At 35.9% G+C, this 144,179-nt stretch overlaps 1 protein-coding gene and 1 pseudogene across 1 annotated transcript; one reads left to right on the top strand and one right to left on the bottom strand.

Moving 5' to 3' along the window:
- Nucleotides 1-3,585: 3,585 nt before the first annotated feature.
- TUSC1 (tumor suppressor candidate 1) lies at nucleotides 3,586-10,000 on the top strand. The gene has a single exon (XM_053656498.1). The coding sequence runs from the start codon at nucleotides 3,851-3,853 to the stop codon at nucleotides 4,436-4,438; it is 588 nt and encodes a 195-aa protein (XP_053512473.1). The 5' UTR covers nucleotides 3,586-3,850; the 3' UTR covers nucleotides 4,439-10,000.
- A 29,086-nt stretch (nucleotides 10,001-39,086) lies between these two features.
- Nucleotides 39,087-107,092, bottom strand: LOC119062149 (acyl-protein thioesterase 1-like; annotated as a pseudogene).
- Between the last annotated feature and the right edge of the window lie 37,087 nt (nucleotides 107,093-144,179).

The following is a 144,179-nucleotide window of genomic DNA, read 5'->3' as shown; positions in this document are numbered from 1 at the left end:
CTAACAAAATCAAGCACTCTAAATGACTCTTTCTGCTCTTTAATTCCAAACTTTATAACATTAGTCAAAAAATAATCTTCAGCCTTAGAGTTTCCTAAACGCAAAATGAAAATGGTCCACTGGAGGGTTTTTTTAAACTTTTGTTTATAAAACTGTCAAATTTGTTATTAGACAATTCTTATCTCTTTTTCTTGAGTGAGCATAGCTTAAAGGACAATAAATACTATGTCAGGAAAAAGTAATCTGTGTCCTTTGAGACTTTTTTCTACTTAGCAAGCAATTTTGCTGTTTAGAAACTTCCATCTTTAAAGAAAGGCATGTGTGTTTATCTTTTATATTTTTTAAATCAAGATATATATTTTCCTGTATTCTCTTTTTAAGGGTACCTATAACTGTATATTTCTTATAAATTTAATCAATTTCATAACTTTTTCTCATTTTAAGATTTTTCATTTTACTTACATATATGTTATATTATTTGCAACATAATATTTTCATATGTAGAATACTTACAAACAATGGTGTGTAGAAGTATTTTTCTAAACTTTTGCTATCTTATTTGGAAATGATGTAAGTGTTCATCTTCAGGTATAGATTCTTGGCTTATTATTTAAATTTAAACACAAGTAATAATTTGGGAATCAATCATTTTAGTCGCTCAATTATTCCAAATATACTTTCAACTTAGAAATTGCATCCATTGTCTCTACCTCCTATTTAGGAAGGTTGGTAGAATCTCCATTAACCATGAATGATCATTGCTATGCACAGAAAACCTTCATGACTGTTTTGGATAGGTGATGCGGACACCAGCTCATGGGATCCCTAACATTGTGGATGAGATACAAGAAATTCACATGAACTACCAAGTCCCATGGAGGAAAAGGGATGGCCCAGCCACTATCTCAAGGGGAGAGCACCCTGACCCGTGCCTTGACAAGCTTTTATTGGGTTCAATTTGCAAAGAAATAAAGCTCATCAATCATTGTCAGGCAGAAATGATTAAACAATAGATAACCCAATAGGCCCTCTGAGGGCCTATTTTGAGACAGGTTTATATAGCTAAAGGTCCATAAAATTCAGGGGAAACAGACTCATTTCAGGCTTGGACCCTTATCATTTAAATTGAGGGTATTAGCAAAGTAGGTTTCATAGGATTTTATGCATTCTTTCTTATGCCTGATCGCCCTAGGGAACCGCCCTTTCTAGCACAGGGCTGCGCCCACCACTGGTATTGTTTCAGGCTCAAGGCATTGTTTCAGGCTTAAATCAGGCAGGGGAAGTAAGGCAACCAAGAGATCAGGAGACTTCTTGCAGACAGAATGAGGACTCAGGCTATGTCAAAGCCAAGGGGCAAGGGTTCATCACTCCCTTTTTCAGTAGCCCCCAAGTCCTTCCCCAGGGGCCCCCATGATTATGCCTGTTTTAGGTCATTCCTCCCTTGAGGAATCTCACCCATCATTGGCTAACCAATCAAGCATTGGGGGCCAGGCATAGTGAAGTAAAAGGAGCAGAGGTGGAGCCCCTACTTGGGAGGTAAGCTTTGTCTCCTTAGTGGCTGGTTTATGAGTCCCAAGGTTGCTCACTCAGCCTGAGCCCTGGGCTGGGGGTGGGGGTGGGGGAGGGGGGAGGGTGGTTACAACTCTTGAAACCAGGCAGGGCAGTTCCCAGCAGATAGGCTTTTGCTGAAATTTTTTTTCCTTCTTACCCCCACCCCAGGCTTTTCTTTTCTCACTCCTTGTCCTTCTCTTCCCTCTCTTCTATCCCTTCCTATTAATAAAATAAATACAGTTGTATATGCAATGTGCCCGACTCAGAGTGCTGCATTAATGGAAGGATTCTATTGGAAGGATTCGCGAATAATATTACTGTTAAGATATAACAGATCGTCAATTTTACCGGATTTCCTTTTGCTTAATCAGTTTTACCTGCTTTTCATATTTTACTTTACTTCATTAACTTATCAAGGCAAAAGAGAGTACTTTGGGGTTGGATTGGGTGTGTAGAGCAGGGCATGGAGGCATTCTCATATAAACAGCCTAAATGACCTTTAGGAAATCTAGTGTGGTTCACTACAGAGGTTGGTTACAAAAAGTTAACAGATAGTCTACAAGTGAAACTGAGCTTTAATCTGGGAAGCTGTTAAAGAATACACATGTTGGGGTGTGGAGAATGTAGCTAACAAAAAATAAAACACAGTATTACCCAATTCCTAACACCCACGAGAGGGTGACTAAATCTTTCTCATGCAGTGTTTTTTTTCTAGCTTCCATGGCATGTCTATCATATCTTACAAATCCTTACAAGTCATCATATCTGAAGTTGAGAACTAATCATCTTTGCTTATACACCAGCATTGTCTTGAGCATGCTCTGTACACACAATGGGAAAACCATATATATTTTAAAGATTTTATTTATTCTTAGACAGAGGGGACAGGAGGGAGAAAAAGTGGGAGAGAAACAACAATGTGTGGTTTCCTCTTGCATGCCCCCTACCAGGGACCTGGCTTACAACGCAGGTAAGTGCCCTTGACTCAGCATTGAACTCATGACCCTTTGATTCCCAGGACAGCACTCAACCACTCAGGGTGAGAAAAACATATTTTTGATTCAACAATCCATAGAGTAGTTGGTGCATATCTGCACCCAAGTTTTCAGTGTACTTTTAATGGAAATTAAGAATGATACAGTATGTAATTAAAACTATTGTTTGAAATTCTGAAATTATACTTACTTTTTACTTCATGAAATAATGCCAACTGAGAGATTTCGTTTGTAGTTATGGGTGTTTAGGATGTTACTCGGCAAAATAATGTATAAAAATTAAGAACTTGCATTTTCCCCTAGTTACTTTTTATTTGTACTACTCAATGAAACCGCAGCTCTGTGAACCAGGGTTCTCATATGCTCTTTGTTCCTTTAGTTGTTCCAGTAGTTTGGAGACTTCGGTGAAACTATTACCTGGGACTTTGTTTAAAAATATAGATTCTTGCTACTCCGCTCTCCCCTAAGAGATTCTGCCATCAGTATCTTACCCTTTATTTACTTTACAATAACCAAGTTATGTTGTAGGTTGAGATCCTTAAAAACAAAGGATTCTTTCAATGAGTTGATTCCTCATGTCCTCAGGCATTATGGAACTTACAGAATATTCTAAGTTTCTTGAGCGTATGAATGGCACATTTTGAGTTTCAAAGGTTTTGTGGAGTTGCAATTTACAAGTGAATTCCCAATTGTACACAAAATGGGAATTGCCCATGTTCTTTTGAGAGCTACCTGTTCCCACTTTAGGGTCCCATGGCAGGTGCTCAGCTCCATTCTGTTGAATGTTTTATAAAGCTTCAAGGTGGGTTAAACCGCCACGTTTCTGTACTAAATACAGAACTTTTCAAGTAGCTCCACATCTCTGTCTCAGAAGTTATTACTTGCTTTGAGATTGCCTTGGAAGGAGAAAGGTAAACCACTGGTGGTTGTTCCGGGGAGCAGGGAGAGGCTGGCTGGCTCCTGAGTGCACAGGCCTACACGGAAGTGCCCTGGCAGAACCTAGCTGAGGACACTTGCTTTTCCCGCGCTGCCAGAAGCTGAGCGGCAAAGCGCTCCCCGGGGGTATTGTGTATGGGCTGCGGCCCAGAGATTGCAGGCCCAGGAGGCAGCTCCACCACAGGAGACAAGACACGCCTCAGACCGGGCAAATTCCCGGCCTCCTGTGGCCCCAAGCCAGCAGCCGCCGCCCGCCACCTCGTCGCCTTCTCCGCTGTTGCCCCGGCCACACCGCTGACCCCGAACTAGCTCGCGCCTGAGCGCGTGGTCCCTTGGCGCTGGGACGCTGGCGAGGTGGGACGAGACCGATGTGGCGCATGCGTGGTGGCGCGACCAGGCACGGGAGCTGCGGGGGCAGAGGCAGCGGTGGGGCCAGGAACGGGCATGGCCGACCGTGCCGGGCTCGTGGGGGTGGCAGCTGCGGCGTGGGCTGGCGCGGTCGTGCGGGCGGCGCCCGGCAGCAGCTAGAGGAGCGGTTCGCCGACCTTGCGGCGAGCCATTTGGAGGCCCTTCGCACGCGAGACGAGCGGGACCGGCAGAACGCGCGGCTGCGCGAGGAGAACGCCCGGCTGCGGCTTGAGAACCGGCGGCTGAAGCGCGAAAACCGCAGCCTCTTCCGCCAGGCCTTGCGGTTCCCCGGCGAGGGCGGTGACGGGGCGCCCGCGGAGGCGGCGACAGCGACCCCAGGTTCTGAAGGGGCCGGCACAAACTGGAGGACGAGTGGCGGCGGCCCGGACCGCGAGCCGGGCAGCCCCAGGGCCCTAAGGGCCCGCCTCGAGAAGCTGGAGGCCATGTACCGCCGGGCCCTGCTGCAACTGCACCTGGAACAGCGTGGGCCACGCCCGGGGGGAGACCCGGAGGAGCTGTCTTTGCGTGAACCCGAGCCTGGCGTCTGACCCCTGGACCCAGAGCCCCCAGAGCCCCCAGAGCCGTGGCTGTAGCTGGAGGCCGCAACCTGGGAGGGGCGGGGCCTTGTGCAGCCCCTCCCCCTAGACTTCCGGCTCCCCTACTTAGCGCCCTCCCCAGGCCGCGCTGGGCCCTGGGAACCTGTCTGCTGAGCTGGTGCGGGGGACTCTTGTCGGGAGGCTGAGCAGGTTGCAGGTCTCCGGAGACTAGATGAGTGCAGAACTTCTACGTCTTGCGACTGCTGGTGTCCAGGGAGAGAGGCCTAAGGACGGAAAGGCGTGTTTTAAAACAGCAAGAAGTCTGTGTCAGGCAACAAGTCTTAATGCCTGAACTTTTGTGGGTGTCATAAGGAACTATTATAATTTTTTACTCTATTTTGGTTCTTTGAGGGGCGAAATGCGCGTTTTTAGTTGGTTGTGTATTTTTGTTCCTTCTTCAATCCCCTAAAGCCTCCAGCCATTATATTTTTTGTGGCCAACATTCTAAGTATTGTTTTTATAAATTGATATTACTTGGATTTCTTATAAAGTACCACCCTTTTTTATGCAAAAGGTATTATTTATGACTTAGGAACTCAGTCTGCCTCTGGCTCTAGTCCTTATACATCTAATATATATTGATTTGTTTACCCCCTCCCAAGGAATTTTTTAAATTCTGCATATAAGTGATCATTTAAATTGGTAAATAAATCTGGTGCATTAAAAATGACCTAAAAACACCCCATGACTATTAAGTAAAGTTTGTTAAATGTTTACATTTGTTTCTTTAAGATTTTAAGAACTATTTTACATATTTTAATATCTAACCTGTTACCCTTTGCAAGTTAACTTTTTTTCCCGCCATATGTAATAGCATTTTAAATAATCCGAAGATAGTGTAAACACTTCATTATTTTATTACATTTAGACTTGGTATTAGAGTATCATATCTACTTCTCCTAATTTTGACTGCTTAAGAACTTTAGGAAATTATTAATTGTTTGTATATCAGAAGCCCTAAAACAAGATGATTTAAGTCTCAACTGTGATTTCAGTGGCAGAAAGTCATTAATTCTACACCAAATGTTCTAAAATCACTCCAGTGCAATTTGTTAATGAATAACACTTTTTATTACCAAGTAGTGAAGAGGATACCATTGTACCTGATAAAAATCATGGGTGTAAGAGAGTGTTACAGTGCTGGAACACTTCGGTTCCAAAATCAGAGAAACCGTGAGAAGAGTTTTTATAAATGATAATGAGTTAGAGTTTTTATTTGTAGCATACTCCACAAGTTTTAAATATATAGCATATAATATAAAACAAGTTGCCAAAAAAATAGTTTTGTGAGTTTTATAGTCCTGGGTGTTGAAGACACTATGCATTATATTTACAGGTAGTTGATATTTACTGTATTTTGCTGTGTACACCCATGTTTTTGGCCCAAACTTTCAGGAAAAAAATCTTTTGTTTTAATTTTTTAATTCAGTTTTTATTTATTTATATTTAGATACTTGTTTTTTTTTGTATTATAAAGGAATTTTTAGCATTTACTTTTGAACGTACATGGTACAAGAAATTTTATGTAACTTACAGTTACATAACACGAACAGATACGAGGTACAAGAAATGTTATGTACTGTTACAAATTGATTATTATACCTATGTATAATGGACAGTCATATTTTTCCCTCAAAAATTTGGGCAAAAAAGTGCATTATACATGGCAAAATATGGGTAGTTGTGAATATTAAAATCTTCCCTTATGACAGAAAAATGAGAAGAAACAGTGAGAATAGGTAGGTATATAAAAAGTATTTCTATCTCCTTTAGTTCATTTCCTAATTATCAAAGAAATTAAATATTTTTAGGTGTCAGTAGGAATTGCGGAAAGGGAAAAAGTATATCTGCTCTACTGCTACTTAACTTTGGGTATAAATTAGTTAATCTCTCATCATTAAAATGAGTATAACCTACCTAAAAATGTTACACAAATTTTAGTGAGATTCTGTGTATAATAAATGCCTGCTTCAAAGTAAATGCGCTATCAGTAAGAATTACAGCCCAAAATGTGAAAGTCATAAATTAATATTTTTCTGACACCTTCCCTTGCCTTCTGTATTTTGGTCCTTTATAGAAATGTTGACATTTTCCACTTCTTTATTTGTTAATATAGTAAACACATAAGCTAAAGCTCTATGTAATATGAGAATAATGTTATAAAAGATACAAAATATTGCCAATTATAAAATTGGGAATAGTCAACAAAAATTCAAAATGTTTAATTTATATAGTTTTTAAACACCTTTTGTCTTAAAACCATATGCAATATAAATGTGTAAAGTAATGAGGCATGCACAAAGGACTATATTTTAGCTTAATTCCTGAAAACTTAAAAAATCTTAATCCAAATGCCCCATAAAATGGATTAAGGCTAACTGTATTTCGACTTTGTTGAAGTTACCTATTGATAATTGATGAGATATCATGAAATAACATAAAAATGATATATTAAAGTATAGACCTGTTTAAGAAATGGGTAATAACTGGTTTTAGAAAAGTTATTAAACAAGTTCAATCTGGGACCTTGTTTAAAATAAACAAAACCTGCAGATCATTATACCTGTTAAAATAACATTTGATTTTCAAAATTTCAAATTTGCTCTTATGTAATGAAAAGAGGGCTTATAAGTTGTATAAATGAGCAACAAAAATGTGTCAGTGAGGAGAGTTGACATTTTTTCATCAGCAACTTTTTGCATGGCTACCACTCTCAAAAATATACTTTTTGGGTTTTAATTAAATTAAAATATAAATTAAAGCAATATAAAACGAGTACTTATATAGGTTATAGAATACATTTTCCTTGCTAAATTTGAACACTGTAAATATTAAAGATTTCTTGAAAACAATTTTTTGTTGTTTAAATAGTCTTAGATTTAGGTTTGCCAATTCATGAATAGTGACAGGATGAAACTAATACCAAATTATTTAATGAACTGAATTATCACTATTGGTTAAGTAATTATTAGCAGCATGACTTTGATTCTAGTCCAAAATACCATTTTCTGTTTTATTACAAGGAAAATATTTTTACTTAGAATTTGTCACAAAATCTTCATGAATGACACAATTTAATATTTCTGTTTAGTGATTAATAGAGCAAGTATAAATTCTATTCTATAAACTTTTTTCTGATATATATCTTGTCTATCTGATATAAACAATATTTACACAATGCAAATATAAACAAAAAAACCCAGTAACATTTAGGTAATATCCACCTCTGACTTTATGAGGAAAATTATATTCAAATTTTAAATTATAAAGCATCTCTGAATGGTCAGAATTAAACTACATCGTGTTTTGTCCATAGCAGATTTTGCTTATAAAGTTCATATTCAGAATCTCATCAGAGTCATCTTTGCATATTTCATGATTATTTATTAGTAAGGGAGTTCTTTTTTAAAGCCAAACTGTCAGACATCTCTTGTACTTTGAGGCAACACTAGAGAAATGACAGCAGTGAGTTTGTTAGGTGCTTGATTCTTACTTGAATAATTAACATTCTGTTCTAAAAACTGAGTTATCTAAGGCAGAAACTTGAACAATCTATCTCAGCAATTTTCAACTTGTGAGCGGCAAGAATTTTTAAAATGTGCAATACCTGACTAGTCGGGGGCATTAACCTTTTTTCTCTTAGATTCTCAAATTAAAAAATGATAACAGCCAACACAACACAGTTGTGTGGTGTGAATGAATCAAAATGATACCTATTTAGTCAGATTGGCAAAATACACTTTTTCAAGTGCCATTGATTTTTAATTAGTTTATGTGTGCCATGAGATGAAAAAGGTTGGAAACCACTAATCTATATTATATCCCATACTTAGGACTAATAAATGTGTCCCTTGGCCTTTCATTTTTCCAGATTTCCTCACTTTATCTTTGACTTTATTGTTTTAAATATATAATGTGTTTTGTATTTTACACTTAATGAATCTGCCTTTAGTTTGATGAAGATTTTGTTACTAATAATTAAGAAACCCAAAACTTAAAAACAATGATGACTTTTTTTTTAAGATTTTATTTATTTATCTTTAGAGGGGAAGGGAAGGAGAGAGGGAGAGAAACATCAATGTATGGTTGCCTTTCGTGCGTCCCCTGCTGGGAAGTGGCTGGCAGGGAACCTGCCTGCAACCCAGGCATGTGCCCTGACTGGGAATCGAACCACGATTGTCTGGTGCGCAGGACCGTGCTCAATCCACTGAGCTACACCAGCCAGGGCAAACGATGATTTTTAAAAATCTAGTAAAATTTCTAATTCAGGGGCTTCAAGGTGTCAGGAAGCTCTGTTCTACATGTTCATTCAGGGTCTCAGATTAATTTAATCATGTTCTAAAGCAGCCCCGTGTCATTCATTGTTTTACTGCATGGTAAATGGTTCACTTCCAGAACCAGGTCTCAGCATTCCAGGAAGGTAAAAAAGAGGCCTATCCAGATCTGAAAACGATATACATTTTCCTGGTCACATTATATTGGCAAAACTTCAGCACATGACCCACTTAACTTCAAAGGCGGCTAAGAAATGTAGTCAAGCTGTAGTCTTTTGCTGAGGTAGTATTTTAGTACTTCAAAATAATTGGAGAACTCATTTTGGTGGACTACCATCTTAATGGAGGCAGGCATTTCCTTAAATTTTGTAAAGAATTTATAAGTCTTGGTACAGCATCTTAAAAACTATATAACAAAAACATAATGTGATTTCTTTATAGTTTTTTAAAACTTTGACCTTTTTATTCCCTTTGGTACTATCGAGTGTAAAAGATAAGATTGCTTGAAATAAGCAAGCAAACATAGCTATTACCTTTTATATAGGAAATCTCAATAAAGAATGAACCGTTTTTGAATTCAGCATTTGTCATAAAAGATATGGTTTTAAAAACCTATATTTGGTAAACATTCTATTTCATATGTAAATGTATGTATAACTTGAGAGAGATACATTTTCTCTTCATTCTGTTTCTTATTTACTAGTATGCTACAACTTTTAGAGCTGAAAGAGACTTTAAAGGGTTTTAGCCAGCATCCTTCAGACTTTTTGCCAGCAACCTAACAGCTTTCACAGAGAACCAACCACATCTACATTGCACTTCGTAATTTAGAATATGCTAATCACAATCCTAGGTAGTATTAGTCCTTCCTGTTTATGAATGAGAAAACTGATGAACAAAGAAATTGAATAACTTCCAAGTTCAAAAAATTATTTAAAAACTTTTGAAGTAGCAATATAATTGACATGGTCTATCACTTTTAGGACGAGTAGATGATTTAATGTATGTATATATTGCAAACTGATTACCACAATAAGTTAACATTCATCACCAACAGATACATTTTTTCTTGTCATGAGTTTTAAAATTTATTAGCAACTTTTAAATATACAACACAATATTAACTATAGTCACAATGCTGTACATTTATATTGACAGAACTTATTCAAATAGTTTATTTCTAATTTTAATGTAAATTCTTCTGGCTTTCTATTAAACATGATAGTAGTGGCTCAGTAGATTCCCAATTGTTTTTCATGGCTCTGATTATACTTGTGCCATGAAAAAGATGTTTTTAGCTGTTTGTGTTGTAGAAAAGTTTATATAGCAATTGAGTTATGTGTTCCTTTAAATTTTGGTAAATTTCACTTGGGGGACTTAGGGATATGTGGATAAATTATTTTAGGGAGAAAGAGTAGATATTGGAAGATTTTATCTACTTAGCTGATGTAAGTGCAGTTCTTTACACACTTCACCCAAACTAACTGAAAGAAGGGTTTATATTCCTCGGTCAGGAAGGAGGTTCTCCCTCTATCTTGCTGGACATAGAAAGGAAGCATATAACACCATATCCTGGCAGCTATCCTGTGATTGTAAGAATGGCAGAGAACTGGAAGAATACTTATTTCCTGATGCCATCACTGCAGTCTGTTTCTCATGCCTGGAGTCTGTCTTACCTTTGGACTTCTATTTATGTGAAAAAATACATTTCCTTATTGTTTAAGCCAGTTTGAATTAGGGAATTTTCTTTTTCTAAATTGTTTAATTTTTTATTTATTTTTATTGTTGTTTGAGTACAGTTGTCTCCATTTTCTCCCCACGATGCTTCCTGCCTCACCCATCTCTGCCTCCCACCCTTGAACCTACCCACCTTTGGCTTTGCCCATGTGTCCTTGGTGGCCCTTCCCTCATTTTCTTCCACCATCCCTTTCCCCCTTGCCCTCTGGTTACTGTCAGTTTGTTCTTTATTTTAGTGTCTCTGGCTATATTTTATTTGCTTGTTTGTTTTGTTGGTTAGGTTCCACTTACAGATGAGACCATATGATATTTGTCTTTCACTCCCTGGCTTATTTCACTGAGCATAATGCTCTCCAGTTCCATCCAAGCTGTTGCCAAGTGTAGGAGCTCCTTCTCTCTTTCTGCTGCATAGAATTCCATTGTGTATATGTACCACAGTTTTTTTATCCACTCATTTACTTATGGACACTTAGGCTGTTTCCAGCACTTGACTATTGTAAATTGTGCTGCTATAAACATTAAGGTGCATAATTTCTTTTGAATTGTATTAGGGAATTTTCTTAATGTGAGTCAAAATGGAATAATATGATCACAACAGTTACACATCAAAATAAGTGTCTCATAAAAACAATGTTGAGGTAAAGACAATGGATACAAATAATATAAACAGAAAGTTGATATCTATGTTTATATTGAGAACTATAACTCAAACGAGAAAGAAAATCATCTCAGTTCAGAAAAAGGCTAAAGACCAAAATATAAAATTAAGGTGTTCTTTTATATTTCATAACTTAATCAGCATTTTCCTAATGACTGAAGGGAAAAAATTAGAAATCTGGACGTCTTTTCCAATGGTCCTTATATGTAAACGATTATCATATCCTATAATTTTTTTGCCTTAAAAATGCCTTCATAGTTTTTTTCTTCATAATTTTGGACATAGAGTATCTAAGAACCTTTGGGTTTTATTTTCTATAGGGTGAGCATTAACGACTGCAAATTTATCTTAGTTCAGAGGGTAAATTGGCATATGTAGTACTGACCAATATTTTTTAAAGCAGGACATGCAGGTATGCTGAAGGCAGGTAAAGAAGTCTCAGATCTTCTATTTACATTTATTTTTATCTCATCCTTTTAAAATTTATTCTTTTGATGTATGTTCTAAAATTTTCTTAGTATGGAAAATGATATGCAAATTTTACCTACCCAAAAATGCTTTATAAATTCTGGTAGTGTGTAAAGAATACTACACTAGCAGTCAGGTAGCTCAGTTGAAGCATTTGTCACTTACTAGTTTTGAAACTTAAGAATATTATTTAATTTCTTTAACATGCAATTTATTTATATTAGAAATTAAGTAATTGAATGTATCCAAAAATGTATCACAATGTTTGTTATGTGATTCAAATTAGATGTTGTATCTGAACTAATATAAACCAAAATGAGAAAGTCATTATTTCTGAAGGATAATCTTTTTTTTTTAATGTCTCTTGTTTTTTAGGTCAAAAGAAATTCATCATTAAAATTATTTCAATTTTTAAAAGTTTGTTTTGTCTCCTCTACCACTTCTTGAGGTTGAGGATTAATTTCTTAAAATGTTTTGCTATATATCTCTTTGCTTGCTTGGCCTTTTATGTATTTCAGATGAGAACTCAAGGTAGGTTTTATCCTTCAAGTATCATAAGAAATCTACCAGAGTATCCTGCAAATCCCAAATGTGGTATTACTGAATGTATGTGCTTCACAACATTTTCTGAGAAGAATAAAAACACTTTTGTGCTTTTAATAAAGCACATCAGTACTACTAATAATTTTAAGACATCAAAATATCTGACTGTGAAGTTGATTATGTACTCAAACAGAAAGCTATAATCAAAAGGTTTCTAAATTCACTCTCCTTCCACAGTATTTTTTTCATATTATTGAAGTGGATGCTAAATTTCTTCACAAAGATGCAAAATAATTGGATCCAAAGACTCCTTTTAACTGAAATTTTCACATTTTTTACTAAGCCAACATATTATTAATGAAACTCATTCATATGATTTTTCTGAAACAGAATCAGAAACCTGAAAAGACAGTCAAATAAAAACAAAATGTTGAAACATGACTCCCAGATATCAATCATTGCCAGGTCCACACACTCCATCCTTTTCCACCCTACTTTCTATTTACCACATTACTGACCTCCCCTGGTTTTTTGGTTACAGGGCAAGGTTGGTTTTCTGGTTGAATTTGGTCGCTAGGAAATACTAGGAGAAAGAAGAAAGAGGAAGTAGTGTTAGGTCTGGATTTGTTAACATCTTTCTACCAAAGGTCACAGCTCCTGTGTTTTCTCTGCAGAGTCCTCTATCTCCAAGTCCTGGTAAAGGTTCTAGCCAAGGGATGGGAAGTTTTCCATGGTAGTACTGCTAGCTCAATCTTTCCTAGTTTTGCTAACTGATACTCAACTTTTTGTGAATAGCCCTTAATTAAACTATTTTAAAATTTCCCACCATCAGTGTGCTATTTATTGTGAGGACCCAAATTGATTAAAATGTAAACAGTGACTACTAATACTGATATTGACTGATAAGCTTTAATTTTATTATGTATTTTCAAGATTCCACTGAGCAAAATGATACACTACACATTGAAATTTGATCTTCAATTAATTGAGTTTGATATTTTCTTGATTTAATGAACTAAAAAAATATATATGCAAATTAGGTTTTTGACAAGTAGGAAGACACTGCATATATATTACTTCTTGTAGGTTTTTTCTTGAAAATTATATCTTAAACCATTCAATACCAGCACATATTTATCATTTTAATAACACTTATGTACAAAATCTCTGACCATTGGTAACACAACCTAAGAGATAATTTCTTTCCTTAAAGTGTTTAGCATCCAATGTAGAGATGTAGACATATAATGTAAGATAGGAGAGCAAAAAGAAAATATTGAATCCGCAGTCTAGAAAGGACAGGATTCACATCAAGTACTATTTGAACAAATTCTTAAACAGGTAGAAGACTAAGTAGATGGATCTTGTGGGAAGATTATTCAAGAGTAAGGAAACATAAGCAAAAGGATATGAATAGGGGTGTATAGGAACTGTTTTGGGAATCAAGAGACCAGTATAACTGAAGTAAAAGGCATATAGGATTGCATGTAACACCCATTGACTGGGATCAAACAGTGGAGGGCCTTAAATTCCCAACTGAGAATTTAATATTTTATTAGAGAAAAATTAAAATCCTTTGAGCAGGTGACTGATTTAGAAATGTAGAAAAGCTCATGTCATGATCAGCAGTTGGTCCACTATCCTCAACCAGCCATTTCCCAAACAAGTCACCTGTTCACATAGATTAAGAGCAAGCACTGTACAGGTTAACTCAGCCAGACTCAAATCAGCAGAGCCACTGACACGTAAACTTGTAATCAACAATTAATGGTTATTGCAAGTCATTAGTTTTTTTGGAGCTTATTGTGTATAAATAGATAACTGATAATAGGAAGTAATCTTTGCCAGCAGCAACTTTAGAGAAGTGATGTTGAGAAGTAAACTGGAAGGGCCTAAAGAACAAGTATAAATGACTTATGGACATGAACAACAGGGTGGGGTTGACTATGAGAGCAGGGGGTGGGTGGGTCAGCACAGAACCATAGAGGAAAATTGGGACAATTGTAATAGAACAACAATAAAAAAAGAAAGAAGAAAAAAAGGCAAGCTGTTAGATCATAAGTTGTTGAGGAGTTATCAGGAATTGGGCAAGGAATATTTTACAATAAGTTTCTCCTTGAAGAGAAGAATAGAATCGGAAAAATTGCTACAAGTGTTATGATTTTTATTGTGTGTATGGAATGGATTTAACTCTTTTAGGAAGATGGGGATAATGTAATAAAAAGTAATAGGAACAGGCCAGTGGAAGAATATATAACTGAAATAACACATTATCAGGAATGGGTGAACTCAAATACACAGATGATTTGAATAGTCTGGTAAGGAAATAGGAAAAAATCTTAAAGAAGAGATAACGAGACAGGGCAGTTGATAATAAAGAATGAGGCTGGAGAAAAATAGAGTGAGGTCATGCCTTTTTAGTGAGGCAGTAAAATCATCTGTTGAATTAAGTTAGCTGTTTTTCTCTTCTTAAAGTAGAGCAAATTTTTAAATATTGATGAAAGACATTTTAAAATGTAGCTAATTGGAGAATAAATCCAAGGATGAATGAGTGGTTCTGAAAGTCCAGGTGACTCTCGTTATCAAAAAACAACACTGTAAATGTATAAGTGATATTAGATGAGGAGGAAAAGCATGCAAGAAATGACTCTGAATGACATGTTAATGATGCACAGAGAACTTTTTATTTCTAAAATTTGTTTCACTAAATAGTCTCACTGACAAGTCAGTTCTAATGATTTCTATTTCTTGCATATATATGTATATATTAAAACTGTTAGAATATAGATCTGTTAAAATTAATATAGATTATGCATGTGCAAAGTCTGGAATTTCATAATCTCGGACACTTGGCAGGATGTGTGTAGGGTGGGAGAGTGAGTCAAAGTGGAGATTTGCTATCAGGATTAGTGTTGGGGGAAGAAATACAAATGAATGAGAAATGTATGGAAAACAATGCCCTCTTTTTTGTTTATTGGGTTTATTATCAGAATGTGAAGTCGATGAGGAAGAGTTCTTAGATCATTTAGATGCAGGGATAGCAAACCAAATTTTCAGTTCCAGGATGCTTATCAGAGTGGGATGTTGACAAAGGGAAAGGGTGAAGTAATGTTACATTTATACAAGATGGGAAGTGGAATTTTATATCAGTCTCTTTTTCTTTAACCCGCAGTCAGAAAATCAGTTGGACTAATATCTTTACTTAGAGTACAGTGACATCAACTCATGGAATTATTGAAAAATCAAGTGAGATGAGTGTACATGAAAGTGCATTCAAAATCTAAAACCCCATACAAATGAAAAAGATTTGTTAAAGTTAATGGCAACAATAGTTAAAATAGCTTTTGTTAAAAATTGATTTTAAATGATAAAATAAATAAGCCTTATTATATTGCCTAAAAATAATGGTTCTGTCTCAAAATTATCAAAGCAATTAACCTAAAATATTTTTTCTTAAGAGCTTACAATAATACTCTGAGTGTAACTTATAAAATTTGTCGAAATACTCTTTTATTGGGGTGTTCAACATTCACCAAAGAAAGCTAAATTCAATTACTTCTATCTCCACCAGCCTTGCATATATTACTGCTTCTATCCTGCAATGTTTATGTGAACCATTTTTTCTTATCACTTTATGCCACTTGAAAGTAACAACCTCCATGATGAGGATTATTTGCTCTGTTGGTCTATGTGGGTGTTGATAAAGTATAGAGCCATTTGACACAATATTGTTGAGCATTACTCTCTTTTCCCTGCTGTCTTAAGTAGGGAAAGAAACAGCATAATTCAACCTAATAGTTTGTATTCTGGCATTATGGAGATAAGGTCTCAATGAACATATGTGACAAGAGGTAGGAAATTTAAAAAAAATAATCTATGCTAAGTACAGTAAGAGAAGTAATGAAAGAATAGTATGGGAAGGTGGTTGTGAGTCACTGTCACTGAGCTGATCCAGTTATTGTGCACAGAGTTCTCCTCCCCATTTAATTATCCTGATCTGTGTAACTTCCCACCACATCATTTAGTTTTAGAGAAAATTTAAAAGTGAGTATTCCACACAATGTGTAAAAGGTAGTTTCTTCAAAGGTACTGGAAAAGCTGGCTAGCCACATAGAAAAGAATGAAATTGAACTTTTTATACCATCTATAAAAATTAAACTAAAAATTGTTTAAACACTTAAGTATAAGCTCAGAAACTGTAAATCTCCTAAAAGGAAACATCAGAAAAAGGCTTTTTGACATTGCCTTTGGAAATTTCTTGGATATGACACCAAAACACAAGCAACAAAAGCAAAGATAGACAAGATTACATCAAACTAAAATGATTAGGCAGAGCAAAGGAAACCATCAACACAATGAGAAGGGATTCTACAGAATGGAAAAAAATGTTTGCAAACCATGCATATATTTTATAAAGAGCTACTATCCAAAATATATAAGAAACTCCTGCAACTCAGTAGCAAAAACAAACAAAATGACCTGATTGAGAAATGGATAAAAGACTTGAATGGGCATTTCTCCAAAGAAGAGATACTAATGGCCAACAGGCATATGGAAACGTGTTTAACATCACTAATCACCAGACAAATGGAAATCAAAACCAGAATATCATCTTACACATGCTAGAATGGTTATTATTTTTTTTAAATGTGGGTGAGAATGTGTAAAACAGGAAACACTATACATTAATGGTGGAAATAAATTTGGTGCAGCCACTATGGAAAACAGCATGGAGTTCCCTCAAAAAAAATTAGAAGTAGAACTGCCATACATTTTAGTAATACATACTTTGAATATGTATCCAAAGGTATTGAAATCATGATGTGAAAGAGATATCTGAATTTATCTGTTTATCACAATATAATTCCCAATAGCAAAAATAAGGAAGCAACCTAAATGTTTATTTACAGATGAATAGATAAAGAAGATGTGACTATATAGATACAGATAACAGAATATTATTCAGCCTTTAAAAAGGAAGGAAATCCTGCTATTTGTGAACACAGGGATGAACCTGGAGAATATTATACTAAGTAAATAAGCCAGACACAAAAAGGCAAATACTACATGGTACCATTTACAAGAGGAATCTAAAATAGTCAAACTCACAGCAGCAGAGAGTAGAAAGCTGATTGCCAGGGGCTGTCTCAGAGGAGAATCGTGAGTAGGGAGGCATTAGTCAAAGAAAATAAAGTTTCATTTATACCAGGTGCATAAGTCCTAGAGATCTGTATAACATAGTGTCTACAGTTAACAATAATACTGTACTGCATACATGAAACTTTGCTAAGAGAGTAGATCTTATCTTAAATGTCCTAATCACAGACATACACACACACACAGATAGAGGTCAGCAGGAAAGTTTTGAGGTGAGAAATCCAGTATGGCATAGCTTACGGTGATAGCTTCATAGATATATTCATATCTCCAAACTCATCAAGTTGTTTACATTAAATATGTGTATAGCTTTTTGTATGTCTATTATACCTCATTGAAGTAGTTAGAAGTTTTCACTCATGTAATTGAATATTTATTATTGAATGGTAATGTTAGGTAAAGTTACATCAGGTTTTTCATTTGAATGCAAGTTTCTCCAATGCAAGAATTATCTTATTATTTTTGTATCGCCAATAAATGCCTAGAATGTTACAGGTCATACATATTTTTGACTTCTGAAAAAAAGGGAAGATTCCCAAGTTGAATGGATAAAAATTACTGTGCTTTCTCTTTTTCCAAAAATGTATTTTGAAAGAAAGGAAATGAGTTTTCTTAGAGATGTATCTAATTGTTTGGCAATAATTTGTGGTCCTGCAAAAATAGGACTAATTATCATCATGTAGGCAGGGAAGCTTAGGTGGCAATTTGTAATTTTTAGCAGCTTTTTACCTGCAGCATTTTAAAGTTGCTGCAGCAGGAGGTAAAACACTGTACAAAATCATGTTTATTTGAATAGAAATACTTAAAATGTTATATTATGAAATCACTAAAATTGAGTTCAGAGGAAATAAATGCATTTGTCCTCTGTTTATATTATTTAACCTTTTCATGTGTTCCACATAATGGTGATGTCAATTTTGGTTTCTATAATACCCTCTTAAATATACTTGTGACTTAAATTGGTAGTCATGTGCATACATGTCTAATAGACTGGCCATTGTGACAACCACTAGACAGCTACTACTTGAATATCTGAGCAGTCTGAACTGAGATGTACTGTAAGTGTAAAATACATGCTGGATTTAAAACACTTAGAAAAAATTTAAATTTCACATTAATAATGCTACGTCAATTACATGTTGAAATAACATTTTCATATAATGTAATCTCACCTAAAATAATAACAAAATTAACTTTATCTGTATCTTTTACTTTCTTTCTTTTTTTAAATAATATTTTATTTATTTATCTTTAGAGGCGAAGGGAAGGAGAGAGAGAGAGAGAAACATCAATGTATGGTTGCCTTTCGTGTGTCCCCTGCTGGGAACTGGCCTGCAGGGAACTGGTTTGCAACCCAGGCATGTGCCCTGACTGGGAATCGAACTGCGATTGTTCAGTTCGCAGGCCTGCGCTCAATCCACTGAGCTATACCAGCCAGGGCTTGTATCTTTTACTTTCTTAATGTAGCTAGAGGAAAATTTAAAAGGACACATGTGACTGCCATCTTATTTCTTTGATATTCTTATAATGCTCACTCAAGGATATGTTTATTGATTTTAGAGAGAGAGGATGGGGGAGAGAGAGAGGATGAAAGAGGAACATCTGTTGGTTGTCTCCCATGCATGCCCCAACCAGGGATCAAACACACCACCTAGGTATGTTCTTTGACTGGGAATCAAGCCTGGAACCTTTGGGTGTATGGGACAACACTCCACCCAACTGAGCCACCATGCAAGGACACTTCCGTTACACTTCCATTGAATAATGCTATCTATTAAGTACAGAATACAGTGAAATTATTTTTCTCTCTTTTAGAACACCATTTTCTAATACTGTAGCCTCATATTACAATGATTTTTACAAACTAGATCTCACGGTTTAGGTTTGTATTTAATGTCTTATCTACTAAGGCCTTAAAACCACAAGGTCCATTTTAAGAGAGTTGCTGGTAGGCAGCTCAATACTGTCCTGCAGTTTATTTTATATATCTTAGTTACTTGCAAAGATATTTCGTTAAACTTCCCATAAAATGTATTTAAACAAAGCAGTTGCAAATAAAGTCAAATAGAAACAAAACAAGATAGAAGAATAATAGGTTTTACTCTGAGATAAAAAGTTTATTGTAATTAATTAGTCATTAAACTTTCTTACCTGAGGAAAAGGAAAAGATAACCAGTATCTTCTTGGCCTGATGATAGAGTAAGAAAAAAAATGGCATCATCCATTATTAGAAACTGAACTTTTTTTTTCTAATTTTTATTTGATTGATTATGCCATTACAGTTGTTCTATTTCCCCCCTTCATTCCCCTCCACCCAGCACCCCCACACCCCCACCATTCCCCTCTTTTAGTTTATGACCATGTGTCTCAAGTTCTTTAGATTCTATATTTCCCCTAATATTCTTGCCCTCCCCCTATCTATTTTCTACCTACCATCTCTGCTACTTATTTTCTGTACCTTCTCCTCTTCCCACTCCCTTGTTGCTAACCCTCCATGAGATCTTCATTTCTATGTTTCCATTCTTGATCTAGCTGTCCTTTTAGTTTGCTTTTGTTTTAAATGTGGTTGTTAATGACTGTGAGTTTGCTGTCCTTTCACTGTTCATCTTTTTTATCTTCTTTTTCCTAGATAAGGCCCTTTAACATTTCATGTAATAAGGGCTTGGTGATGATGAACTCCTTGAATTTGATCTTATCTGAGAAGCACTTTATCTGTCCTTCCATTCTAAATGAAAGTTTTGCTGGATAGAGCAATCTTGGTTGTAGGTCTTTGGATTTCATGACTTGGAATACCTCTTTCCAGCCCCTTCTTGCCTGTAAGGTCTCTTTTGAGAAATCAGCTGACAGTCTGATGGGAACTCCTTTGTAGGTGACTGTCCCCTTATCTCTTGCTGCTTGTAGGATTCTCTCCTTCATTTTAATCTTGTCTAATGTAATGATGATGTGCCTTGGTGTGTTCCTTCTTGGGTCCACCTTCTTTGGGACTCTCTGAGCTTCCTGGATTTCCTGGAAGTCTATTTCCTTTGCCAGCTTGGGGAAGTTCCCCTTTATTATTTGTTCAAAGAAGTTTTCCACTCGTGGCTGTTCCTCTTCCCCTTCTGGTACCCCTATAATTCAGATGTTGGAACATTTAAAGATGTCCTGGAGGTTCCTAAGTCTCTCCTCATTTTTTTGAATTCTTGTTTCTTCATATTTTCCTGTTTGGTCATTTGTTCCTTCCTTCTGGTTCACTCCCTTGATTTGAGTCTCAGTTTCCTTTCCATCACTATTGGTTTCCTGTGCAATTCCCTTCATTTCAATTAGTTTAGCCTTCATATGTTCCTCTAATTTTTTATTAAAATCAACCAGTTCTGTGAGCATCCTGATCAGCAGTGTTTTGAACTGTGCATCTGAAAGTTTTGCTATTTCTTCGTTGCTTAGAGTTATGGGCTCTGGGGCTTTGAGATCTTCTTGAGCCATTTTTGGTCTGTTTGCACCCATTAAGTATGAGGAGTGGAGCCTTAGGGGCGGGGTGGGACCACCAGGGTGGGGTTGCTCGGTTGTGACACTGTATGTGGGGGCAGGGTCAGAGAGAGGAAATGGCATTCCTCTCTCTTGCTTCCTGCTGCTGGATGAGGAGCGGAACCTTAGATGTTCACCAGGGTAGGGCAGCTCAAGTCGCTGGGTTGTGATGTTGTGGGGGTGGGGTCAGAGCAGGGAAATGGTGGCCCTTTCTGCTGCCTCCCGCCTCCGGGGCCTGCTCGGTCCCCTCTCACTGCCCACTCCCTCGCAGTTCTATCTGCACAGGAATGTGCCACCACAGTCAACCCACAGCCCTGCACCCTCGCTGGGTCCGCTGGTCGCTCACAGGGTCGCTCACTGGGTTGCTGACTGGGTCACTCACTGGGTTCACCCTTTGCAACCCCATGCCTGGTATTTGCGCGCCTGAGTCAAACTGACCGAATTTTCCTCTGCAACCCCGCTCCACTAGCTGCTGGCTTCACCCCTCTTACTGGTGAGGCTGAAGAATTCGTTGTTATCGGACTTCTGAAAAGTTCAATTTTCTGTGTTCTGACTATGTTTTCTGTTGCTAATATTTTGTTGTCTCTAAACTTGGTCGTGTGAGAAAGCACAGTGTCTCCACCTATCCTCCATCTTGGCGGAAGTCAGGAACTGAACTTCTTATAAGGTGGTCTCTCAATCTTCTGTATGATAAACAAATTTTAAAAATAAATTTAAAATAAATTTAAAAAGCAGAAAAGTCCCTGTAAGGTGAGGAAAATTGGAGCACCTTCAGAGCTACTGCTGCTATAACTAGTTATCCTTGTAATGACCCTCCTACATGGTCTTAGTTGCACATTTGCTTCTTTGTTCTGAAACAATAGTGACCAGAATAGTGGCAGTATGAGCCCTCTTTATGAAATTTCATGGAGTATTTGGAAAATAAGAGGTGAAATTTTTCAACAATACTATGAGCAATCAAAATAAATATGATTGATTTAATCAAAAAATAACTTGAGGTGAATTAAAAAGTTGTGCAGTACAAATAGAGAAAAATATTTTAGCAGTTTTACAGAAAACTAAACCTATGGAAAGGATCATATATGGAGAATTTAAAAATTTGTATATTGGTTTTAGTCAAGTCTGAAAGATACACAATTTAAATGAGCAGAAGGAAGTAAGAAGATCATGGTAGAAATGATGCTGGAGAAGTAGCTGAACTAGAACTTCCTTGTAAACTGTGATAATAAGTTTGAATTTTGCTGTAAATGTTATGCCAAGTCATTGATTTTGACAACTCTAAATAGAGAATATCATTATAATATATATATAGATCAGTCCGACTACTTTGGGGGCCAAGAGAAAAATCAAGGTAATGCCTTTTGCATATAAACATTAAGATGTGTTGTAAATATTCAGATATGGGAGTTTGAAGCTCACGGAATAGATCAGATCTAGATATAGGAATTTGGGCATCAATAAATGGAGAGTAGAAGAAATCTTCTGGAAGTGACTATAGATAGAGTGTAACAAGGGACCCTGCATAAATATTTGTATTTCAACTAGAAATGCTGAGGCCAGAAAAGAAGGCTTAGAAGGAGTAGTTTGTGGAACAAAACAAAAACCAGAAGTTTATGACAGGGATGAGGGGATTAATTCTTAAGTGTGTCAAACACTGTGGGCACAAAAGTGGCCATGAGATGTGTCATTACTGAAGCCATTGTTCACATTGATAAGATTGATTTCAGTAGTGCAGTTCAAAAAATGTTTCTGGAAGGTGACACAGTGAATCATGGATACAAAATTATGAACAACTTCTTCAAGATTTTTCTACTTAAAGGAGCAACAACAAAATGAAATAACTGAGCAGATACAGGATTAAGAGACTTGTTTCATTTGTTTGGTTGTTCAAAATAATAGAAATGATAAAATAAGAGGGAAAAATGATGATACAGGAGGAAGAGCAGTGAATAGAGGACCAAAGTCCTCCAGAATGGACATAGAGGGACAAGTGGATGGAAGCCTAAGCTTATATGACAAGACTGTCCTTTGAAGAGATTAGGGATACTTCATTCTTTGTCATAAAAAGGAAAGCTGATAATACATGACAAGATACAGGTTCAGTGGCAGATCTATTGGAGAGATTCCGAAGCCATTCTTTTCTTCTTTTATTTTGTCAACAAAGTGTGACGCTGGGTCATACGCTGAGATGGAAACAGGTGGTTTGTCTTATTACAAAAGTAATAAAGAAGTTGACTCTAATAAAGCGAAGCTGTCTGAACCTGTTTTCAAGGTTGTGTACTCCATTTTCCTTCCAAGTAAACCCACTGCTGTCTATATACTCTAAATAATTGGAGGATTATCTACAATCCAGGTGTTTGATAATTCTATGTCACTGCTTGTAGCATGTGGTTTATGAGTGGGTTATGAAGGCCAGAATATAATAAATACTAAATGATTACTTCAGTCACATTTTTTGTATTTTTAGAGCAAATCTGGAGAATGACTAAGAGATTATCTATATAAAGGCAGGTTGAGATTTAAAATAAAAGAGGTAGAATTTGTGTTTCCTTGAAACAAGGTTTACATAGAAATTGAACATAGATCCTATTCTTGTTCATAGACATAAAAGATATAATAACATATCACAACTAGAACATGGCAGATAAATGCCTCTATTTTATTTCCTTGGAGCTACAGAAAATCTGATATCAAAGGCAAACATGAAGATTGGTACTTGGATTGTGATTATTATATATTTTTGCACTTTATTGTTAAGGTAGTCCCATTCTGCTGTTAAGTTTCAGGTGAATTATAACCTATGTATGAAATTTGTCATTCTGTATTGGAACTTAAGGAAGTGTGGCAGTTCTTGGGGTCACTGATTAATCTTTAAAGGTTGCTGTATATGAGGAGAACCTACAAATATTATTTTAAAACCACAAAAGCCTTAACTTTATTATCTTTTGGCAAGAGCTCATATTGTTTTATTTGATTAATTGGTGTTATGAATTCATTCTTTATCATTGATTAAACAGATAAATTTTCTAGATGTGCAGTTTCCATCTGTTTGGAAAAAACCCTGTGTCACTTTACTTTTTTATGTTAGGGCTTCCTTAAAACATATTTCTATAATAAATTAATAATATATCCAATTTGGAGATGTAGGAGACAATTAATGTTATAAATCTTGGGCTCTAGACTCAGGCAATCCTGAGTTCCAGTTCTATGGTCTCCACTGAGTTGTCATAAGAACTTGCGTAGGTAACTTAATCTCTGGTAAACTAAATTTTCTCATAGGCCAAACAGAGAAAATAATAGCACCTCCACACTTGTTGTGAGGATACATTGAGAAGGCAGAATTTCACTCTTCTTAAGTGTGTTAAACATGCATGCCAGGGCAAAAATGGCATCACATATGTGGAAGTTTCCTCCCAGGAGGTTGGTTCCCAGATACTGATTTCTTCATCTCTCTCTTTGGATTTTTCATTTTTAATTATTAAAATACAAATTTATTATAGGTAGGTATAATTTATATTTTATTTTCTAATATTTGTTGTATACAAGCATGCATTTAATACATATACATGATATGAACCATAATATTAAAATGAATGCCTTTGCACTCATCACCCAATTTAAGAACTGCAGTATAACTAACTGCTTCATCAACTAGGTGCTTCTGCAGGATCTCATCCTTCTGACTCATAGTCAGGATTGACTGTTATTTTAAAGTTTGAATTTATTATTCTTCCTTTCAAAGATATAGTTTTACTATAGTCAAAAAAGTATCCCTAAAATATATTGCTTATTTTGTATCTTTTACTTATGTAGTTTCTGTTGGCAATATTCTTAATCAATGTATTTCCAATATTTATCCACGTATTTAATCATGCTTTATGTTTTTTTTATGGTAACAAAATATTCCATTATAAATATAATGGCTAAATTATTTTAGTCTTTTTTTGAGATTTGAGTTGTTTCTAATTGTTTTGTTATTACAAACTATACTGAATCTTGTATGTAATTCCTGAGCAATTCATGCCAGTATGCCTCTAGAAAAATAGTTGAATTTCAGAATCTTTGTTTTGATTTTATTTATTTATTTATTTAATCTTTTTTGTATATTTTTTTCATTACCATTTAGTCCCCTTATACCTCCCTCACCTAGAAATCACCACACTGTTGTCCATGTCCCTGAGTCCTTTTCTTTTTTTCATCAATACCTCTGTCCCTTCTCACTTCCCCCACCACTAGCTGTCATCCTGCTCTCCATCTGTGGGTCCGTCACCATCTTCCTTGTTAGTTCTTTGTTCATTAGATTCTACATATGAGTGAAATTGTATGGTGTTTGGTTTTTTCCAGCTGGCTTATTTCACTTAGCATAATGTTCTCCAGGTCCATCCATACTGTTTTAAAGGGTACATTTTCTTCTTTATTTATAGTCAGGTAGTATTCCATTATGTAAATGTCCCATAGTTGTTTTATCCATTCATCTATTGATGGATGCTTGGGCAGCTTCCATATCTTGGTGATTGTAAATAACGCTGCAATGAACGCAAGGGTACTTATGTTCTTTCAAATTAGTGTTTTGGGTTCCTTTGGATATATTCCCAGAAGTGGGATCACTGGGTTGAAAGGCAGATCCATTTTAAATTTTATGAGGCATCTCCATACTGTTTTCCACAGTAGCTTCACCAATCTGCATTCCCACCAACAATACCAAAGGGTTTCCCTCTCTGCATATCCTTGACAGCACTTGTAGTCTGTTGATATATTGATGACAGGTGTGAGAAGATATCTCACTGTGGTTTTAATTTGCATTTCTCTGATGATTATTGTTATTGAGCATCTTTTCATATGTCTATTGGCCATCTGTATGTCCTCTTTGGATAAGTGTCTATTTAGGCCCTTTGTCTGTTTTTTAATTGGTTTGTTTGTTTATTTGTTTTGGTATTGAGTTTTATAAGTTCTTTAATATTTTGGATATTAATCCCTTATCAGATGTATCAGCAAACATATTCTCCCATTCTGTAGGTTGTATTTATAATTTTTAATGATTTCCTTTGCAGTGCAAAAACTTTAAGTTTTATACTACCCAAAGCAATCTATAGATTCAGTGATATTCCTATCAAGATTCCAATGAAATATATCATAGAACTAGAAGAAATATTTCAAAAATTTATATGGAACCACAAAAGGCCCTGCATAGCAACAGTGATCTTGAGAAAAAAGAAGAAAGTTGGAGGAATTACACTACCTAATATCAAACTATACTATAAGTCCATAGTAATCAAAACAGCCTGGTACTTGCATAATAACAGACTCATAGATCAATGGAACAGAACAGAGAGCACAGAAATAAACCTGCATGCTTGTAGTTAATTAATATTTGACAAGGAAGCAAGCACATATGATGGGCTAGAAATAGTTTATTTAATAAATGGTTCTGGGATCATTGGTCAGATACATACAGAAAAAAAAGGAACTAGACCACATTCTTACACCACACACAAGAATAAATTCAAATGGATTAAAGACTTAAATGTTAGACCCAAACCATAAAAATCATGGCAGAAAATATAGGCAGCAAAACCTCAGATATTGCTTGTAGAAATATTTTATTGAGTATCCCCCCCAGGCAAAGGAAATGAAATAAAAAAAAAAACAAATGGGACTGCATCTTTGTTTCAATTTTACATGACTCTACTAGTATATTGCATTTCAAAGTGATCACATCAATTACACTCAAATATGTGTTATATAAGATTACTTGGTGATCATGTACCTAGCCTTATTTTTTAATATTTGCTTTACTGCAAGTGTCTCCATTGTATCTATCTATATCCATTAATCAGTTTGTCTTATTTAATGCCTTCAAAGTGAGTTGAGAATATTAGTACACTTCAACACAAAAACATCAGCATACATGTGACTAACTAAAGCTTAGCATTTTTTTAGGTTAGCTTCTTTAGGTAAAATATGCATATGGCAAAATACACAGATGTCATGTGTACCACTTCATGAATTTTGACATATGTACATATCTGTAGTAATACAAATGGATATTAATTTATAGAAGAACATCACTACCATGACAGGAAGTTCTTTTATGACTCCTCCCAGGCAAGTTCTGCATTTCTCCCATAAGCAGAACCTGTTCTTTTTTTTATATTAAAGATTTTATTTATTTATCTTTAGAGGGGAAGGGAAAGAGAGAGTAAGAGAAATATCGGTGTATGGTTGCCTTTCATGGGTCCCCTGCTGGGAACTGGCCTGCAACCCAGGCATGTGCCCTGACTGGTAATTGAACCATGATCCTTTGGTTCACAGGCCTGCGCTCAATCCACTGAGCTACACGAGCCAGGGCAGCAGTAACTATTCTGATTCCTTTTTTTTCACTACATATTTATTTCTATACAAATGAAATCATTTGCATAAAGGTCTTTTTGGATCCCTTATTTTTTCATGAAATTTCAGATTTAATTTGTCAACTTTCAAAAAATCGTATTAGAATTTTGATTAATATTACATTAAATCTATATGTAAATTTGAAGGTCTTGTTATCCATGAAAATGATGTATTTCTTCAATTATTTGAATCTTCTTTAATACATATCAATAAAATTTTATGTTTTTCTGTAACCTTTTTACATAACTTTTGTTAAAAATTTTCTAAGAACTTTATATTTTATTACATTATAAATGATAATCATTGTGATGAAAATGACACTGATAATGGTGATTATTCTTTAACTGTTCGCTCCTGGCCTACAGCATTTTTTTAAATTAAATTGCTACTTCAGAAGAAATTTTTTAAAATTTAATTGTTGTTCAAGTACAGTTTTCTGTCTTTTAATCCCATCCCAGACCATCCCCCCAGTGCTCCCCACCTCCGCCCATTTCCACTCCCCTTAGATTTTTTCCATGTGTCCTTTATACTTGTTCCTATAAATCCTTTTCCTTTTTTCCTGAAATTTTCTCCCCTCTCTCCTCTGATCCCTGTCAGCCTGTTCTCCATTTCAGTGTCTTTGGTTATATTTTGCTTGCTTGTTTGTTTTGTTGTTTAGCTTCCTGTTAAAGGTGAGATTATATGGTATTTGTCTCTCACCGCCTAGCTTATTTCACTCAGCATAATGCTTTCCAGTTCCATCCATGCTGTTGCAAAGGGTAGGAGCTCCTTCTTTCTGCTGCATAGAATTCCAATGTGTAAATGTACCATAGTTTTTGGATCCATTCATTTACTGATGGGCACCTAGGTTGCTTCCATCTCTTGGCTATTGTAAATTGTGATGCTATGAACATTGAGGTGCATAGTTTCTTTTGTATTGGTGTTTCACGGATCTTAGGGTGTAATCCTAGCAGTGGAATTGCTGGGTCAAAAGGCTGTTCATTTTTGGTTTTCTGAGAAAATTCCATACTGTTTCCCATAATGGTTGTACCAGTCTGCACTCCCAACAACAGTGAACTAAGGTCTCCCTTTCCCCATAACCTCTCCAACATTTTTGTTTGTTGCTTTGTTTATGATGTCCTTTCAGATTGGTGTAAAGTGGTATCTCATTGTGGTTTTAGTTTGTATCTCTCTGATAGCCAGCGATATTGAACATCTTTTCATGTGTCTCGGGATCCTCAGTGTGTCCTCCTTAGAGAAGTGTCTGTTCAAGTCTTTTGCTCACTTTTTAATTGGGTTGCTTGTGTCCTTAGAGTGGAGTTGTGGGGATTAAACCCTTGTCTGAGGTGTCATTGGAAAATATGGTTTCCCATACAGTTGGTTCTCTTTTTATTTTAATACTGTTTTCTTTAGCCATGCAGAAGCTTTTTATTTTGATCAGATTCCATTTGTTCAATTCTTTCCTTTATGTACTTTGCTCTAGGGGACACATTAGTAAAAATGTTGCTGTGTGAAATATCTTAGATTTTCCTGCCTATGTTCTCTTCTAGGACTTTAATGGTGTCACGGCTTATATTTAAGTGTTTTATGCACCTTGAATTTATTTTGGTATATGGTGTAAGTTGGTGCTCTAGTTTCATTTTTTTTTTTTGCATGTAGTTGTCCAATTCTCCCAACACCATTTGTTGTAGAGGATATTTTTACTCCATTTTATATTATCACCAGCTTTGTCAAATATTAATTGCCTGTAGAGACTTGAGTTTATTTCTGTGCTCTCTGTTCTGTTCCATTGGTCTATATTTTTATGCCAGTACCAGGCTGTTTTGATTACAGTGGCCTTGTAATACAGTTTGGTATCAGATATTGTGATCCCTCCTACTTTGCTTTTCTTTCTCAAAATTGCAGCTGTTATTCAGGGTCATTAATGGTTCCATATAAATTTTTGAAGTGTTTGTTCTATGTCTGTGAAATATGTCATTGGTACTGTGGTAGGTACTGCATTGAATCTGTAAATTGCTTTGAGTAGTATGGACATTTTGATGATGTTAATTTTTACAATCCATGAACATGGTATATGTTTTCATTTGTTTGTGTCTTCCTTGATTTTGTTCTTCAGTGTTGCATAGATTTTTGTATACAGGTCTTTTACCTCTTTGGTTAGTTTTATTCCCAGATATTTTATTTTTCTTTTTGCTATATCAAATGGGATTTGTTCTTGATTTCTGCTTCTGCTGTTTCATTGTTAGTATACAAAAATGTCTTTGATTTCTGGATATTGACTTTGTATCCTGCTAGTTTGACAATTTCATTTATTAGGTCGAGCAGTTTTTTGGTAGAATCTATAGAATTTTCCATGTACACTATCATGTCATCTGCAAACTGACAGTTTTGTTTTCTGCTTTTTGATTTAGATGCCTTTTATTTCCTTTTCTTGTCTGATCACTACAGGTAAAAATTCCAATACTATATTAAAAAGAAGTGGGAAAATGGACAACCTTGTCTTGTTCCTGATCTTAGTGGAAATGATTTCAGTTTTTGCCCCTTCAGTATGATGTTGGCTGTAGGTCTCTCAGATATGGCCTTTATTATATTGAGGAATGCTCCCTCTATTCCCACTTTGCTGAGTGTTTTTATCATAAATGGGTGCTGTGCCTTATCAAAAGCTTTTCCCACATTTATTGATATGATCATGTCATTTTTGTCTTTGCTTTTGTTTATGTGATGTATTACATTTACTGATTTGTGAATGTTGAACCATCCTTGTATCCCCAGGATGAATCCCACTTGGTCATGGTGTATTATCTTTTTAATGTATTGCTGGATGCAATTTGCCAATATTTTGTTGAAGATTTTAGTGTCTATGTTCATCAGCAATATTGACCTGAATTTTTCTTTCTTTGTTGTGTCTTTATCTGGTTTTGGAATTAGGATGATGCTGGCTTTATGAAAAGAGTTTTGAAGTCTTCCATTATTTTGATTTTTTTTGGAATAGTCTGTGAAGAACAGGGGTTAGCTCTTCCTTAAATTCTTTGTAGAATTCTCCTGTGAAACCATCTGGTCCAGGGCTTTTGTGTGACAGGAGTTTTTTGATTACTGCTTCAACTTCATCTACTATTACTGGTTTGTCCAGGTTTTCTGCTTCCTCTTCATTGATTTTTGGAAGATTATATTTTTCTAGAAATTTTTCCATTTCCCATAGGTTGCCAAATTTCTTGGCATACAGTTCTTCATAGTAATTTCTTACACTCCCTTCTATTTCTGTGGTGTCAGTTGTAATCTCTCCTCTTTCATTTCTGATTGTGTTTATTTGGGTCTTCTCTCTTCTTTTCTTTATAAGCCTACTTAGAGGCTTGTTGATTTTGTTTATCTTTTCAAAGAACCGGGTCCTGTATTCATTGATCCTTAGAATTGTGGTTTTAGTCTCTATGTCACTTAATTCTGCTCTGATTTTGGTTATTTCCTTCCTTTTACTTGCTCTGGACTGTCTTTGTTGTTGTTCCCCAAGTTCTTGTAGGGTTAGGTTGCTTGTTTGAAATGTTTCTAGAAACACTTGTTTCCAGAAACTTTTTGATTTCTTCCATAATTTCATTTTTGACCCATTCATTGTTTATAGCATGCTATTGAATCTCCATGATTTTGACTGTTTTGGGTTTTTTTCCTTTGGGGTTGGTTTCTAGTTTCAGTCCCTTGTGGATGAAAAAAAAATGCTTGGTATGATTTCAATTTTCTCGAATTTGTTGAGGCTTGTTTTGTGTCCTCTCATACGGTATATCGTTGAAAGTGTTCCATGTGCATTTGAAAAGAATGTGTATTTAGCTTCTTTGAGATGAAGGGATATATATATATATATATATATATATATATATATATATATATATATATATCAGTTAAGTCCATTTCATCTAGGGCATTGTTCAATGTCACAATATCTTTGTTAATATTTTGTTTGAAAGATTTGTCAATTTTTGACAGTGGGGTGTTAAAGTCTCCTATAATAATTGTGTTATTGTCTTTCTTGTAGTCCTCTAAGATTTTCTTTATATATTTGGGTGCTCCTATGTTGGGTGCCTATATATATATTTACGATTTTAATGTCTTCTTGGTGGATTCTTCTCTTGAGTATTATGAAGTGACCTTCTGGGTCTCTCTTTATGGCCCTTTTTTTTTAAATCTATTTTGTCTGACATGAGTATTGCTACCCCAGCTTTTTTTTCCTGTCCATTTGCTTGGAAAATTTGTTTCCAACCCTTCACTTTTAGTCTGTGTAGGTCCTTTGTCCTTAGGTGGGTCTCTTGTTGGCAGCATATGTGTGGGTCATGCTTTCTTATTCATTCAGCTATTCTGTGTCTTTTGATTGGAGCATTTAATCTATTTATGTTTAAGGTTATTATTGATAGGTACTCATTCATTGCCATTTTTGTATCTGTGTTCCTCTCTGTCTCTCTCTTTTTCTTCCTTTCCTTAAAGCACTCCTTTCAGCATCTCTTAAAGAGCTGGTTTGGTGGAGGCATATTCTTTTAGACTTCTTTTGTCTTGGAAGTTCTTTATTTGGCCTTCTATTATGATTGAGAGCCTTGCTGGGTAAAGTAGCCTTTGTTGAAGGCCTCTGGTTCTCATTACTTGGAATATTTCTTGCCATTCTCTTTTTGCTTGGAGTGTTTCCATTGAGAAGTCAGCAGCTAACCTTATTGGGGCTCCCTTGTATGGCACTTCCTTTTCCTCCTTTGCTTCCTTTAAGATTCTCTCTTTATCTTGGAATTTTGCCATTTTAATGATGATGTGTCTTGAAGTGGGCTTCTTTGGGTTCCTCTTGATTGGGACTCCATGTGATTCCTGGATTTGTGTGACTTTCTCTCTTCAAATTAGGGAAGTTTTCACTCATTACTTTTTGAAATATGTTTCTATCCCTTGTTCTTCTTCTTCTTTTTCTGGTATCTCTATTGTTTGAATATTATTACATTTCATATTGTTTTGCATATCTCTTAATCTTTCTTCATTCTTTCTGAACCTCTTTTCCTTTTCTTGCTCTTTCTGTGAGATGCTTTCTACTTTGTTCTCCAACTCACTGATTCAATCTTCTGCTTCATTGATCCTGCTTTTGATTCCTTCTACTGTGTTCTTCAGTTCAGAAATTGTATTCTTCACTTGATAGTTGATAGTTTCTATTGGCCCTAGTTGATTGTTTCTAGTTCCTTTTTCATGTCGATATAGTTTGTAGTCATGGCAGTTTCCCTGTAGTTTCTGGTAGCTCATTGTGAGCTCTTTGAACTTCCTGATAACCAGTGCTTTGAATTCAATATCTGATATTTGACTTGCCTCTATTTCATTTAATATTCTTTCTGAGGCTTCCTCCATTCCTTTCATTTGGGGATCGTTTTTTTGTCTCTCCATTGTGTGTGAGAGTGTTCTTGTTAGCTTCATTTGATTTGTTCTCACTCTCTGAGTTTATTGCGGGAAGTTCTGTGGTATAATACCTTTGAGCTTTGGTGGTGCCTTCTCCTTGTTCTCCTGAGCTCGCTGGTCTTGGCTGTCCTTTAAGTTGGCTCTGTGTTTGTCTTTAGGTTTTGGTTGTTTCGGGGGCTTTCTTTTGTGGGTCCTTCCCACCAGCTGGATAACAGATGGTCCCTCTATCCACCACCTCTTTTAATTTATTGTATTGGTGAGAGAAAGTTGTGTTGAAGCTAGTTCTTCTGTGTGTACAAGATTTTGAGTATTCCCTTTTGCTCTTGTTCACTTGTTTGTAGTGGGTAGGTTTCTCCACTATTTACTTGTATTTCCAGATAGGTCTTGGATTGAGGTTTATGTGGATTCTACTCCCTCCTTCACCTTCTGCTGTTATCTGTTGGTGGTTCCTTTTTTGTTGGGTTTCCTATTCCAGTGGTTATCCTGATGTTCTCCACTTTTACCTACTCTTTTTTTGTGTGTGTGTGATCAGTTGGAGGAGGAGGCAAAATGGTTTATGACAACAGGGGAGTATTATATGATATTTATAGTCACAGCCAGTAGAGAAGAGATAGGAGATCTTTAGGCTATGTATAGTGTTAACTGTCATAATCTTCAACTCAACTAGTCACTTTTAAGAAAGGATGGGCAGATGATAAGACTCTTGTTCGGGAGGGAAGGCTTGTGAGTTGGATCTAGAAAGCCATGAGTTTGTGGAAGGTCAGATTCTGAGGTAAGGTGAGAGTAAAGGATAGTAAATAGGTGTAGTGTGTGAGAGAATAGAGTTAACCACTACAGTTATAGAGTTCAGAAAACTGTGAAGCGGGCTAAGATCCGGTAGGCGTGTTGTGAAGTATTTACAATTGTATAGAGCAGCTATTATTTACAATAATATTAGAGCAACAATCATATGACAGAATCTGTGTGATCTGGATAACATGAATAGGGGGTATAGAACTTTGAGTAGTGTGCTAAAGGAACACAAATGATGTGAAGTATAGAAAATTAGCAATACATTGTGGAGGAGAGAACAGGGGAAACCTATCAAATGATACAATATAACCCGCCAGGGCAAAGAAGCCTATACAGAAAGAGAAGGAATACAAAGATCCTATTAAAATATAAAAGATGTGAGAATAATGAAAAAAATAATAATTGTACAAATGTGCAGCAACTTGTGGCTTCTCTGCTATAGCAAAGTGAAAACTGTCTGTCTCTACTCTTGGGATGCCCCCTCTTTGGGTCCAACTGTGGTCTTTTCACAATTCCAAGTTGATTGTCTCACTTGTGAGTATTAAAAAAAAAGGCAGGAAAAGGGAGGAAGAAGAGATAAGATTGGAAAGAAAGGAAGAAGGAATAAAATAAGGAAGAAGGAAAGAGAAAAAAAGTATTGAAAGATAAAACAATAATAAAATTAAAAAAATAAAAGAGTACTTAAAAAACAGAAAAAAAAAATCTTGTTGGTTTCAAATTGGCCTAACCGGTTTTTCTGGTCTTACTGGCTGCTTCAGGCTGAGGGGCGATTGGTGTAGCACTTGTGAGCGCACTCTCCCAAGAGCTAGCCTGGAAGCTCTCCCCAGTGCCCCATGAATGGGATCTAGGTCCTCCCACACTGTTTCCCCAGGGGTCATTGCTGTGGGCTGGGGTGCGGGTGCACGCCCCCCTGGCCAGGCTCCCTGGGTCCTGCGGGTTTGGTCGCAGACCTTTCCCAATCCTGTGGGGGAACGCAAAGCTTTCTGCCCAATCTCGGATCGCTGCCAGGCTGGGTGGGGACCAGGCCAATCGGCTGTTGGAGGAGAATCCTTCGGTTTACTTTCCAAGAAAGTCCCCCTTACGAAAGCCTGCCGCTTAGCACAGCCCAATCCTCCAGTTAGATCAGTGACCATCAGAGTCGGAGTCTGACACTGCACCTCTCAATTCTCCCAAGCTGGAGACCACAGACTCCATGGTTGGTCACGGTCCTTTGTCTTTAGTACCCTCTCTGCAAACTCAAGCAACCAGGTCTCTCTTGGTGTTGCCCAAACCCTGCTTGGCTGGGGAGGGAGGGAGCTGATGACCCAGGTCTCTCCCAAGGACCCTGCAGCAGGCCTGGGGCTCCCAAAGAGTCCTCGGTAGATCTGTTGGGCTCTGGGGCAGAGGCTGCCGCTGCTCCTGTCTCCTCTCTGGTCCCTGAGACCCGTCTCCTTACAGTCTACTCTTTCAGTGCCCACTACAAATTCTGGTCTCTTATTTTCATATATGCTGGGGAACTATTGGCTGTTTGCTCTGTTCCTCCGTAGATTGGCTAGGTTTTTCTCCCATGTGTCGGGGGAGATGGAATCTGCTCTGTCCTACTCCATTGCCATCTTACACTCCAGTCCTACAGCATTAATTATAGTATATTGACCTTATATTCAGGCACATTAATGAACTTTCTTATTTTCTGTAACATAGATTCTTTTGATTTTTGTACTAATAATAGTGCCTATGAATAATAATGTTTTATTATTAAAATTCTAATAATTTTTCCTTTTCTTCAGTGTGCTACTATGCACCAAATTATATTAAATATGGACAATGATAATGTTCATCTTTACCATTTTTTTACTTTTAAAAGGTCCTCTTTTAGGAAAATATAATTTTTAAAGTTCATTCCCATCTATTTTGTATTTTTGAAAAGTTTTATAATGATGTGGATATTGAATATCACTTTAAAATAAAATCTGAGATGATCATATAGTATTCTTTTAATTTTCTAAATAGCTAAAGTCATACAAATGTTAAAACCTCCTTGTATTACTGGATGAACTTGAGAGTGGTGTACTATCTTTTTTCCTGTAATGCTGAAAGTAGAATTTTTAAAAAGATTTTATTTATTTATTTTTTGAGAGAGGGGAAGGGAGGGAGAAAGAGAGGGAGAGAAACACTGATGTGGATCAGTTGCCTTTCACACACCCCCAAGCTAGGGACCTGGCTCACAGCACAGGTGTGTGCCCTGACTGGGAGTCAAACCTGCGACCTTTCAGTTCACGGGCAGGCCCTCAGTCCACTGAGCTACACCAGCCACCAGCTAGGGTTAAAGGTAGATTTTTAAAATTTTGTTAAAAAATTTTTTTGTTTAAGACTTTTGCATGTATCCTTGTGAGTGAAATTGTATGTAGTCTTCTATTACTTAAATGAAATTTATCATTATACATTAAAACCTGCTATCTCTTCCTCACATTCTCTTCTTACTCAAACTGCTTCCCTAGTTTCAACTAGTTAACATTTATCAGAGCTTCAGAGTATGTTTAATGCTTCCTCAATTTTCAGCAGTTTAACCCATTATGATAGATTTTAATTTTCTCTGGAGATAATGGCATTTTGTTAGTTAGTGATGAAACCTACAATAGCCAAAGGCAAAGTTTTCTTATTTATTTGAAGAATTCTAGCACAAATGATTTATGACCCACATGACATTGAAGGACTCCAGAGAAAAACATAATTTGACTCCTTACACAGTCTCAAATTAGGCATGTTTTGACCCAGATTTGTGTAAATGTAAAAAATGAACAAACATTTTCCATAATGTATGGTAGTATTGCAGGTTTATATGTCTATCTTTTCTGGTGCCTTATTTTTGTTCTGGTGTCCAAGGCACAGAACAGCTATTGTAATATGCATTCTGTTATTTTTCATTATTTTTACCCCCTTACAACTATTATATTTCCCTCTATCCTTTTCTCCACATTTAATATGTTACTTTCAATTGTGCTTTCTTGTAAAAAAAAAAAGGATGACAGAAAATATTCCCTTATATGAACCTTGTTCATTACTAGTAGAGAAGAGCAGCCTATATATACTTAAAACGTTCCTTGTCTGTATTATTTTCTTTTGTTAAGAAGATTTGAGTGATAGCAAGATAGAGATGTTTACATATTTCAAAAACTAATAAATGTAAATGTTATCATTTATAACTCATGTATTTTATTAATAGTATTGATGATAAAATAGGAGGCCATATATCTTTCTTGAGAGGAAGGAAAAATTATTTTACAATTAGTAATCATAAAAATTTATTATATAGATATAACAATATAGATATTGTTACTTTTAGTAGGCATAATTAATTATAATCAATTTAAGTTGACTAAAAATTGACATTCTGAAATCTATTTCTGAGTTTATAATTCTAAGAGAGATTTTCTAAAATAATTTTTTGGTTTACATCCTCATACAATTCCTCTGATCTTCAATCCTTCAGTGGCATTTTAGCAGCATTGCTTCTCTATTACTAGATACATATCTACACCATTGTATTTTTTGTTTTATTTCCACATGAAATTTTGCTATCTCTATCAAAAAACAAATGGTAAATTAAAAATAATGTTTTGTCTTTTTTTATTTTTCCAAAGTTTAAAAAACAACTTATATATGTGCTTTCTCTTGGGGATTACAAAATATGAGCTCAATAAATTATATCTGTCTGATTGATTTCCCTCCAGAAATCAGTCAAATGTAATTACTTCAGCAATGTGCCAGGCACTGTTAGGTTATTAGGAGTGTTGCTATCAGCAAAACATCCAGGAGCTATTAGTAATATATTTTAAAATGTTTTTGTATTAGGTTTTCACTGCTGCTATAACAAGTAACCACAGACTTAGTTACAGTAGTGACACAAATTTATTATCTGAGATTTCTGGATGTTAGATGTATGAAACATTTCAACGGGCTAAAGTCAAGGTAGTGGAAGGGATATGTTTCTTTCTTTGGGAGGCTTTTGGGGAGAATCCATTTCTTTGACTTTTTAAAACTAAAGTTAAAATTAAACTTTATTTCATATTTATAGAAACCATGAAAAAATTACATATTTCCACATTACAAACCATTTCAATGAAATATTTTTGCCATAAATTATCTTGCAGATTTCTATATCTGAAACAGCAGTTTACATTGATCAAGGTAAAGCAAAATGACAATAAATGGTTGTTTAAAAATTTTAAATACATAAATAAACATATGGCTTCATTATCAATATTCTATACAGTCCATTCCTAAGTTATTCCCATTATCAATTAGCACTCATTTTTAAAGACACATTCCTAACAGGAAAAAAAAATAACAAAGGTGCAGAAATATCAAGAACACATTTACACTGAACTGTGGTAACTATATCATATATATTGAGTTCTGACTAAACTTTAAAGCTCATACATTTGTTTTTAAATAGTTTTTTCAACCAATAATCTAAAATTTTGACTATTTAAAATCAAGTAATTGCTACTTTTACTTTGTATAAAAAATAATTTTTAAAAACTCATCTGGCAAACTTGAAAATTCCCAATAAGTACATTGGCAGATAAGGCTAAAGCAAATTTTTCTAATGGATTGTTCATTTCCTAGAGTAGTTAATTTCAAATTTAAGTATGAAAAAGTAAACTAAAACTCTTTGCTGCAAGGAGAATCATTCTAGAGTAAACATCTTAGCAATTAAAATGTTTAAGATGAGTATTTACTATCCTAGAACAGAATAGAATATGATCTAATTTTCTTCCAGTTAATACAGAAAAATATAACTGCAGAATTATTTTTTGACCTGTCCTGACGATTCTTGTACCTATGTAAGTGTAACTCTGGGGTAAGGTATAATTTAGGAAGTAAGTACTGTTGGAAGTTTGAAGTGATCTTTGGTTTCTACATAAGTATAAAAACATTTTAAATGCCATAATATCTGTGACTCCTAATGTCAAATTATAGTATAAATTGATAGCAGATGTCTACGGCAAGAAGAAAATATTTGGTCTAATATGAGGATAAAAAGAAAAAGGAACACATTTCTTTTCTGGAGAGGAAAAAAATATTAAAAAATTATAACAGAAAGAAAATCATGGCCCCCCAAATAAAAAAGCCATTAATTGAAGAGATCAATATTACTTTTTATTGACACTTGAAACAGTATCCCTATTTTTGGAAGACTGTAGTAACACTTTCTTTTTATCATTCTTTTTATGTGTTAAAACCAGTAAGTATATATGAAAATATTTATAAAAATACAAATTCTGTATGGTGATCAAATAGTTTTAGAATAAGTCCACAAAGTGACAACATTCATAAATTATTTATATCTTAGCTACTCATTTATACCTGAACAAGTTTTCATTAAGTATACTAATAATTTTCAAATGATGTAATACAAATTCTGGTTGCAGTATTTTATTATTTTGCTGAAATATATTTGGGAAAAAGAATCTAGCTGCTTCATCTATTTTTAACACTAGTATAGGTGGGTGATATTATATGGACAGCTACATGTATGGAAACTTAACATATAAATTTCCCACAAGGAGGTATTATTTAGTCTGTCACTGGTGTGTATTTGCAAAATATTTTAACACTGCAATTATCACAGATTTCAAGACTGGGCACCGGAAAAGGTTCATACTACACTATAGTAATGCTGGTGTGTACTTCTACACATGGCTGCTCAGTGATGTCAGTCAGCTGAAGGTAGGAGTGTACCATTGAATTGCACGATATCCTTCATTTCCTGTTAACTTGAATTGTGCATCATATTTTCACAGGTTTGAAATGTTGCAATGACCAGATTTACCAATGCTTTACCTTTTTGACAAAAAGAGAACCAAACAGGGAAACTAGAGGGTAGAAATCTTCATGGCACTAAAGAACAGAAATATCTCTATTTAGGCCACTGATAGGACCCTGGGGGAAGCTGCACGGGAAGCCAGCAACTAATTGGAGTGACACCACCCTGTTTTTGCAGTGTTAAGAGTAGTGTGTAAAACATAAAGCTCCTCTCTGAGAAAATCCTCCCCCAAATAATTATGTTTGAAGTAATGTCATTCTTCACCTCTTTATTAAAGCTTTTATATTTCCTGCTGCCTGCTTCATCTTCCTTTGAATCTTGTGGAAGCCCAATAATAGCAAACCAAGAGGACATAGCCATGCTCTATTTATTTCTTTCTGTATTTATTTATTTCATTTATACTGTTGTTCAAGTACAGTTGTTTCCATTTTTACCCCACCATGCCCCACATCCCACCCATCCCCACCTCCCACCCTTGAACTTACCCCCCTTTGGCTTTGTCCATGAGACCTTTTATACATGTTCTTTGATGCCCCCATTATCCCCTATTATCCTTCTCCCCACTCCCTTCTGGTTATTGTCAGTTTGTTCTTTATTTCAGTGTCTCTGGTTACACTTTGCTTCCTTTTTTTTGTTGATTAAATTCCACTTATAGGTAAGACCATATGGTATTTCTCTTTCACCACTTGACTTATTTCACCTAGCATAATGCTTTCCGGTCTTATCCTTTGCAACAGCATGGATGGAACTGGAAGCCATGTTCATTTTTAATGTTACATATATAACTGGTGCATGTGGGGAGATATATTTGATATGTGAACTTCTGATACCTGCAAAGGCTTCTGCATTTTCCAGTCAATGACGAAAGATCTCTGCAGCTGCAGCCTTCCTGGAGACAGCACCATGTTGGGACCAAGAGCACATGTCAGAAGCAGAGAAACTATTTCCTTGCTTTTTCCAGCCTTTACAGACAGCCCAATTCCTTGAGGCAGAGCCCTCTCCCACTTTCAAAGCAAGGGCCCAGCTGCCAGTGGAGTCTTTCTCATGCTTCATTGCTCTGATATTTAGTCTCCTGCTTTCCTCTTTCACCTATCCAGGATTATTTTTGTGTTTTAAGATCATTTTATTAGTAACCTTGATTCCAACTGCAACTATAATTCCCATTTGCCATGTAACATAACATATTCATAGGTTCCAAAGTTCAAATGTACACATCTTTGGAGGGGTCATTATTTTGCCTATCATAATGCAACATTAGCATAGGTACCATTCCTAGTTTTAGTCCTTCAAAACAAAGAACTCAAAGTATCATCTGTAAAATTTAAGCCTAAAATAACTTTTTAAGAATTATTCATTACATACAAGTGCTGCAAAACTTTGTTTTGGGTTGATGTATTTAGATGTTTATTCTTAGTTCTCTAGTCAATTTTGCCTAAATTAAAATAACATAGATTTAAGCTCCCAACCAAACATGAGTTTCACTTTTATACTTGTATTGATTTTAGAAACAATGGACACTGACAGATACTCGTGAATTTTAATTAAGTAGATTCTAAAATAAAGTGAATAAAATTTCAGAATCTCAGCTTCTGTGTAAGACAATAAAAATGACAGCATGGTTGGACACTACTATGTATTCTTTATTTCTTTATGGCTTCATTTATTTAACTTTTCAGGGTTAAAAAAGTAATATTTGATATGAGTGTATGGATTTTTTAAATAGAAAGGTTTTTTTTAAGATTTTTAAAATTTATCTTTAGAGAGAAAAGGAAGGAGAGAAATATCAATGGTTGGTTACCTCTCATGAGTCCTTTGCTGGGAACTGGCTTGCAAACCACACATGTGCCCTAACTGGGAATCGACCCCGGATCGTGTGGTTTGCAGGCCTGCACTCAATCCACTGAGCTACACCAGCCAGGGCTGAATTTTTAACTTAAGTGTTTGTGACTCTAACTCTCTCAGCATCTCCTGACCTTCCTGCTTGAAGTGATCTGATTAGCTCAGCAGACACAATGGCCATTGTTTCGTGTATAAACAAAAGCCTTTTTAAAAAACTAGATTTAAAATTCACTGACGTGGTGGAGATAAAGTTTAGATTGAATATCATGGAATAATTAACACTATATTCACGCTGTGATCATTTTCACCGATACTGAGCTAAGATAGATTGCAGCATGAGTTTCTCAGAGGTTCAGATGACCCATCCTGTGGTTTATCTTCAAAACCTCAGGGTTAATTTTGGCTAACTCATCGGTTGGGAGAATGTTTTTGATGGGGCCTGAATGCTTAAAGGAGTAGGTCCATGAATTTAATTGGTCAATGAGTCTTTATTTTATATGTTGGGTATAAATATACAGCAAGAGTAACTAATAAAAATTTTATTTTAATTGTTAAACACATGAGGAAACTTTGGAGCACCAGGTATTTGCATCCTCCCCAAGGCTGTAATTTGTGCATTTTTTGATATGATACTAAACTGATATTTGCATTTCTCGGTTCATTTATATCATAGCATTTTAGCCACCACCTTTGAAGTCAAACTGCCTGAGTAGCCACTGAATCCCAGTCACCTTTCACTATGTAGGTCTTGTGTACTCAAATATCTTTTTACTGAGAGATAACTTCATATCCCTGTTTGGAAGGAATAGGTTTGTTCATCAGATTAAGCCTTCCATTTTATATTTGAAACCAGCCTAAATTTGCAAAGAGGTAAAAAAAAAATCAGGATCTTTTTATATTGCATAATAATCACATGAATGGGTTTTATATCATTATCTTTCTTTCATTTTGTTTTGCTTAGAATGTGGTTTCTTAGGTCTCCGAGGACTTGGAGAGATGATTAAAAACTAAACTTAGATTTAAATATCTACTCTACTTTTTAAAGATCTTTGTCATGTTCTTGGATATAAATAGAAGATAAAACTTATTTTAAATTATAAGATTAAAAGATAACATGTATAACTAACATGTCTTGTTAATAATAGTTACTCAAGAACCTTTCTACTATTGTTTGTTTTGAATTTTCCTTCTGTCTTCTTTTTAGTTACTAGGGTGGTAAATTCAAGGTACTTTCTCAGGTTTTAGTGTGTTGCTTTTTGCTTAGACCTTATGGTTGCATAGGTTGAAAATGTGGCTGTTGATATTTATGTGGTGAAATAAAGGATAGGAATGATTACAACTTTGAATACGTAGTGTCCCTAAGGAGGAAGGAAAGTTACAGGACCCAAAACTTGAAGGCCAATCAAATGAGTCTTCAGAATGACAACTCTAGGATATGTCCATTAAACCAAGAGAAATAAATAAAATCATTTCTAAGTCATGTCAATGGCTTGTTTAATAGCATTGGTTTCCTTAGTGGTTTATATTTCCATGTAGTCATGGACTTTTATCTGGAGAATTAAAATGTGCTTCTCATTATTTTCTGTGCTTATCAAAAAACACTTGTGTTCCTTAAATATAATACAGTTAGGTGAGAAGTCTTTTACTAACATAGGCTCAGTGGAGATATTTGTGAGTAAGAACAAAAATGTTATAAGAAGTGTATTTCCTTATTTTATTGCACCTTCATTAGCATAACTTCAGTTTCGGTCACTCATTAAGGAATAAAATTTCAGAAGAAATCCTATGCACTAAGGAATATAAATAAAGAATTATTCAAATTTAAGGTAGAGGTCCTCTAACCTTAGTTGAAATCTCACAAGCACACATTATTTATTACTGTTTGTTATGAAGTTTAAACATCTTAAGTTCAGGGAACATTTTTATCATTGTTTATTTCCAAGTGCCTTAAATTATTATTTATACTCTGAAAAATAATAATATAATTTTAAATTGTTATGGTATCCTTCTAGACAAATTAGTACATAAAAATTCTTTGAAAATAAAAGATCTATGAAGAAATACATGTAAAGCCCTACAAGACTGATGAATATGATAGTGATGATGATGGTCGTGATCCTGATTATGATTATGAAGAAGATAATGATAATACAGGTTATAAAATTTGAGGCAAAACAGAATTAAACAGAGTAGTAAAGAGATGTGATACCTCTTGTTAAGAGGTTAGAATACAAGGTAGACTTGTGTAGGTACAGATAATAAAAGCAGATTAATTTATTAATAAACAAAGGAATTTATCTGTAACTAGTGTTTGGTCCTGTGAGAGACCATCAGATGAAGAATTGTCATGGTTATCTTGTGTATATTAGTTAAGGATAAAATATTAAGCAGACATAACAACAAAGCACTTTGCTTGATAAAGTGTAGAGAAAAGAAGAGTTAGCTTCTGCTTGAGAAGAAGAATTTGGAATTCTAAAATAAGGTATTAAACCAGAAGATTTTACAGAAGAATAGGTACAATTTTTAATCACTAACTCAATATAAGGATGAGAAAGAAAAAGAAATCAAGTTGACTAAAAGTTTTTAACCTTGAAAGACTAGGCCATGGGTGCCATAAATAGAAATTAAAAAAATCAAAATCAATTTTAGTAGAAAGCAAATAGCTGTAATGCAGTTTTGATTTGTGGGAATTTGAGGGAGAGAGCGTAGGCTTCTTTGCACTTGGAAGGTAGATGTAGGCATTCAAAAAAAGGCATCAAACCTGAGGCACTAGGGAAGAGGGATGGAATGGAGGAGGGAGATCAAGTAACTTTTAGGCATGAGAAGAGACAGGAGAGTAGAAACTGTGAAGATGGTTTGCCTAAAATATGTTAAGTCAAGGTAGAGCTATCAAGGGGCCAAGGATAAGAAGGAGCTAAAACTTTAGATTTAAAGTTTGGGAGAGGACTCAAAGGTGGAAATACAGAATGTTGAGCCATCTGAAGAGAGGTGACAATTGAAACTATGATAGGACATAATGAATTGTAGAGAGAATAACAACAAATAAAATACAAGGAGTCCAGAAGCTTAGGGATGACCTACATTTAAAAACTGAGAAGACCAAGAAGGCAGGCAAAGAGAAGAAACAGAAAGAAGAATCAGAGCAGTGGCAGACAAACTAGAAGAGAATTCTCAGAAACAAATATTATGAGAGAAGAAAGGATTTAAGGGTGGCAACCTTAACTATGTAATGTTGTACGGGAATCAAAAATGTTTTTTGAATGAATGGATGTGGTTGAACCAAGAGTTAGCTGTGTGCAAATACTGTCTCTCCTACTTTTAGCTTCTATTGCTGGTAAAATTATTGTCCGTAAATATATATCTTTTTATTTATTTGAATACCATGGTCCATGTCATTTGCAGCTATTTCAGAAAGGAGAAATCCAGAGCATATATGTTCCTTTTGTTTTTATATATCTTTGTGTATAGTTTTTCGAGTGCCTTGTGTATGATTTTGTATTCTGTTGCAACCACAGTTTTTCTTTGCACAAAAGATTTGTTAACAAGAACTCTGATTTCTCAAGTGAACTCAAACATTTCTAATTAAATGTGTTTAATATCTTTCAGAGAAAAATTGCTATACTTCCATTAAAATTAGTAAGCCGTACATGTATATAATTATAACAATGGAGTTTGATGACTTTTAATCTTTGGATAGAAAATGCCTTTTGATAAATTAACTAAGAAAGTCTTGTAGAATTATTGTGCTTTAATTTCCATCATACTATTTTTGATGATTTGTTAAAGGGTATGATTAAGACAATATTTTCATAACTATAAAGAAAATGTCAGGAACAAAGATTATCTCTCATTTAAACAACATATTTTTAAAGATATTTTAATAGTTTAGGTGATTTCCTAATTGCTTCTGTGTATATGTCATATTTACTCAATTAACTCTGCGATTATTATGGGCTGAAACTAATGTTATTTCTTTGTCTTTTTTTAGTTAGCCATGTAGCAGCACATGAAACACATAGTAAACTGTGTATATGAAACAAAAGAGTAAATGCAAAGTCTGTGAAATAAATCCAAAAGAATCTTTTACATATATATCCTTGTTTTTCTTAATTCTGTATCATTGAAGCATAATTTAGAATTCATCCCAACTCATTTTTTTTATGACTGTAAGAAACTCTACAGAAATGGCCAAACTATACATATGCCTAAAAAAACCTTTTTACCATATTATCAAAATAAATATTTTGAATTCAAAACTAGAGAAAGTAGATAAAATAACAAAATTTGATAGAAAAGTATATTACACAAAAATGAAGTAAAAGGTTAAGACATTGTAATATAGGAATGGGATATGTGAGAACTCATTTTTTTTATTTTTCATAGCTAACGACGCATTCTTCTGACCTCTAACAGTAACATTTATGCAGAAAAGTCACTTTTATTAAACTTAGATTTGTAATTTTCAGTCTCCTTGCCCAAAGGCATTATGGTTATTTACAATTTTTCTTAGTCCTGTGTAAAACCAAACAACCATCAATGTAAGGCTAATATATGTTAAGTGCCTGAGGCACATTTCAGTTCATTAGTAACATAGTTTGGAAAATTTCCAAAACATTTAGTGAATATCACTTTAATCAGTTTCATTAAAATTAATAACATGTTAAAAATAATATACCAAGCAGTTGGGGGAATTAAATTCTCAGTTTCTAAAGTGCTTCTGGTGCTGATGCAGGCAGAATTTCAGTGCAATTCAGCCACATGTCACCTGGTCCCATTATAGTCAATACTGCATCCTGTGTGGGTAGAAGATGAGAGTTATGTACAAATTAATTCTGTTTTAATATTTTTATATAGTGATCAGATTTTAATGAGTATTTACTAGCTACCAAAAATAATGAACCAACAGGTGAATAAGCTTAAAACCTTAAACTACATTCATACGTTTTACAATATTTTTACAGAAATACTTAAAGATGAGCTTTGATAAATCTGTTCATAGAAGTTAAAAAAATTCAGATTAAAGATACTACCAATATGGAAATAGTAAAACTATTCATATAACATGAACCAATGATTGAGAATTGTATATGTGAGTTTTTTTCTTAAGAAACACAAAAAATAAATGAATTAAATTGAATATAGTTTTAAAATATAAAACAATATTTAATGGCCAACATTTACCTTTCAAGATATTATTATGTATCATATAAACCTTAAAATGACACAAAAGCCATTGAACTTCCTCCCTTAGTAACCTTTTATTTCTTTAAAAATAAAAAGGTTTCCAGATGCATACCAGTTTACATTATTGGTAGATTGGTATTATGTTATTATCTTTTCAGATTCAGTGTGTGATACATATAATATATGTATGAATATATATACATATGAATGTATATATGTAAGTATATATAATTTCCAATTTTAGGTATTAAATTTACAATTTCAAAAAATTTATTGTTTAATTACAGTTGTCCTCAAATCCCCCCCATTAGTCTCCCCTGCCTTACCCACCCACACTGATTTTCTTTCATTTCTTCCATTCAAATAACTCTATATAAGGACCACATGATGGAACATGAACAATGTAAGGAATGAATGCTGCTGGAATAGTAGCAACTGTTTAATACTCAAAAAATTTTTGATTACTTTGTTCTAAATTGACCTTTACTTATAAGAGAAGGAAAAAGGGTATTATACAAAGAACACAATAAAAGAGTATAAAGACAAGACTGTTTTTTGCAATGGGAATGACCTTTATATTGTTAATTTTATACATTCTTACCTTTCAAAAAATCCATTGAATATAATTAAACTGTCCCCCTCCCACGAGGGTAGAACACTGAGAATAAAAGAAGAATTTGCTCAGAGGGAAAACAAAACAAAATGGTAAGGATAAATTTGACATAACACTGGAGTGAGGTATGATGGTTGAGGTGAGACCACATTGGCTGTGAATTCCGAGTAGTGAGTGTTATACCTGTAGGGACCGGCAGGGGCAGATAGTAGCCTAGAAACTTGAGTGGCCAGTGAGGCCTACAAGTGTGAACTCTCAGTCTAGTCTTTAGGGAAAGGATGGCTACGAAAAAGTAACCTTGAGAAACTGCTACAGAACATGGTGAGAGAAAAGCATCCAGGTTCATGTTTCCCACTGTTCATATACTATGAGAAAACTAAAACTAGTTTTATAGTGTGTATACTAGAGACTCAAACAGAAAATTGCATTTCCCACATCTTTTTGTGCCCCCTTTTCCACTACAGAAACTCATTTTTACTCTTCAAATCTGGGGGGAAATGTCATTCTGCTTCACCTTTTTCATTCCCCCAATTCTCAAGTCAAGTTATTCCTTTCTTTTTCTCCTTCAGACACGCACACACCCACCCACACTTTCTCTTTCTCCCTCTGACTCTCACCATAGATTAAGCATTTCAAACAAAGAATGATACTGATTTAATTTTGTATCCTTAACTCCTAACACACTGACTGACACATAATAGGTGCTCAAATACATCGAATGAATAAATTAATTATTTAAGCCTTATAGACAAATAATGTAGGTTAAAGAGTAACGAGATCAAAATAATATCAAGATTTTCAAGGCAAAATTGCTCCCATATTTGAAAGAGATTATAAGTAAATACCAATAGAATTTTAAAAGTTCTGGATTCAGTGATCTTCAAGTATTATTACTACTAAGTGAAAAACATAACAGGTTCATATGAGGCTATGTGGGGAATATTTTTTTATTTTTTAAATTTTTTATTTATTTATCTCTAGAGGGGAAGGGAAGGAGAGAGGAAGAGAAATATCAATGTATGGTTGTGTTTCATGTGTACCCTGCTGGGAAGTGGCCTGCAACCCAAGCATGTGCCCTGACTGGGAATCGAACTGCAATCCTGTTGTTCACATGCCTGAGCTCAACCCACTTAGCTACACCAGCCAGGATGATGTGGGAAATACTTACAATTGGTATTTTGCCACATTTGCCAGTATTTTACTCCTTAATAGGGAGGGGTTGGCAAATTAGTAGGAATTAATTCACACCAAATATTTATAATTAGTTATAAAGGACTTAAAGTACAGTTTAGTAGATTATTATGAAATATCCACAATAGTTTGGTTGTTCTCAATTGTTTCCATAGTTCCAAATCCAAAAATCATTTTTTCCAACAATTTACCTAGTTATAAACCTGATCTTTTGATAAGTTCCATAATAACTGAATCTGTTAGTATATTTTATATACCTATAGATGATGGAATAGAGGAAGTTTTCAATTGGATTATTTCCAAAGAATATCATTTTATGGTATGTTATATTTTTAATTTGAAATTAAGAAACAATTTGTTTTTGAAATAGCATATGGTTATTAATAAACATATAGCATATATAGCATGTTAACTATTTTAATCTAAGGTTGCATGTTGATAATACATCAAGTAAAATTATCCTTCTTCATGAAAGTAGACAGTGGGAGCTGGTGCACTATTGTTCTTTTTATACTCTTGTTTCTAATTTGAGCTCTCTAGGGCTTTGGTCTCTATTTCCATAAAAGCTTTTTCTTATGTGAATTAAACATTTTTTTACTGATGAAGAAAAGACATCTGTAACATTTTTTCCTGGAAGATAGTATCAAATTGTTGACTTCTTTCCAGTGACCTTTAAAGTATAATGATAATGCATCATTACTAATCTACATTAGAGTTGAACTTGTAACCTTTAGACCAAGAGTTCTTTATAGAACATCTATATTCATGATTCTTATATTTTAACAGAGTATTTATCTCTTGGATCATCTGTGAGCAGACATAGGGAATTCATATGAGCACAGTTGTAAGGTAGTAAGGATCTTTAGGAGAAAAATTATATGCAATTCAATTACTTTAAGATTGATAATGTCTGCAAGAAAATGTGACACATTATACATGAGTAGCCAATGGCTATTTTACTAAGTAATTATGGCAGACAGTCCACACAACTAACTTTTTTTTCTATAAAATTTCAATTTTATTTTTGGCTCTTAATAACTTTAATCAATTAGGTAAATATCCATGGTTCATGTGGAAAAAGATTAGCTGTGGTTCACTTAGCAATAAATTTGGGTTAATATGGGCTGAATGCTACAAAAATATAAAACAGACAAGACGGCCTTGGATTAATTATGCCTTTACAAGTGAAACCTAGGTACCATGTGGGTATGTAGCTGTGCTAATATGTAGACCTTAAGACTGGTATGTTGGTATTGTGATGCCAGTTCTCATTGCCAACTGGTGGTGGACATAGGCCAGACATGAAAGGCACACACGGAATTTTGTTTGAATGAACAGACAAACTTGGTTGTTGAAACTTTCATTAACCACTTTTGAGTAGATGAACAAAAGAAAGTGCTCATTTGCCCAAATTTCTAGCAGATTTGGCCATTGTATCCTAAAGGAGGATGAGCCAATGTGACAGAAAATCATGTTCAAATAACTGATCATTTTTTCTCTCACCAGGTGTAAACTTGCAAGAGACACATTAGAGTACTTTTTTCCAATTTTTAGAACAGAAGACGCTGAGAATGGATATGATTAATAGGATTAATCACATGGTTATTATCTAACCAGCCTTTTCTCTTTTCATTGGAAATAACATATTTTTTCCTTTGGAAAAATTTAATCTTCTTATTACAACAATGTAATGACAGCTGCTAATTATAGCATCTAATTGCCTTGATTAAAATATGATCCAGGTAAAGCATTCACAGTCTATTCCTAGAATTTTCAAGGAATTGGGAAAAGAATAATTCCAAGAATTTCAATTAGAATATAGTGTTTTTCTTAACTCCAGCCTTAAGGTCTACAGAATAAAATTAAATGGTAGAGAGAAGCAGCAATGAGGGATGATATATGGGAGATAGCATTTGAATCTCTAGTTTTAGCATTTCTGAGGCTTACTAAGATTGTCTAAAGGAAATTAATGAATATTTTCCCTATTGTTTCAGCTAACTTTGATTGGGAGCAGTCACTTACTGTCATTACAGTCCTGTTGAAGTGCAGATGATTTAGTGATTCAGTGGCCTGTAAAAACATTTCTATGTCAGAAACTTCCATTTTCTCTTTTTCTGAAGCCAAATACAGCAGTAGTAGAGTTCTACCCTTTAAAGTCTTTTATTTTCTTTAAAGTATTAATGTGCTTTGCTCAAACCTGCAAATGGCCAACAAATAAAACTAATTTCAAATTCATTAACAAGTATGAAAATGCAGATCAGCAATCAACCTTCAAAGAAAATAATATGTTGCAATGTGTTTGAGACATTGTAGGAAATAACACTTTCATACTCTTCTTAGAGAATTTGATATTTTTATGAACTTTTGTGAAACATATTTGATAGTCTACATCAACACTTAAAAGTGTATGTACCTATTTGCCCAATAATTCTACTTCATGTGCATTTATTCTAATAAGCAACTGATGTATGTGTAAACATTTTTTTCAGCAGATTGTATATCATACCATTGTTTTCATAATGGCAATAATGTATTAATAACATGAAAGTCAGGATATTATGATGTAGATTGTAATATGTTATAAATAGAACATAATATTAAAATAATGGAGAAAAATATTAAATGCCATAGCAAGATACTCATAATGTTTATATGAAAAAGGTATATTAGGAAACAAGGATTTCCAGTGTTATTTTTGTTTAAATGGAAATTGTATGCTTAAAAAAGACTAATAATGCATATAGCTCAGAATGTTAATAAAATTATCTGTGGACAAAGTCTTACTGGATATTATTATTGATCTTTACTTTCTAAATTTTTATGACATATATTGTGATTTAGAAAACACAAGCAACAGTATTTTGAACCAAATTATGTCATTCCACTGATAAGCAGTGCATTATTGAATGTGTAGAACCTTGCAAAATTGACATCACTTGGTGAATAAGGTGCTTAGAGATTTCTTTGCTTCTTTGTTAGACTATGGGACATAAATGTAAGTCTTATATAGAACATCCTTACTGTGTACAAACCATTATTCAGAAGATATTGGAAAATTTACCATAGGACAAAAAAAAAACTTGTTCTCACGTGTAAAACAGCTGACTTGGGAGGTGCCTTCTATCCCCAGAGTAACTGAGGAGACCCTCCCACAAGGTGTGTGCTGTAACAAACTGAGAACTGCCCAACATGCGGGAGGTAATGCATTCTCAGTTTTGACAAATATTACTTTAAATATAGAGAGTCCTCATGGTTTAGGTTTTTAACGTCTGACTTGTGGTAAGATTTGTTTTAGGAACAAAGGTCTTTACTTAGACTTTGAGCTCAAGTCATACGTTTTAGTGCATTTATTCAAGATCTTCACAATAAAGTATCAGGTACAAGTCTAGACAAAAAATGTAAGTTATTTTTTACTTTTCATTTGAAATTGTGCATGTCATTTATCTCCTTTGGGAACACTAACTCCACAGCAAGGATGGATGTGTTTTGTGGCAAAAGCTTGTTTTTATGCCCCCTAGCAAAATAGATGAAAAACCTCAACCACACTTCTGACATATATTTAGGAACACCAAGTCCACACAGACACATACACGCACACAAACTACTGGGAAACAGCTTTAAGCCTATGCCCTGCTAACCTCTCTGCTTCACTGGAATATTATTTATTGTATCATAAGTACCTAGAATATTTCCTGGAATTTCGAGAGCATTCCATAAATATTTGTTGCATAAATTGCATAAAACGATGAAAACAGAATCCATTACATTTGACAATAAGAGGTCATTTGTGACTATTACTAGAATACGTGGTTACGAGAATATAGAAATCCTGGGTTGCTGTGAGGCAATGAGTATGTGAAATGAGGAAATCATTCAGATTTTATAAGGTTTTGCTATATATCTCCAGAACGTTCTCATAGACTCTGTTCCTGAGTCCTATAGAAAATCATTTAAACTGTCTCTTCATTATTCTTGACTTACTTCCCCTCTGTTAAGTGGCAGACATCAGACACACTCCCCTGACATGCCTCCCCCGTAAAAAGGCAGACATATATGCTCACTTCTAACACCTCCTAGATGGCTGTGCTGTCTCTCAGCTCATTTCTTTTTGTAGTCTTTACTCCTCACCCCGGCCTGAAGGGCTATAATGGCCTTCAGATTCTCTGAAAGGGGATCACACATTAACAGTGTTAGTGACTCTAGAGACTGGATTCTTTAATTTTACCATGTACTTCTTCCCAAGACACCCAGGTGCTCCGTAGGGACTAAACTGATTTCAAACATAGCCTGACATTTGACCTAGAATCCATATGTCTCTGGAACCTTCAGGGTGGGGCTGCTGAGACTAGTCTACCATGCAAATTTATTTCCCAGTGTAATCAGAGTCATCTTTCTAGACTCAGTGTCCTTACCTGTAATTTGGCTTCTTATGGAAGGTGCAACATATCAAATATGTCTCAACCTCATCTTCTTTATAGTATTAGTCTTTTCTCGTGGGACTCTTGGGCATTAAACAAAATCTTTCTTTGTTTCTGGCTTTTTGTTGTTGTTGTTGAGTGTCCCTGAACATTCTACAGCAATTACAGAATCACTGTCTGCCTAGAGCACAAAAACAAACAAACATACAAAAAAACTGCCATAGAACTGCCACTTTCTTTGGTCAGTCGTGTGTCTCAGATTTGATTCATGCAAGCCATCATCTTGGACTTTTACAAATCAAATATATTTGCCTATAACTTACTTCTTCAGAGAACTAAAGCTGGTTTTATAACAAAAGACGTATTCAATAAATTAGTAGAATATATATCAGAGCCAAGTTAAGAGACTTCAGGTAGTATGATTCATATTTATCTCTAAACAAGCAAGAAGCCAGAATGAAAAGGGGAATATATATCAGATGCTTAACCACTTAGTTATTAGAAAGTATAAACCATACTGCTCTTTCAGGGGAAGCAAATATATAAATAATTGCACACTAGATTGTAAATAGGATGCACCAAGTGAAAGAAAATGTCCTCAATAAGGTTAACACAACTGCTACAATTAATTGAGATGCTTAGGCAGCATGGTGAGTTTGTCAAGGTATTTTTTTCCCTAGAAACATTTAACATTATGGTGAACATACAAAATAAATTTACTGCCAAAATTAACCAATCAACAAAGATTTCACATCTCCACATCCTAACTAATTGACTTTTGGAAGTTCAGGAACCTTTTTTTTTTGTATGCTTATTATTAGTCGAGGACCCTGTTACATGTTATAAATCATGGTAAGCAGCTTAATTTGGGGGTTTGTCATGTATGAAACTTTCAGTTCTGTTTAATATTATGTTCTCACTAATAGAATGATTCTGTGGATTCATTTACAAACTAGGGATTAGTGATTTAGTTGATGAAAAGGACAAGACTTTATTTATTGTATTTGAAGTATTTGATCACCGCAGGAATGAAGAGGGACGAGTGAAACAAAGAGAACTAAGATGATACCCGTAATTTTGGCCTTACCCCAGATGAATGGCAGTGCCATCTCTGGACATTAAGAAATAGCTGGAAAAATCACAAAATCCTTTTTGGGCATGTTATGTTAGAGATGCCTGTTAAACACTCACATCTTACTTAATCTTTGTAGCATTTGAGGGTGTCTCCCACTTCACCATTTCAAAAGCTTTTCTTTTCTTGACCACTCTTCCTTTTTCTAATTGTTGTTTCTCAGAATTTTAGTCTCCTCATCATTTAAACGCCACTTTTTTCTGTAGCCATCTGTTTTTCTAAGTTATCAGGGCCACACAGAACTTCAACAGCCTGTATGCTAAGGATTTCAAAGTATATCTTTTTAGCATAGATCTTTCTCCTGAACGATCTGAGACCCACTGGTTCCAGTGAAGCTCATCCTACATGTCTTGAACTTTACTCACCAACTTTTCCCAAATCCCTGCTCCTCTTTTCTTATTGAATAAAATTAAATATCAATTGAGTATCAGATACTCTGTTAAGCATTTTATAGCCATTTAATCACCTAATCCTTACAACAACTCCCTGAAGCAAGTGTTACCTCACTGCACATACAAAGAAATTGAAGTACTTAGGTAAATGGCAGAGCTGAGGTCTTAACTCCAGTTGTTTGTTGCAAGACAATAACTAACTGGTACAGATACACAAATAATACAATAGGTAAAAGAAAGTAATTTAATTTCAATGTCAGATTTTCCAGGAGAACAATATAAAAAGAGATGTTGGAAGTAATACTTTGTCTTCATCTATAGTAGAATAAAAATATTTCATATAGGAAATAAAAACTCCGAAGATTAGGAGCTTTTCCTTTACAATTACAAAAGTTCAGGCTCAAGCTCATCTCTCCCTCCTCCTCTGTTTTCTCAGCAGGCTATTGATGAGAGTCATCAGAGACTCAGAGACATCCAGTTATTTTGTTAGAGTGGAGAGCAACTGCGTGTGATGAGTGTCTAGGGCACAATGGAAGTCAGGATAGCTACATGTACAATGTCAGGATTTTTCATAATGCTTCCCAATTAACTTCCAGAGAGCCTGACTACAATACCGCCAGCTGCTCACTCAATCAATTTCCACACATTTTCCAGAGCTAAATGGGGCTTGCATGACTGAATTTGCATAGGAGTTTTCTCCAGTTGCAATGTCATAACTAGCAAGCGAAGTATTTAGAAATGACTTTGTTTTTTGCTTTGTGGGACATTCTCTTTAAGTTTATATCTTCCCTGTCTCTTTCTGCAATGTTGTTTTGCATTTCTGGGATTTGTACTTGGAAGAGAATAAAAAACTAGTGATAAGAGGAATGTGGTAAACTCTGACATTCCTTTATATTCGGTGCCTATTGTATCTAGATGAACCAGGCATGCACAAGAAAACTAGAATTAAACCTAAATTAAACTTGCAAAAATATATTTGGGAAATACATCTGTTATATTCATACATATAATGCAAATTCCTATAGGGGAGAAAAATTGTATCCTACCCTTCAAAATTCTTCTGCCTGGTCTAATACTCAAATTGACAGAAAACAGATTCATAGAAGAAAACCAAATTTATTATGCATGTACATACAGGGGTTCCATAAAATTATGGAGCCCAGGGCAAATCAGGCAGTTGAGTTTATATGCCATCTTGAGCTGAGGAGAAAGAAACAGGTTAGTCTTTAGAATTTCAGACAAGATCGGGCGTGTTCAGGGTGGTATGGCTGTAAACAGTCTTTAGAATTTCAAAGGTCAGGAAATTAATTTACATGGAGATATAAAATCAAGTACTGGGTAATTGAATCATTGCTGGGTCATCTTTGACAATGGATACAAAAAGAATTTTGATCCAAGGGACCTTGTTAGGCTCCCCCCTGTCTGTCACAAACTGGTTCATATAAAACAATAGTTCTCTATGATAATGGCTCCTCCCCTGAGCAGATTCTCTATCTAAATTCTTTCAAGCAGTTAGAGAAATGGTCACACATTTTTCCTGAGTCATTTGTTTTTTAAAAATAACAAGCTTAAAATGATATCCCAAAGAGGCATATTTTGGGGTGACAAATTATGCCCCTCTTGTTACAATGCACAATAGTTCATAGTTCATACTAGGTGTCATACAAAGTGATTAATTGACTAGTTCATATTAAATGGAGAAGTAATAAAATATCAAACAAATCCCAAGACAATGGAAAATTGTTTACTAAAGGAAGAAAAGAATGCAAAACTCTAACTACTAGTGTTCAGCAACTTTAAAGTTGAGTTAAATTCTATAAATGGAATTAAGTTATCATATTCTATAATGCAACAGGTTATAATGCAACTATTGATAAACCTGCACAAGATTGAGGAAAAAGATGATATTTCCTCAGGTTTGCAAAATATCATAGAAAAAAAGATTATATATGCAAAGGACACAGAGACATGTAATTGTGGTAAGATCAAATGGTCTCCCAAAGATTTCCATACCATATCCCTGAAAGCTGTTGAATATGTTATCTTACATGGAAAAAGTTGTGGTTGTGATTAAGAAATTTGAGATAGGGAGATTATGCTGAATTATTTAGGTGGGCCTAATAAAATCATGAGTCATTTATAAGAGACAAACAGGGGTGTCCGAAATAGAGAATAAGATGTAATAGAAGTCAGAGAGACAGGGAGATTTGGTGATGTTATGCAGCAGGCTTTTAAGATTAAGGAAGAAACCATGAACCCCATGGGAAATGCGCATAGACTCTAGAAACTGGAAAAGTCAAGAAAACAGATTCTCTTTTACAGCTTCAAAGAGAAAGGCAGCCTGACCATCCAATTTTATACTTCTGACCCCCAGAACTGTAAAAATAATAGAAATACTGTTGTTTCAAACCACTCAATTTGTAGTAATTTTTTATAGCAACAATAGGAAACTTCTACAATACTGAAAAAAGAGGAAATAGGATAAAAACTGTTATACCAGAATGGACATTTATACAAAACTAAAACTGAGGTCGAAGTGTTTTTTAAAGCATTATATAAAATAAAAAATGAAACTGTTAGCAATGTGAGTTCTATGCAATATGGTATCTGGACTACAAATACAAAATAGCAAAATGTACAATGTCACATGAAGAATATAATGATCCACACTTAATGCAAAACATTTAAATGAAACATTTTGAAGTTTACATGTAGTTAGTAGACAAAAATTGTTATTTTTTATCATCCACAAAACTTTTACATTCCATAACTTAGACCATCATTTAGTCAAATATGCCAAGTATTTCAGTTACACATACTCGAGTCATAAAAGAAGATCTAGTGGTATGGAGGAGATATTTCTCTCCTACTCTTTCCTTCTTCCCTTTCAAAAATATAAAAGAGATATATTTATATATATACACACACATGTGCATATATATTATATATATATAGTGTATCTTTAATATATTTTGAAGAGGAGTTTTCTGAACTAGAAAAGAAATACTAAAATCAACCACCATGTGATTTCTTGTGTGTTGGTCAATTTTGCCTTTAGAATGTCATGCAGTGGAAAAATCATTTGGTTCTATCATAGTGAATTCAGGAGTAGCTTGAAACCCATGAAGAAAGAATTTCTTATGAAAAATTTTAAAAAATCTTTTATAGGTCATGTTATCCCAGTTGCAACTAGAGCCTGCTTAGCCACCGTTGTAAAATAATGACTCATTTCATGACAATTACAAGATTTTCTATTTTCCTTAGCTCCTTTTAATTTCAGCTACTTTCAACTGCTGAAAATGTATCTGTATATTTTCCAAGAAATGAAGGTAAAGAAAGAGGGCCTCTCATCAACAGTTGCCAGCAATGGCGGTACAGATTCCTTAAAACCAGGGCGAATATCTGACTAATAAAATGGAATCAGTGGTTAAGTCTCAAGTCCTTGAATAGGTTGGAGGAGTTATTCTAATGAAAGAATGGCAATAAAGAAACATTTACAAATGAAGTGGAGATGAAAGTAATTAAGAGCTCCTTTGAAAACAGAAGGATAAATGAAGGAGTTGAGTAAGGCTAGAGTGGTAACAAGTTTAAAAAACAAATGCTGACTATTTGTCTTCTTGAATGGCCAACTGATGGAGGTCTTTTTTTTTAAGGCAGCAGTCCATTGAAAACATTATGATAAAAATAAGTATTTCTCCAAATGGTATGACAATTACTTCTCTAATCATATGTCAGATACAAAACTAACATCACATTTAAATGTCAGTAGAAAACAAATATTTTCATAGTGCCAGATTGAATATAATCTTTGAAATTGTTTAAATTCTACAATACAAGAAAAAGTATGTTAGGTCGTCTAAATCAAAGTTACAAAGATTTAAATATTTGAGGATAAATTTAAAGTTCCATTGGTTCTCATTTTAATATTTAGTGATATTAGCTTAATTCTTACTATTCTTTTTAGTCCAACTCTAATCCTTGTCCAAAACATTTTGGCACTGTTGCCACACTCCTTATTTTGGCTTATAAATTTTTAGTGCAATTTTTATTTGTACATAGCTTACATTCCAAAATAGGTGTACAAGTCCTATGAGAAGGTAATAAATGTGTAAGATTTCCAGTTTCTGTATCCACAGGAGAATAATAAATTGAGAATCTTCATGTGATTAAAAATCAGATACAAGCCTGCCAAAGCAGGGGAAAAAAATAATAAAAGCAAAGGAATGGAAGGGAAATAAAAAAAATAAATTAAGACATCTTAAAAAGGGTGTCTTAGCTAGGACCCTAGAAAGGCAGAAGTAAAATTAATTTTCCTCCCCTATACTTTAATGGTGTGAGAGCCTAAGTAAGCAAATCAAAATCTCAGCCTATGAATGCCTCAAGGTTACAAAATCAAAATGCTAAGATCAACCAGTCATAACCAATCACAACTAGGCTTTAAGCTATGACCAACCAATAACTTTCTTGCTTTGTTCCTGTACTTTCTCTGTCAAAGTCTCTCCCCTGGCTCTTAAACACTTCTGTTTTGGCAATGTTTGATTTGAATCAATTTTTGCTGAAATAAATTCTTAACATTTTTAATGTGCTTCAGTTTATCTTTTAACACAAATATCAGTGTACTTAGGGCTTATTTTTTAATCAAAATACATTTTTTTCTCTTTTCATTTTTAACTCTTCCTTATTAGTGAGTTATGAACTGGTTTTTACCTTGTGCTTCCAGGGATACAGATTTTCCTTTTCAAACCCAGAAGGAATAGCTAGAGTATTTTCCCATAAATACCACAGGAAGAAATATCCCATCATTTCTCATTGGCTGCTGGGGACTCTCTTGTCTCTCTCTACAAATTATTTTGGCTGATGTGTATAATAAAATGGTTAGAGAGACTTAGTTCACGGCCCATGACTGAGGTAGGCAAGGAAATAAACTAGCCTCAAGCACAAGAGCTGAGAATGAGGAAAAAACATGGATCCAAAGAGAAAAATGTCACATTCATTTTCTAAAAGAGTGAGTTCTGGAAGTACAGACAAATTTGTCTTCTGCAGAAATTTTATATACATATATAAAAAACTGTAAAGATATATTTTTAAAAACATATAGTTTTTACACATAAAACTGTAAATACATTGAAAAATATATATACTTCTTTAATAAAGGCATCTTGGGGGAGAATTTAGAAATGTGCATGAGAAAGTGTTTTATGGGGGAAATTAAAGGTGAGAAAGTGGGTTTGGGTCAATTTGTAGATAAGTTTGAATGATAGGCTAAAGATTTGACAGATCATGCTCTTCTCAGCAGGCAACCATTGAGGAGAATTTTGAGCAGTAGAGAGTATCACGTGTAGAATTCCCTAATTCTTATTAAAATATATAACAATAAAGACAAATGTCATTGTTGCAGCTATTCTGGCTGATGTATATTTTTATATGATGTTTCCCTTTAGCACCTTATACGGTAGATTAGAACAGTCACTTTAAAGGACACAGAGTCTCAGAGAAATTACATCATTTGCTTAGTTTATGCAGATAGATTGACCATTCCTTATGCTGTACTACGAAAATACCTTGACAGGACCACCAACATAGCGTTCTCATCAATCCTAACTCACCATCCTCAAATATGGTGTACGACATAAGGGATAGAGGTCAGCAAGGATAATTTTTATAGAGAGACAAAACCAAAAAATCAACAGTAATTCCAGAACATATTGTGCCATTGTTATAACATTTTTCATAAGTACCAGAGCCTTTTCTAAACCTTATTCCTCCAATACAGGCTTTTATAACATTGGCTCTGCTTATCAGGTCTTAAAAATAGCCAAGGGTTTTTATATCAGTTGATTAGTCTCTGAATTATTAGGGGTGCAGTCTCCAGGCTCACCTGTACAGAGACTGTCCCCTAAGTATTCTCATGATTGAGTTACATGCTGCTTCTATGTTTCCATTTACTTTATCTTCCTTCCCTTTTGCTAGTATCTCAACTTCTTCATTTTATAATTATAATCAATAAACCATTCAATTATGTTGTATTATATTATAGTCATTGTGCATATCACAGTACTTGATATCTTTCTGAATTGATTGCACTTTTTGGTGATCAGTAAATGTTTGTTCCATAAATGTCTGAATGATGACTGGGAAAATTTTTTCCTACAGTGACTTAGCTATCTTTCCTTTTAGTTTTCAGCTTTGAGTTGAGGACTAACATAAATAATTCATTACAACCCACATAAGAATATTTATTTTTTAATTACATAGAGTAATCTTGTAGATCTAACTTTCACTTTGAATTCTTTTCTTTTTTTAATAGTTCAACTGAGTTGAACTGAATTTTTATTTAAGTCACATCTCTTGTGTTCTTTAATGTTATGTGTTTATGGAAAAGCTATTTATTTCTCAGCTTTTTTAAATTTTAGGGAATATCTCTAATGGATGTACACTTCTAAGCAGAGGAAAAGGAATTGAGATTGAAGGTATGTTTTGAATCACCAAAATAAAAATGTTAACATATATGTTGAATGGGAGTTAAGCCTCAGTTTTCTGAACTCTAAAATGTGTACAGAGTGGAGCAAAAGTAGATTTACAGTTGTTTGTATGAAAACTAATACAGTGTGAATACATAATAATACAAGATAAATTCTGTGTTTCATGTACTTAAAACTACAAATCTACTTTTGCTCCACCTTGTAATAATATTACTTTTGTTTTAGGTTTGCATGAAGTTTTAAAAATAATGATTTTATAGCACTTAATGTTTTGGCATGTGGTAGATATTTTTCCAGTGGGAGGTGTTAGTTTTATAGCACTTAATGCAAAGCAAAGAATAGTTGAATACAAGATAATTAAATGTATTTGAGGGTATAATTTATTCCCATATTTTGTATTTCCAAAGATAATATTCAAGCTACATTAGATTTATTTATTTATTTATTTATTTAAAGATTTTATTTATTTATCTTTAGAGGGGAAGGGAAGGAGAGAGGGAGAGAACATCAATATATGGTTGACTCTCATGTGTCCCCTGCTGGGAACTGGCCTGCAACCCAGGCATGTGCCCTGACTGGGAACTGAACCGCGATTGTGTGGTTTGCAGGCCCACGCTCAATCCACTGAGCTACACCAGCCAGGGCTAGATTAGATTTATTTTTGAAAGCAAACTAATTATTACATGGGATTGCTTCTTTTAATAAGATAAAAAAGACTTCACATGCTACTTAAAAAAGTTACTTTACTCTAGATTCTGAGGAGTCAATGAAATAAGACAGAAAATGTAATTTCTATTATATTGGAGTTTATTTCTAGATGCAGAGACAAATATTAAACAAGTAAACAAATTAATGAACAATATGTTTTCAGATACTGATTCTAGTATGGAAAAGGGATAGTAATTTGTTGATTTGTCAGTAGAAGCCCCTCTGAAAATGGCAAAGAGCCAGCCGTGGGGAAGGAAGGAGAGAGGGAAGGAAGGAGAGAGGGAAGGAAGGAGAGAGGGATGGACGGAGAGAGAGAGAGACAAAAACAGAGAGAGAGAGAGAGAGACAGAGAGAGAGAGACAGAGAGAGACAATATCTGAGCGGAAAACTCAATCACAGAAAATTGTGGAGGCCCTAATGGGTGTCAAGCCTGTATCTTTGCAATCACCAAAGATTACCATGTGTTGTCCTGTCCAAACCTAGCAATTCATTCCTCATTAAAAACATATTTAACCATTATATCTAGTTTCATCAGATTTGTATTTTAAAATCTTAGTTATTTAAATTTATCATTCATATTTTAATATTCATTCATTCAAGTTTTTATTCAATTTGGCCTACACTGAGACCAGCACTGTGGTATGTACTGAGGAAGTAAATATGCCAGCAAAAATTTGCACATTCCTGGAGATTTCATTCTCATTCAGAGACAAGAAGCATAAGAAGTTAACTTAATAAGTACATTTTGTATTGTGTTAGAAAATGATGACTACAATTCAGTAAAATAAAACACAATAAGGGAGGTGGAGTAAGCCACTTCAAGAATCTTGAATCAGAGCACATCTGTTCTTCGCTATAGTTCTTACTTTTTAGATTGTCTGAAGGATATAAAGTTTTGTTTCTCTGCATTAAATGAGTGGTCCTGTTTCTCACTGTTACAACCATTCAGGAAAGTCTGAGCATTCTAACTAAAGGCTCACCTGTCCTCTCTCACAAAAAAAAATTGTAACTGTTTTTGGTGACAGATGCTAACTAGACTTATTATGATGATCATTTCTCAATATATACAAACAGTGAACAATTATGTTGTATACTTTGAACTAATATAATATTATATGCCAATTATACCTTGATACTCTTTTAAAGATGCAGTTCATTGTAATAGAGCTGTTGAAAACAGCTTCTGAATGTCAAGGCTCAGGGACACAGGACAGGGTTCTTATACTCACTTCTTATTTCAGACTGGTTCCTCTGATGTCCCCTATTTGATCATAGTCCTTATGGAATATCCTTAGCTCACACATAAGAGGGGTCCTGCAAACCTGCTTCCTTTGATCTGTTTATTCTGTCTTTGCCCCCAGTGATGTAGCTGGAAGTTCAGTCCAGCTGAACTTCCACCTACATCATTGAATCTGTCTTTTTCAAGAGCACTGGATTTCAGAGAGATTGTTTTCAATATAACATAACTTCTAATGTGTAAAGGACCCATGGACAAAGCCAAAGTAGGAAAGGATTGAGGGGAGGAGGTGGGGGTGGGTAGGTGGGGGAAAGTGGTGGTGGGAAAATGGACAAAATTGTATTAGAACAACAATAAAAAATGATAGATAAGTAAATAAAAAAGAAAAAGAAAAAATAAATAATAGTAATGGTTTTCTTGGATTGAAAATATCAGTGTTTATAACATAGGACAAACTTAACTTAAAATATTTCAGAAAACAAGATATGCCTTTAATATTACCAAAAACTTCTTAGTATGGGAGTTGATCCAATTTCATAATTATACTGAACTCACTGAAAATCTATAATTGGCTTTCATGCCTTAGGAATTTCAATTCTCATTAATCTTTAAGAATAACACCTCTCCAGTACACATTTCCTGTTCTAGGGCCAACTTGCAAAAACAGTTAAGGGACAAGAGTTTCATATTTGCCAAGTTAACAACAGGTAAAATAATCAGATAATAAGTATATTTAGGTAGTGCAAGCAAAAGGAAGGAAGTGTGAAGTGAACAATCCACAAAATAACTCTTGACATTTTTAATCCTTAGACTCAAGGAGACACCAATTAGCAGCTGAAAATAAAACGTAAAAACCCACTAAAGGATATTATGTAGTCATGAAAGGACTTGTTACAGAGCCAGGAGTACCAGTAGCCTTATGACCCAAAATAAGACGACTGCCACTATCCTGATATTGTACTGCATGCAATTAGCAGAAGTACCAGTTAGTTCCTAGAAATGGCAAGTCAGATATACTTTCAACTTTTAAATAGCTGGATGAATTGGAAAAGACAGAGAAAGAAGAGACAAGTAGCAGCATAGAGCAGATTAGATATAAAACGGATGCTTATTACAATTTTGTAAAAAGAGAAATAGCTTGAAAGGATTTTCTTAATGAGTAAAAAAAGTCCCAAAAGAAAAAAAAAGGCTCTAGTGATGTGTTCTCTGATCCTACATTTTTTATGATTTCTTTTTCCATGTGACTTTCAACTTAATTTCATAGAATGACATATAACTTCTATTATGTGAGTTTGACTTCAGTTTACAAAGTTTAATACAGTATGATATAGTGAAATAATTATATTCTGTAACTAAAAGAAGGGCAAAATATGGTATGATGGTTCATATTAAACTATAATATAATTGGATTATAATTTTGTGAGGACATATAAATAAAGGTAGGTCAAGTATTCTAAAAACAACCAAATTTAAATATCCCTCACATCATAGTCCAAGGTATGGAGAAGGGTGTGGGAGAGACTACTCCATGCATTCATTCAGAAATGCAAGCTCTTTAAATTTAGATTTCCAGTGTTATCTTGATTGCCCAGGCACAGAGAAAGGAAAAAAGTGGGGGATTACATGGGAGAATTTCGTGGGCTAGGCCTGAAATGTCACATTTGACCTCTATCTATATGCATCCGTTATCTGTACTCAGTCACAAGGTAAATTCTCATTATATGGGGCACTGGGATATGTGCCATAGTTAAGCATCAGGAAGGAAAGGAAATGACATTTGGGTAACTCATGGCCATCTCTCCACCTTCTGCTCATCAAATACATACTTTATTTATGCTGTTCACCACAGCCCAGGCAATGCTTAGTAGTGCTATACTTACCACTGTGGGAATGATAGGTATGCAGAATATGTGTGCTATCATTCACTGAGAACTTGTACATGACAGACATTGTGCTCAGATATTTCAGTCATTCATTAAGTTCTTCATTCAAAATATTTAGTTGACATTTATAGGAGACATTTCTGTGAAATGTGCTCGAAAGTGATCTGCTAAGCCCCTGGGAGTTTATAGTCTGATGAAGAAGATATACTTTAAAATGTGCTTTTTAAATAAAATAAATATCGACTGAAAAGTTGTAAGAATAGTTTTAAAATGTGCTGATAGAATAATTGGGAGGAAAATCTGTTCAAATGAGGAGGTTCAGGTTGGGTCTCCGTGGAGACGATGTTTAAACAGAGACCTGAAGGGTGAGAAGAAGCAGTGTTTTCTGGGGAGTCAGAGGAAGAGCATGGCAGGTAAAGGGACCAACAAGAGCAAAGGTCTCAAATGTGGGAAGAGGAGCTCCTCTCTAAGCTTCTTTTGAATTATTATTTATGATACCATTATTTGGCCTTACATGTTAGAAAGTTGTATGGACTATTTCTCTTGATACATAGAAATGATATTATACGTCCTTAACATAAATCAAAGGTTAATGAGTAGCTTTTAGCTTCTGAAGAATGTCTTTAAACTACTTTAAATCCAATTTATTGGATTTAAACTATTCCTGCCCAGTTTGTTGCTATTTTCTTGATTATTTAACTCACTAAAAAAAAAAACAGAGGGGATTTTATTGTGGATTAATATAGTCAATATTTGTTTAGATTTATGTAAAATTTTATTGTTATAATTCAGTTTTACATCTCAAACCCCTTATTCTATGTTTCATTTCCTTCTAATGAAATTAAATTGGTTAGCACTCATGAGCAAATGTCAAACTCTAAATTTTTGTTTGTCTGAAAAATAGCTTTGAAAAATATTTTTGTTCTGTATAGTATTCTGATTCTGACAGATATTAAATATCTTTAATAGCATTAAAGGTATTTTTAGCATTTTGTGATTTTTGAAACTTACTTTTGAGGTAGCAAAACTTTCATAGTTGACATATTTCTTTCCACTGTTCTGCATTCCTAATTCTTACTTATTTAAGATCTATCTTACAGGTTATTATTTCTCTTATAGATTCTTTGTGTTGCTGATGTTGTTCAATATCACATTGTGTTCATAATTTTTATATATTTTTCATATCTGAAATAGTATGTAGGCATTTTTCAAACCTCGCTGCACATTTTTATGGTCTCTTTCTCCATGATTCTGCTTCTGTTTTCCACTTTTATTTCTTTAAATGAGTAAATATTCTTTTAAAAATTCTGAATCTGGTCATTCCAATACTTAAATCTTTGTTGATCAGTTGTGCTTTGCCTTTTCAGTCATGATGCCTGTTTTTGTCTGGATTTATAATGTTGATCCTGTGAAAGGATGTTTCTGAGGTCTGAGGCAAGTGCTATAAAGGCTACTAAAGATTTGTGTTTTCTTCTGCATGATGCCTAAGGGGGCTACCAATCTAGTACTTCTTTGAGATAAACTTTCATTTTAAATTATCTTAGTTCAAGCAACAAATGTAAATTCAGACTTCAAACTTATAAGGCCTAGATTTTAACTGTGAGTTCTAAAAATAGATTTTTTTAGATATACAATTATTCTATCCTTCTCTTTCTCTGTTTTCTCTTCCTCTTTGTTTTGCTGCTTCTTCTAAACTACCTCCAAGTGGGAAAAGAACAGAATTATTTCCAGCTTCCTCAGTGAGATTTTATGTCTGTGTCTCCCATTATTTTCCCCATATTGAATAAATTCCCTGTTTTCTCCTATTCATGCTCTTTGGAGCTTTGAAAATAAGCTAGAAGATGAGATGACTGGAAAATGATCTCAAGATAAAAGCCAAGTTGAGTAATTCTCTATGTCTCTTGGTTCCTGGTCTCATTTTGGTTTGGCTATAAAGATTCCTTACTTATGTTGCCTACTTAGCAATTAATTTTCATAAGATTATTTTTATATTTTAATTAGAATTTTAGATATTTTCTTCAGGAAGGTCACTCAAAGGATATAGTTTGCAATGCTACCAAAAACTAATATGAAGGAGAAGTCCTTTATGGTGATTTTGAATGGATTTTTTAAGCAGCAGATTCAAAATATAAAAATTTCTTTCCTAATTTGAATTTTAGAATTCTTAAAAAGTCATAGAAACTATGCCTTTTACAATAAACTAAATACATGTAGATGTGATGGAAAATAAAACTAAAAATAAATGAACTTAAACTGGGATCCAGAGGAACTTATATAGGGTCAGCTGAGCCTCTGTTGCCTTTGTTTAGTTTTTGGTTTTGTTTGTTTTCTGCTGTTAATGTTTTTTGCTGCCAAACTATAGAAAAAAGCAGGGCCAGGCCAGTAGCTTGAAAAATTATCAATTAAATTTTCTCATTAGCTATATTTGGTTCCTTAATTGGCCTTTTGACTGTGTAATTTCAAGTGATAATTATTTGTGGCACTTGCACATTCCTATATCAATGTTATCTCTTAATTAATTCAAGAAATTGACTTCAGATTTTTTCTATCTTCAGACGCAGAAGTAATTTGTGAGTTACCATTCCTTAGACAGCACAGTCAGCAGCACTTTGAAAAATGACAGTAAGAACATCCAATCTCACACACTTAAACCACAATAGAATTAATAATAATCTTGGATAAGCTCTTTTAAGGAAGAATTGTACACACTTGGTGTGAAATAAAAAAAAAAGATTATAGTCTAGAGGATGAGAGGAAAATGGAAAAAATAGAAATGTTAATTCATCTTCAGAAGATGTGTTGAATATTTTGGTTTCAACAGAGAAAACTAGCAGTAATTGCTTTGCAACCCATATTTTTCATTGAATTGCTGAATTATTCAGGGAAACACAATGAAGAAAGTAATGCTTTGGTGGTCAGTAATTTTCCATACCTGAACAGTAGTTTCTACTCCTGAAAGTGAAAATGAGCTACTGAAGAGGAAAGTATGGTCATCCAGGAAAAGATGACACGAAATTGCCATTCAGCCTCCATAACTTTGTATTCTTATCTCAGAAAGTACTTCTCCTGCTGAAAGGAAACACTTTCCAAGACCTAAACGGCTGTTTTCTCTGTCCATTACCCTTTCTCCAGCTCATATCTAAAACTTTTTGCGGCCACTCTTTGAGTACCTTTATGGGAAAAGGCAAAGAGCTTTGTGTATATAGTTAACTAAGTTGGCAATAGCGAACGTTGAGCCTGGAAGTGTTATCAGAACAACGTCCTGGGAACTGGTGTTTCAGAGTCACTTACTCTAGTAAAAGAAGAAACCAAAGCTGCTGCAGATGCAGACTGCCCAGAAAAGAAAACCTCCTCCTTATGGTAAGATAGGAAGTCAAAATCTCAGATTGCTTACTTAGGGTAGGACACCTAAACTATAAAATAACATATAAAAAAATCTTTATAGGATACTTGTAGTATAACTCTCAAACCAAACTCTAACCTATGTGTAAAGGTGATGCAAATGTCTATAAAATCAAGACTAGGACAATAATTGAATATTGAACTAGAAATAAGTTCCAGTATAATAAATAAAGAAAATAATAGATACTTACTGATAAGGAAGGACCAAAGCTATTATTAAGTGAGAAAATGACTTTATACTGAGGATCATTCAATAGGATAATTAAAATATGTTTTTTGATATAGAGTTTAGTAAGGTTACTGGTCTTAAAGTAAAAATGAAAATAACTAGCTATTATGTTCATAATAACCAGTCAGTTTATTGAATGCTTATGAATAAAATGTATATAAATGTGAAGCACCAATATGAAGAAGACTTGATTCACTGAAAATAAATGTCATGTTCTGGATCTAAGATTAAATGAGGTCATTATATCAATTCTCCACAACTTAATTTATATGTTGAATTTGAGAATTCAACTTTAATGAGTGGGATATTTCTTTTTCTTTCTTTTGTTTTTGAATATGAACATAATTCTAATGTTTATCTTGAGGTACACATATTACCCAAAAGCATTTTGAAAAATAATACTGATGTATATTCTTAAATTAAATTTAGACACATAAATTTTTAATGGTTTAGGTGTGTGGAAGAAAATGATAAAAGAATAGATAAATGGACCAACAAAATAAAAGGACTTTCAAATACCTTACTATCTATAAAAATCTTATTTCAAGTCAGTAAAAAATATTTAAAAACTGAAATAAATAGCTATGGGGCAACTGGTTAATTAGGTTGAGGGAAAACAAGATTTACATTACCAACCCTTGGGGGATTCTGCATCTATTACAGCTTTAAGTGTAAAAATAATGAAAAATAAGCAAAGATCTAATAAAATATTTTAAATATCACTTAATTTTTAAATAATGAAGCCTTTAAAGAATAAAGTATTTACTGAGTAACTATAAAAGATATGTTTAATGCTTTGAGCAATAGATACAAACTCTAAAGAAAAAACACACAAACACTAAAAAACACACAAACACTAAACACATGAACACTAAAGCAAAATAATAATCTTACGTATGTATTTGTATAAGTACATTTATGTTACATACAGCAATATATACATTGCTGCAGTAAATATTAAAAATGGGTCTAGGACACAGACAGCTTATAAATAAAAACAATTAAATAAAGAATTGCCTTTCAGTGCTCAAACACAGTATTATTAAATTCATATTCAATTAACAACATTCCTTTTTACTAATTATTTGACAAAAATGTGTTATTTAATAATTCCACTATTGTTGAGAGTAAGACTAGATAATTACTACATGGCATTTGGAATTAAAAATTGGTAAGGCTTTCCTGAAAGACAGTGTGACCATTTGAAGAAGACTTGAAATGCATAGGACTCTGAGTTGTGAATGCCTGGTTTGCAATTTACAAAATCATGTGACTTTGGGCAAGACACTTAATATTTCTTTGTTGTTTTATCTTAGGTAAAATGGTAAAAGTGAAGATTAAATGAATTAACACAGGTAAAGTGCTCAGAATGGTGACCATTATCACCACTGATATAATTATTTTTATTATTTTTATATTTTAGTTCCTCTGACACTGAGGCTAATTTTTAGTTGTTTGTGTTTGCATCTTTAATTATAAACATTAATTATATTAGTTTAGAAAGCTTCCAATGTGATAAAACTTCAGAGGTATACAAGGTCTTATCATAAACCTGGAATTTATAGACTATCTAAAGAAATGTTGTGTACATGGATCCATCTACCCTCTTCTGAGAGTGTTTTATACCATGACTAGTTTCTGTGTCACCAACATAGAAAGAAGCTAGTTCTCAATGAGTATACAAGAAGCTAATGCAAGCATTCCTCTAAATACTTTCACACATTCGAATACCCTAATAGTTTGGGTCCATCAGTAATGTCACATGTAAAGGTATACTGAAGTTACATGTCAGGAACCATGGTGACTTTGGTACCAAAGCATTGATGAAGTTCTGGGTAATAAACAGAGGTTGTTTTAAGTAGATTAAATCCCACAAGTTATATGTATTTCTCAGTACACACAGAAAGTGAAATACTGTGCCTTCATGGTCATAGTCATTTATAATTATTGATAGAATATTAAAAAGTATTTTAGTACATTAAGAAAGAACTCAGGAAGTGCTAGGTTGTAATGCATTTTTCTCCACAATAGGCTTGCAAAAGTTAGCTGAGGCATGAGAGGAAAGATCCTGAGGTTTTGTTTTGTTCTGTGCATTGTTTGGGGACAGGAGAGTGTGCTACAAAAAGACTTCTCCTATCTATTATTTTGCTTGTCATTTCATTGTTGAGGAAGAGTTGATCACCCAAAGTTATTCCTAAGACACAAAGGTAACTATTTTAGGTTGAAAACTGTAGCTAAGTGAGATCACCATGATTATAAATATTTCTGTAGAAACCACATACATAGAGGTTGTAGAATATAAAATCTGGAAGACACCCGAGACTATCATTAAGGCCAAGCCTTTTTAAGTCTTTTATTTTGTAGATACAGTAATGAAATCAGAGAAAATGACTTCAAATTTTTGAGATCTCATAGCTAGTAAGTGGCAGATATGCAGCTTGTACTCAGATATCCTGGTTTCAGAACAGAACAACTCTACCAGTGGAGGCAACATTTTCTAAAGGTATAGACTAGGTACATATGTGGACAAAAATTAAGGTACAGGTAAGTATTTCACTGTATTTCCAGGTTTTTAAAAAATTAGAGTAAAAGAATCCTGAATTTTTATGTTTAATAAAATACCTCTCCATTTTCTGAAATATTAAGATGATATTTCTATTTTATTCATTTATTTTTTAAAGCAACCAATTACCATATTTTAGGACCATAAGACATACCTAGGTTTTAGAGGAGGAAAATAGGAAAAAATTGAAGCAAAAATGTGGTAAAATATTTAATAATATAAATAACATAATATTTCACCAATGTAAATGTAAACAAAACTCAAGAGCAGCATTAACAACCATTATTCCTCCCAAATTTGTGGGGGTAAAAGTGCATCTTATAGTTCAAACAATATGTAACAAACAAGAAAAACAAACCAAAACTCATAGACACAGACATAAACACAGTATGGTGCTTACCAAATAGAAGGGGAGTGAGAAAGTAGTAAAGGGTAAAGGGGGTCAAACACATGGTGATGGAAAAAGGTTTGACTTTGTGTGGGGGGCACACAATGCTATATACAAATGATGTATCATAGGATTGTTCACTTGAAACGTATATAATTTTTTTAACCAATCTCACCCCAATACATTGAGTTAAAAATAATAACATTTCATTTTTTAATTACAGTTTACATGAAATATTAGTTTTAGGTATATTAAGATGGTCTTAACATTCACTTTGTAGTCCAATAAAAGAGTGAACTGCTTGCTGCACAACAGACAACAGGCAGAGTGAAAAGTAGTTGGGGAAAGGGAAGCAACTTTATTCGGAAAGCTAGCAAGCCAACAAGATGGCAGACTAACATTCTAAAGAACTATCTTGAAGAAGTACAGAATTAAGGCTTCTTTTATGTCAGAGGAGGGGTCAGGGAAGGGGTTTGGGAGGTGATTGATGACCACAGATGTCTGGACGTCAGTAATGGTCTAAGATGGTCTCTTGGTCAACAAACTGGTTTCTGTACTCCCAGTCACGAGGCTCCTATAAATCTTTTGATAAAAAACCTTTTAAAATTGTTTTTGCGTATAGTGTCTTTATCTTCTCGAAGAAGTAAAGAGCTTCATGGTAAAGAGCTTTTAGCAGGAAGGGTGTTTCAGTAATTCCTAGGCTAAGGTTAGATTCCTTGAATAATTAATGTTTTTATGTTTAGGACTAAGCAGAAGTTGGTAACTGACATATTCTGGGAACTAGGCACATTTAAGCAAGACGGAGTCATAAAAACTGATGTTTGTGTTCTACTACACAATCACTTTGAATAAATTTTAAACAGGCTTCACCTAATTCCAGGCCCCTGACCCACTTTTATTTGAGTATTTACTTTAAGAAACATGTAATTTTTGTCTCTGGCCTGTTGAAATGCAAATCTTTTGAAAAGCCACAGGTTTACACCAAGGACTATATTTCTCAATGATATGGGAGTTATTCGCTAATTGCAAAAGCTAAATAAAATCTGTTTTGTGCAATTTTGCATTTGAAATACCACTGTCAAACTGTCAAATTCTTTAACAGACTATTATGTCTTTTTCCCTGTTTTCCTTTATTAAAGGTCTGCACAGTTTCAGTCCTTTCAGAGCCATACTTGGTTCTCTGACTTGTATATGAGGGAAAGTGATACAAAATTAGTGCACAACATCCTGAAAGATTAGTCCAACCACTCTATGCACATAATTAGAACTAATTGAATTAGTCTCACTCCTAGCAAAGAAATAAAATCAATATTATAATTAAAACTGCATTTCTGTATAATTGGATTTTCAAATGAAACTTGAATAAGAAGGAGGAGTAGAGATTTTCTTATGTGTAAAGGTAATTAATATTTGTATTAAGTTTATATCTTTAAAATGATCCTGCAGGAATTCATGGCAATATCCTCAATTTCATTAGCCAGAGCTGATTATAGAAGTTCCTCTCTCTAATCCTTAAGAAAAAAAATCCTTATGCTTGAGATGTCTGGTCAACTGGCCTATTTTCCTATAACAAATAGTTCAGTCATCTTCGGCATCAGGATTTTCAAGGACCATTTTATTGAATGTTTGTTAAATAATAGACAAAGTCTTTTTTTTCTATATCAAAAGAAATCAACCTGAATAGAATGGGGTAGTTTAAGACGTTCTACTATTTATTTTCCTGGAGCTCACTTCCTTCTCCTCAAGTGCTTTTTGTCACAACTTCACATATACAATGAGGTTTCTTTTTATAATCTAATGATAGAAGTTTCACAGTTTATTTTTTAAAAAGTGGCGTGATTGGGGACAGCACTAGTTGGCATGTCTCTTCTTTGAGAATGTAGTGATTTAAGAAAGCTGAAAAGAGTGATGTTTGCATTCAATTTCCTATGTCAGGAGGCCTTTTGGGCCCTGGGTTGGGAAGAGAAAGAGTATGTAGATAAATTAGGCAATTCCATGGACTCAAAATAATTCTCTTCAAGTAGAAAAAGCATGATAATTTATACACACAAACAGCAAAAATCAAATAAGGCAGGGCAGGTCATATGCCAAATGAATGACATAGATATGTAAATATGTAGGTGTGATAACATGGAAAGATTCTTGAAAACCTGGTTCAGATCTCATACAACTTAGTAACTATATTCCCTGAGCATGTAAGGCACTTGATTTGTGTAAGCCACCATTTTCTCATCTCTAAATTGGAAATATTGAACTAGATTAGAATGTCTCATCCAAGTCTGAAATTCAATGAAATTCAGAAGAAGGGGACCATACGTGGGGATGACATGGCCCTGGATGATTACAGGAGGTGCCTGAAATAGGAGGTAACACAGAAAAACGAAGAGGATATTGTTGGACAAGAGATACAAAAAGGAGAGTGTGGGGGGTGACTTTGCCCTCAAGTCCCCCCATCTACCACGGATGAAAGTAAACACTACCAAGACATGATCTGCTTGTGGATGAGAGGTGGCCAGTGTCTCAGAGGAAAAAGGTCAAGAGCCCCTTTCTCCCGGGGCTTTTATTGGGTTGTAATACACAGGAATACAGGCTGGCAAGGATCAAACACTAGATAACATTTGAAAGAAATTTGAGGGCTTAGTTTGAGTCAGAGTTTGTCAGGAAGGGGGTTTTGCAGAAACTTTAGGGTTTTCTGCTCGGACCCTTAACATATGAATGAAAGCACTCTTAGCAAAGCAGGTTTCACAGGATTTTTTAGGAATTCTTTTTTACGCCAGATTTATCCCTGGATCCACTCTAGCAAGGTGAGGAGCTGCACCCCTTCCCATCACAGGTTTTCAGGCTTACGTGGATTAGAGCCAGGAAGCGCTTCTCCCAGAGGATGTGGGACTCAGGCTATGTCACATAGCTGGAGGGCACGGGTCCGTTGCAGCCCCCTGAGTCCTTCCATGTTGGCCTTCCAAGTGGTCAAGTCTGGCTTAGGTTGCCCCTCACTGTGAGGAGTCTTACCCATCTCTGACTTCTGACCATGCTTTGGGGTCAGAGAGAGGAAAGTGAGGAAACATTCACTACCAGAGACAAGCTTTTGTTTCCCATGGCTCACATTCCGGAGGTCAGTGGCTCATCCTTAGCCATGGGGGGTGGTTACAATTCCTGAAACCAGGCAGAGCGGTCCCCAACAAGAGAGCAAGTATGAGCAAAGAGAGTTACTATGTCTGTTTTGTTTGTAATGGAGTACAGCTAGGATCCCCCCAAAGAGGGTTTGTCATGGGGTCCAGAACTTGAGTTCTCCAGGAAATATAGAAATATAGGATATCCCCATACCCACAAGTCTATACTGGGGGAAGAGATATATGGAGCAGAGCCATTAAGAGAGATTTTGCAGGCCAGTTTCATAACTAATATGCAAACATCTTTATTTTGTACAATAACAGCAGACTAGTCTTCCATAACTTTGCATAACTTTGACCCATGATATAACTGGGAGGCAGCTTCCCCCTGGTTACAGCACTGGCATGAGAGCTTGGAGATGGTTCTCTCCCACCATGGGCCTATGCCTGCCTGGACTTACTGTGGCAGCTCAGAAAGACTGAAAACTGGGGGAGTGCTGGCAGGTGTAGCCAGTTGTGGCAGGAGTTGAAAATGGGGTTACAGAAGAGGTCCTAGGCTGGGATTTAAAGTAAAAGCGAGCTGCAGTGAGGGACAGAGAGACAATGCAGGACTAGGGATGGGGACAATGCTGGACAATAAGAGAGGACAATGCTGAGACCTTGCAGGGAATGAAAGGGATGTAAGGATTCTCACTGGTGGTCTGTGAGAAGATGCTTTGTGGATTTTTAAAAAAATATTTACTTACTTATCTTTAGAGGGGAAGGAGAGAGGGAGAGAAACATCAATGTATGGTTGCCTCTAGTGCGTCCCCTGCTGGGAACTGGCCTGCAGGGAACTGGCTTGCAACCCAGGCATGCACTCTGACTGGGAATTGAACCACGATCCTCTGGTTCACAGACCTGGGCTCAATCCACTGAGCTACACCAGCCAGGGCTTGCCATGTGGATTTTGGATTAGGAAATGAAGATCATGGTGACACAGCTGATGGTGCTGGGGACTGTGGAAAACCTGCCCAGATAAATACAGGTAACTGGGAGGAACTGGGAGAAGTGAGCTGGGGACTTCTGTACTTTTTCTTCTGGAGGACAGGACTTCTGATTGGTTTGTTCTGAGACTGGCCTGCCAGGGCAAAGGGGGAAGGAAGGACTATGTGTGTTCGTGGGTGTTTTAAGGGACTTTGCGATTTTAACAGCAACATTCTGTCATTACCCTAAACCTGTATAACTTTTTTAAATTTTTCATTTATTTATCTTTAGAGGGGAAGGGAAGGAGAGGAACAGAGAAATATCAATGTATGGTTGCATCCCCCATTGGGAACTGGCCTGCAACTCAGGCATGTGACCTGCCTGGGAATCAAACCGCAATCTTTTGGTTCACAGGCTCACACTCAATCCACTGAGCTACACCAGCACAGCAACCTGTATAACTTTTAAATAAATAGATGCTTTCCTTTTTTACCAAACTCTGTCACTGAGAGCCACAATTCCTAAGGTGAGGGGCAAAGAGCCATAGTACAGACAGATGCTCCTGTGGGTCCATTCTGTAACATGTTCACTTTGGTGTCCTCAGGGCTGGCCAAAGTACCTGACACACACCAGGCAGCCTGTTGCACATACTTACTGACATAATGAAGTAAATGGGAGGTGTTCCTATTCCTCACAAGTGTACTGCTCTCTGAAAGGCCAGATTCTGTTTTTGCTTAAAGACTCTCTTGCAAAGAAATTAAACAACCAGAGAGCAAAATGAAGCAGAAACTTTTTTGATGCCTTATAATGGAAGAAAGTGAGAATTCTCCATTTCCAGTAAAAATTTCTCTTTCTGATTTGAATGACAAAAACTTATCATGATTAATGAATGGCAAAATTATGAGTTAACCTATAAAATTACCTCTTCTATGTCAGGGAAAATTGCTAAACTGGTTATGAATTTTTCCTGAAATGAATATTTTATGCTTCCCTATACTCTGACACATTCTTCTTTCATTTTTTTTTTAAAAAAGGTTGTATTTATTTACTTTTAGAGAAAGGTGAAGGGGGAGAGAAAATGAAAGAGAGAAACATTGATGTGCGAAAGAAACATCAATTATTTGCCTCTTGCATGCCCCTAAACGGAGACCTGGCCTGCAGAGAAGGCATGTGCTCTTACTGGGAACCGAACCAGGAATCATTTACTTTGAAGGATGATGCTCAATCTACTGAGCCATACCAGTTAGGGTTCTGCCATATTCTTTACTTGAGATGTGCATTTCCATCACACTTTTTCAACTCTACAGCTTTTAGAACAAATTCTTACATTTTTAACAAACCATCTTCTGAAATGCCTGCCAGGCTCATGTATTTTTTCCTCTCCTAGGTCATCTTTAAAAATCTGATGCTTATTGCATCTTCTTTTCTCCTCCTAGATTTTGGGTATATTCTTAAGCGGTCATCCCCAGGATCAATTTTGGAGGCTGGAAGAAGGGGCCCAGTGTCATGATTTCCCCTGAGTCTGCTGAAGTCTTAATGCTCAAAACAGAAATATCCTGGGAAAACATCTTTGCTTGCATATCACTTCTTGGCAACAGATAAATTGTTTCTCTATAGCTTTCTCTTTGAATTTTAAGTTGGGTCAGTGTTTAACTTGGAGACTATTCTCTTTGAGTAATACTTTTTCATTGTGTCACACCTTGAGATTTATTGCACCAATACATCTTCAGAGTGACAGCTGGCCCTGATGATGTATAGCTTAATACATCATCAAAGCAATTTCTCATTCAGGTTATGCATTGCACAGAAATGTTAGTGCTTATATTTTTAAAATATTTATTTATGTGCTTATGACAAATAAAAGATGCTTTCTAGATCTGTCCAAAATCTAGACAGGCAATACAATGAGCACTGGATTGCGGTGGACTCCGTCCAGCAGAGTCGCCTGTTGTGGCTGACAATGAGAATAAATGCACAGGCGACAACAATCCTGTGGAGAAAAAGGGAACAGGCACCACTATTTCTCTCAAGGGGAGAGTGCCTATGGTGCCTCCGCCACTCCCTCAAGAGGGGAGCGCCCTGACCCTTGCCTAGACAGGCTTTTATTGTTTTCCTCGGGTTTCACGTCAGAGAAAGATTTATTATGTATTACATCGAATATTATTGACTACATTTTAGGTACAATCAAGAAAATGAAAATAACATGCAGAGGGAAATGGCCATGAGCTGATTAGCTCAGGCTTTGGAAATTACCTTGAAGATAGACAATACACATTTGTTGTTTTAGACCAGGGCGGTGGAGTTTTAGCAAGAGCAAGCTATAACAATCTGTATACATTTTCTAGGCCTGATTCCCATGGGAAAACTCGGTTTGAAGGTCTGGCTCCTGCCCACCACTTTGCTTCTATAGGTTTTCCATACAGAGCTGAGTTACATTTGCCAGACCAAAACAAACCGGTCCCCTACAATGGATCTCAATAATAATGAGTGTCAACTGGTTTCTGCACAGTGAGTGATACCTTCCCTACACATTTTTATTTTTCAATAGAAAATGTGTTCTCTTGATAAAAAAATCAAAAAGTGCAAAAGTATATATAAAGATTAGATTTTGCTCTGTCTCTGACAGCTATCTAGTATCTTTTTTTAGAGGGAAAAATTTACCAACTCTTTTAGAAATAATGTAAGAATATACAGGCACCTATGTATATATCTTTTTGTATATATAATCAATGACACACTCTGCTATATTTTTTCTAGATAATAGTATGAATTAGGAATTGCTTCATGCACATACATATGCAATTGTCTTTTTTTAATCATAGCCTATATCCTCCTGGTGTTCTCCTATTGTTATCTCTACATTCTAAAGGGATGTTACTATTTTTCTGTAGAATATGTACTTTTCCTCATTCCATGAACAAATTCCAAACTAGAGCAAGAATTTAAAAAATAACTAAAAAGAAAATGGAGTTACTTTTGTTTTCTTCCCTACATTAGAAAGAGCCATCTTATCCTTTTTATGAAAGCATGCTATTCTACTAACTTCTGATTTTTGACTCAAGGAGAAGTAATTTTTATTAATAGAAATTTTAAATATTTACATGAGATATTTAATTAATTGAATCTTCCCAAAGTTGATAAAAATACCTACATTTTGTTTTAGGGGTAAACTGAAATTGGGAGAAGGAAAGGGGATAAAATAAGGAATTAAAGTGTGCTTAAGACTGTGATATACTTTAACTAATAAGTAACATCTCAGTAGAAATGTCCCAAATCACTATACCACATTAATTTTCTCCTTTATTTTTACTTTTGAGCTTACTTTGAAAATTTAGCTTTAGTTTGTGTCAGTCAAATGAGCTAGTATAGGGAACAAGGAATTTTTTATATTCTCTCAAATGAGGAAAGGTAAGGAGAGACATGAAAAATTCCAAAATGGAAAGTCTCAAGTCTTCGATCCTAGTTATGAAAGTAGTTGTAATTGAAGAATGAATCCTCAAATCTGAGTTTTTTATTGTGGTGATTATTATTATTACAAGCAAATTAGTTCTCCATCAGTGCCTTACTTATTTCTTGCTTTGCCACCTCCATGGCTTATTCTGTGTTATGTTTTATGAGCTTATCAGTTTCCTCCTTTAATATCAGCCAGGTTACTCCTACTAACACATGGCTATAAATGAAAGTCCACAAATAGTAGACATTTTAAAATTGTATAAGAAATTATTATTATTTTGGCAAAAGTACACACATTTTGCCCTGGCTGGCATAGCTCAGTGGATTGAGCGCGGGCTGCAAACCAAAGAGTTGAAGGTTCGATTCCCACTCAGGGCACATGCCTGGGTTGCAGGCCAGGTCCCCAGTGGGTGCCACATGAGAGGCAATCACAGACTGATGTTTCTCTCTCTTTCTCCCTCCCTTCCCCTCTCTAAAAATAAATAAATAAAAATCTTTACAATTTTTTTTAGAAAGTACACACATTTTATTTTATTTTTCTTTTCCTTGACTATCTTAATTTAACCAATATATAAATGTGGGAATGTACATATATTTAACTATTTTGTTTTACATCATTACTTAAGAGTAAAAGAAAAACTGATAAACTATCAAGGACTGCTGCAGGACAAATTTATGTTAGTGCATGCACACACACTTACTTCTAGCCTTCGACTCTCTTTTCTCCTCTTCATTTTTCAGAAAATGACAAATTTCTGGATAAAGAGTTGAAAAAAACCTTAAGAACTGATGGAAATAATTTAGTTGGAAGAGGATGGGAGAGAGTGGGGAGTGTTATTCTTGAGAGTAGGTGTTAAAAGGATTGTGGATTAAGAGGAAAGAACCTGTTGCAGGGATTCTAGAGAGAGGGAAAGGAATGGAGGGGGAGAAGAAGGGAAAGCAAAGAGGAAGAGAGATTGAAGAATGACATCAGAAATAGCAGAAACTGGCCATTTGGTGACATTTTGTAATCCTTACATTTTTAAATAAACTTTTATGAAAATCTATTTAACAGGCAAGGTTTTCAGAGTCGATCTACTTGAGTGATTATTCTGGCTATAAAATGTGATGAATTAAGATTAAAAGTGGTCCTTAGAGCCCTGCCATACAGCATCATTTCTGGAAATAAACAGTTTTTTAATGACAGAACTAATTGCTTTTTTGAGAAAGTAAGGTCTCTTTCTTCTTACTCTAAGCAAGTAATCCTTAAAAACATAATGTGTAAGGCCTTTGTGACATTATATTCCCACCTCTGCTGATTTTGTAAAGTTAAATGGTTCATAATCAGGCTGGAATAGTAGAACAGGATTGTTAATAACTGCAGGTTCTGAGGCTGAAACTCCTTACCAACACTTAACAGCTTGGGCAAATACCTAAACCCAGTGAATCACAATTTTCTTACCTAAGCTTTACCCAAATTCTTAGCTTTTTTCCCCCCCTGTTTGTTTGTTTTTAGGATTGGATAAATATTATCTAAGTTAATGATCAGAATTTAAAATTAACATTTTAATGTATTTTTTAAAATAATTTTTGAAAGGATTTTATTTATTTATCTTTAGAGGGGAAGGAGAGAGGGAGAGAAACATCAGTGTGTGGTTGCCTTTCGGTGCTCCCCCTGCTGGGAACTGGCCTGCAGGGAACTGGCCTGCAGGGAACCGGCTTGCAACCCAGGCATGTGCCCTGGCTGGGAATTAAACCACGATTGTCTGGTTCGCAGGCCTGTGCTCAATCCACTGAGCTACACCAGCCAGAGTTAATGTATTTTTTACTGTTGTTTATTTAAAGTTGTCCCCATTTTTTTTCCCACCACCACTTTCTCCTGCCCTACCCCCACACCTCCTACATTCAATATTCCTCTGCATCCCCCACCCCGTTGTTTTTGTCCATGGGTCCTTTATACCCATGACTCTTGCCTTGACCCTTCCTCTACTTTCCCCAGTTATCCCCCACCCCTCTCCCATCTGGTCACTGTCAGTTTGTTCTTTATTTCCATGTCTCTGGTTCTATTTTGCTCTCTTGTTTGTTTTGTTGTTTAGGTTCCTGTTAAAGGTGAGATCATATGGTATTTGTCTTTCACCACCTGGCTTATTTCACTCAGCATAATGCTTTCCAGTTCCATCCACGCTGTGGCAAAGGGTAGTAGCTCCTTCTTTATGCTGCATAGTATCCCACTGTGTAAATGTACCACAGTCTTCTGATCCACTTATTTACTGATGGGCACCTAGGTTGCTTCCAACACTTGGCTATTGTAAATTGTGCTGCTATGAACACTGGGGTTTGTGGGTTCTTTCAAAATGGTATTTCAAGATTATTAGGGTATAACCCCAGCAGTGGAATTGCTGGTCAAAAGGCAGTTTCATTTTTAGTTTTCTGAGGGAATTCCAGTCTGCATTTCCACCAAAAGAAAAAAAAGGTAAAATTAACTTGTTAATTAACCTTAACATCTTTGTTACTTTGGCAACCCATGACTGACCAAGTAGAGAGATGACAATTGGATAGAAGACCACATTTTGAGTTGAGTTTATAAAGTATTTACATCACTTTGAGAGGAAAGAAAGTGCTGAATAAGATTCTGGAAACTCTGAGAATATACCTTCTTCTTGTGTTGCTGTTTATATCCTGGGGCTTATCAACAAAATTGGACTCAGACATGTCAAGTGAATTTAAAGAGAATGTTGAAATCTATTACCATATGCCCTAATCTTCCCCTGTAGTCCATAGTCCAATAATTTATAAAAGGTCTAGTTAAATTTATCAAATAACATATTTTGATTTTTGTTTTGAAAACATAACCATAAATGTGATATAGCAGATGATGTTTTATATAAGAAATGACTAAAAAAGGAATAAGCAAAGCCATTAAAAATTCTCTGATGCACTGATCAAGATATTCACTTAAGTTGAAATTTATGGAATAATTCTCATTAATTAATACATAGTTTAAATATAGCCATTAAAAGGTTTTTATAAAATTTTAAAATTTAACAATATAATATATATTAATTATTTCTTTTTTTCTTTAGAAAAAAATTATAGTTGCCACTAAAATATGCATCCATCATTTATACGGCAGGTTGGAATGTGCAGTTTGACAGATCTGTGAGGTCACAGAGGACCCCGAAACGCCCTGCTCCCCATCTCGTCACGCATGATTTTATACACCACCTGAACGGGTATTGCACAAAACACCTCACATTTTTGTTTGCTTTTATTTTTTGTAAAAGTGGTTTATTCCCTGGCCATTATAAAAAGTAATGGCCTGCTGAGTAAATATTAGCTTAAGACTTTCAGCAGAGCAGCTCGCTCCTTCTCTAACACACGTGTAACAAGATGGAGAGCCATCTGCTTTCCAAGGATAGGAGGGTAAACCGCCATACGCCGTTTTGAAATGCTGCTACATATATATACACCCAAATTACTACACCATACAGGACTTCAAAAACAAACAAACAAGTTTCAGAACGTTTCAAAACGTTTGCAGCCTGGCGCCTTACCCTTATCCACACCTCACCAGGGCTCTGAGGGGCGGTGCCTCAAATATTTCCACCACAGGAATTTTCTGCACAGCCGTCTCACACGAGAAAGGCAAAACGTGAAAAGGCTGGCAAAAGAGCATCTTGTGAGCTGCAGTTGCCTTTTTTCCCTCATTATCCAAGCCACTTAATGTGAATGTCATGAGCATGGTCAATCCCTGGTTTCAAGGGCAGGGGAAGAGACACCTCCTGCAGCAAGGCCCTCCTGAACTGCTGCTCCGGAACAGCAGCCAGCAGACTCCAAGGGACCATCGTCATCCAGGTTACTTCAAGAAGTGTGGTTTCAAACAGTTGCCTTAGTTCCAAATCAAGCCTTCTCAAGAAGAGTGTGTACTTGAGATAGCGGAGGCTAAGCCAAAAGGTGTGTATGCAGGGGGCACTGCTTGCCTAAATGTCTAGAGCATGAAGTGTGACTATGGCTTCCCATCCCCTTGGAATGCCTGAGTTACAGTGGGACCCAGCTGGACCAGGATGGGCTGGGCCTCACCAGGAAGCCACCAGAATGTCAGGCCAGGAATTAGGCAAATATCTGTTAAGTAGAAAACATGCCCCCAGGGGGTGAATGTCAGGTAGTTCAGCGACAGTGTTAGGAACCACAGCCATGTAATGATCTGATCGTGCAAGGGCAGAGTGGACTTCCACACAGGGCACTTTTGTAAGCAGATATGTAAGAATTTCCAGCACGTGGTATTTGATCAAGACACAAGAAGACCAAACATGCATTATTTTCTAAACAATAAAAATTAAAATGTACCTATTTGTAATAAAACAAAATACTAATTTCCTATATTTTGATTCAATAAGAGAAAATATTTCCAAGTATTAATACAAATAACAATAAGCATATATTTTGGAGGCAGAGTAATTTCATTCTATGTTTTCATTCACTTCATTCATCCTTTGATTTTATTATTTTAGGTGTTGCCTAATATCATATCTTTATAATTGAGCCTATCATAACTTGACAAGCCATACAAATTGGCTTAGTTTTTTATTTAACTAACTATATAATTCATCGGTTTGCCTTTATTGATGCTTATTCATTTAAAGAGAGAAAGAGGAAATACCGTGGATAAGACAATTAAATCTCTCCCTTTGTCATCTATGAACTGTAAAAATGTCAGTGTTACTTAACAGTAGTCATAAACCTTTATTGATTGTGTGTGTGTATATATATATATATATCACTATATATCTTTTGTTTTAGAAAGTCAGAGTGGTAGAAGTAGTAAGCTATAGAAGAAATGGGCTCAGGAAATAAGTTTCAGTGGCAAAAAGAAGGGTCCTTGGAGCTTGGAGAGAGGAAGGCAAAGGTAACATGCCTGAGAGGGGGAGACGAGGGGGGCGGGAAAAGGCACAGGAGGGCTCTCTGGACAGAGAGCTGAGTTAATATTATTTATTTTCCAGACGCAATTTTCAGTGCTTTGTGTATGTTATTTAATCTTCCCAAGCCTATGAGGAGAATATTACTGCCTTTATTCTTATGTAAGAGGAAGATAAGTAAATATCCTTTCCAAAGTTGAATAGTTAGCAGGTTACATGGTTAGGATTGATAATGACATAATCTCTCATGAGGCCTGGCTATTAACCACCAACGGCTCATACATACCATCTCAGTATGTATTATAATATGTCAGACTTATTATAGAGTATATTTTGAAGTAATTATAGAATACTATATTTAATGTTATTTGGGATTTTTAATCTTTTCAGAAAATTAAGGTATTAGAAAAATTAGAACACTAAAGTATTTAAAATATTGACTTTTTTGAAAAATATTTGCTTGAATGTAATATTTCTGCTCACTAAAAGAAAAGAGAAACTTTTAGATACTTATCATTTTTGTTTGGTTCTTGTCTAAGAAAAAAATAGAATGGACAGATAACTTTTTTATTTCTGCAAATTCTATAAATTCTAAATAAGTTTAAAATGTCACTGCACAGTGCTTACCAACTTGTTGGTGTCAAGTGAGGTTGGAATTATTAATGAAAGACCTTTGTCAACAAATGCTAGCGATAGTAAATAATGCCTTTCCGTAAGTACAAATGAATCATTGTAAAATGACATATGTCCTCCAGTGCTGGTGGAAAAAATAAAAACAAGGAAGTTAGTGGAAAATAATACACTGATTAACTACTTTCTATTTAAAAGACAGAATTCTGAGAAAGGGAAAATGGTTAAAAATAAAATAGGAGAGAAGATTAAAAGGTGGATGAGAGTGACAATTAGAAATTAAATGAAAATAAGGTAAAATACAAAGGAATAGAGATGAACTCAAGGAAAATAATTGAGAAAAGAGTGTAAAGAATCTCACATCCTCAGTTTGTTGCCTCATCTTATCTGAGCAAATGTTCCTAGAATCACTTTTCAGTTCTCTTTCCTACAATCTATAATGTATTTCATTAGATTTCACCAGAAAGTGCCTTCAGAATACTTACAGTGTATTAGGAACTTTATTTTTGCTGTTAAAAGCACAGACAATTGAATTTGAAAAATTGTTGGGTAACTTTAAGATCATGAGGAAACATCTTTCTGGGCAATGACTGTTGAAACAATAAGGATACATTTATTTTCTCTCAACAACATTAACTCAATAGTAAAGCAAAAACATAAAGAGCAAAAATGGAACAAGTAAAGAAAGCACCAGTTTGAAAATAAAATATAAAATAAGGATTTCAAAATACTTAACTCTTTATCAGCAAAATTCTCTGTACCAACTTAATTTGGCTTCTTCAAGGACACTGATCTCCCCTGTATCTTTATTCTTTCACGGATATTTTTTCCTCCCGCACTCCTTACCACACAGCCTAGTGCTGGGTTAGGTGCCCTAAATCACCCTTGCACTTCTGCAACAGTGGGAAATTGTAACCCACCCCATCATCCTTTTGGCGTTATTAGTGTGAGCGCTGACTCTGACTAATACATAGCTTATAGATAAACAGCATGTTTGTATAAGGATCCTAGGATTAATTTCAAGAGATTCAAACTCCTACCTTCAGGTATGAGTTCATGGAGATTTGCTGAACTTCGACTGTGGAGCCAAAATGGCATAAAGTCGGGATGAATTTAATCCAGGACAACTAAACCAGGATGATGCACACTGAACCATCACTTGCTTTATTGGAATGGACTGTGCTCATCTGCATGTAGAGAACTTTTTAACCCCCTCCCTTGATCTCTTTGTTCTGTCCCCCTCCCCCTCCTTATAGAAACTTCTTCCTGCACTGACAGGTGAAACCCCAGAATGATCCATCTCACTGATTATTTTAGCTATCTCAATCTCTAAAATTACTCCTCACTTAATCATCAATGATTGCCTAATCCACAAAGATGATCCTTTTCATTCCCTGGCCTCTAATTTCCCAGACCTTCAGTGAAACTTGTTCTGGGTTTTCTTCCGGTAAACACATAGACCATCAACATGAATAACTGAAACTTCCTATAACTTCAACTGTAGACTTTCCCCTTTCTGACAACTCCTGTAGGATCTTCCTGAACACTGCTTCCCTGGATCCTAAAATCTATTGATTCTAAAACCTTATATGGCCTCTCTTCCTTGGCATGTCCTCCCGGCTTTCTCACCCAGCTTGAACTTATTGACGAAAACTAAAACCATTTTATTTTATACACATGCAATATTGCATCTCTCTCCCTTTACTTACACACTTGGCAACACACCAATCCTGGAAAAATTCAATGGCTTACGTTTGCCTTCATGAATTTAACTATGGCTGAAGAAAGATCTAGAATCATGCTGATCGTTCTCACCTTAAATTAGTAACCATTAATTTCAAAAGAACCCTTAATACTTCCAAGATCATACGATTGCTTGGTTTATTCATTATCTCACTGTCTTTTGAGACAAAATCAAACATCTTTTACATCTTAAATTTTCCCTTATTTCTAGCCAATGACATTACTTCCCAAGTCACAGAGAGAATTGAAAGTTATAAGATAAATTCTACAAACTCCTCCCTCAAGCCTTTCATCTGCAACTATATCAATGTGTTCTCTCTCCATTTTTGTCTCTGTAGATAAACTCTAAGGTCTACCTTTTTATTTGTATGCTAGACTCAGTCATCCTCTCTTAACTGCTTAAGAACAAAACTCTAGGCAGTCTCCTGTCCTCAATGACACCCATCATAAAATTTCCCCTTTCTACTTTCCCATCATTCTGCTATTCCTCCAAATAGCATGTTGTTATTAAAAAAAGAGAGAAAGAAAAGAAAAGAAACAGAAATAATATTCTTAGTCCTATCATCCTCAGTTATCACCCCAATTTCCTATTTTTATTTGTAGAAAAAATTTCAAAACAATTGTTTATACTTTCTGACTCTTATTCCTCTTCTCCTATTCTCTCAACAACCCTCATTCATCTACTGGAAACTACTACTGGCATGGCTGTGAATGCCCTCATATTGCAAATTCAGTGGCAAGTTTCAATTTTCAAATCACCTGATACATCATCTACATGTGATATAGTCGATGGCTCACTTCTCCTTAAAATGCTCTCTTCATGTAACTTTTTTAACATCATATTTATTCCCCCATTTTCCTTATTGTCAGTGCTTTCTTCATGCCTTTCTTTAATGCCTCTTATTGACCTCTTAATGTTAAAATTTCCCAGTTCTTATTACCTTCCTTCTTTTCTATCTATACTGTCCTGGGGATCTTATTTGGCTTTATGTAGTAAATACCATCTGCACATTGATAACTGACAATGCTGAATTTCTAATGCAGACCTCAAAATGTTTGAAAGGCACCTAAACACAATAAGTGGTGCAAGTCAGAGCTCCTGATCTGGTGCTTCCTCACAATTCAAGTCCAGCTGCAGTCATCCCCATTTTAGGTAGCAGTAATTTTATACTTCTAATAGCTCAGTTCAAAATATTCTGGAGTCATGCAGGGGATTTGCTTGTCACTTTTTAAATAATATTTTTGATCTCATACCTCACATCAGAAAATTCTGTGGCTATACCTTCAAAATACATGTAGACTTGTCTCATTTGTCACCACTTCTCATTATAATCACCCTGTATCTATTCACACTCACTTTGTCTTGGATTTTTGTAATAGCTTTCTACCTGGTCTCTTCTATTTCTGTCCCCTGAAGTCTATTCTCAACAAAGCCACCTGAGTAGATCTGCTAATGTATGAGTTAGAAATCACTTCTCTGCTTAAAACCCTCCAATAACTGCTAGTTTCATTGGTAATGAAGGCCAACATATTTAACACAGCCTCAAAGTCTTAATGATTTGTCCCCTTGCCCTTTTTTGGCATTTGTTATCTTTACTTAATCATGAAATGATTGTTTACATAAATTTATAAACTGTCTAACACAGAAAGCAATGTAATCATTTTTAATACTATAATTTTCTTTTTTCCTTTTTTGAATTTATTGGGGTGACATTGGTTAACAAAATTATACATGTTTTAGATGTATAATTCTATAACACATTATCTGTATGCTCTACTGTGAGTTCATCCCCCCACGTCAGGTCTCCTTCCATCCTCATTTATCTCCTCCACACCCTCCGCCACCTCCCCCTACCCCACTGTTGTCCATGTTCATGAGCTTTTCTGTTTTTTCCCCATTTTTGCGCAATCCCTCCATATCCCCCCAGCTTAGCACAGCTGAGCTGACAGCTTTCAGCCTGCTCTCTATGTATGAGTCTGTCTCTTACTTGTTAGTTGTCTTTTATTATTTCTCTAACTTCCTCTCCCACTAATTTCTATCCTTCTCACTTTTTTCAAACATACAGATCTTTAAATATTAAGCAGATTCTTGCCTGTGTAATTTTGCACTTGTATGTACCTTATATCTGTGGTACTATCCCCACTGTCTTGAGGGATCTATTAAATGCAGTGAGCAGTGAGCGATCTTACCTCCTTTAAGTCTTTGTTAAAATGTCATCTTTCTGAGAGTTCTCCTCCGACCATTTTGTTTAAATTTTACCTCTTAGCATCCCATCTGGGCTTCAAAACTTTCAAATGTAGACCATTGTCAGTGTTAGGGAAAGCCTTGAGGTTGGGCTATTTTCATCTACATAAAACTGTGTGTTTGAGAATTCCAGTTAAGGCCTTTACCCTTACATGTGGGAACCAAAATTAAATATTATAGAAGAGAAATAAGACCATTAAAACATGCCCAGAAAGCCTGAACACACACTGCCGAGTCAGAAAGTGTGTGATATGTTCACAACAGGTCCAGTCCCCATTGAATCACTATCCCAATAAAGGAGCAAACTTAGAAGAATTCTATTTTGAGGGAATGAAACTAGTAATTTATGATGCCACTGAAAGTTCAATAGAAAACACTGTTTGAAAAATATTCACTGGAGTTGTTGTGTTGCCCCAAATCATGACTGCTACCTAACCAAGTTAATTATGAGTCCATAATAACGATCCTAATGATCTTGATATATTTCTTGAAATTTTCACCATTTTCTTCTCATAACCTATTCTGGGAAGAGTCCTGAGACTTTTTTAGTTCTGATACTCAAGTTTCATCTAGTTCACAGTATTTCTGACTATAAATTGTATATTTATGAAAATAATTAATTTTTACATGTCTGCACTCTACCTGACTGTTATTTGAAAGTCTGAGCTGTTCATACAAAATGGCTACTATATTTGGTTTATAATTTAATAATTAAGTGTGCATTTTTCCAGTGCAGGGATCAAGGTTCATTTGGTCCAAAAATATAACCTTAAACCACATTGAGAATTCCATGTAATTAATTATTGGCAGAGATTTATATTTCTCCAAACTGGGAAAATGTTACAGGAGAGATTTAGTGACATGGTCAGAAAGGCTGTGTGCTAGTTAATGGCTGAAATACAGGTAAAGAGAGTATTCTTAAACTTCTATTATGATATTTTTCAGTCAAAAGATTTGAAAATCTCTGGCCTTGATGAAAGTCTAATGGTGAAATAAAGAGCAACAGTTTTCAATTATTGCAACTATATCATGTATATGATTTTGTTAAGCTGATATGGCTTATTCTAACCCTTAAAACAAACTAACGTAAAAATAAAAAGAAGAAAAAACAAACCTTTCTTCACATAAGAGATGCAATGCAAAGATAAACTAAACTATTCTATTTACAATATTACTGAGTTTTCAGACAAATGGTGCTATGTAAAATATGTAACAAAGTACTATTGTCACTTTTACAGAGGCTGAAAATATTATACAGAAGGATGAGGACTGCAGACAAATAAAATGTTTATGTTAGCTTTATTTCTGAATAAAAATACTTTGGAAATATGTATGTTTAATCATACTTAGTTTTTTCTTCTCATAATTTAGTGCACATTTATCTTTGTTCATCTACAGAGCAAAATAGTTACTCTTAGCACTCGCTCAGCATCTTGATCTCAAGCTCAAAAATGCTTCTGCTCTCTGTGCTGAGGAGGGAATCATCTGACAAACTGAGCATTCGAAATTATCACAATCTTATGTGATATCCCCACAATGCTACACACCTCTTATCTGATTCCAATAGCTCAGGGACAACTTAACACATTGCATTTATCTTTATTGTAATTTAATTTTGAGCAGTCAGGATCCCATGTGGAAAGAGAAACTGCTAGGATTTCAAAATCAGGTTGCCCTGCTTGCTAATTGCTTCTTCCATAAAACACTTGGAATGACACCCACTATGACATTTTTGACAACCAATACATTAAAGTCTTGTTTCACTTTTCATGACCTCAGCTGCTGTTGTTGGATTCTTTGCCTGGATCTTTCTCTCAAGTGATGCCAGACCTTAGAACAAAGAACACAGCATGATCAGAGCTCTGTAAACCGAGTGACAAATGGCTATGGAAATAATCTCTCTTGATTTCTCATAATCCTTTGTGCACACTGCTAAAGACTTTCACCTCAGCTTCTATTGCTTCTTCACCTGAGTTGAAGAAGAATAAGAATTTTTGTGCATAGCTATAGACAGGCATTTCTCAGGATGTAAGACAGGCTTCGTAGGAGATAAAACCAAACACCAAAGAAGAATAAAGAATTTGTTTATTGGAGGTGAAGGTATATTCTGTTGACAACTGGCAGAAAATGCAGCAGGTTGAAACTGCAGAGATAGGGTTTCTGATAATAATATCATGATGGGATTGGGTAACCTTCCATAAACTGCCTTTTTTATCCTCTAGATCTAGAATCCTTGTTATAGTAGGGAGGCAGACTAGATAATTTTTCAGGTAGTAGTCTTTAATACCATACAGAAAACAAAACACACGCTCATTTGTGGTAAAATAATGTAAATAATGTGGAAGTTTAATGATCATAGTTCCTTTAAAACACTCAGAAAAATGAAAATGAATTTCTATATTATATAGCTTTACATTTTAAGGTCAAAAACATAAAGGTACCCCAAATTAATCTTAATGTCTTTAAATTGAACATTTTCAAAAAATATAGGCACATGAATTTCTATAAGTACATAGCCACTAGATTGAGTTTAAAACTCCAAAGATAATAAAGGGGAGTAATTTAAAATATTAGAGTCACATGCAACTTAGCAAAATATTCAAGGCATGCAGGAGCCAAGAAAATCAAAATCACCATCTGTTATTTCATAATCTCTAAGAAGTATGTTGGCTTAATAATATATAGTTGCTGATATTTGATAATTTTTAAACCCAAAAATGGCAATTTCATTTAGTTCAACTTAGTAGTTAAATCATTGACACTCTGTTTTCTGATTATATGTAGTTGAATAAACATAAACTAAGTGTAGATATGATGCAATTTCTCGGTAACAGTTTTTAGTCGTTTGATGGCGGCTTTGAACATTTAAAATGACATTTAACACTTTTTTTTTTACTATGAAATTATTGCAGGCTAGAAAAATTTCTTCATATAGGGTATCTTTGCAATACTTATGGAAATTATCAGATTTTTAAAGCAAATGCATGTTTAGAAATAGGTTTATTCTGATTATTGTATTAGAGGGTTTTGTTGGGAAAGTGAGAGTGGATCTTTTAAATGGTTTACACTGATTAGATGGGACCAAGTGTCCAGATGTGCTTCATTGCCAGCCTTCTGATTCTGAATTTAGCACTTCAGAGGAGATGGGAGGGTAGGATTTTTGACACCTCTAAAGTAATTGAGAGATATACATGTTCATGATTTTATAGAAAAAGCCTAGCAACTAAATTTCAGGTATAGATCATTTAGTATCTCCTTGTGTGACATTGAGAAAATCGCTTCAACTTTCCGATCTTTATTTTCTCACTGGTAAACTAAGAGAGTGGTATTTGGTGATAATATATTTTCTTTAGCTCTAAAGTTTGATGGATGCACAAGTTTTTGAGATAGACATGAATTCCCCATCACTAATAACTGTATGGTTAAATTCTCTTAGGAAAACCCTGTCTACTTTCTTTTGCCTCTATCATTTGTTGTTCTGCCAAGAGATCGATATTAAGCCCTTCAGAATGAACTAATTTCAATCCTCAGAAGAGGCTCTTTAAATTAAAATGAAAATATATTTTCCACTTAATTTTATCCTTCATGTTCATGTATTGATCTTCATCAACACCTAATCTCCTTACACCAAATAGTGTGACTATTCAAAACTTCATGGACTGATCAGGCTTCTCCTCATTTAGTTAAAAGATTTTGAACAGACTGGCTCACTTAGGGACCACAAAAGTGTAATGAGAATATCTGTGAGTATGTTACTTTGGAGCAAGCTGCTGTTCTTCTGCGCTCCACCTGCCACAGTTCCCATTCTGCACAGTCCTATGGGGTGTTATCTATAGCTTAGCTTCACTATAAGATTCTCTTTCTGTTTTTTTTTCATCTTTTTTTCTGTTTTCTCTTTTGTCTAAGTTGACTAAGCCAATTCAGCATGATTACAGTTATTTCTTGGTGAAATGAAGATAAATTTTGTAAAGAAATATAGTTATATATGCTTACCTTTTCTGATATAATACTTGATTTCTAATATAATTATTTTTTTTAAAAAATTTATTTAATTGTTGTTCAAGTACAGTTTTCTGTATTTTACTCCCATCCCGGCCCACCCCCCAGTGCTCCCCACCTCCCTCCCATTTCCACACCCCTTAGTTGTTGTCCATGTGTCCTTTATACTAGTTCCTGTAAATCCTTCCTTTTCCCCCTGAAATTCCCTCCCCTCTCCAATTTCTGATATAATTTCTTCATTGAAGTATTTCTGATATAATACTTAACTGAAAATGTGTATTTGTGTTTTTTTGTTTTTTATTTAATTAATTTTATTTAGTTATTTTTCAAGTAAAGTTTTTTGTCTATTTCTCCCATCCCAGCCTCCCCCACCCCTTGCCAAAATGTGTATTTGAATCCATTGTTGCAAAGGTTATATATATATTCTACTGCATGTACACACACACACACATGCACACCACCATTGCCACCACAACCACCAGCATCACCAATCTACAATAATGGATCTTGTTTATCCAGCATAAAGTCACCTGAGAAAGGGAAACTATGATGATTCTTCATACTCATGGGATTTAATAACGTATGACGTCCTAAACTCATTTAGTTTTCTACTCATTTTCTTTTTTTTGATGTCCCTTGGTTACTCGTATTTTTTTGTCCAACGCAGGAAAGCCATCAGTATTCAGCAGGTCTAAAGTGAACAGTTTGTGCTTTTACATATTTGGAAATGTATTCTAATTTTAGTAAGCATATAAAGCACGTAGGGATTTCTATTATATTTAAAGTGTTCAGGTGAAAAAACGTGTATAGTTACAAGTGAGAGAGAACTAAGTCACACTATCTAAACATTAAAAAAGGATACACTTTTTTCTCATGTAAATAACAGGTTTGGTAGTGTATTTGTCTTATGAGGCTCAGCTATTTTGTGGGAACTAAAAATATCCTTTATTAGCTCTACCTTTCTCTAAATATTGATTTTATTCTATGGAAAAGCTCTCCTCATGCTCTTATCAGTAGATTCATATTATTTACTCTTTTTTTTTTAAAAGATTTTCTTTATTTATCTTTAGAGGAGAAGGGAAGGAGAAAGGGAGAGAAACATCAATGTATGGTTGCGTTTCGTGCATCCCCTGCTGAGAACTGGCCTGCAGGGAACCGGCCTGCAACCCAGGTATGTGCTCTGACTGGGAATCAAACTGCGATTGTCTGGTTCGCAAGCCCGCACTCAATCCACTGAGCTACACCAGCCAGGGCCATATTATTTACTCTTAAGAAATCTATTAAAATTTGATTTTATCAAAAATATTCTGTAGAAATGCATTGGCCTGATTTTTCCCTACTTTTATTTGTGATAGAAAACAGGCTACTGAAGCACGGAAAAGGGGTGAAATCCTCCCAGGAAATCAAAAGAAGGGAATGGAAAGCTATTGTGAGCAAAAAAATATAGTTATCTTGGGTATTATATTTGACCTCAGATTACTACATATTGGTATTACCCAAACTCTGTGACATGAATCATCATGGACCCATGAAATACTGATCAGTATTCTGTGGGGACAAATAGTTTCTTTAATTAAATAATTTGAGAAATTGATCAATAAGATATTAAATTTGCTTTTTCGTCTACCTGATTATTTACTGAGGTTCAAACATGATAGATATTAGATCCTGATAGAAGAAGACAGTTTCCACATGCATAATTGTCTAAAAGCAAGTTCAATGATATTTGAATCCCCTCTTACTCAATTAAAGGATATAAACTAATAAAAAGAGGGAGGGTTCGTGAATGCATATCTTTGGCAATAGCTGTGGCTGTGCCATGTATTCACCCATTAAAGCTTCTATGCTGCATGATTCCACAGGTGCAATACTTTCTGTGAATGACACACTCAAGTCAACCCCTAGTCATTTACCTAGATTACACACCACATCACTTCCTCTTTTTATCCAACACAGTGTCTCTGTCAGCCAATGGGGTACAATGGGTGCATTACCTTCCTAACTGCAAGTCTAGTGAAGAGACATTAATGGAACTCTCAGAAAGCTTACAATGTGCTCCCTGATATTTGGGACCTCTGAAGATGGCTTTCTGACCCCATGTGAAAAAATGAAAGTGTGCTGTGGCAGCAGGGTGTAGGAGACTACAGTGGGCTTGCCTTGTAGACTCAGAGTTTATCAGGGTGAGGGATGCATGAATGTCTCCTGTTAGATGTGACCATGTTGAAGAGTCAAGGTGGAGTAGTCTTGAGTCCTGGCTATGTAGAGCCACCTAGTTAGGCAGAGGGACTCAGTGATGACAAGATAGACACAAGTATGATGCATCTACAAACTGGGGGAAAAGTCAAAAATTAGTTTATTAAGGTCTAATAAACTTTCAGAGAGATTCCCACCACCACCACCAACAACAAAAATGCTGTAAGACCAAGAGCTCTAAAATTTCCCAGCTCAAAGAACATGAGCTGTTTTTTCAAATTAAATCCTTTCTTATGTCTTTATCAATCTTCCCTTCACCCCTAAATCCCAAGAGAAACTGGGGCAGGAAAACAGTAAATTGAAGGGTTTAAATGTATCTGTTCATTTAATCTAAAGCAGGTTTGGGCTGGGGTGTGAAAGAAGATGTATGTTTAACTCAGAGTTTTGAGCCATGTGTTGGAATAGACAACCTAATTATGTGCTGAAGCTCTGTTTTTGTCTAAAAAGAACACTAGAACTATCTAATCATTATTTAATAGTAGTTAATAAAGAAGAGTCATGGGTTTTCTGAGGGTTTACTTAAAAACCATGTCAGGTTAATTTTGTTGCATAAACTTTAAAGGGATAAACAGCACTATAGTCGCATTTTTATTGCATCATGACTGCATCATGTTTAACATTTCAGATATACAAAATTTAACAAGTTTTTATTTTTTATTTTTAATTATGCTATTTTTCAGGGCCATTCACATGCTACCTCACTTTGGGAATCCCTAAGATGAAGTCATAAGAAATGTCGTTTACTAAATTATTTGGTCCTAGAACCATTTATTCATAATATACCCACTTATATCTCAAATAGTATAATACTGCAGATCACTGAGCTTGGGAGTGTCTGTAGAATGCTAATATGTCAAGAATGAGTAATAAGCAGGGCAGATCAGAGATTATGGAATAAATGGTGAATGATCCTTTCATATGCTCTAAAACTTGACAGTATAGGCTGATAATACACTAAAGAAAAATTATGTCCGATTCAAAAGAAATATCTGTTACATTAGAAGGTGGAGAAACTCTGAAAGCCTGAACAATATATATACATCCTCAGCAACCCATGACATTTCCACCAACCATAGTGTGTGAAGCAGAAGTGATACCACCATGAAAGGCTTGATTAAAGTCTGATCTGCCCTGTGGAGGAACTGGAAACTACTTTGTGTGTGCAGCACATACATTGGCTCACGTGCAAACTATCACAGTGATTGGAGGCTTCAACCATCAGGATGGTCCCTGGAAGTCTCACTCAAATATTTAAGAAATATATACATCCTTAACTCACTTTTTAAAAATTCAGTCTTCCAGAGGTGAGAGAGGAAACATTAATCAAACAGCTAGGTTGAAATTAATTTCTTCAAGCAGGGAAGAATTGGTTCCTAACTTAGAACAGTAAGAACTTTCGGGAAAAGAAATAATGTCATTTTACAGTTTACATAGTATCGAAAGAATAAGCTACACAATACAGAGTCACAGTTTAGAGTTTAAGGAGACACTTTTTTTTATTGCTATGTGCAACTTTTAACTTTCTTTTTTTATTTTTTTTAATTTTTAGAGAGAGGGAAAGGGAAGGAGAAAGAGAGGGAGAGAAACATCAATGTGTGGTTGCCTCTCACATGGCCCCCACTGGGGACTTGGCCTGCAACCCAGGCATGTGCCCTGACTGGGAATCGAACCATGTCTCTTTGGTTCAGAGCCCGTACTCAGTTTACTGAGCTACACCAGCCAGGGCAAGAAGACAGTTTTTAAATACTGAAATAAATCAGAAGCATGATTCAGTGGTATGAGATTCTGTAATGGACAATGACAAAGAAGCCTAAGAAATTTTAAAAAATCCTGAGCTATGCTTCAAAAAAATGAGATATACCTAAGGAAATCTGTTGTTACTGAGTAAACTAATGACCTTAGATTTAAAGGAATAATAAATAAAATCTAATTAAGAAACATAACTGTTTAAATATTGTAATATTCATTCACTGGCAAAAGTTAACTCAAAAGAGAAAGTAGAAAATGAGCTCCTGGCTGGTGTAGCTCAGTGGATTGAGCTCGGGCCTGTGAACCAGAGGATTGCAGTTCGATTCCCAGTCAGGGCACATACCTGGGTTGCAGGCAGGTTTCCTGCAGGCCTGGGATGCAGGCAACCATGCAGTGTATGGGATGCACTAGAGGCAACCATACATTGATGTTTCTCTCCCTCTCTCCTTCCCCTCTAAAGATAAATAAATAAAATTAAAAAAAATTATTTAAAAAAATGAGCTAAAGTCATCACAAAACTAAACACAGCAAAAGATAAATTGTGCATAACATTATGATCAAAGGTATGAAAGCTAAAAGAAACACATAACCCAAGATTTTGTTTTGTTTTACTGTGAGGAGTACTCATGGAACTTTTCCCAAATTTTGAATAGGTCCTGTAGATTTGTAATAATATTATAAAAATACAATTTTTAAAATTTTGATAACTTTACTGGGCTTATATCAGAAAATGTTCTTTTTATAGTCTGTTGAGCCATATCACATGGAAAAAGTTATTTCATTTTATTAATAGATATTAATTTTCTGGATATAATGTTAATAATATAGAAAACTTTAAAAGTGGGAGCCAAAGACAAATAGTCAGAAAGATAATTTCTTAGAACCTGAAACACCTTTTCAGTAAATCATTAGAGAAGAAAGCACAATAAATGTATTAAAATTTATAATGATGAAAAGTATTAAATAGAATCCAAACACACAAACAGGTGTAATTATGATTGTTATAGTACATCAACATTTTCTAGGATGCTACCCCTCCTATTCTCTGCTTGTAGGCTCACTAGTCCTTGTAAAGATTATATATGTGGGTTTATATACACATATATGGTCATATGTGTGTGTGTGCATATACTGTAGGAGACCATTCTGCATGGCATGGGCCCAGCTCTCACTCAGAGCTGCACAGGACCCATGCCCACAGACAGGTTCTCCCGTGGGGAATCAGGTCTGCAACGTGCCTAGTCCCCTTTCTTTGAGTCTTGCTTTTTGCTGGGAACTTCCTCACCCAGATTTGTGGAAAACATTTACTACAAAGTAACTTTCTAAAATCCATGCTAAACCTTCCTAGGACCATTGTAACTGGTCCAACCACTTTTGCCCTTTTCATTTGCAAATATTCCTCTTCTGTGATGTGATTAGTGGTATTGGTCCCTTTGTTTTCTGTAAAGGGTAACCACCTAAAGCAACCTGTGTATAGTAAATGAGGACCATCATGTAATGTGCGGAGAAACCCAATAAAGGCTGGTCGTGGCTAGGGCCATGGCTTTTGCTCCCCTTGAGAGAAAAGCCATGCTGTCCCTTTGCCTCCACAGGACGCGGTAGTCTGTGTGAATGTCTCATCTCATTCATAATGATGCAGACACTGTGGGCTGGTGTCTGCATCAATATACAAACTCTGTCTGGAATAATTCCAGCCACTATTAACAAAACGAGACTGGTTTGCATGACATTGATGTAACTGGCAGTCAAAAAGAGTAGATTGAAATGTGCATGTGTGGACAATAACAACTTCACTGTCCTAGTCAGTGGGGGCAGTAGAAGCTGTTAAGTGAGCATGTGTACTGTGTGGCCATCACATTAAAAATGACTGAATGAGTAGAGTAACAAATCTATATCCAAGTTTGCATTAAGCTTCAATATTCCTCCACAGAAACTATTCAGATGATTCAGAAGGCCATAGCTATGGGCAACTGGTGATTGGCAACTTCATCATGATAATGCACTTGCTCATGCATCATGTCTCATGTAGAGTTTTTGGAGAAACATCAAATCACCCAGGTGACTCAATCTTCCTACAGCCCATATTTGGTGTCTTGTGACATCTTGCTTTTCCCCAAACTGAAATCATCTTTGAAAGGGAAAATATTTCAGACTATTGATGAGATTCAGGGAAATATAATGGGGCAGCTGATGGTGACTGAGAGAATTGTGCGGGGTACCAAGGTGCCTATTTTGAAGGGGACTGAGGCATCATTGTCCTATGTATAATGTTTCTTGTATCTTGTATCTTCTCCAATAAATACCTCTATTTTTCATATTAAATGTCTGGAAATCTTCCTGATACCTTCTGGATAGTCCATATGTGTATACAAGAAACTCCTTATTAAATGTTGATCTTGATATGCCACTCGTTGTTTCCAGAAGGATCAAATTTCTCTGCAATTGTATTTGCCTTTATTTCCTTTTACTTCATTTCCTTCATCCCTTTAGTTTATTTCCCAAAACCTGAAATCATGCTTATAGGTAAATATGATATTCAAAATAATACCAAGGTTTGAAAGTTCTCTTTGGGTACTCTGATTTTTCTGTTTTTTCATTTTCAAATTAATTTAATAGTTCGTTTTTATTGTATTTTTAACTTTCCCTCTATTTGTTGTTAGGAAACATACTAGAATAAGTTACATAGTGTAATTACTGTACTTATTTATATTGTATCTCCATTTTATAAAATGCACTTCGAACTCCTTGAGAATCTGGTTTGTGTTCTATTTCAATTTCCTTTCCCCGCCTGGCCCAATATCTGGAATATATCAGGACCTCAGTGATATTTGTAGATGAATGTATCTAAATTCATATGTCCACAAAGTGAACTTATCAAAATACAGTATCAATTTAAAGGTTCTCTTATTAAGTTAGACTATGAAGAGTTTTCAACCAAGATATTGAAAGTATTAATCTTTTTAATCAACATAATGAAAATTCAAAGCAAATTGAATTTAGAAAAATTCAAGCACCCAATCAGCATAATTTTTGTGAAATGAATATTGCCATATTTTATAATTTTCAGTAAGTAAGGATTATTAGAAATAATTGTTTTGACTTAGGGCCCTTTCTGCAGTACAATTATAGTGCAGGTTTTAAAAAACAAACTACTGCAACCAGAAAACAAACGTTAGTGTTTAGGATCCTCAAGCATCAGATATAACATTTGACCTCTTAGTTTCTCCTAATCGTGACATTCTGTGATTGCTTATTTCCTTTTTGACCCAGAATTTGTCTTTATATAATTTGAAGTCTTTTGTATTCTCTGGAGCTGTGCAGGACACGTGCTGCTATTGACTCACTCTGTCATTTATTTATGTGTGTAGTTTGATTTTCTTTGATTGAAAAAATGACCTTGTGCTAATCGAGTCACACAACTATATCCAGTTTATGTTTTGACCAGCTAAATATGCTCATGGGACCATTTTGAGGCTGAGCAGTATAGTATGGATCCACAGAACTCCGAGACCTCAACTACTGAAAGAATCATGTAGAGAGTTCAAGAGAAAAAAGGTGAGCTTCTTATATAAAACTAATCAGTAGAATATTCAATTCATTAAATGTTCAATCCCCCCATTATTTTTAAAATTTAATATACACTAGAATATCTTAACTTCTTAGCAACGTCTCTATAAAATGAAATAATTCTGGCATAGGGGAACAGTGAAAAGTAACATCACACTTTGTGGTGAATGTAATATTTATTTGCAATCTATTCAATCTGAAAAATCCCTTCACTCTCCCTTTCATAGGAGAGTGTTTATAGTTTATATGATAGTGTAAAAATGTATATTTTACAGATTGCATTTACTGTGGTCTACAAAAATGCTGAAGAATCAAATTCCATTTTATAATAAACATTTATAATAAATGTTTTTATTTGTTTTGCTCCCTTGCTTAATATAAAACAGTAGTGACACTGCTTGTCTGCATATTCACATCCCGGTGCGGTAAATTAAGTTAGCTCACATGACTAAGTGCACTTTCAGCTCCACTCAATATTTTAATGGATTTTTAGGAGCCCGTCTTATGCATTTTACTATTTAACCTCCACAGCCTTCACTATCTTCTTTAAATATAGGAAACAGGCCAAGACAGGTAAAACAGTCTATAAAATGGCAAAGCTGTAATTTAAATGCAGTCAATCTAACACAATGAAGTTATCATGCTTGCCTTACAATTGTATTCCATTTCACAATTCACAATGGGCTTTTACTTGGTTGGGTCCTCACAGCAAATTGGCAAAATAAAGGGAGGTGCCATTCTTTTATCCTTTTAAGACTATGACAAAATCAGGGTCACATAGAACAATGATCAAGTCAATAATATGAGAAAAATCTTCTTATAAACAAATTCTGTTTTTTCCATATCATTTAGATTATAAACAAGGCTCTCAATCTCATTCTTTCTTCCTAAATTACCTTTTCTTTTTCTTTCTTTATCCTTCCATTGTTCTTTTTCTCCCAGTCAGTCCAGCTACTTACAAGTTTCTGAGTGTCTAATATGCCATATTTTGTTTTTCTATCCTATAAGAAAGAAAATAGACTTCATATTGCAAAAAAAAGAACCATCAACATTAAGTAAAAATAGAAGTTCAAGATGTGAGAGAAAATAGTAAGAGCTAAATTTGCACTTCCAAGAAGCTGAAATTATTAGTTCTGGTTGAATTAAATGGTGGAATTCTGAAGGTTATAGTTAGATGTGGAAATGATTAAACACAGCTGCTGAATCTAACTTAAAATATTTAATGAAAGACTACTGTCAGTGTAGAAAAATGTAGAACATGCTTGTTAGAAATCTTTATCTGTTTTGAATAAAATTTTAAAATGCTTGTCACATAAATGATTGCATTTTCTACAGCTGAACAGGTAATTATCTACAGGTTATAGTAAATACATTTACTATCGAAAAATAGAACACATCACAGAAAAATATAAGATGTTAAATGAGTTCAGGATAGGGAAGGGCATAATAATATAATTATTTTATTACTATAGTATACCCCAAATAGCAAGACTTCTCATTGACATGCATCATTCATCAAATACTTATTGGTCATTTTATGTGCCATTTTACTCCACACTGGGTACATTAATGAATGCAGAGACAAAGACATTTGCCTAATAAAATAACATAAGAATGTCAGAATATTTTTTAATTCAAGAAACATTTATTTTGTCAGAAAATTTCAGCTAAAAGTTTTTCAAAGAAAGGAGATGCATTTTAAAAATTAACAAATTAGTATGAAGAGTGAATTTCTTAACAGATTTAAATGCCTAGGTGAAATTAAATACTATAGTTCCAGTATTAAAGGAGCTTTGAACAAAGTCTCTGAACTATATGTTGTTTTTTTGGGGGGGGATTACTTGTTTTAACCTCATTTTTTGTAAATATAACATTTAGTAGTAAAAAAAGTTATAGCCTAGTTGTAAATAAATTATGCTCTGGGGTTTGCCAAACACGGTTCATTTTCAGCTCACTTAGCTTTTAAAGTAACCTTGATCTGATTAGTTAAGCTCTTTAAATCTTAGTGTTTTTTTTAATTTATAAAATGGCCTAATCATATGACTTATGTTTTTCTGAGAATGACATAAAACACTATATTTACAATATAAGATCATATTTTAAAATACCAGTTTAAAAATAGCACTATCATGGTGATCTCAGTGAGACTGATGTACGAGTGGCTGAAAGTACATTTTTACTGGACCATGTGAAAATTTTGCCTTGAGATTTTGGTCTTTACAAGAGAGCCTATCAGTTTAGTAGTTAGTCTAGTCAATGACACAGTTCTAAAAGTTGATGGGCAAAACATGCAAGGACATGGTGTCTCTCCAGACATCATAAGATACTAATACTCTGGAAGGCAGATATTTGTTAATCATGTTGACTTCTCTGAGATGGTTTTGAATGTTTTACATTTCAAACACAAAGTGTGCTGTCTCAAATGTTTAGGATAATGTTGGGAATTCAAAAAATAGAGGATTATGGTCACACTGCATCTCACCTGGCCTAAAGCATGTGTCTGGCAGTGGATGAGCCCACGTGGGTTGGAAAAGGGTACAGAAGGTAGTTTCTAAGAAGTGTGGAGAGGAGACCAATAAGTTTACAAAGCACAATGAGATTTCTTGGTGTTTAGAAACTTATCTTTGTAAATTACTAATTGTGGGAGAGTGGAGTCCAGCATAAATGGAAAGAAAAACCTAAGAGGTAAAAAAGAAAAAAAACTAACAGGAAATAACCAGTTATTTCTCTAAAGAAATACAGAGAGTATAATTTAAATTCAGAAATTTTGTTGGTTAAATGACTCTTTGTAAACTATTTGCAAACAAAATCACCTTTTAATGATTTTGTTGTTATTGATGAAGAGCATTCAAGCTCACAAATATCTTATAAGTGAAATGTTATACATAGTGCTTTTCAAGCCGGAACTGCCTACATAATGCCTGTGATTTTTAAATAGCAAAAAGTCCAGCTTACTCACAGAGTAGGATACTGTCTTTTATGTTCTTTCAATTAGAGTAGACAGTTGTCCCTTGACACTCAAAAGTAAACATTATACTTAAACTGGGAAAGCCATAATGAATTTATAATAATGGTTAAGAGTATGGGACCTTGAAAGTAGTTGCCCTCAGCAAAAAAATCCAAAAATTGTGTCAGTCAATAGATGAACATACTTGTATGTGTTCTTGGTATTAAGATTATTACTAAGTGGTAGTAAAATCTTATTAGAGATTGATAGTGTATTAAAATGATACAAGATGTTATAATTCTATACGACAGTCACATTTATGGTTTGCACAAGTATTTTCATGTACTCTTTCACTTACCCTTTCTAAATATAGGTCAAATATAATCTTCAAACAGACGCCTTCAGAAGGCAGCAAACCGTTGCCTTCAAACAGATGAAAAAGATGTTTTATCTTTATTCTTCCTCAGAAGACTAGATCTTCTTTATTATTTCATATTCCCCTAAAATTAGACATAAGACAATAAATATATGGGATTATTTGATTTAATGATGACAGTAGTTAACATGCAAGTCATGAAGTAGACAATAACCTCACCTCCTCCTCAAGCAAGATAATTTCAAAACCTTTTCAGTGAGCTACTTTTTGCAAAGTTCTGCATCTTTAGGCATTGAGAGTAATGTGTGACTTGTTTTTCTCCTTGAACACGTTATTCTAAAGATCAGTGTTTCAACTTACAAATTTTAACATAATCTTTTTGTTTTACTCTAGATGCTGTATTTTCTGTGAATATAAGCAACATATATATTATTTTCCCATCATAGACCTTTATGGTTTTTCAAATGTTTCCTTAATAAAAACTATACCTATGTAGGCATCCTAATACATATCTCTGGGGTGAATGTGTAAGAGTTTCTCTGGACAAATAATATATTTAGAAACAGAAGTATAAAGTCTCGGATTGTTTTTTAAAGCACTTTAGTATCTTTACACATGATATGTAGTGAATATCCTGCTGATTTACATTTCACAAAAGTTGATACTGTCAAACTTTTTTACTGTCATCAATAAAATGTATGTAATGACATTACATTGTTGAGTTTAACTTTTTAACACATTTTAAAATTTTTAGTTTTTAAATTACAGTTTACATGCAATATTATTTATATTAGTTTTGAGGTGTACAGGATAGTGGTTAGACAATCATATACTTTACAAAGTGTTCCCTCTGATATTTCAAGTACCCACCTGGCACCATACAAAGGTATTATATTATTGACTGTATTCCTTAGACTGTACTTTACATCCTGAGGATTATTTTGTAAGTACCAATTTGTACTTCTTTATCTCTTCTCCTCTTTCACCTAGTCTCCCAGCCTAGGTAACCACTCCCTTCTGTTAACCATCAATCTATGAGTCTATTTAAATTTTTTGTTTATTTGTTATTTAGATTCCACACATAAGTGAAATCATATGGTATTCGTCTTTCTATGACTGATTTATTTCACTTAGTATAATAATCTCTGAGTCCATTCATGCTGTTACAAATAGTAAAATTTCATTCTATTTTATAACCCAGTAATATCCCATTGTACATATGTACCACCACATTTTTATCTACTTGTCTACTGATGGGCACTTAGGTTGCTTCCATATCTTCGCTATTGTGAATGACATACGAGTGTACATATTTTTTTGAATGAGTGTTTTGGGTTTCTTCAAACATGTACCCAAGAATGAGATTGCCAGATCATAAGACAGTTCTTTGTTTAATTTTTAAGACCCCTACATGCAGTTTTCTATTTCAGCTACACCAATGTTAATTCCGACCAACAGTGCATGAAGGTTGCCCTTTCTCCACATCCTCACCAGCAATTGTTGTTTGTTGACTTATTGATGATAGTCATTCTGACAGGTGTGAGGTGATATCTGACTGTGGTATTCATTTGCATTTCTCTGATGATTAGTGACCTTGAGCATCATTTCATTTGGCCATTTTTATGTCCTCTTTGGAGAAGCATTTATTCAGGTACTTTGCCAACTTTTTAAATTGGATTATTTACGGGATATTTTTGGATGTTCTGTTGTATGGTTTCTTCATAAATTTTGGATATTAACCACTTATTAGATGTATCATTGGCAAACACCATCTCCAATTCACAGATTTTATTGCCTATGTTTTTTTTTTTTCTGGGAGTTTTATGCATTTGAGACTCCAGTTAAGTTTTTAATCCATTTTGAGTTTATTCTTTATATGGTATAAGAAAGTGGTCTAGTTTCATTTTTTGGTATGTAGCTATATAATTTTCCCAGCACCATTTATTAAATAGACTGCTTTTAACACATTGTATGTTCTTGCTTTCTTTGTGAAATATTAATTGACCAAATGCATTTGAGTTTCTTTCTGGGATCTCCATTCTATTCCAATGATCTTATATATCTGTTTTTATGCTAGTACCATGCTAGCATAGCATGTTTTGATAACTATAGCCTTGTAGTATATAGTGTGATATCAGATTGCATGATACCTTCAACTGTGTTCTTCCTTCTCAAGATTGCTGAGACCGTTCCAGTTATTTTGTGGTTCCATATAAATTTTAGAATTATTCATCAGTTCTGTAAAAAACCACCATTGGTATTTTGATAAGAATCACATTGAATCTATAGATTGCTTTAAGAAGCATAGACATTTTTTAAATATTTTATTTATTTATTTTTAGAGAGTAGAAAGGAGGGAGAAAGAGAGGGAGAGAAACATCAGTGTGTGGTTGCCTCTTGTGCACCCCCTACTGGGGTCCTGGTCAGTAACCCAGGCTTGTGCCCTGACTAGGAGTCAAACTTGTGACCTTTCAGTTCATGGGACAACACCTATGCAACTAGCCACTCCAAGCAGATCCTAGGTATTTTTTTGAGGAATAGTAGATAGGATGGCTTTTTAGTTTCCATTTCTGATACTTTATTGCAACCAGTTTTTGAATATTAATTGTTTACACTGCCTCTTTACTGAATTCATTGATCAGTTCTAGTAATTTTTGGTGGAATCTTTAGAGTTTTTACATAGAGGATCATGTCATATGAAATAACTGACAATTTTCCAGCAGTGTTCATCAGGCTAAAACAGACCAATATGTGGCCATGTAGAGGGATGTCACTGCACTGGAACAAAGGCACCAGTCTGGACTTTGAGGGGAAAGTGGTCTTTACACTAGAGCCACACAACATTCTCACCCTGTGTACCACTGTCCCCTGAGTCGGCACAGAACTGTTCCAGAGCTTTCGGAGAAAGTGTCTCTTGCAGTCTCAGTCTGGCTGTAGCCAAAAGACTCTTCTCCAAGGTATAATCTTGGAAGGATGTGGCAAAGAATGTCAGGAGTATAGGGATCTAGACAGGGACCTCAGTTCCAGGCAGTAGAGCTCGACTGCACTTGTAACCCTGGTAACCAGGCATCCACATTCTAAAATAGCTAGTACCCAGCTCACTTGGCTAGTTTCCTTGTCCAAGACAGGTTGTTTCTTGCTCATGTCCTTGAGGTCAAGGATGACCTCAAAAAAGGCAGCTATAATAGTATGTTCTCCCATGTCCAATGCTGGGTCCAAACTCAACTCAGACATCTGTAGCTCCTTCAATGAAAAGACCCAGGTTTAATACCAGGAGGCTCAGGGTAGTTTTGTTTGGTCCAAGCCACAACTGTAAACACACCTGAGCAGCCCTATATCACCTCCCTTGAGTATCTGTGTAGAAGGGTATTTTCATGGAGGGGCCTGCCCCATGTGAGAACAGGCTGAGGAGGGTTCAAAAGCCTGGTGGGCTGGTCATGTTCATATCCCAGATAAAGGCTGACTGGATGGATGTGGAGTATGGGTGGTGCCCTTTGTTGGACATTTATCCTGAGCCCCGAAGGTGAATCTCATTCCACCTGGGTAGAGCTCTGTACGCACAGGGCTGGGCCTGATCTGAGAGCAGAAGGTCTGATGGGCAGAAACAGCAGGAACACTGACAGGGCTTGAGGCCTCCCGACTGGTTGCCAGTCACTGTCATTGCAGAATTTAACCCAGGATAAAGGAAGTAGATTGTCAACAGAGGCTCTCACTCTGTCTCCACCAGTGAGGGGCGGGTGTGCCACACTACCAAGGGCAGAGCAGCACTTGATGTGAGTGTGGACATTTGGGGAGTCTGGGGAACATGGTCCCATGAATGGACTGAGAAGATCTTCTCTCCAGAAGCCACCCAGGACTCCACAGACAGCTGACGATTTTAACTCCATCGTGTGTGCAAGTTAAGAGAACTTGGCCAGATAACCTAGAGCCCAAGAAGGCAGACCCAAAGGGTGAGAAGGTAGAGGAGGTGGGAGTGAGATGGGGGTGAAGATTCATTGAACCCATGGGCAGGAATTTGTGCCTGATACACAAGGAACCCCTGCAGAGGTTGGCCAGGAGAAAGACTGGCCTCAGATCAGCCATCTGCTGGACTGCCAGCGGGAGGATGTCCTTGGGTGGTTCCTGGGCTGCGGCTGTGTTCTGTCTTTGAGAAGCACATGGAAAGACAGGCACATGGATGACCTTTTCTCCTCTCACGACTCCAGTACCAGCTCAGGAGGCAGAGCCAGCTCCTGCTCCAACATCTGTTGTATATCCTGAGGAGCTAGATGCAGAGGCACACAGGAGGTTGCTCTAGACATGGAAGGGTGTCAGCGCTCAGCAGTCGTGCCACCTCCAGCAGCCCCTCCAAATGAAGCTCTGGAGCTGAGGCCATCCTGTGCAACAGCCCCTGACCTAACCGAAGCCTCACGATCCCTGCCTGGAGAATCCTCCTTCAAACCTGCCCTGGTTCCTACAAGGAAGGAGGAATTGCCTCTAGGAAATAAATCAGGGTCAGCTCTAAGAGCCACCTGTTAAAACTGTACTCCCTCTTCTATCAAAATAATTAGTTTTAACCTCGCTCTTTTATATTTTTCTTTTACTTTTTAAATTGTTATATTTATCTTTTCTCCAAGGTGTGATTCTTTTTTTTTTTGTTTGTTTGTTTGTTTTTAAATCTGGGATTTCTTCTTTTTTTGTCCTTCATTTTTTTCATGGCATGATTTTTTTTTTTTTATGGAAAGTTTCTATTGCCTTTTATTTTTTTTTTATTTTTTTTAATTTTTTTTAAATTTATCTAGTTATTTTTCAAGTACAGTTTTTTGTCTATTTTTCCCATCCCAGCCTCCCCTGCCCCTTGCTCCCCACCTCCCTCCCATTTCCTCCCCCCCCTTAGTTCTCGTCCCTGTGTCCTTCCTATTTGTTCCTCCAAATCCCTCCCCCTTTTTCCCCTTAAATTCCCTTCCCTCTTCCCCTCTGGTCACTGTCCCCTTGTTCTCTATTTCAGTGTCTTTGTTTTTATTCTGTTTGCTTGTTTGTTTTGTTGTTTAGCTTCCTGTTAAAGGTGAGATCATATGGTATTTGTCTTTCAGCACCTGGCCTATTTCACTCAGCATAATGCTTTCCAGTTCCATCCATGTTGTTGCAAAGGGTAGTAGCTCCTTCTTTCTCTCTGCAGCATAGAATTCCATTGTGTATATGTACCACAATTTTTGGATCCATTCATTTACTGATGGGCACCTAGGTTGCTTCCAACTCTTGGCTATTGTAAATTGTGCTGCTATGAACATTGTGGTGCATAGGTTCTTTGATACTGATGTTTTAGGATTCTTAGGATATAATCCTAGCAGTGGAATTGCTGGGTCAAAAGGCAGGTCGATTTTTATTTTTCTGAGAAAAATCCATACTGTTTTCCATAATGGTTGTACCAGTCTGCACTCCCACCAACAGTGAACTAAGGACCCCGTTTCCCCACACCCCCCTCCAACATTTGTTGTTTGTTGCTTTGTTTATGATAGCCATCCTGACTGGTGTAAAGTGGGTATCTCATTGTGGTTTTAATTTGCATCTCTCTCGATAGCTAACGATATTGAAGCATTTCTTCATGTGTCTCTGAATGTTCTGTCCTCCTTGGAGAAGTGTTTGTTCAAGTCCTTTTCCCATTTTCTATTGGGTTGGGTGTCTTCTTAGAGTGGAGTCGTGTGAAAGTTCTTTGTATATTTTAGAAGATTAAACCTTTGTCTGAGGTATCATTGGCAAATATGTTTTCCCATACAGTTGGTTGTCTTGTTAATTTAATACTGTTTTCTTTAGCCAAGGTGCAGATGCTTTTTTTTTTGATGGGATCTTTGTTTATATCTTTCCTTTTTGTGCATGATTTATTTTAGTTAATAAATAAAAATAAGTGTTTATACTGTAAATTGTGCCATTCCTGAGCATGACGTACATTCACAGTGCTGGGCAAGCATCACCACTATCCAGCTGCAGAATGAACCATCACTGCAGGAGGAAACCCTACACCAAAAGTACTCGGTCCCCATTCCTCCTGCCCCAGCAACCTCTGCTCTGCTTCCTTACCCTATTGTGGATGTTAAATGGAATCTTACACTGGGTTCCATTTTGTGTCCACTCACATATGTACGTTTGTATTCTTTTTGTTTTTTTTAAAGATTTTATTTATTTATGTTTAAAGAGAAGGGCAGGGAGGGAGAAAGAGAGAGAGAGAAACATCAGTGTGTGGTTGCCTCTTGCATGCCCTGCACTGGGGACCTGGCACACAACCCAGGCATGTGCCCTGACTGGGAATCAAACTGGTGACCCTTTGGATGCAGGCTGATGCTCAGTCTACTAAGCTACACCAGCCAGAGCTTTGTTTGTTTTTATGTAAAAAAACTTTTTTGGTTATTTGAAAGGGAAATACCAGGTAAATTAAAGATCAGATGTAAAAAAAATACCTTTTAAATAACTGTGCATAATCTCAGGGTCAAGAACACCATGCTAAGTGAAGCCCCAAAGCCAGAAGCCAGTCAAGCAACAGCTGGCTCTTCTTTTGCCCAAAACAAAAATGAAAAAAATGCAGAAAACTAAAAAGACAAACCACAAGCTGGATGCCATTCTTCATAACCCAAGGCCAAACAGAGTTGTGACATCCCAATGGTATAGAAAACTTTTGAAAGTTGTTGTTTTCTAAATGGGCAAGCACATACACTTCTAATGAGAGGTGGTGTACATTACATGTCTTTCCTCGGATGCCCAAACTTCCTTATGGGTGGTTTTGTTCCTACTCAGCCCAGGTGTCTGTGGCCTTTTACACCTACTCCTACACTCCGACTAGAAGTTGTTTTACCTGCCTCTTAGACCTTTTAAAAACTATTTGTGCTTCCCATTTATAGTGGTGATAAAGGCTAACAGAACTTAGAACCCTGGTAACCAGGCAGCCACATTATAAAACAACTCCTTCCCAGCTCACTTGCTAATGACACTTGAACTGGCAGGATGTTTTCATGTTGTTTGCCCCTTTCCTGAGGCTGTGGCCTCAAAAGAAGCAGCTGCAAGAGTATGTTCCACCTTTGGGTCCAGACTCAGCTTAGATGCCTGTGGCCCTTTTCATGGTGGAACCCAAAGGTAACACAGAGAGACCCAGGATGGTTTTGTTTGGGGCCAGGCCACAACTCTGATTCCAAGTGAGCAACCTTGTGTCACCTATCTGTGTGGGTGTGTGTGCACATGTAAAGGGATTCACATGGAGAGGGTCTTCCCCAAGCAGGAACAGGCTAGGGAGGTTGAGAACCTTGGTGGGCTGGTCATGTTCACATCCCAGGTCAAGGCTGGCCAGGTGGATGTGGAATGTGAGCAGTTTTCTCTACTGAGATTTATCCTGAATTCTGTAGATGAAGCTCATTCCCTATAGGGAGAGGTCTGTGTAGACACATGATTGGACCTTATCCTGGAGTAGTCCAATGGGCAGAAGCAGCAGCAACTAGGGCCAGGCAGGACTTGAAACTTAAGAACTGGATGCCAGTCACAGTCATTGCAGAGCTCAACCCAGGGCATGAAGAAGCAACAGGTGGTTGACTGACACCTGTGCCTTGACTCCATCAGTGATGGCCCCATGTGTCACACAACCCAGGGCAAGAACAGGCCCAAAGTAATGGTGGTCACCCAGGGGCCTAGGGATCTGGGGCCCAAGGATGGTCAGAAAAGGACACCTCCCCTAAAACCGCCCGGGCTCCACCAGCAACTCAAGAGTTCTATCTCCAATATGGAGCATGGGGAGCACGTTAATGGAACCAGACCAAATAACCTGGAGCCCAGGGAGGCTGAGCCCAAGGGTAAGAAGTAGGGAAAGTAGGTGTGGGATGGGGCCTGGAGGTACTCGTGAGCTTCTGGGAAGCGGTGAGTGCCAGACACAGAAGAAGCACCCACAGAGGCTTTCCAGAAGCAAAGATGGACCTCACACCACCTATCTGCTGGACTGCTGGGGAGAGGACATCTTAGGGTTGGTCAAGGGCTGAAGCTTCTCTGGAAGGCTGGTTGTGTATTGTCTGCTCGGGACACATGGAAATCCAGGCACATGGGTGATATTTTCTCCTGTCATAACTCCATTAGCAGTCTAGGAGGCAGAGCCAGCTTTTGATTCAACATTTGTGCCTCTGGAGTTGCTCAATGCAGGGTCAGACCTGGAGGCTGCTCCAGACCAGGAGAGGTGCCCGCCCCTAGAAATCATTCCACCTCCAGAAGTCACTCTAGCTGCTGCTCTGGAGCCCAAGCTGGCCTGTGCAGCAGCTTCTGACCTGACTGAGCTCCCATCATGCCATGCCTTGAACCTACCTTGGTGCCTGCCAGAGAGAAGGAACTTCTGGAAAATGCACCAAGGCTGATTCTAGACCTGATTATTATTCAATCTACTCTTTCATTCCCATAAAAAGTTGTTTTACCTCCTCTGTTTGACCTCTTTTTATTTTTTAATTGTTATGTTTTTTTTCTCCAGGGTATGATTAAATGTATTAAAGAAAACTTATCATTTATATTGTGAATTGTGTTATTGCTGAGTATGACGTGCATTCAGAATGCTGTGCAAGCATCACCACCATCTAGTTGCAGGATGTTCCATCTTCCCAAGAGGACACCCTGCCCCAGAATTTCTCATTCCCCACTCCTCCTGCCCTGGCTTCCCCTGATGTGCTTCCTATCTCTGCTCCTTTTTACCTCTTCTGGACATTTTTTTATAGATAGAATCTTACAATGGTGTCCTTTTGTGTTTGCTCACATATTTTTATTATTTAATAGGGAAATCCCAGATGGATTAGAGATCAGATGTAAAATAGAAGCCCTTTGGTCAGGGTGTGCATAATCTCAGGGTACAGACCACTGTGCAGAGTGTGACTGCAGGGCCAGAAACAAGTCAGGCAACAGCTGGCTCTTCCTGTGCCCAAAATGAAAACAAGAAAAATGCACAAATCCAGAGAGACAAACCACAAACTAGAAACCATTCCTCAAAATCTAAGGCTAGAGAAAGGCTTAACATCTTTGTGGAAGAGAAAACTCTTGGAAGTCCATGTTTTCTAAAGGGATAGAGTGTAAGCACATGCACTTCCAGTGAGAGGCAGTGTACACACCACTACAGCCTCCATGTCCAGCCTCCCTGATGGGGACACACACACTCTAAACACTGGGATCAGAGCACTGTAACTATCAGGGTAGCAGGCTTTGGGTCTGGTGGCAAGCAGCCCTGGGGACAAAGTGAGGAAGCAGAGTCCCCAGCGGAACCTTGGAGAGAAGGGGGAAAGACCCCTCCTCTAGGAGAGCCATGTGCAGGACCCTTCAAAGTTCCACAGGTGTGTCACTGAATGAAGTGGTATTTGGCTGCTTACCATCATATATGGAGCATAAAACAGAGATTGGTGGGGAAGGAAAAAATTATTGAATAGTTGCCTAATTTGGGGGACCTGGAGACTCTCCAGCTCCAGATCAATCTCTTCCACAAAACACAGAAAGAAGACAGCCACCCCCGGAACCAGAATCAGTGTCCTGACACCCTGGTCCATTTTATCTGTCCTCTTGGGGCCCAAAGTTGTTAATTAAAAGGCAACAGCCCTTCACCTTCCAGCTCTCTCTCCCTGAAGTGCACACTTTGGAACCAACATCGTCATTGCCTTGCAGCCCCTTCTTCCCTCTCCTGGGACCTGGGGCCTGCTGCCAGATCATAGCTGGCTATGTAAAGGCTCCATTTGTGGGCCCGCTTCCAGCACTTGAGGCTGCTCATGCCTCCAGATCCAGGAAGGGTCTGCACATCCCTGTTCTGCTCTCACAGTCCAGGGCATCTGTGTGATACAGAGCCACAGCACTCCATGGGCCCCAACCAGTCAGGCACATGGCCCAGCATGGGACTGGGCCTTTGCAAGCTGGCTCCCAACTGGGTGAGCCAGGGCAAGGACAATGGTGCAAGTCTCTGTGTGCCCTCTGTTTAAAAGCCCAGGCCCCAAATCCTGTTCACCATGGAACTGTCCTGCTTTTGTAGTCAATGCTGGCTTACATCTGTCACACTCATGAGCCATGCGCCCTCTCTGCCCCTTGTCCTGCCCCTATAATCTGGAAAGGGGGATGGCTTTTATCCATGAGCAGAGTGCAGGGTGTCGCACACCAGTTTTACTCCTTACCTGGTGGTATGGATATCTGTCACCTGTCAGCTGCAACTTTAGTTTTTAATCCCACCTCCTTTGTTGCTTCCTGATCTCTCCTGCGCACTTGCAGGAGAGCTCATCCTAGGCTGCCCCACAAAAATTCTTACACAATGTTTCAGAAACATATTTTCCAGTCTACCCATCACTGGACTGATGAAATTTCCAGGGATTAGAAAAAACACTAATGTCCATGGAGAGGGGGTGCGATTCACCAATGTTGGGGAATTTCATGGATGAAGGAAGCTAAGCAGTGGCTAAAGTGGGTGCAAGGGCTTCTCTCTCTGTGCTGAGCTCAAGTGTCCTCTTATGTGAGACTGAGCTTAGGTGTCCTCTTACATGAGATAAGTGGACCAACTATGTGCATCTTGATTCTTATTTGTTAGGCCACACATATGTGATTTCCATAGGGAGAATGTATATGTGAAAATTATCCTTCCTGTGACAGAGACAGACGAACAGAAAGAGAGAGGCACAGCCTAAGAAATACACACCCATCCACTCCTAATGATCACCTCTGGGGCGGGACTTCTCCCGGAGGTGCTGTCTAGCTATTTTTATAATGCTTGTATGACTTTGATAGTCTAAAAATATTAAAGCCATATGTTCAATGTTATCCATTTATCGCTCATTTGTGGAGTAAAGTACATTATTTAGTTTTTAATTTTTTAAATATTTGTAACAAAAATAAAGGTTTCTTATAGTGCAATGATGAATTCTAAAGCCATTCAGCATCAAGAAAAGAGAAAGCAGGTCCAGGGAGGAGAGCCCTGAGAGGGGTACCCCCGTTCTAGTCCTTCCCCTGTGTGTGCACATTGCATCAGCATGCACACGTGTGTGTGCCTGTGCTCACATGTTCGTGTGTTCATGTGTAGATGTTCATGATTGTTCATATATGTTCCTGTGGGTGTGCACTTGGAATACTAGGTGAGGACGATTCTGGGTTGTAAGACCTATGGGAACCTCATTTCCCTAAAGGTGGACACTGCCAATCAGTCCTTTTCCTCCTTGGCATTTTCTGTGTCCCCACCTCAGAATTCCCAAAGCCCCTGCTGTGTAACACGAGCCAATTCTGACTTTTCATTCCCATCATTGGGCTGAAGGGAACATCTGTGTCCATAAATCTTTCTTTACTTAGACAGGTGTCTAGAAGTGGAGATTCTCCATACAATGTAAACACAATGTTAAGGTGTTGGGGCAGTTTCCTACATCTCAGTCACTTTGTCCACTTTGAGCCTGGTTTGAGAAAGCAGGGGTGCAGGGTGCTGAGACCTAGGGCTGATACTTCAGGGAGGCACAGATGTGGAGGGGTTGTGATTCGAGGAGGTGAAAGTAACTGGGTGTGACTCCACACCCAGCTGGAAGGCCCCACCCATTCTGTCTCTGCCCTGCCCCATTTAACACCTCCCAAACTCATCCCCCAATCTTATGCCAGCCTCACCCTGTTTCGTGACTCAACTGAGATGAGCAGCCTGGCCCTGCCATCCAGGACACAGGAGGGTGTGGGCCTGTACATTCTGGCCTGTTCCCTCTTCCTCAAAGCACAGAGCCCTATGTCAGGAAAGCAGTTCTAGGGAGGCTCAGCCTGTCACAGGGACCACGGTAAACGTGCTCAACCCAGGTGAAGTTCTCAGTTGCAACAGCAGGACTCATTTGACCTTGTGTGAGCAGAAGGAATCTTACAGGTGTCCTAACAGAAGGTGCCAGGAGGTCAGAGCATCACGCTTGCGGCTTTGGGGAAGGCCACAGAGCCCAAACCACCCCTCAGGGTCCTCCAGCAGTGAGGCTTGTCCTGGCCATGTGCCAGCAGCCCCCAGCCCACATACCTGGCACATTTCACTACTAGGAGGGGAGATCTGCTCAGTGGTGATGAAGGCTCTCTCCACAATCAGGTCAGGTGAGTCCACCTGGTCTGAGGTTGCCAGGTAAGGCCACTATTAGTGCTATTTCTCTGGTCTTCCCAGAGATGGGCCCCCTGTGCTGAAAACATAGATCCTTGAGGTGGGGACCCAACAGGCTGTGTCTCTGGAGGAAGGGTTAGAAGCCCTGATGTTGGGGGGAACAGGAGAGAGGGGAGAGGGGGTATTTTGTGAATGTCAGTCTTCCAACCAATTTTAAGATAAGACACAAACTCGGAAAAACTATTTTTTTATTGTTGTTCAATTACAATTGTCCCCATTATGCTCCATTACTCTCCTCTGCCCTACCTACTCCCACCTCCCACAGTGAATCCTAACTCTCCCTGTCGTCTTTGTTCATGGGGACTTCATACATACTCCTTGATGACCTTTCCCCTTCTTTTCCCCATTATCACCCTCCTCCCTCCCCTTCCCCACTGGTTACTGTCAATTCTTTATTTCAATGTCTCTGGTTTTATTTTACTCTGTTTGTTTTGTTGATTAGGTTCCACTTAAAGGAAAGATCATATAGTATTTGTCTTTTACCACCTGGCTTAATTCACTTAGCATAATGCTTTCCAGTTCCATCCATGCTGTAAAAAGGGTAGGAGCTCCTTCTTTCTGCTGCATAGAATTCCATTTTGTAAATGTACCACAGTTTGTGATTCACTCATTAACTGATGGGCGCATAGGCTGTTACCAGCACTTGACTATTGTAAATTGCACAGCTATGAATGTTGGGGTGCATAGGATCTTTTGAATTGGTGTTTCAGGATTATTAGGGTATAATCCCAGCAGTAGAATTGCCTGGTCAAAAGGCAGCTCCATTTTTAGTTTTCTGAGGAAATTCCATACTGTTTTCCATAGTGGTTGCACCAGTCTGCATTCCCACCAACAATGCACTAGGGTTCCCTTTTCTCCAAAACTTCACCAGCACTTGTTTTTTGATTTGTTTATGGTGGACATTCTGACTGGTGTGCAGTGGTATCTCATTGTGGTTTTAATTTGCATCTCTCTGATGGCTAGTGATGCTATGCATCCTTTCACGTGTCTCTGGACCCCCAGTATGTCCCGCTTGCAGAAGTGTCTGTTCAGGCCCTTTGTCCATTTTTAAATTAGATTGTTTGTCCTCCTAGTGTGGAGTCATGTGAGTTCTTTATATATTCAGAAAAACTATGGTTAAAACACATATATTATTAAAAAACTGGCATCTAAGATACATTTTTAAAACTCTTAGTCTTCAACAATAAGAAAATAAAAACTCAATTAAAAATGGGCATAAACTATGGGCAGATACCCCAACACAGAAGATACCCAGATGAGAGGATGCAAGGTGGAAGTAAAGATGGTTTAAGTCACTTTATTTATTGCAGTGTTATTTACAATAGTCATGATATGGAAGCGAGCTATGTGTCTGTCGATAGATGAAGACAATGCGGTGATACATATATATGATGGAATATTACTTGACTGTAAAAATGATATTTTACCATTTGTGACATTGTGGAAGGACCCAAAGCATATTATACTCATTGAAACAAGTCAGTCAAAGAAAGACAATTACCATATGTTTTCACTTATATGTGGAATCTAAAGAACAAAATAAACAAACAGAAATGAAACAGACTTATATACACAAAAAGCAGAGTGGAGGGGGATTGAGTTACTGGTGGAAAAAAGTGAAGGGATTAAGAGGTACAAATGGGTGGTTACAAAATAGTCACAGGGGTGTGAACTACAGCATAGGAGATATTAGTCAATAATATTGCAATAAATATGTACAGGTACCAGAAATATCGAGGGAACACTTTATAAAGTATAAGATTGTCTAATCACTATGCTGTATAATGGAAAGCAATGCAAAGTAAAATTGAATGTAAAATGTAATTAAAAAAATAACTAAAGCATAATATAATGTTTCCATTTTTCCCTTGATTGGCACAAAAAACAAACAACCATGTAAGTAAATCCTACATCTGCCAGTGTCTTTATTAGATGCTTCACACAGATGCTATTAGGACTGTGCTAATATAAAATAGCATAGATGTTATTTTATAGTAGTCCTAAAGTAGCCTTGTGAGACAGACATACATTTCTTGCATTTAAATATTAAACAAAAAAGACAATACAAAAATAGTTATTGCAAATTAAGTCATTGTTTGTGTTCATCATTTGTTTCCCAGCTCCTTTACCCATGGTAAACAGAATGACTTCTTACTGCCTTAATTCTAGGCTTACCCATATGACTTGCTTTGGCATGGAATATTAGTGAATTGATGACAGTGGAAACTTAAAATATGTGGAAGATTTGAATTTCTATTTTGTGCTCTTGCAATTGTTGTGAAAAAGTTTCCTTTGGCATTTTAATACCCTTCATCTGAGCCCACAGACCAAGATGACCCACAGATGATGAGCAAGAAAAATGTTTAATGGTCTGTGTCATTTAGATTTTATCTTAGATCTTTATGTAGCAAAATTTGACTATGAAAAAACTGAAGATGTGCTTGATACCACAGAACAAAACAAAACAAAAATAAATACAAATCTATAGTATGTGCTATTTTCATTAGGATTATGCAGGCACTAGGATTAAGAGACACTTTTGGGAATATGGAATAACAATCATAGTATTTTGTGGCAAGATACTTGGTAAAATTTTCTTTATAGTTACTGAAAAAAGGGAAAATAAACATTTGAGGCAATTGCTGAGTGTATTGGTTGATTTCTTATTGAGGTACTACAGGAAAGTGATAAGCTCATTAAAAAAACAAAAACAGGTCAGTTTGGAAGTAAAGTTTAGAGAGAATACAGAGAGCTCAGAAACTGCATGGCTGGAAAAAGGCAATGTTTCTTTTCGAATCAATGGGGTATTGTAACCAAGGTGGCCTGGACGTTACTCTCAGCATGTGTAAACAGGGTATGTTTCTTCGTGACTATAGATTCTTGGCCTCTCTTTTCTGAGGGCCTTTACTTTAGAAAACTTTCTATTGTAAATCTTCCCCTGCCCCTTTGAGACATAAACATTATCTCAGCCTTTTGTTAGTTTTAATACCCAGAAGTGTCTTTCTTAAGACCTGGGGGCCATCCTTTGGAAATATGGTGATCAAGGTCAATAGTGCTTCTATTGCCCCTCCTCTGGAAAAGGATGGAAGCCCAGTTTCCTCAATGTGCACCAAGTAGCAAACACAGATAACTTAATCATAAATAAAAACATTTGTAAACTCAGGAACAACCCAATGTGATAACACACCATTGGCCCATCTCCCTTCCTAGTTTCTTCCAGTACTTTTCCACTACCTCCCTCACTCCAATACTTAACTAATTTCAGTGAGTTTAGTTCAATTTCTTTCCTTTATTTCAATGATCTTAAATAAAGTCTTCCTTGTCCATTTAACATTGCTCAGTGTGATTTTCTTTGACATTCCATTGAGGAACAACTTCAGATAAAGAATAATATTTTGACTGTTATAGTAAGACATGGCCCCAGAACATGGACCATGTTAGTCTGTACCTGTGACATTCTTTGTTAAAACCTCTTAAAAATTCAAATGCATCTTTTAAGCCAATAAGACTCATAAGAAACTTAGGGGTATAAGCCCATAGAATCCTGGTGAACACAAACTACTTGCCAAAGCAAATTACATGAATAAGGTTAAAAATTAAGGAGAGAGTGGTACTTTGTGAAAGAATTTTGTAGGTGGGTTCTGACACATGGAGCCGACCAGAATAAATTACATAACATTCGCATTGTTTCAAGAGAGTCCCACTGGCAAAAGTTTCTCCTGCCTGTATTACAAGTAGGAGACTTTGAGATATTAAAAGACATTCAACAGGAAGCTAACCAAGAAATCACTCAACTGCCATTTTTAAAAACAGCCAAGGGGAGCAATGCAAAGAAGGAATCCCCAGAGTGGAGTCAAGAGCTATGGATAACAAAGGACTAAACTGAACTGAGGCTTAGTCACAGAATATTTCTATCTTGAAGATATGGGATTCTGACAATATTTGTTCAATGATGTCTCAGAATTGCTGTAAACTAGTGACTAATGTCTGCCTCCTCTACATTCATTTTTGAGTGGGAGTGTTTATTGTTGTCATCTGGTCCTCATTTCACCATCAAATGGATACAAAGAGGGAGGGGTACAGACAATGTATCTAGCTCCACAGATCTACGGGCACTGCATGTGGACCTGATGAAGTCTCCTACCATGTAAAAATAGGAATTTAGGTATATCTGGGAGAAGATTTGAGTATTTTTCACATGGGGAAATGGACTAAATATTTGTGACCAAAAGGAAGCCCAAGTTGTGGCAGCTGTAAACATCCCATTCAGCCTCTTGGTGGTGGGCAGGGTGAATGTGGACATATGCAGATGTTCGTGAAATGGTGAGTGGTCCATATAAAATAGGTTGGTCACCTTGGGATGACATCTGTCCCAGGGATGTTTGGGTAGTTCCAGTTTTACATATGTTTTTAATAGCATCTAAACTTCAGAAACTTTAACTTTTACACACTATGCAACAGAATCCCCAAGAGAGTTAAAGTAAATGTTTAAATATTAATTATTAATAAATAACTAAACATGTTGCTCTACTTGCACAACAGCATATTTTAATTAGGTCAAAATTACATGCTTATTTGTATGTCTAAATAGAGTCAAGTCTCCTTGGAAATAGATATTTACTTTTATATAGTGTTTTAGACAGATTTTTCTGGGTGTTTGTTTAAAGAAATTGGTGTTGAAATATGGCTTTAATATTGTAGATGCGATTACTATAAGTTGTTAAAATCTGTAAAAAAAGAGTATAGAATTTGGAATGAGATGTGCTACTTATTGCTTCTGTGGCCTGTAACATGCATTTAACTTTGTATAAAATTAGGCTAATGTTAAATGTTTTGTAGTGTTAATGTGAAGTTAATTGTTATAGTATAAGTAAAGTTTCTATTGAATAGTAACCCTCTAGAAATTTCATTTCACATCTATCCTTCTATGAACACCCACATACACTATTTTCCTCAATGAATAAGGAATTATTTATCTTATATGAAATATTAAGTTAGAATATTTAAATATACCTGGAGACAGTACACAAAATATGCAGATATAGATATTTCTTCTCTCATTGCATTTAAAATTGTGCAGAAATATCTGGCAAGTAGAACCTTGTTGTGAATATGCATGAAAGAAGAAATTTAAAGATTAGAATTTTGCCCAGAGAACTACTGAGAATATTCAGGAAAACAGAGGAAGATCCCTTCTGATTTGACCAAAGTTGTCATAAGTACATATTTTTGTAGAATGGTAGCAGACTGTGTTTGTTTAGAAACCTATAAAGAAGGAATTAAATAGTAAGAGAAAGCAAACCTGACTCATGAAAATGTTTGAGAGATTTTAGCACAGGGTGAACTAGCTAAAATTCCAAAGAACTAGAAAGACTTCCTCACACATGACAGATTTGTGGCTATGGCGTTGGGGCTTCGCTTTGGTTGTAAAGGTGTCAGCAAGAACTGAACTGCCAGAAGAGGGAAAAACAAAACATTACTAGGGCTTTGTGTGCCAATCTGTTCAAAAGAACTGATGCTCCTATACTATGTTATAACAAGAAAAAATTTAACTAAGGTTTAAAAAATCATTATTATTTCAGTGATAACATTTGAATCCAGGCTAGTATTAAGATAAATGTGTATTAAAGATTAAAGCGTGCCATCTGATGTGGAAAGCTGACAGGGAGGACAACAGACCATCAGTTTTCTACCAATCAGCCTCCTGGGCTTAATGTATGATGCTAAAGAAAATAAGCAGTGGCTTTGTGGATTATTCAAAGGCCCAAACTTTGAAAGGGGAGTTTTAAAAACTTGTACACTGGAAGTAGAAACAAGAAAATGGACATGTTTAAATTCCCAAAGTCAGCAAGAGATGAAGTGCAGCCACTTTTCAATCTAACCCAGAGGTATTGTTCATATGAATACTCTTTTTTTAAATATATTTTATTGATGATGCCATTACAGTTGTTCTATTTCCCCCCTTCATTCCCCTCCACCCTGCCCACCCCCTCCCTACCATCCCCCCTTTAGTTTATGACCACGTGTCTCAAGTTCTTTAGATTCTATATTTCTCATACTATTCTTGCCCTCCCCCCATCTATTTCCTACCTACCGTCTATGCTACTTATTCTCTGTACCTTCCCCCCTTCTCCTTCTCCTACTCCCCTGTTGCTAACCCTCCTTGTGATCTTCATTTCTATGGTTCTGCTCCTGATCTAGCTGTTCTCTTAGTTTGCTTTTGTTTTAGGTGTGATTCTTAATAACTGTGAGTTTGCTGTCCTTTCACTGTTCATCTTTTTTATCTTCTTTTTCCTAGATAAGTCCCTTTAACATTTCATATAATAAGGGCTTGGTGATGATGAAATCCTTGAATTTGACCTTATCTGAGAAGCACTTTATCTGTCCTTCCATTCTAAATGAAAACTTTTCTGAATAGATCAATCTTGGTTGTAGGTCTTTGGATTTCATGAGTTGTAATACTTCTTTCCAGCCCCTTGCCTTTAAGGTCTCTTTTGAGAAATCAGCTGACAGTCTGATGGGAACTACTTTGTAGGTCTGTCCCCTTAGCTCTTGCTGCTTCTAGGATTCTCTCCTTCATTTTAATCTTGGCTAATGTAATGATGATGTGCCCATGTGTGTTCCTTCTTGGGTCCAAGTTCTTTGGGACTCTCTGAGCTTCCTGGATTTCCTGGAAGTCTATTGCCTTTGCCAGATTGGGGAAGTTCTCCTTTATTATTTGTTCAAATAAGTTTTCCACTCATGGCTGTTCCTCTTCTTCTTCTGGTGCCCCTATAATTTGGATGTTGGAACGTTTAAAGATGTCCTGAAGGTTCCTAAGCCTCTCTTCATTTTTTTGAATTCTTGTTTCTTCATCCTTTTCTGTTTGGTCATTTTTTTCCTCTTTCTGGTCCACTCCTTTGATTTGAGCCCCAGTTTCCTTTCCATCACTATTGGTTTCCTGTGCATTTCCATTCATTTCAATTAGTTTAGCCTTCATATGTTCCTCTAATTTGTGACTAAAATCAACCAGTTCTGTGAGCATCCTGATCACCAGTGTTTTGAACTGTGCATCTGAAAGTTTGGCTATTTCTTCATCACTTAGATTTATTGGCTCTGGGACTCTGAGTTGTTCTTGAGTCATGTTGTGATCTGTTTGTGCCTGTTACTTATGAGGAGTGGAACCTTAGATGTTCACCAGGGCGGGCCACCCAGGTCGCTGGTTTGTGACACTATATGTGGGGGTGGGGTCAGAGAGGGACAATAGAGGTCCCCTCTGGCACTTCCCGCCACTGGGGCCTATACGGTCTGTCTCACTATTTGCTCCTTCACTGGTTTATTGTGCATGAATGTGTGACCATGGTCAGCCCTCAGTGAGTCCACCACCTTGCACCCTCAGTGGGTCTGCCCACTACTCCACACCTGAGATCTGCCCATGGCTGCTGGTGTGCCTGGGTCACATGCCCAGTTGGTCCAGTGGATCTTTCCTGCCTGACTCCACTCTGCTGCTGGCTCTGCCCCTCTTACCGGTTTGGCTGAAGGGTTTATTGTTGTCAGACTTTCGTATAGTTCAATTTTCTGTGGTTTGGCTGCATTTTTGTTGCTAAAACTTTGTTGTTTTTAAACTTGGTTGTGTGAGAAGGCACAGTGCTTTCACCTATGCCTCCATCTTGGCGGAAGTCCCATATGAATACTCTTCACAGTCAGTAATATAAAAGAAAAGTATGGGTAGAGGAATGTCATGATCAGACTTTACAACTCTAACTGCTGGTGTTCTTGCCTTTGTATTGTCCTCTCCCCTGATTGTGAGGAAGACCTGTGACTTGCAATGTGGTAAGATACCACTCCTTTGATTAACTCATGCCATGTAAGATTTTATCTTGCTAGCCAACTTGCTCATCTCGTTCGATTTGAAGAAGCAAGCTAATGAGTTGTATGATCACAAACAAATGAATTCTGCCAAAACCTGAGTGGTCTTGGAAGTGCATCTTTGCCCCATGATCCTCCAAATAAGAACCTAGTCCTGATGATGTCTTGATTGCAGCCTTGCAGAGGAACTAGCTAAGCTGTGACCAGATTCTTGGCCCAGAGAATCTGTGAGATAACAAATATATATTGCTTTAAGTCAATAATTTTATGATTATTTGTTATATATATAAAACTAATACAAGTAAACCCATTAATCTTTACATATTAAGAATATCTTGGTGAAAGTAGAAGTTTCTTTTGAGTATTGTTAGATGTGGGATTAGTAATACCTTTTTAGCTACCTTACTACCACTGAGGTACACATTATGCTGAGTGGGCTCATTTAATGCCAAGTAACTATATGAATTTAGATCAAGTTCCAAATTCAAAATAATGAAAGATAAAAAGAAAAAAACCTATGAGACTGTGTATCCAAAAACTGTAGTGGTTTCACCAAATTTCTATTTTTATTCTAAAGTTTTTTGTCTTTAATTGTGATAAAAGTTGCTTTTTCACTCTACTGATTATGTCCTTTGATGCAAAACATTATATCTGATGTAGTTCAATGATCTAATTTTTTGTTTCTCTTCCCTCCATCACACTAGTATTATTGAGTGTGCTAGTCCCAGATTCAAAGTGAAATTCAGAAATAACAATCATGATAAAGTAAGTCCAACATTTGTGAAAAGAAAAAGAATGCTGTATATGAACTTGGAGAAATAAATAATGATAGATAGATAGATAGATAGATAGATAGATAGATAGATAGACAGATTTAGTCCCCAGGGACCAAAATATTGAGATCAAGAGAAACAATGCTTGTGCCCTTATCTAAGTTTTATTTATTTATTTATTTGAATTCAAATGTTTCTTAAAATGTAGAGCTGTTGTCTTTTTTCTTTCTCTATTCTCTCAAATTTAAAAGACTAATTTTCAGGGTTATACTGCAATAGTTTTTATTTATGATGCATGGATCATTAATGAAGCACATGAGAGAATCATAACTCCTACCCCAATTTGTTAAACTTTATGAGCTATTTCAGTCTTTCCAAGGTGCAATTCTACAGTGATACAGGATTTAAGTAATTTCTGTCTCTTAGTTCCTCTTTCTACTCACAGATATGGCCAGGCCTTCCAGTGGTCAAGAATGCATGTCCTCATTACTTTCTCAGTTGGTTTAAAAGTGACTGCAGGAAATGAACGTTAGATTATTCAGGGGAGAGAGTTATGGAGGTTGACTGATCCATTTACCTGGGTTGCTATAGCAGGCTTCATACAGCCTCTGCCATCATGGTGTAACCATTATTATCACACACTGGGATAGAATAAAATAGGTTCATCAGATGCAGCTATATGCACATCTTTTTCTTTTTACTGGTTTGTGTATTTACTATACTTCTTATCATAATTTGTGTACTTTTACTACTTACAAAAAAAGTTTCACATAAAACAGTATGCCATGTTATTCAGGCAGCAGCTTCATATATTATGTGTTAACTGAGTCTTTATCTTTTAGGTATACTTGTCTAACTTATAGAAAATACAATGCTTAAAAACCATCAAAGCTCAGTGAAGGAAGATGGGCCTTATTTATAGTTCTTTGGAAGAAGACAGCTTCTTCTCTTGATTTTTGGGATGACTTAGCTGGAGCTGGGCTATGGGAGCATCTGAGCTCTCTTTGGAACCATGAAGCCAAAAAAAAAAATCCAAAACACTTCCTAAGTATAAGAGATAATGTTTCTTGTTTTCATGACAGTTATTGACTGTAGTCTGAGAGGCAATACACAACATGGTAAATGACTGGTAGAGTATATTGCGTAAAGGCCATAACTCTCAATGAAGAAATTGCCCTGACAGGAGTCTGGATAAAACTGATGTTTCTCACAAGTATTTTCTATTAAAACCAACATGCTGGAGTACTAAAATAACAAAATCCCACTTTGTGATATGAAGTAATTCCCTGGATCTCAGTTTACTTACTCCTAAAACCGATGCTAAGTAAATGAGCTAATTTCTCAGTCCTGATCTGCCTTTAAATTTCATGGAAAATCAATAAAATGAATGGAAAAAGTAGGTCACTGAATGTCCAGATGACTACATGACTTCATACACCTCAAAATACCTTTTTCTTATAAGAAATTAATTTTAACATCTTATATAGTTAATGTGGTGTACATACATGTGGATGTGAGAGTAGAACAAAAGGCAAGCCACTCATAGCAGATTTACCAAGTCCACAGTTTCCATATTACAAATTTCTTATGGGTATTAAGGTTTTAATGCAAGAAGCATACATGGCATGACTACGTTACTACTATAAGAAGCCTTTACTTTTGTATATTTTATTTTGGCTCTAATAAAATCTATAGCTCATGTTTAGTATGCCATAAATGCATAGATTGTACTTTTCTCAAGGTCTTTAACAATTATTTTACTACTGCAAACAAATATTTGAATGAACATGTATGATTTGTGAGTGCTCAGTATGGAGCAGAGGTAGGTGCAGACTAGCGTAATGGACTGTGTTGTACAATAAAGGCATCTTTTGCTTTACTGATAACCATTTTTTCTCCAAGAATTGAACTCATGTAAGAGTCATAACTTTTGAAAGCCAGAAATGCAGTACTACAGAGAAGTGAGTTCATGTGATCTCAGTTTTTTATGTTCATGTCAGCCCCCAAGATTCCTAAACAGAGTGAGCACCAAGCACAACATATGATGAAAATGAAATCTTTCCTTTCCCTCTACCTTTTCTTCTTTATCTAGGTTTTTCTTTCCATTATGAGGTGTGTCTAGCTATCAGCAAACAATTATAGATGGCAAACTATTGTACTAGTTATGTTGTGAATAACTAAAGAATGTGCTGGCAGAAAAAAAGTAAAATGCTCAGAACTTTTCAACTTTCTCATACATTATTACTATTAATAAATTCTAGAATTGAACAAATATTAGGAAGATTCATAATTTTGGTAGTAATTTTCTGTAATATTAGAATGTCATGTAGATGTTAGAATTGCTTTTTCAGAAAAGAAAATATAAAAGTCCCCATATTTTGAACTTAATTATCAGTGAATGAATTAGCACAAAGTGTCAATTTAAAGTGCAACATGAGACATGCAATAAACCTAACTTTCTATCCACATGTTTAAGTACCTCTTTTTATCTCTAAATTAAATAATCTATAAAAAACAAGCAAGAATCATTTCACTACTTATTTCAGATAAATCTTGTCCTTGAGTGATAGATATGAGCGTTAATTGAATAAAAGATTTTATTGATCAAAACTAACATCTCACTATCAACAGTGGTTTCATGACCTTCGCTGTGTTGTGCCCACCATCCCAATGCTAGTATATTATAAACTCTTCCTGATCACCACTAATTCTTATTTTGCAAGACACACCATAAAATCAATCAGCTTGGGTCCTAAAATGCTGAAATTTTTTCCATTGACTTTCCTTTTATGACACAATATTAAGAATCTTAGAACATTTTTTTTAAATTTTAGAGAGTCAAAGAGACATTGCTCGGCTTGATCATTAAGTTTTTCTTTTCTTTCACTTTTTTTTTTTGAGGAATAAGAACTTGACATGTGCTTACTTTACACCAGGAAAGAGACAGAAAAAAACCAAATATTACTGAATAGCACTAATAGCAATCTATTTAAATGTCAGGTGTTGTGATTGGCATCTAAGATATAGAGTTGAATAATCCCCAAAGACTTGGTATATGATAGTTGCTTCATTATGTAAGGTAAACGAATGAATGAAATATGAAAGGGAAGGCAAGTGTGTATAAATCTTAAAAATTAAGATAGTAGAGTTAGCAAAGTAAATAATATGGGTACACACAAATTTAATCCTATGCAACCCGATGCTTTAAATGAATTTTTTTATTCACATGTTTTCCAGGTATGAGAACAGGGATATCCTAGAGAGATAACAGTTTCTTTTCTCTCTAATCTTAAACAAAGAACTTTGTCAGAACTCCACAAAAAAGTATGTGAGAGAATAACATATTTGAGTATTTCTCAAATTTCTTCCTCTTCCATATCTGTGAATTCAGAAAGATATAATGTTTTCATACTCTAACACCTGGTACAGTACAGATACACAATAAATATTTTTGAACAAATGAATGTCAACCTCATTTATTCTTGTGGCATACATTATGCTCACCCTATGGAAAACTGTGTGCTGCGTTAGAGATCTGAGGTGAATAGCATGTAATCACTTGAAGTGTCTTTGTTAAAAAGAAATAAAGTATGAGAGGAAAAACTACCATGGTTTCTAGAATGAATGAAATGTGGAATTTAATCATTGTCAACAATGAACTAGTCCTGCTGAATGATCAGTGGAAAAGAGCCATTGGCTCCTCTCATGTATGCAGATTTTTTTAAGCTAAAATGTGCAACAAAGAATAAGAATCAACACAGCAGAGCAGTTCTCTTGAACTCCCTTGATGAAAAGAATTGCTTGGGTATTTATTAAACATACAGCTTTTTCTACTTTTTTTCTGGAAGAATATAATTTATTTTTTAATTTTTAAAAAATTTCACTGTATTTTTCCATTACCATGTATCCCCCCCCTACACCCTTTGCCACCTTCACTAATACCCCTCTGCTCCACAAGCACCACAGCAGGGTCCCTGTGTAATTTTTAAGCCTGGAATATCACTAAGGAGTTTGTATCTCCAACAGGCACATACCTAGTATGTGCTATATTAGGTTGCTTCAACTCTTAACACATTATCTTTTCTACAAGGTTTTACCAAACTTTCATAATGTTATGTGTTATCTAGGAGTGCCATATAGAGTGACATATTCACAGGTTCTCAGACTTGGATATCTTTGGTGTTCATTTTTCAGCCTTGCATGACAAGAGCAACAGAAGGGGCTACTGCAAAAACAGTCCCTTAATCTAGATGTCAATGGGCCTCTCACTTCATTATACATGTCAATAAAAGATGGAGATTGGGTGAAACATGTTTAAATATTTTACTAGAACACTTAAGGGAACAAAAGTACAGGCTTTGATTTGACCAAAAAACCATCCCCTTAAATACCCAGGAAGAATGTCACACCCAACTAATGTCAGTCAGCAACAGTGACATTGAATGGTCCTGTTATATCAATGTAAAAATGACCTAAGGATGAGTAATTGATGCTATCCTGGAAGCCTATATTTAAACATTTTTCATGTACCAGAAGAGTTTACTGAGACTGTACCAACAAACTAATAGCAAATTGCCCAAATATGAAATAATAATAATTGCTTTGCAAGATTTTACAGGTGCTCATCATGACAGTAGTGGGTTTGAATAACACAGAGAAAGTTCTGGAAAGGGATGCACTGTATTTTACTAATGAGTATTCCTCTCCTGTTGAAAATTCAGTAGCAATAAGTTAAAAAAAAAAACTGAATCACAGGCAACATGGGAAATTGTTGGACATCACAAAGGACTAAAATGCAATAATCTGTATGTCTCTGTCAGAGAATACAAAACAAAATGTTGACTAAAACAATTTAATTTCAAATGGTCTCAGTGATATTGATAAAATTGGAATCATGCCAAATAAAAACATATTTTCTTCTTAATTCCTTAATGGCTTCTCTCATTCCTCAAATTTAAATTAATGCATTGACAAGAAGAAACAAATATAAATTGGCTAACCAGATGTGGTTTTCTAAACTTTGTTAGTTCATATTTTATGGAGCCAAGAATAAAGAGCTGAGTTTTCCTGTCACAAAGATAGATCAAGAATATCTCCAGGGTAAACACTCCATGTTTGGGACTTTGTAGTGCATGGTGGGACAACACTGAGCATTCTCTGGATGACTTGTGAGCAGTGAAATTAAGATGTTTGCAAAGCTGTCTTTTGGGTCAAGGCAAATGAAGTGACCTGAAACTAATGGAAGCTTGGCTTAGGTCCTGGAACATTACTCTGAATGTCTTGGAGGTATCACTTCAAGCAAATCACTTAAATATTTTATACTTGAATCTCCCCATTTGTTCAAAGCAGATATTTATTATATATCTGCTATGTCTTTGCCTTATAATAGTTTTTTATAGAGACTTGTAAGATTTCTTTTTATTTTTAAGGTATTGCCAAAGAAAATTTTTCATGTGGGAAATTGATACCATCTCTTTATGTCATATTCAATATGGGTTAATAATATTTCTACCTTCAGGTTGACTAATATCATCTCAGGGATTTATCTTAAGGAATTATCCCAAATATAAGATTTGCCATGGTCAAACAACAAAAATATTTTTATCTATTATTTGTAATAGAATTATATGAAAACAATAAAAGTGTCCAAGTATTTACATTTGATTATGTAAATAACAAATGTATTTAATTGTAAGTACTTTTATTAAAAGCAATGATGTTGAAATATATGTGGCACCATTGAATGTTATAGGTTATCACATGAAGTAAAAATGAACCCTTTTTATTAATATCTCGACTATGTTTTTCCTATGAATGAATACTGGATGATAGAGGCAAAAGTAAAAATGAATAATGTGTTTGAATTATCTATTACATATCTTAAATATCCTGTATGTTATATAGTTTTTAAATTAAAAAATATTTAAAGTAAAATTTTAAAAGGAAACAAATGAAGAGTTATGTGGGAATATGTTGGGGTGCTGTCCAAATATTTTGATTTTGCTGTTCATTTTCTCCTCTTTTCCACTCCCTAGATTCAGCTAATATTGTTATTTTCACTCACAATATTGTTATCTTCACTCTCTGTCACTCACAGACTGTTTAAAGGTTTTATCATTCACAGTGTTCTGATAGTGAAATAATCTGATAGGTACCTGCAGGCTATAACTGTGGTCTCCTCTCCTTGTTGCACTTGGGTCATCCACATCACTGGCTGTAAAATGCCAACAACAAAATTAATGGAGCGTTCGCCTATTCCCTGATTCATTCTTAAGGGACCCTGCCTCTGGGGAGGCAATAAAAGCACAGGGGAAATGCAGAAATCTCACGGGAATGGAAAGACGTAAAGTCAGCTGGTGGACTTGGCAAATCCACATCCCTGCAGAAACCTGGCATTCCAAGATAATGTGACCCAACTTTGTGTGAATATGTATCTTATTGTACCCTACAAAAGTGGAGGAGGCATCTTACTCTCTGAATGCAGCTGTTTAAAAAAGAGTGAACCAGACATTGGGCTCAGAAATTTGCATGCATGATCTTAGTTAATTTTCACAACACCCTGAGAAAGAGAAAACATAATCTCCATGTTAGCAGTGAGAATGGAGACCTGAAAAAGTTCTTATTAGAGAGTGTCTGAGCTTTTGTAATTCCATTCAGTCTTGGAAGACAGTGTATCCAAGGCTGTACAGAAAATACAGCAAAAACAAACATAATAAAACATCTTTTCTTTCATATCAGGAGAGAGCAGTCATGCCACTGGAACAATAATAGAATAATTAAATGGTCCAGGACCTTTATATTAATTGCTGCCATTTGTCAATTAGATAACTTTTAAGAATACAAGTTTTTCTAATAAATCTAGAAAGGTGACATCCCATTTTGCTTCTTTAATCACTGAAATAACACTACTGAGGTAAAGAAAAACATATCCAGTGTAAGGCCTAGTATTTGGATTTTTATTGTGTGAAACCATTTCTTAGAACACGTGTGAGCAGTTAATGTTAATAACAGTAAGTTTAGTTTGAAACTCAATGTCCCTTACATATTATTAGTTTCACTTTGCCAATAGAAATTGGCAAATTTTTGCAGCTGATTTTCATTTCAATTTCTGGATTCCTTTTGTCTTAAAATCTCTTGCTGCCTAGGCCAGATCATACAGGTGAGGTAGGAAAGTAAGTTTCTGAATAAGATCCCATTACTGGTAAATTAGTACACCCGTGATTCTAAAAGCATCATTTTTTAAATGCTATAATATAATTACGTTCCCCAGAATATTTCAAAGACAATATTGCCCAGATCTCACTTTCCTTGCTGGTCTTGATATGTTGTATGTGTTCTTAGTTGTACGCAACAGAATATAACTCTGATCAATTAAATTTATTTTTAAGCATATTAGATTAATCAGTGAATTATCAATAGGGCTTCAGATAGGCCTAAGACCAGAGACATGACCGTGCCACAGAACGATCATGTAAACACATGTCTTGTAAACACATCTTTGCTGCCATCATTAACCACTGGATGTCACAGCTCATACCTCCATTTTCGTCACCATAGGCACTGGCTACTAAACACCAGCCACTGCCTTTGCCCATTGCCACTGCCTGGAGCTCAGATGACTGCCTTTTCCATTGCAGCCTTCAACCAAATCAAGTTCTTCAATGTCTCTGCTTCTTTGTCTGACATTTCATAACTCAAAGTCAAAATGGGGCCAGGAGTGTCTGATTAGTTAAGCCCATGCCACGAACCCATGCACAAGTCACTGGAGGTACTGGGATGTTGAGATTCCAGTGTTCCCAGCTTCAATCATTATACGGTCACTGAACTGTCACTGACTTCTACCAATTCTCAAAAAATGTCACTACCAGCTCTGTCCCTAATACATGTCAATTACATACCTGAGTTTCTTTTTCTCATTCTTTTGACTTAAAACTTTTAAGTTTTTTAAAATATAAAGAGTATTACCTAAAGAAACTAACATATTGTTATCAACAGACCAGGTTCTCAGATCCTTCCATGTGGGGCAGCTCTGCACTCAGGGCCACCCCCTGCTACCATGGATGAGAGTAAGTCTACCAAGACATGATCTGCTTGGGAATGAGAGGGAGCCAGTCTCTCAGAGGAGAAAGGCCAAGACCCTTTTCCTCAATGGGCTTTTATTGGGTTTATTTTGCACAGGAATACAGGTAAAGCTCATCAATAATTGTCAGGCAGAACATACAGATAAACAACAGATAACATACAAAGAACTACAACGGCTTATTCTGTCAGGGTCTGTTAGCTAAAGGGCTACAAAACCTCGGGAAACAAACTCATTTCCTACTCAGACCCTTATCATTTAATTGAGAGTATTCTTAGCAAAGCAGTTTTCACAGGATTTTATGTATCCTTTCTTAGGCCTGATCGCCTGGGGAACTTGCCCTTTCCAGCACAGGGTTGCACCGCCCTCTGTCATTGTTTCAGGCTTAAGTCAGGCGGGGGAAGTAAGGCTGCCAAGAGATTAGGAGACTTCTCCCAGACAGAATGAGGGCTCAGGCTGTGTCAAAGCTGAGGGGCATGGGTCCATCACCCCTTTTTGCTATAGTCCCCCAAGTCCTTCCCTGGGGGCCACCCATGATCATGCCTGTCTTAGGTCATCCCTCCCTTGAGGAATCTTACCTGTCATTGGCTAACTGGTCAAGCATTGGGACCAGGCAGGATGAGTAAAAGGGGCAGATGTGGCACCCCTGCCAGGGAGATAACCTTTGTCTTCTTAGTGGCTTGTGGTCAAAAGACTCACTGAGCCTTAGCCATGGGGGGTGTTGCAGCTTCTGAAACCAGGCAGGGTGGTTCCCAACATTTCCAGGGTATGCAAGTATCTCACTCAAGTAAAAATTAAAGTTCTAAACAGACTAGATGTAAAAAATTACATTGATTCAGGTTCAAAGGTAGAACAAGAGTATAGGGAATAAATTAACAGAAGGTAAAACTGTTCTGTTTGTGCTCCTATGTTTTTCTTGTTGACACTATTGCAAATGTCTCCCGTTTTCCCCCACTTTGCCCACCTCCACCCTGGCCCAGCTGCCCCTCCCCTGGCCATCACCACACCATTGTCTGTGTCCATGGGCTATGAATACATGTGAATAGTCTCTTCACCTACTTTTACCCAGTATACCCTTCCCCTCAAGATCTGTCCGTCTGTTCCCTATATCCATGCCTCCAGTCTCATTTTGTTCATCAGTTTATTTTGTTCATTAGATTCCACATATGAGTGAGATCATATGGTATTTTTCTTTCTCTGACTGGCTTATTTCACTTAGTGTGATAATCTCCAGGTCCATCCAGGCTATTGCAAAGGGTAAGATTTCCTTCTTTTCTATAGTTGTGTCACATTCTCTTGTGTAAATGTGCCACAACTTTTTTAATCCACTCATCTACTGATGGGTACTTGGGCTCTTTCCAGGTCCTGGTTATTGTAAATAAAGCTATTATGAACATAGGGGGGCATATATTCTTTCTGACTGGTGTTTTGGGATTCTTAGGGCATCACTGTTCCCAGATGTGGGACTGATAGATCAAAAGACAGTTCCATTTGCAGACCTGGAAAGTAAAGGTAGGAACAGTGACTGAAAGGGAAAAAGAAGCAACATGAATGGAAATTTACCTAAATGATTAATTTTTTTTTTTGTATTTATTTTTCTATTTTTATTGAAGCTTTGAAGTGGATGCAGTTTTTAAAAAGTTAAGAACTATAGCAACCCCTCCATTCTCTCCCTCCCGGCAACTTTACTCCTTATAGTTATCCCTTGTATTTCTTTCTTTTTTTTTTTTTTAATTTTATTTAGTTATTTTTCAAGTACAGTTTTTTGTCTATTTTTCCCATCCCAGCCTCCCCTGCCCCTTGCTCCCCACCTCCCTCCCATTTCCTCCCCCCCCTTAGTTCTTGTCCCTGTGTCCTTCCTATTTGTTCCTCCAAATCCCTCCCCCTTTTTCCCCTTAACTTCCCTTCCTTCTCCCCTCTGGTCACTATCCTCTTGTTCTCTATTTCAGTGTCTTTGTTTTTTGGGTTTTTTTTTTTTCTGCTTACTTGTTTGTTTTGTTGTTTAGCTTCCTGTTAAAGGTGAGATCATATGTAATGATACCTCAGACAAAGGTTTAATCTCTAAAATATACAAAGAACTTACACGACTCCACTCTAAGAAGACACCCAACCCAATTAGAAAATGGGAAAAGGACTTGAACAAACACTTCTCCAAGGAGGACATACAGAACATTCAGAGACACATGAAGAGATGCTCAATATCATTAGCTATCAGAGAGATGCAAATTAAAACCACAATGAGATACCACTTTACACCAGTCAGGATGGCTATCATAAACAAAGCAACAAACAACAAATGTTGGAGGGGTTGTGGGGAAACGGGGTCCTTAGTTCACTGTTGGTGGGAGTGCAGACTGGTACAACCATTATGGAAAACAGTATGGATTTTTCTCAGAAAAATAAAAATTGACCTGCCTTTTGACCCAGCAATTCCACTGCTAGGATTATATCCTAAGAATCCTAAAACATCAATATCAAAGAACCTATGCACCACAATGTTCATAGCAGCACAATTTACAATAGCCAAGAGTTGGAAGCAACCTAGGTGCCCATCAGTAAATGAATGGATCCAAAAATTGTGGTACATATACACAATGGAATTCTATGCTGCAGAGAGAAAGAAGGAGCTACTACCCTTTGCAACAACATGGATGGAACTGGAAAGCATTATGCTGAGTGATTAATTATTTGATGCAACATATATTTTTCAGTGTCTATACTGCCAGACACAGCACCAGGTACTGGGGATACAAAAATGTACAAAACCTACTCACTTTTTTCATAGCATTTGCTTTCTTCATATATAGGGTACTCAATAGTTCACAGATATTTCTTTGTCGGGGCTAATTCTCAGGAAAACAAACTTGCTCATTTTCTTTTAAAATATTTACCTGGCATAAAAAGAAACTAGATTACATTGGTTCGGTCTGTGTTTAATATTCTGAAATCATAATTTGAGCTATACATTTAATTCCTTTCCAGTGATTTCTGTCTGGGGATACTTATAGCAGCCTTGAGTTTGGGAATACTTGGAGCATCTCCTGCCTGTCACTGGCTTGTTTAAGTGACCCTGAGCAAATGATTTAAGCATCTCTGGGACTAGATTTCTTCATCTCCAAAAGACTGATAAAAATACCAGCCACCTGTTGTGAAGATCAGGTAGCTAATATGTCTCAGAAGCTTTCAAGTCTCTGGCTCTAAGCTTTTTTGCTATCTACATATTAAGAACAAAGACAAATCCTCATTGCTTTTACCCAAATGCTGCCTTCAAAGGAATAATAAATATAATATTTGAGTTCTATAAGACTTGAAGGTTATTTTGTATTAGTTTGAATTTCAAACTGTTTCTCCCTGTTGTACTTTTGGCACTGCCATTTTTTAAACATAGTTCATTTGCATAGTAATTACAGAGTTTAACAAATAGCATTAATGTCTGAAAGAAAGAGGTACACTCCATTTAAATTACTGACAGTATTATATTACACGTTTTTAACTGCAATCAAAAAAGGAGAAAACTATTCTATCCTAATGTGCTGTACAGAATTCAGTAATATTTGTGCTTTAAGAAGGTAAAATATCTTCCTTTTTAGTGGCTTTTAAGATTCTATTCATAAATACTGATTAGGCACTATTTCACCATAGACACAATGCAGTTGGCACAGCTCCCTACTCAAAGGCTAAGCGGAAATGTTAGTATAGTAAATTAGGCTAAATGTCCTACTTGAACTGTACATGAAAGATCATCTTTAATAAATGGATGTTAATTCAGCACTTGGATCTCAGTAGCTATAAATGTCAACCTTGGTCGTGATTTTGGGAAGTAGAAAATAATAATAGAAGATATTCAAGGGATGTGTGCTATGTTAGTGCAAAAAGAAGTATAAAGAGCAAATGTGAAAACAGCATGTGTTTCTTGAAATAATGGTGAATTTGAACAGAAACCCACTACTTAACAGTAGTGTGAGGAAAAGGGAAAAAAGGAAGAGATCTCTAATATTTCCCACTTATTTCTCTGTAGTATTTGTTTTGCTTTGTTTTTGGCTATTTTCTTTTGTGCATTCTATACTATACTATACATTTTTAACTAGTTTCTCACTCTTTTCAATTGTTTGTCTGTATTTCTCTGAACAAACCTAGTTCTTCTAGAAATTCTGCATGCTTGATGAATGATTCCTGACAGGCCACCCTACCACTTCATTCATACATTTATAATAAAGAAACCTGCCTGCATGGAAACACACACACACACACACACACACACACACACACACCCCACAGAACTCATGGGAAAAATGGATGTAAATAAATAAATCAAGTTTTTAGAAAATTTTTTCTGGTAGGGAACAAATGATTTTGGTTTTATATTTCTTTAGACAAAGATAAGAGCTTAGTTTCCCTTATAAAACCTATCTATCTTTGAAGAATATATAAGACTTTCAAAGAAAAAATTATGCACAAGTTATATGAAATAAATATTATTAAGAAATTTGATCTGGCTTGATAGTCTATCCAAGTATTTTAACCCATCTATTTATTGCCCATGTGGTTTGGCTGATTCACTTTTCTGACTTGATATAGTAAAATGCAGTCATTAAGAAGGATAATATATCCCTAGTTTTCAGCCAAATTACCAGCCACTCTGCAAGTTACTTGCACTTATCGAGCCTCACTTTCTTCTTTGTTATCTCATGAAAAAAATATCTATCTTCTGGATGCATTGATATCATAGATTCTAAGGACTCAGTACAGTGTCTGATATATATACAGGGGCCCAATACAGATGACATCACCATCATTATTTGTAAATAGGTGAGAGTTATTCTGAGTTTTAGTCCTTAAAAATTTGATACTTTATCCATAGATTTAGAGTGAAACATACCTCTCTTTTGATGATTGATCACTATCTAGTGAAAAATGATGGCTTGTGTTTGGTATATCTATAGGCTTAAATATCCCAGGCATAAAATAGATGATTTTTGTTGTTCGTTTGTTTTTGTGCTCTGTCACTGTGCTATACTCTGAAATCTTCAGAAGTATTTTTATCTTTTGTGAACTTTATTTTCTAAAACTATCAAAATACTGCAGTAGTAGCTTCTATTTTAAAAGTCATGATATTTTTATTTATAATAAAATGTGTGTTTTAATTTTACCCTTAGAATTAAAATTATGTGGTTTATGATAGAAACATATCTATAATAGAGACTTAAAGCAGTATGCAAAATAAGTTCTTCTGTTACATCAGTCCAATAATAGCATTATTTTGGATAAACTTTAAGAGGAGCCTCTATAATCTTGATTATAATAACGATATTAATAGTTTTGTTGATTTTTTTATTTCACCTATTTTTTTCCAGGTGAAAAGCTGTTTTATGCTCTAAAAGACTTACTTCTAATCTTTACCATACTCTTTCAATAAAATGATTATATCCATTTTAATACTAGAAAGGGGAACTTTTAAAGTTAAAATAATGCACAAAGTCACATAGATGATGCCACCTGCATTCAGGCATCACCTGCATTCAGTGCTTGTGTCTCAAGCACTTACATCTATTTTATTGTACTGGTCTGTTCCCTAAAATTAAATTATAAGGATACTTTGCTTAGTAATAGTGATTGTTCACATACAACATTTCCTTAATGTGAAAGAAGTGGAATTATTTTTGGAAGGCAATATAGAGGTTATTTCTAAATACGTAAGAAAAATATTTGTTTTAATCTTGTTGGTATTCAGTAAGAATATAAAAAGAATGGATTGACCATCGTATGATTCAATTCCAAGAAATGACTACATCACAGAGATTCTTTAGATGGATTGTGTTAGGGGATCCTAAGGAGGTTCACATGACATGGAAATAAGTGGAATCTGGTATTATTCTGAAATGTGAGTTCAGGTCAGGTAAGTCAAGAACAGCCATATAACCTTGTGGACCAGGAGAAGGTGAAACAGTCAACTTCTGGATAGAAACCATAGGGGGATATGTACTAGAATTTAAACAACCAGAGTCAAAAATGAGCAAGTTAGCCATGGCAGGTGGCAAATTCTTTGTGTCTGTAAGGCATCGTCAGAGACGAAGTAGATTCTTAGTAAGATGACAAGACTTGATGTCACAGGAATCCAATAGTAGTATTGGGATTTATGGTGCCTATAAAGTGAAGGATTATCAAAAACTGGGTACTGTTTAGGATTCATGGAATAATTTATGGGAGGGCAAGACATTCAATTAGATAGCATTATTCAGTTTTCCTCAAAGGGAGAGAATAAAATTATAGTAATAATTTTACATGCTAAATGTTAATTTGGAAATAGGATACAGTGGGTTCTAATAAGAAATGATAAGAAACATAATATGATACCAAAAAACTATGTGAGTTTCAAAAGAATATTATAGATAGAAATATGATTTATGAGGGAATTGGAGATTATTTTGAAAGTTGCTGTTATATAATATCAATATTATTTATTTGATGAATTTCTGAAAAGCCCTTAAATTCCATATGTGAAAGTCTCTAAGAGCAAGCAGTATTCAATGTGTATTCCTCCAACAAAGATTACCAAATACCCCTAGATGCTTAATGAGAGCACCGGTTTTTTTCAAATTTTTATACCACCTACATCTGTAGGGAATATGCTGACCAAACAGATTATGGAATCCTCTTTGGTTCAGGGATAGGTTTGTGAAGGTATGGGTTTGTTTTCAAGGGTGGGAGTGAAGGGTATTATTTTTCCTTTAAATGCTCTTTTTCTTTCTCCATAAGTACACTTATCTCTTTTTTCAAGGACAAGCACAATGTGTCACATTAATCTGAATGTTCCAACAGACAGCTGTGTTGGAACTACCCAGTGACTCAGCCTCAGTACAAAGCTGTTCCTAGTAAGCAAAGAGTACAAGTAAAAAACAAATCTAAGTCTTGAATGATATTATTTAGTCAAACAACATTAAACATCTTGAGTCACCTCACATTATATTGGTTTAGCCACTTAGCATCTATTTTCTGTCACTTATTTCTAAAAGGATCTTAAATGTTATTCATGCTTTCGGCTACATATTGCTGCTTTTCAGAAAAAAAGATACAAAGTCTCTGTTCACAATAAGGGAACATTTAGGTATATGAGGTCTGTCTTGAAAAAAATCCAACCATTGTTAATATGAGAATGGTTTGCCTGACATCACTGTAACCTGGTGGCTAAGGAGAGAGGACTAGCATGTACATGTGTGAACAATGATGACTTCACTGTACTAGTCAGTGAGAGTGGTAGATGCCATTGCATGAACATGTGTACTGTGTGGTCATCGCATGTAAAATGACTGAGCCAGTAGAGTAATGAATCTGCATTAAATTTTGCATTAAGCTTGAACACTCCTCCACAGAAACTATTTGCATGATTCAGAAGGCCACAGCTATGGGCAATCAGTGATTGGCAGCTTCATCACAACAATGAGCCTGATCTTGTATCATGTCTCATGTAGAATTTTTTGGTGAAACATCAGATGACCCAGGTGACTCAGCCCCCTACAGCCCAGATTTGGAGTCTTGCATCTTCTGGCTTTTCCCAAAACTAAAATCACTTTAGAAAAGAAAGAGATTTCAGACTGTTGATGAGATTCAGGAAAATACAACTGGGCAGCTGATGACAACTAGAAGTCTGTGAGGTTCCAAGGGATCTGAGGTGTCATTGTCCTATGTACAGTGCTGCTTGTATCATCTTCATCAAATGTCTCTATTTTTCACAGTACATGGCTGGATACTTTCTGGACATGCCTCATATATATTATGACATTGAGATTAAATAGATATTATAGGAGATATATACATACATACATACATACATATGTTGTATATAATAATCATGTGAGATTTACACATAATTATAAACAGTGGTATAAATATTACTGATGATGTTTACCATGTTCAGACAGAAAACACCCTCCTGTATCAGCTTCCATACCAGTTAGAGTACAAGAAATCACCAGACTACATGAATTCAGACCATATACCCAGTTTCAGACATCAAATGCACACTTAATGACTTCAAGATTCATTAGCAGCAATGAATATGAAAACATGACTCCATGAATATGATCTTCTCACACTCAGAGTCTGAAGAGGAGATCATGAAACAGAAAGGTAAAATTATTTCTCATAGAGCTCTACTGTGGAATATCAAAACAAGTGCCTCTTTATAAACTTAAATATTTAATTGATTTTAATTTTTTATTTAAAAATACTCTTGTTCTTGCAAAAATATAGATATATGAAGTTACAGTAACATCATAGTTATGAATTTGTGTTGGGTAGGGCAGAAGCATCAAAGTCTACATAGAGTTATCATTTGACATTCAGGCAATAATTCACCATAAATTGAGATAAGTTAGTCAATATTAATAAATAGTTGTTTAGCACTTACTATATGGCTGGCACTACTCTAGGCTCTGGTGAAGTAGCTCTGAACAACAGAGAAAAAAATACCCTTCTAGATGTGGCTTATATTTAGTAGGGTTGAAAGAGTCAGATAATAAAAGAAATAAATTAAATTGTTTGATATGTCAAAATGATAAGTGCTATAGAGGAAAATAAAGTAGAGAAGTGAGATAAGTGTTTGAATTTGTTTGGAAAGGAAGATTGTAATTTTAGATAGGGTATTCAAGCAAAACCTCACTGAAAATGTGTTATTAGAAGAAATATATGTAAGAAAAAGCATTCTAGGTAGAAAAGCTGCCAGTGCAAAGGTCCCTAACATTGGACCATATCTTGCATATTCAAAGAATAGTAAGATGACAAAAAGCATAGGGAACAGAATAAGCAAAAGAATTGGAGAAGCTATAATTGATTCCTAGGTCACATAAAGTTTCAGAGGCCTCTGTAGGTTCTTTGAGCTTTTCTCTGAGTGCAATGAGAGCCACGGGAAATTTTGAGCTGAAAAGTGACAACACCTGAATCAGTTTTCAATAGAGTCTTTTTGCTGTGATGTTAAAAATAGATGGCAGTAAAGAAAGAGCATGATTTGTTTAGGAAGCAAGTCGTTCACAGTGCCTGAGGGATATTTTATGAGTGTGCTGCAGGGGGTGCTAGACAGGCAAGAGATGTAGGAACTAGATTAGAATGGACCTTGGTCTCTTTGGTAATCATTTTGGACTTTTCTATAGAGGAAAGATGTTAAACACAGGAATTACATGATAACACTTGTATTTCAGAAAGCAGTCAGTGTTTCCCTCACCTGAAGAGAATGAAATTGAGACAAAGGAAACAGTTAAGTATCTCTGATTGCTAAGACTATTTTGCTGGAGAAGACCTCATATATCAGTAACTTAAACTAAAGGAGGTTTAAACATTGTCTGTCTAAGGTTGTTTATCTAAATGGTTCCTCACTTAACAAGGATCTCTACTTTCTTTCTGTTGTTGCATTACCGTCCTCAACACTGATCATTTATGTCATGGTCCGAGGTGATTGTTCCATTTCCATCTACAACATATTACATATACTGTAGAGTAGCTGGCAGAAAGAGTGAAAAAATGAGAAAAAATCATGTCATGTCAGTTCATGGACAGGACATTTTGAAAAATCTGCTCATATCATTTCTTATTATGTCTTATTGGATAAAATTTAGCCTCTGTATAGTCACATATAGCTGTAAAAACAGTCTAAGAAATTTAATTATTATTCTGAGAAGTTATATATTCAACTAAAATTCAAGAATTCTATTGCCGAGATTAAAAATAATATTGGATATCAGGGCAAGTGTCTGGCTACAGCAAAGGATATTGCAGAAGTCCAGTCGAGAAGTGCTGACTGCCTGATCTCAGCTGGTAGCTGTCCAGGTAGAGGATAGCAATAGATTTAAAAGATGTTTAACAGGGAAACCATTGAGACTTGATGAATAATTGAAACTGTGGATGATAACAAGCCACATCCAATCTGAGATTTCTTGCTTGAAAGTGACTTTATGACAGGGTCATTAAAAGAAAGAGGAGGAGTACTAAAGAAGGAAAAAACTGGTGTACTTAAAATACAAGTTTGCTATTGTACAGGTTGTATTTCAAATTTTTTATGAAAGTCAACATCTGGAATAAATTATTATTGTTATATATCTTTTAAAAAAAGACTGTAAGCCAAAGGACACACCTTCTTTACAGTATAACAACACCACTTGAGTGGCTGAACTCATTTGTCCTGGAGCCCTGAAAATTGCTCTAGGAAATACATTTTTATTTACTTAAGTTTACCTGTTTTTTCATTTCTGACCTTTCTGCCTTTTGCTAGCATACATGCATAGGTTGCTTACTCACTCTAACCAGTTTTATTTTGGAGAGGAATAATGTTGATGGAATGCCTTAAAGTGTGACCTCTTTTTCACATCTCCTGTGGTAATTACCCATTCAGGAGGACTCACCTCTAGAGAGAAGCATCTTACTGAGATCAATACAAGAGCAAAAGCAAACAGTTGTGTAATTGCATTTCTGCCAATCCTTTCTGTCAACAGAGATGCTTAAACTACAAATGCCAATTAGTTTTAGAGAGATTAGGGAATCACTCTAATAAGTACGAGGCAGAAGCATATAAACACCTGTCTACTCTGCACCTGTTCTCCACTTGCCTTTTAGCTTTCCCAGGTTTCATCTTTCCAGCCAGAGTCCTCATCAGAGAAACATGGAGTATCCCTAAAAAAACCTTTGAAAATACAAAAGTGTGATCCAAATCAAAGTGGTTAAAAACTTGAGGGACATTACCAACTTTTAGACAAATAATGAGATCAACTGATGATTTCATTAGATGTTCTCAATAGAGAATGAAATACTGCTACTATTACTACTATTGCTGATACAATTGCTGCTGCTACTATTACTACTTCAAATGTTGCTGCTGATTTTGTTGTTTTTAGAGCAAAGGTCTTTTGACTTAAAAACTTCAGAGTTGGAAGATAGTCATTGGGGAAACAAGAAACTACTTTGCATTAACTATTTATGCACATTCAACATATTTAATCTTTATATTTAACTTGAGAAAGAAATTGCTGTCATTGCACAGATGAGGAACCTAGATTTTAAATGATTATGCCATACCATTGTAAACAAATCAACAAACAACATGTGTTGGAGAGGATGTGGAGAAAAGGGAACCCTAATGTACTGTTGGTGAGAATGCAGACTGGTGCAGCCACTTTGGAAAATACCGTGGAATTTCCTCAGAAAACTAAAAATAGAACTGCCTTTTTGCCTTGCCCAGAAATTCCACTGCTGGGATTATGTCCTAAGAACCCTGAAACACCAATCCGAAAGAACTTATGCAACCCAATGTTCATAGCAGCACAATTTACAAGAGCCAAGTGTTGGGAGCAACCTAAGTGCCCATCAATAAATGAGTGGGTTAAAAAACTGTGTGACATTTACATGATGGAATACTACCCAGGAGAAACAAAGAAGGAGCTTCTACCCTTTGCCACAGCATGGGTGGAACTGGAGAGCATTATCTTAAGTGAAATAAGCCAGGTGGTAAAAGAAAAACACCATATGATCTCACCTATAAGTGGAACCTAATCAACAAAACAAACAAGCAAGCAAAATATAACCAGAGACACTGAAATAAAGAACGAACTGACAATAACCAGAGGGGAGATGGAATGAGATAATGGGGGTAAAGGGAGAAGGGTTTTCAGGAACATCTAGAAAGGACACATGTACAAAACCAAAGGAGGGTAGGATCAAGGGTGAGAAGTGGGGATGGCTGGGGTTGATGGAAGTGGTAGGTGAACATAAAGACAACTGTACTTGAACAACAATAAAAAGAAGTTAGAAATAATCAACTATGCCATATTCACAGAACTAGAATGTGAAGAAGTAAAGATTTGAACCAAGGGATATTTGATTTCAAAGCTTTCTAATGTTTTTCGCTATACCATAATCCTTCTCATGTAGATCTCAGATTCATTGAACAAAGTATATTTTATAGCCTACATTGCCTTAATTCCCAACGTCTTGTTTAATGTGCAATGACAATTTTCATTATACATGTACACTTATTCTTATATTCTACCGTCAGATCAGAATCCACAGGTCATAAGTTCCTTTTCTATAACATGAGCTGACTGTGTACTTTGTGAAGTTTAGATTGATAACTTTGTCAATTCATCCATTCATGTATTCAATTACATTCAAATAGTCATTGAGTACTTACTACAATGATAATCATTAATGAGAGTGTATAAGAATGGATGGGCTACAGTGCCTCCTCTCAAGGAGTCCATAGTACAATGGAAGAAATTAACACGTAAAACAGATAATGGAAATAATTGAACATGGAAATGATGTGGATAAATTGTTGTAGGAGAATAGAAGATGGAAAGAGCAGGTATGGATTTAAGAAATATTTAACAAAAGAGGTGGCATTTGAAATGGAACTTTAAGGATGAGATTTGAAAGATTTTTAATTTATTTTTGGAGAGAGAAGAAGGGAGGAAGAAAGGGAGAGAAAAATCAATGTGTGGTTGCCTCTTATACACCTCCAATCAGGGACCTGGCCTGCAACTCAGGCATGTGCCCTGACTGGGAATAGAAACTCTGACTCTTTG

Source organism: Artibeus jamaicensis, unplaced genomic scaffold (assembly GCF_021234435.1).
Source record: "Artibeus jamaicensis isolate MK-2021 breed Jamaican fruit bat unplaced genomic scaffold, CSHL_Jam_final scaffold_1964, whole genome shotgun sequence".
NCBI classification, from domain to species: Eukaryota; Metazoa; Chordata; class Mammalia; order Chiroptera; family Phyllostomidae; genus Artibeus; species Artibeus jamaicensis.
Note: the sequence above shows the minus strand (reverse complement) of the source record. Positions and strands in the feature narration are given on the sequence as shown.

Excerpts from the sequence above, each read along its gene's own strand:
- TUSC1 (XM_053656498.1), top strand. The coding sequence starts at position 3,851 with ATGTGGCGCATGCGTGGTGGCGCGACCAGGCACGGGAGCTGCGGGGGC.